At 40.2% G+C, this 121,896-nt stretch overlaps 1 protein-coding gene across 1 annotated transcript; it reads left to right on the forward strand.

Annotated features, from left to right (window-relative positions):
* Window positions 1-11,546: 11,546 nt before the first annotated feature.
* On the forward strand, window positions 11,547-121,177 carry LOC116584439 (collagen alpha-4(VI) chain-like). Its single transcript, XM_032332781.1, is given in 38 exon segments — window positions 11,547-11,610; window positions 22,056-22,144; window positions 25,611-26,213; window positions 28,577-29,164; window positions 29,861-30,466; window positions 34,434-35,063; window positions 40,784-41,329; window positions 41,673-42,227; window positions 45,607-45,941; window positions 46,939-47,017; window positions 48,562-48,707; window positions 48,869-48,961; window positions 51,399-51,452; window positions 60,113-60,184; window positions 61,248-61,274; window positions 62,856-62,900; window positions 65,225-65,278; window positions 68,547-68,609; window positions 68,951-69,016; window positions 75,525-75,578; window positions 75,697-75,732; window positions 82,046-82,108; window positions 83,893-83,955; window positions 85,025-85,087; window positions 85,639-85,701; window positions 87,904-87,954; window positions 90,752-90,787; window positions 90,892-90,954; window positions 92,283-92,345; window positions 93,543-93,578; window positions 94,633-94,669; window positions 97,214-97,225; window positions 97,314-97,807; window positions 110,694-110,784; window positions 112,067-112,750; window positions 113,787-113,883; window positions 114,383-114,612; window positions 120,508-121,177. Coding segments are annotated over 37 exon segments (7,050 nt in total). The 5' UTR covers window positions 11,547-11,610; window positions 22,056-22,068; the 3' UTR covers window positions 120,684-121,177.
* The last annotated feature ends 719 nt before the right edge of the window (window positions 121,178-121,896 follow it).

Consider the following 121,896-nt stretch of genomic DNA (forward strand, 5'->3'; position numbering starts at 1 on the left):
ATGGAAATTGATCTTGATCTTGATCTTGATGAAGTCCTAATAGTTAATTTTTGCCCTTGCTTCCCTTGCCTTTGGCGATGTTTCTATGAAGAAGTTGCTGCGGCTGAGGTTGAAGAGGTTGCTACCTGTGTACTCCTCAAGGATTTTGATGGATTCCTGTCTCACATTGAGGTCTTTCATCCATCTTGAGTTTATTTTCATGTCTGATGTAAGGAAATGGTCCAGTTTCATTCTTCTGCATGTGGCAGTCCAATTTTCCCAACACCATTTGTTGAAGAGACTGCCGTTTTTCCATTGGACATTCTTTCCTGCTTTGTCGAAGATTAGTTGACCATAGAGTTGAGGACCTATTTCTGGGCTCTCTGTTCTGTTCCATTGATCTATGTACGTGTTTTTGTGCCAGTACTATACTGTCTTGATGATTATAGGTTTGTAATAGAGCTTGAAGTCCGAAATTGTGATGCTGCAAACTTTGGTTTTCTTTTTCAACATTCCTCTATTTAGGGTCTTTTTTGTTTCTATATAAATTTTAGGATTATTTGTTCCATTTATTTGAAAGAAAAGGATGGTATTTTGATAGGGATTGCATTAAATGTGTAGATTGCTTTAGGGTAGCATAGACATTTTCACAATTCTTGTTCTTTGAATCCATGAGCATGAAACGATTTTCCATTCTTTGTGTCTTACTCAATTTCTTTCATGAGTATTTTATAGTTTTCTGAGTACAGATTCTTTGCCTCTTTGGTTAGGTTTATTCCTAGGTATCTTATGGTTTTGGGTGCAATTGTAAATGGGATCAACTCCTTAATTTTTCTTTCCTCTGTCTTGTTGGTGTATAGAAACGCAACTGATTTCTGTGCATTGATTTCATATCCTGACACTTTTTTTTTTTTGTACTGAATTCCCGTACAAATTCTAGCAGTTTTGGGGTGGTGTCTTTTGGGCTTTCCACATAAGGTATCACATCATCTGCAAAGAGTTAGAGTTTGACTTCTTCTTTGCCGATTTGGATGCCTTTTATTTCTTTCTGTTGTGTGATTGCTAAGGCTAGGACTTTTAGTACTATGTTGAATAGCAGTGGTGATAATGGACATCCCTGCCGTGATCCTGACCTAAGGGGAAAAGCTCTCAGTTTTTACCCATTAAGAATGATATTCACTGTGGGTCTTTCATAGATAACTTTGATGATATTGAGGTATGTACTCTCTATCCCTACACTGTAAAGAGTTTTGATCAAGAAAGGATGCTGTACTTTGTTAAATGCTTTTTCCGCATCTATTGAGAGTATCATATAGTTCTTGTTCTTTCTTTTATTAATGTATTTTATCACATCGATTGATTTGAGGATATTGAACCAAACTTGCAGCCCAGGATAAATCCCACTTTGTCATGGTGAATAATCCTTTTAATGTACTGTGGGATCCTAATGGCTAGTATTTTAGTGAGAATTTTTGCACCCATGTTCATCAGGGATAATGGTCTATAATTCTCCTTTTTGATGGGGTCTTTGTCTGGTTTTGGGATCAAGATCATGCTGGCCTCATAAAATGAGTTTGGAATTTTTCCTCCCATTTCAATTTTTTGGGACAGTTTCAGGAGAATAGGTATTAATTCTTCTATAAAAGTTTGGTAGAATTCCCCTGGGATGCTGTCTGGCCCTGTGCTCTTGATTGTTTGGAGATTTTTGATGACTGTTTCAATCTCCTCACTGGTTATGGGTCTGTTCAGGTTTTCTATTTCTTCCTGTTTCAGTTGTGGTAGTTTTATATGTCTCTAGGAATGCATCCATTTCTTCCAAATTGCCCAATTTGCTGACGTATAGTTGTTCATAATATGTTCTTATAATTATTTGTATTTCTTTGGTGTTGGTTTTGATCTCCCCTCTTTCATTCATGATTTTATTTATTTGTGTCCTTTCTCTTTTCTTTTTGATAAGTCTGGCCAGAGGTTTATCAATCTTATTAATTCTTTCAAGGAACCAGCTCCTAGTTTCATTGATTTGTTCTACTGTTCTTTGGATTCTATTTCATTGATTTCTGCTTTGATCTTTATGATTTCTCTTCTGCTGGGTTTAGGCTTTCTTTGCTGTTCTTTCACTAGCTCCTTTAGGTGTTGGGTTAGGTTGTATACTTGAGACCTTTCTTGTTTCTTGAGAAAGGCTTGTATTGTTATATACTTCCCTCTCAGGATTGCCTTTGCTGTGTGCCCAAATTTTTGAACAGTTGTGTTTCCATGAATTTTTAAAATTCTTCTTTAATTTCCTGGTTGATCCATTCATTCTTTAGTTGGATGCTCTTTAGCCTACATGTATTTGAGTTCTTTCCAATTTTCCTCTTGTGGTTGAGTTCTAGTTTGAAAGCATTGTGATCTGAAACTATGCAGGGAATGATCCCAGTCTTTTTGGTACTGGTTGAGATCTGATTTGTGACACAGGATGTGATCTATTCTGGAGAATGTTCCATGTTCACTACAGAAGAATGTGTATTCTGTTGTTTTGGGATGGAATGTTCTAAATATATCTGTGATGTCCAACTGGTCCAGTGTGTCATTTAAAGCATTTATTTCCTTGTTGATCTTTTGCTTAGATGATCTGTCCATTTCAGCGAGGGGTGTTAAAGAGCCTTACTATTACTGTATTGTTGCTGATGTGTTTCTTTGATTTTGTTATTAATTGATTTATGTAGTTGGCTGTTCCCATGTTAGGGGCATAGATATTTAAAATTGTTAGATCTTCTTGTTGGGCAGACCCTTTAAGTATGATATAGTGAGCTTCCTCATCTCTTATTATAGTCTTTGGCTTAAAATCTAATTTATCTGATATTAGGATTACCACCCCAACTTTCTTTTGATGTCCATTAGCATGGTAAATTATTTTCCACCTTCTCACTTTCAATCTGGAGGTGTCTTTGAGTCTAAAATGAGTTTCTTGTAGACAGCATATCAATGGGTTTTGTTTTTTGTCCATTCTGGTACCCCGTATCTTTTGATTAGGGCATTTAGCCCATTTGCATTCAGGGTAACTATTGAGACATATGAATTTAGTGGCACTGTATTGCCTGTAAGGTGACTGTTACTATATATTGTCTCTGTTCCTTCCTAGACTGTTAATTTAGGCTCTCTCTTTGCTTAGAGTACCCCTTCAATATTTCCTGTAGGGCTTGTTTAGTGTTTGCAAGTTCTTTTAGTTTTGGTTTGCCCTGGAAGCTTTTTATCTCTCCTTCTATTTTTAGTGACAGCCTAGATGGATATAGCATTCTTGGCTGCTTATTTTTCTCATTTAGTTCTCTGAATATACCATGGCAGTCCTTTCTGGCCTTCCAGGTCTCTGTGGATAGATCTGTTGCCAACCCAATATTTCTACCATTGTACATTATGGACCTCTTGTCCCTAGCTGCTTTCAGGAGTTTCTCTTTGTCAATGAGATTTGTAAGTTTTACTATTAGATGATGGGGTGTGGACCTATTTTTATTGATTTTGAGGGGAGCTCTCTGTGCCTCCTGGATTTTGATGTTTGTTCCCTTTGCCAAATTAGGGAAATTCTCTGCTATAATTTGGTCTGGTATACCTTCTGCTCCTCTCTGTCTTCTTCTGGGATCCCAATTATTCTAATATTGTTTTGTCTTATGGTATCACTTATCTCTCAAATTCTCCCCTCCTGGTCCAGTGGTTGTTTATATCTCTCTTTCTCAGGTTCTTTATTTTCTCCATTATTTGGTCTTCTATATCACTAATTCTCTCTTCTGCCTCATCTATCCTAGCAAAAAGAGCCTCCATTTTAAAAATTGTACCTCATTAATAGCTTTTTTGATTTTTACTTGGTTAGATTATAGTTCTTTTATTTCTCCAGGAAGGGATTCTCTAGTATTTTCCTTTTTTTTTTTCAAGCCAAGCTAACACCTTGATAATTGTCATTCTGAACTCCAGTTTTGACATATTACTAATGTCCATATTGAGTAGGTCCCTAGCTGTTGGTACTGTTTCTTGTTCTTTTTTTGTTTGTTTTGTTTTGTTTTCTGGTCAGTTTTTCTGCCTTCTCATTCTATTCAGGAAGGAATAGATAAATGAGTGAACAAAATAGGGAACAAAATACTACAAGTGTAGAAATGACCCCAGAAAAATATACACTAACCAAATCAGAAGAGACCCAAAACTGGGGGGAGAGAAAGGATGAAAAAAGAAAGAGAGAACATATATATATTAGACTGGTGAGTTGAAAAGCATACACTTTATTTTGTGTGTATTTTGGTCTGTTAGAAGAAACTACCTCCTAAAATTTTAAATAAAGAAAACCTTATCTATGTACAAAAACCATATATGTACAAAAATTTCTGTAGATAGCGGGCAGTCATGAAGGGATGGAATATGACTGTAAAGATGAAAATTAAAGAAGATTCTGAAAGAGGAATTGGTAAGATAAGAATTTGATTGAAAAAAGGTAAAAAAGGCAGGGGAAAGAATATGATCAGGCTGGAGACTAGAACAAATCCATGCACTAGATTTAGGGTAAATTTTGATGTAGTAGAAGAAACTATATCCCAAAATTTTAACAACAACAAAAAACCCCCCTATCTGTATACAAAAAATTAGGTTAAATGCAATGAAGGGACAGAATATGACTATAACAATGAAAATTAAAAAAAAAATTTTTGAAAAGTATTGATAAGATAAAATGGATAAAAAAATTAAAATAGGAAAGAGGAAAATAAAAAAAATAGAATAAGAAAACAATAACATTTAAAAAATTTAACCTTGAAAGACTAAGGAATCATGGGAAAAAAGCCACGAATTCTATGTATTGCTTTCCCCTAGCTCTGGAGTTCTGCAGTTCTCATTGAACTTTGTCTTAGCTGGTTGTTCTTACTGGGGAAGGGGCCTGTTGCAGTGATTCTCATATGTCTTTGCCTGAGGAGGAATTGCACCACCCTTGCCAGGAGACAGGCTAAGTAATCTGCTCAGGTTGTGCTTGGTAGCTTTTGTTCCCTGATCGCTTTCCATAGAGCTTTCGAGGATGGGAATGAAAATGGTGGCCTCCCAATCTCTGGCCCCATAGGAGCTGAGAGCTCAGGGCCCCACCCCTCAGTGCACCTTCAGAGAAAAACAGTTAATCCCTTCTGTCTCTCTGGTCTCTGGCCACTCTCTGTGCTCACCCAGCCTGTGACCGATCATTTTATCTCTGGTGCATGGCCCCATTTGGAGTCTTCAAACCCAGCAGATTCTTGTAGCACATTCCCATGCCACTCCTCCTAGAGGAGGAAGGTGAGTATCCCTGGATCTGCCACTTGTGGGGTCCCTGCTCAAATAGAAGTGGCCTGATTGTGTCCCAATCACAGTTTATGGCAATCCTGAGCTGAAAACCCCCTCCTTGGCTCTGTCATTGTAGCCGGCTTCCTCACTCTGATACCCGGGAACTCTGCCACACTCAGACACCCCTGGTCTTTTTGTGACCCTCTGGATCCTGAGGCCACACTGTCCCTGGGAGTGCCCCACCCCTCTCTTAGCCTCTGGAGCGATGTCCCTTAGTGGAGTTGACTTCTAAAAGTTCAGATTTTGTGCTCTGCTGCTGTCTCACTTGCTGGGAGGCTTCTCCTCCCCCCATGGTATATCTTCCTGTATGCCTCCTTGGATTCACTTCTCTGCATGTCCTGCCCTCTAAAAAGTGGTCGATTTTCTATTCCTAGAATTGCTGCCCTTCTCCTCTTTGATTTCCTATTGAGTTTGTAGGTGTTCAGAATGGTTTGGTAACTATCTAGCTGAACTCCTGGGATCTGATAATATTTAGGTTCCTACTCCTCCATCATCTTGCCAGATCAAAATGATCTCTTGATTTTCTTTTAAATCACTAGTCATAGCATGAAAATTTATGCTATGACTTTTTTTTGAGGAAGTTTTTGCACATATGCTATCCAAATAAACATGAAATATGTGAAGCCAGAGAGTGCCATTCCCACTGTGAATACTTAGCAAACATTTGGGTGATAATAGAGATTCTTCATGTCTCTGGGAATCCAAAAATCCCAATGCCTTCCTCTCTGGCCCAAAATGAAGAAGGCCTTTATGTCTATGTTTGTAGGGGATGGGGGTAGGGAACAACACTGTGGTCCTGCATATGCTTTCCAGCTTTTGGATCAAGAGAAACTTGAGGGGTGCCTGGGTGGCTCAGTTGGTTAAGCATCTGCTTTCAGTTTGGGTCACAATGCCAGGATCCTGGGATTGAGCCCCGTGGCATGCTCTCTGCTCAGCAGGGAGTCTTCTCCCTCTCTTTCTCCCCTCCGCTTGTGCTCCATCTCTTTCAAATAAATAAATAGAAAATCTTTAAAAAAATTTAAAAGAGGAATTTGAGAGGGAGACAAGTCAGATATCACCAACGGAAGCTAGTTTATACACTGATATGTACATGTTCTTCTAAATAGGGTCTCATATTGGCTCACAGATTTGAAAATTATCCCTCTTCTTCATGGCTGCTAACATCTTAGCTCCTGAAGACTTCACAAAGACATTATGAATCACAGATAACATTTGTTGCATCATTTTCCCTCTTGCTATTTCTTATCCATGAAGGGCTTGTGAGGGATGGCTTACATCCAAGATTCTACCACAGGCTGGCTGCTATATACTTCTAATTTGATACTCTAAGTTACAAATTTGTGACTAGCATTGCCTAATTCACTCCATTAGATATGAGGAAATGTCTTTAAATTTTTAGAGAACTATAGCTATAAACATTTTTTAGGAATTCCTGCCCATAGCATGAAGCTTGAGTCTTCTCTTGACAGTCTTCAAACGCCCCTCCTCACTACTCAATAATCCCTTCCCTTTCGGGAATTACTGTGAACTCCATGTCCAGGTTTTGTCAGATCTGAATAACATTAATTCCTTGGTTAAATCCCATTATCTCTGCCCTTTTCCCTCCCTAATTTCTGAGAATCATCCCTTCATCCTCTGCCATCTGCCCTCCCATCAGTAAGGAGGAAAATGGATATGCCTACTTAAGACAGTGTTCAGATAAAAGAACAGAGAGAATATAAAGACAGTAGAGTGCGTAGATGAGATCAGTTACTGGCGAATATGGTTGTTAATTGTTTATGTGTCTCTTGGGCAAATTGTATCACCTTTTATGACCTCTAGTTTTCTCTGTAAAGTAATGAGGTTTGACTAGATGATCTGTAAGATTCCTTCCAGGGCTAAATTTTGTAAAATATACAAGCATTTGCTGCTGCTGGATATTGTATTTGGCTCTAGAATTCCTGGTAGCAAAAGAAAATTGGAAGAGATATTAAATTATCCATTGTTCATTGATGAACAGAAGTACAGGCTGTGTCTGCAGAGATAGAGTAAAATGCAAGTGAGAAAGTATAATTTAGGACCCTGGAAAAAGTTTTAGATTGTCTATGTAAAAGTCATAATGATGATTCTCAGTTACAAATGACCAACCAACCAACCAACAAAACCAAAACCAAACCCCAACAAAACAACAAAAAAATAAATCCCCAAGCAAACAAACCAAAAACCAAAAACAAAAACCAAAACCAAGAAAGTCCCCAAACAGTGGAAGGGCAGGTACTTGAATGCCCTTAAAGTTTTATCTCTGCTTTCCTCTGTTCTGGGATCAGGCTGCCTGCCCCACAGTGCTGAAACCATGGCAACAGACAAATTCAACATTTTATCTTTACAGCTTCATAACCAGAGATGTTGGGGAAAAATTTTAAGGAAGGATTTTCATTTGTCAGGCTTGGGTCACATGCTGATTCCTGGGCCAGTCATAGTATGGGGACTGCAGCTCCCACTGGAGCAGAGGGGGGAATGGAAGCTTTTCATAAGGTGGCTTTCATTCCAGATAGGTGAAGAGTAAAGGAGTGTTTCATCTTGTCTTGGTTGTTCTCTTTATCCCTTCAACTCTAGGTTTGGGTCTACCATATAAATTTGCCCTTCTCAGAAGTCCATTATACACTCAAAGCCCCTAGGTATTTTTAAAAAAATTATGGCTTATCTCCTGACCAGAGTATGCCTACCAGGTCTTCTCAGTGTCTGTCTCTAAGTGCTTTTCATGGTAATGACTAGCAACCTTGATTTACTTGTCTGTGCTACAAACAAATTGGCCAGAGGCAATAAAGTCCATCTGATAAAAACCACCAAGGAGCCACTTGTCATCCAATGAGGTTACTTGCTGAGTTCAGGGACCACACACCAAAGGAGCACCTCACCAAAGGAAGACTCAGGCTTATTGTAGTATTTAGAGGGGTGGTGGGGCTTAAGTAAAATTTCAACAAAGCAGTGTTCTGCTCACTCAAAGTGAAGCAGGGGGTTGTATAAAGGAGTTGACATCATGTCTGGGCTGAGATGAGAACTCAGGGTCCTGTTTCCTTGGAAACCACAAAGTTAAGATAAATGTGGAATGTTGTGTTCAAAACTCTTATCTGAAGCTCTGCACCTGGGTTGGAAACTGAGTCTGTTTTTCTGTGTTAAAACGATTTAGATCCTCTAGGCAAAAAAGAGGTGTTTCATTCTCACTAAATGTTATTTCAAACATCAGTTTCTGACAGTCTATGTTTTTAGAGAACAAGTTTTCTCATGTCCTTTTGTTAATTAACAAAAGCGTTTCCCCCAACTTCCCCAAAGCTTCACAGAGGAGATTCTCTTCCACTCATCAGATACACAGTTGATCAGAGTCTCCCTTGAAATAACAACATGGCTTTTGTAATCAAACATCAAGGAGTGAAAGGAGTTAAAGTGAAAATGTCATGTCAGTCACAAAGAGAAGTTAAAGGTCTTTTGAAGTTTATGTATATTATTTAGGCAATTATTTGCCATTTATTCACTCTGCAAATATTTGTGGAGCTCCTACTTTGGGCTAATATTTGCAAAGGAGATAGAATTTCTATCCTTGAGCAGCTCACAGTTTAGTGATGGGAACATTGCAGAAGGAAACAAGCCCAGTATGTAAGGGTGAAGATAACAACGGATTTTGGCATAGTCATTTTTGAGAGCAAAGAGGAAGAAGTTGTGAACTTTGAGCTTAGGAATTTAGCTCAACTCATGGGGAGAATAGCCAAGGGGCGGCAGAATCTGAGGTTTTTGAGATGAGGAAACTTCGAATTGAAGAAGTTGGCACATGTAGCAGAGGCTGTTGATCCATGCTCCAGATCCTCTCAGTGCACCTCTGAGCTCCTTGCAGCTGTGGACAGTTTTTGACCATGTGCTCAGCTTCCCACCATAGTCTTCCACTTGAGAGCTTTCTCAGTTGCCAAGAGAGTTTACTTACTCAGTCTGCTCACAGAGCAGCTTGGAAGTGCTGAGGATTTCATATCCGCCCCCATTTTAGTTCTCAACCACTGAGGGGTGGCATTCAGGCATTCCAACTATATCTCCCTGGGATTGTTCTCAGGGCTATTCTGAGTTTCTCAGAGGGTTCCCAGAGAGATTGAACCTCAGTTGCCTACCACAGTAACATACACATCAAGGCAAGCTTTTTGGCTTTTATTCTTTCAGGTCTAACTTTCCATATTCCCTCTCTTCCTTCCTTGGATGGCTTTCCAAATAAATGACATATCTCCAAGTCCTTTTCTCAGGGTCTGCTTTTAGAGGAACCCAAATGAAGATGGCAAACTTCTCCCTTATGGGAGAAGAGGAGACAAGAAGTAGGAATATTGCTTGAAGGTCAAGAAGAGGGTACAGAGCAGAACAAAATGGTGAATATTCTGAAGTAACAGAAAAAATAAGGACCTTGCTATTTAACCAGGGTCTGTGTTAAAGAGTTTAAGATCTTGAGTCTAAAGTTATCTTGGGGTCTAACCTACTGCTTTGGGGAATGAAAGGGAGACAGAAGGGGGGGATGCTGTGAGGTGGGTGAGTCATGGCGTGTGGGGGGAGTGGGGAGGGGGAAACATGACCTGCTGAGCAGGAAGGCACAAAAGACTGAAACTGCTGGTTGGCATTGAATATCTGAACAACTCTGTTTTTACTGAAGAATTAAATGTGATGGCTTGATTATTTTCCTTAGGGAATCAAGAAGAGTTAGTGAGCACTTACAGCTTCTTCGCTATATATGAAATTACTCTATCTCCAGATAGAGCAAAGTTCTGCTCCTGTTATCCCCACATCAGGAATAATTAAGGGAAACTTGATGAAGAATGAGCTAACTTATCATTTTGGAAGTTATCTTCTATGTAGCAGGCTGTCTAGGTTTTAGGTCAAATTTAGCAATCCTGGAAAAACACAGAGAAGACTGAATTCAACTGTTAATGATACATTATCCTTCTATTAATAATTTCTTTTGGGAAACTTCACTTGACCCTATTTCCTTGAATACTTATGCCAGAAATGGGTCCAAGTATGGGTCTTCAGATTTTGAGATAATGGTGAACGACAAGTATACAAAAGTGATGGAGATGGTAGCTGACCAACCCCTCCTCCACCTCCATTCTCCCTCTCCTTCTTTTATGGGGACAGAGTTGAGCAGGGCACATGGTTGCTTGGTGGGAAACCAAACCTCAGGCGCCCCTTCTCCTGGATGTGACAGTGTCACTGAGCTCTGACCAGTGGAATGTGAGTGGAAGGAATGAATATAAGCAGCTTCTTCCTTGCTCTTTTAGGAGGAAGTTTGTAGGGTTAGCTCTTTCACCCTTCCCACTGGCTACCATCGTGGTACTTGCAGAAACCCTAGATGTCACATGTTGAATACTAGCCTGGGTCCCCAAATGACCGTGTGGAAGGGAGTAGCTTGCTGACCTGGAATACCCACCTTGGACTGAATTATGTGAGAAGGAAATGACCTTCGTTGTTAAGTTTCTCGTAGCTGCTTAATGCTTAGTTTAACTCACGTGTGTATACATATAAATACTTATATATTTCCTTTGACTCCATCCTGATCTGTAATCTGGTTGGGCTGGTTTAGAGTATCCCAGATGAGTACAGACAGTTGGTAAATGTTGTCCATGCAGACAGTTTTTGTCGTTGGCCAGTTCATGAATTTATCCACCCATCCATCCACCAATTCATCCAACCCTCATGCCTACTATTTTGAGATCTGTGTTAAAATGATTTGTATGTATAAGTATGTATAAGTATGTATGTATAAGACCCTTGGCTGGGGGATATCCAGGGAACATGAGTAACCCAAAGATGAATTATACTCAGTTCTTGCTTTCAGGAGGCTCATAGTCCAGAGACTTTAGGTGGAGACTAAATCATTGAAATAAGGATAATTAGGATAAATGTTTATTCTAGGAATTTTTAATTAAATTTGAAAAAAGCTAGTTTTATTTCTATTGTTTTATTATTATTGCTGCTATTTTTTGAGAATGCTCTTCCTGGTAAGTTTTTGTATGCATTTTTGAGACCAGTGTTTACAGAAGGACTCTTTATATTTAATGGCAATAAAACACACATGAGAAAAAAACAATGCGTCAGTCACCATAAACACCGATATTGCTCCTTCCCTCACCACCCCCCCTTCCTTTCCCCCAGGAGAGGATTAAATACTGGAAAAGCTGATGTGTCACTGTACTCTTGAGCCTTCCTGTACTCTAGGGAATTCCCAGGGCTCAAACAGCTTCTTAAGGGATGAAGACCAGAAGGACGAATTAAAAGAACAAGTCCGAAAGGTTTTGCCAGGTAGGAGGAAATGCCTTTTCCCAGGGAGAGTTTGGTAGGTGGGAACCCTATTTTGTTTTCATGTATTTTTGCAAATGCCCTGCTTCTCTTTCACTTCCAGACAGAGAGAGACAGGGACACATAGACAGACCAACAGAAAAGAAGGTGATACAGAGAGACCTCGCATAGCAAAGAGATGGAGAGAAAATGAGATGGGGATGAAGATGTGGAGGAAAAACCCCAGAGTATCTCTGTTAGATAGACAGAAGAAGGGTAACCTTTAAGATTCAGAGTATGACGAAAGGAGATCTGTAACTCTGAACTTCTGTGGAGTAGGAAGATGTGAAATATTTGAAGATTGGGCCTAGAATTTACCATCTGTGTGGAAAAGGGAAAACAATTTATAGGGATTCACACATGTCTCATGAATTATTTCACTGATGCGAATCTTTGGGAGAATTTAAACATGGCGATTAGTGTTAGAATTGTAAGGCCAAAAGAAGAAAGAAAACACTAAAGACTCAGGGACTAAATAAAGCTTTAGTAGAATTATAAAACTCAGGTAAAAATGACTCTCTCGGAACAATCCTAGAGGCAATTTTGAGTTAGAAATAGAGTTTTCTCCTGTCTAGTTTGCCAGGATTCATAGAATTAGGCTCTCATTTTCCTTTACATTTGACTACCATACACAATTTTAAGAAATAAGTTAGATGATTATTTAAAATTTTAGTGAAAAATTTCAAACATAGAACAAAAGTCACAGAATTCACAGGGAATACATGTACCCACCACTGAGATTCACCGTGAATTTTAATTTTAATATAGTTTTAATTTTAATTTTAATATAGTTTTAATTTTAATTTTAATATAGTTTTTAATTTTAATATAGTTTTAATTTTAATATAGTTGTTCGTTTTCACATATCCATCCCTCTAGCCATCTGTTAATCCTTCTTATTTTTAAATGCATTTTAAAGTAAATTATAAACATCAGCAAATTGCCTAAATACATCAGCATGCATAACATTTACTAGAGTTCAAGAAAATGATTATAAAGTACCTCAAGAAAAATTAATGTAAAATTGACCAGATTCAGATTTTGTGGGCAATTTTTTGATGATTTGGGTTGATACTTATACATTTAAATTCACTGGACAAAGATAGGGATGGTGACAGCTATTAAGGATGACTTCTGTGGGGTGAAAGGACCAAATATTGACTGAGAATTATTCCACGGACTACAGGAGAACAATCTAGCATCTGTTTGTTCTCTTTTATATTGATCTTCAAAAGCTAAGAAATTGGCCCAGGGACTTACAAATGTAGAAGGGTCCTTTTTATTTCAGCCCTGAGTGTGTGTATGCCGCAGGCCTTTGAAAGTAGTCTGTCATCACATATATTCTGTCTGGTAGATTCTGACTCATAGGAATGGGATTTGAGAGGTCTATGGATGCGTTTATTTCATCACTGACCAAGAGTCATGAAGCCTCATCTACATTTTTGCCAAAATAGCACCTATAGTGCATTACAGAGTCACTAGGAAGTGAAAATAATGGATGCTATTTACCTGATATTTTGGCCTGAAATAAAAACACCATGAGTCCTTTAAAAAGATTGTAAAAGAAAGTGTTTTGCCCCAACATTCCAACCTAATCTTGTGTCTTAGGTTTGAGCAACTCACCGTATAAGTGAACTTCTGTGGCTGTGAGTTTTAAAAGATTCACCTCTGGCTGCATCTTCCCCCTGGCCAAATGTTTAATTTTATGATGTTTGTTCTGATTATATTTTTTAATTCACTTGAATTAAAAAATAAAACTATAATTAAAATATAAAAGTGAGCCCAATTGGCTTTGAGTCTTCCACTTGCCAAAAAATAATGGCCTAGGGGGCACTGATCATCCCTAGAATGCCTCTGAGTCTTTGTATAGAACATTCTGTCTTAAGGACCTGAATTTTTTTTTCTGAAAAAATGAATTTATGCAACAAATTTTTTCTGAGCTATATGTCAGACACTGGGGATATATCATGGAAAACAAAATTCTTTATAGTGCTTCTATTCTAGTTAAAGGTGGGGCATGGCAACAGGTAATTCTTAAAAACCATGATGAATAATATGTAGCATGTAAGAAGGTGATAAAAGAAGAAAAGAGGGAAAGCAGAGGGGGATAAATGGGGTTGTGTGCTGGGAGTACAAGGATGAGTAGCAATTTTAAGTAGAATGGCTATGGTGGAACTTACTGAGATGACAATGGAATCAGCCATGCAGATACATGGGTATATATATGATATATGGGACCATATGGGGATGTGTGTAGGTATATGGGGACACATGTGGATATATGGAGATATATGTAGACATAGATGGTCATATAGGATATTTACGGGTATTCGTGGATATATGTAGTTATCTGTGGATATGTGTAGATGTGTGTGGATATATAGGTTTATATGTGGGTATATGGTGTTACATGGGGAAGAGCATTTCAGATGGAGGAAACAGTAAGTACAAAGACCCTTAACAGGGAGTGTAACTGTCTTATTTGAAGGACAGCCAGTAGGCCAAAACAATCAGGGTCTAATGTGCAAGGTTGAGAGGTGAGTTAGAGAAAACTGGGAGTCAGATTACATAGGACCTTGTAGCCTATTTTTTTTTTCTCTGAATGAAATAGGGAGCCATTAGAAGGCTTGGAGCAGAGGTGACTTTAGTTTTAAAAGGATTTTGCTGGATATATGTTGAGAATAGGCTTCAGAGAAAAAGGTTAGAAGCAGGGAGAGCCGCGGAGGTTGTTTTAGTAACCAAGCAAGAGAGATGATGGTGGCTTGAACCAGCCTGTTTGCAGGAGAAATGATGAGAGGATCAGTTTCTGTGTAAACAGCTTTAAATGCTGATCCAGCATGCTTTCCTCGCAGGCTGGATGTAGGGTGTGTGAGAGAGAGGAGTTAATGGTAACTCCATGGTCTTTGGTCAAGGTTGTAGTTGCCAGGAACTGAGAGAAACGCACAGATGGAGGGAAGAGGAAGGGAGGGAGAAAGAACAAAGGAGAGCAAAGGGAACTGTTCTAGGTGCTGAGCATATATTAATGGTCAAGACACAGTTTTAATAAATCCCAGTTATCCACTGAAATAAATGTACATATTTCAGGGAGTGATTTGCCATCAGGCTTGGGTTAGGAAGGTGACATATAAATTGAGTTTTGAACGGTGAATGGAACCTGCAGGGGTGTGTGTGTGTGTGTGTGTGTGTGTGCACGAGCATGTGAGTACTGGGGCCAAGGAGCAGTATGCCACCTTCTAGGCAGAGGGAAGGAATAAAACATACTCTGAATCATCCAAGTGTGAATGGACTTGGCAAAACACACTGACTTATAATTCTATAAGCTCCAGAAAGATGTGTAGTGTGGTCAACACTTCTTGCAATCTGTAAAGAAATATCATTACCCTTCCCAGGGGCAATAGGTTTGTGTTGCTGAATTTAGTGGGTAGTTTTTCAGTTTGTCAGTAAAAATTTTATTATACACTATTTAAGATATGCAAAAAGATACAAAGAACGGTTCAATGGCATTTGTTATTTTTAAGCTGAGGCCCTGGAGACAAAAATGAAAGATTCAACCCAAAGAACATAGCTAAGATTTCCTAACATAAGATTTCCAAGAGCTTATCTCATCCAGGTGACCATCAGCTTGCTGTCACACCTGGTGCCTGACTTCTCTGATTTAGGGAATTTTCTCTCTGCTGTAGCACGTCCGTTCCTATATGTTTTCATCATAGTGTGATTATTTCCTAGACATAATGAAGCAGAAATGTAGCCACAGTTCTTTGATTCAAGCAATGCATTCTTTCCTCTTAGAATAAAAAAATTCTGAGGCTTGGTTCTATCAGTGAGAAAGGATTCAGTTTTTGGAATTGTGTTTTGTAGATTATTTGCTTGACGAAAGTAATGGTAACCTCTTAAGTTTCATAGCTTTCTACAAAGTCTTTCCTACTGCATTAGCTTGTGCTATCTTCACAATAACCCTTCCAAACAGTGATGGCACAGTATCATTACCTCTATTTTATGCTGACAGAGCTGTGCTTTAGTGAGTTCAAGAGACTTCCAAGATGCCAAATAACAAGAATGTGGTAGGGTTGACTCCTGAACCAGAAAATTCGAAGTCAAGATCCATGCAATTTTTATTGCTCCACACTACACTTTCTTTCCAGATTCTGGAGCAACTTTCTTAATGGACATCAAAGAAATAGGGGATTGGGTGTATGAAGCCCTAGACAATTGAAGAGGGCCACTGTGCCCTTGTTAACTACCATGGCCTGCTCCTTCTATGTTTCTTGGTGATAGAAAGTAGGGAGTGGCAGAGTGTCCTGACCTGCTCCGGGTGTTTAGAGGGGCCTGATCTATTTAGTGGATTGCAGGCATTCTTCCTGAATGAAACACTTGAGAAAGATAGGGTAGTTATTCCCATTTCTGCCAGAACCAAGCTCATGAAATGCCAGGGTGATGGAGTTTCTAAGCTACACATAACTTGAAAGCGTTTGAGTATTCTTTTTCCCTTGTATTAAATCACTCAGCAGTTCAAACATTTATATAATGATCACAAAAGGGAAAGATTTATTAGTTTCAACAAAGAATCCAGCACTGCAAAGATTTCTCGGATTGTGGCTCCTCCCTGTGTGTTCACAGCCCAGTAAGGCAGATAAATGATTAAGCAATGTTAATACCATATGGCAAAGAGAGTAGATGACCTATGAGTCAGACACAGTGGGAAACTAGGTGAATCAGTATATGAAAAGGGACTACGAAATTTAAAAACTACCCAAGAGCTGAGATTCTATTTGGTTCTAAAATTTTCAACACCTCACAAGCTGTGCGCCAGTTTTGAAACGACCACAGCTGATGGGAGTGTCATGGCTGTGAGCACCCATTTCCTGCTTTGCACACTGCCCTGCTGAACTCTGCCATTGCAATCCTTCCCTGGAGGAATGCTTTTTTCTGAGCCCCATGACACATTAATTTTCATTGAAATGTTTGACACAGCCTCCCTCAAATATGTTACAACAAAGTTTATGTAAATCCAAGCAGTCATAGGAATTGTGAATAGGCACAGAAAGCAAATGCTAATGTTTATGCAATAGGTTAAGGCTAACCTTCATTTTTCTTAACTGTTAAACATGCCATGTAGATTCTAATGTGATGTGTATAGAAGAATCTGTTCATGTCCCCCAACTGTTTGCCTTCTGGAGCTTCCTGTGGCCCAGATGTAATACACTCCAAGGCCGTCTTGTAAGAAAGCCAAATAATACAGTGCTTAAAATAATCCTATTTAAATGACCAGAAAAATTTTGGAAAAAAAAAAGAGAGAGAAAGAACAGTGTTCTTTATTATTTCAGGGAATAAAGTATAATTAAAAAAATAAATTGAAAAATTGTGTTGTTAATTTTGCACATTTGCATTGGGTCTTTCATCTAAATATTTTGAAGCTTCTGCTTACCTCTCAGTCAGGTACGTATAGGGAAAACATTTTTAATTGATCGCCTCTTCCCTTTCTCCACTTAATGGGTAATAGACACTTGGCTTTTCTCCATGTGGAGCTCAAGATGCTGTTGAAAGTAAGTGCAGCAGACATCTGTCTGGTTGGTAACCACTGCATGCTAAATGCAGAGTAGAGTAGTTATCAAAGTGTGGTGTCTTGGATCCACTCAATATGCAAGTTCTTACCACAGAAACCTATTAAGTCAGAAACTCCGAAGATGGGGTCCAGGAAGCTGGGTTTTAAAAGGTCCTCTGGATGATTCTGATATAATGCTCAATCTAAGAACCACTGGCATAGAACATTAGAGATGGCATCTTTTCATTTTATTTTTGAGGGGTTAATAGAGGGAGAACAGGAAACTCGAAGGAAATTAGTGTATAAAGCACAGCTGGTTTAATTAAATAAAGTGAAAGTGGCTTATGGTTGAAGACTGAGAAACTCTACCCAGTTCCCTCTTCTATCCCACCTTCTGAGTTCACACATTTCAGAAAACCAAAGACTCCATGGGATGTATGCCCTCAGAGCTTATGCAGCACACAGCTGTGTGAGCTCCAAGAAGGCTTACCCAGTTTCCTTGCACTCCAAAACCTTAGCTCCCAAGGCCTTGGATGAGCTCTATCTGGGGTTGTCCAATATCTCTTCTGAGACCTTGCATGTTCTATTCCATACCTGGAATGCCCTTTCCCCACTTGCTCACTTTAAAATTTCTGTTCCTCCCTTAAATCTCAACTCCAGCATCATCTGCTCTGTGAAGTCTTCACCAAATGAAGGGAGATGTTCACCCAGGTGTTTCTTAGCACCTTGTATAGTTTTCTATATTATTTTGCTCATGTCACAAAATATTACAGTGTATCCATCTCTTTTTCTCCACTAGAGTTCCAAGTCTTCTCAAGAGAAGAACTATTTCTTTAATATTATTTCTAGTGCCTGATATATTATTTGGTAAACAGTAAACACTCAATAAAAAAGTTACAAAGTATTATAATATTTTTTCCTCTCTCTCTCTATGAATTATTATAATTCTGCTAAATCTTTGAGAGTAAGTGGGTGACCTTAAGACCCTCTGCCTCATATTATGTATATTTCTTAAGAACAAGGACTTTCTCTTCCATAACTACAACACAATGATCAAACTCAGGAAATGTAACATTGATACATAATTATTATGTAACATTCAGTCCATATTAAATTTTTACCTGATGTCACCCTTTATGTCCTTTACAGGCATTTTTTTTTCCAATCTAAGATTATTCATTGTCTTTAATTGTCACTTCTCCTTAGACTGTTTTAACCTCAGTTGGTTCCTTAGGTTTTCTTCGTTTTATCATGACACTAATATTTTTGAGGAGCCACAGGTCAGGTGTTTTTTAGATTGTCTCCAAGTTTTGTTTTGTATGATTGTTTCCTCACTATTAGACTTAAGTCATGGGATTGGAGGAGGACTACCATATAAGTGATGTAGTTTTCCCATGCATCACATCTGGAAGTATGTGATATTGGTATAGCCTACCATTGTTGGTTACATCATGTCTACCATGTTTTTCAGTTGTAAAGGTACATTTTTGCCCTCTGTAACTTACAAGTAATGTGTTAGGAGATACTTTGAGACTGTGTTAAAACCTTTTCCCCAACATGTGTCTACCCAATGGTAGCTTCATTTGATGATTATTCCCTCAATCAGTTATTACTATGGTGGTTGCTTGCCAATTTTTTGTAATTTTTTTGCTTGTAATTTTTTTTAAAGATTTTATTTATTTATTTGACAGAGAGAAATCACAAGTAGATGGAGAGGCAGGCAGAGAGAGAGAGGGAAGCAGGCTCCCTGCTGAGTAGAGAGCCCGATGCGGGACTCGATCCCAGGACCCCAAGATCATGACCTGAGCCGAAGGCAGCGGCTTAACCCACTGAGCCACCCAGGCACCCCAACTTGTAATTTTTTATAGCTGAATGAATCAGTCTTAGAAGATAGATGGTCTTAGTCGACTATTGAACTGTTTGACTTCTCTCAGCATATTTTGAGGGAAGTGTCATTCTACTCCACACCCATTAGAATTATTTCCAGAAAGAATCAGTATTCTATGCTAGCCCTACCTAGTGGCACTTCACTTAATGGCTCAATTTTTTTTTCCCTCCACAATGAACTCTATATGCTCAAATGCAAAACCAATTCAGAAACTTAAACTAGATATAAACATCCTAATGGAATTGTATATACAATATAGGTATTAAGTTCTTAATCTATAGAACTTTTTCTCTTCATTAATGTAAATACACATATGTGCAGCTGTAAAATGTTTATAAACTTCCGACTTCCCCACTGGATTTCCATAAACAGCTCTGGTACTTTATATATAACTAACTAAAAATATTTTCATTTCTTGTTATTAGCTGCATTAATACTAATAATTAGGATACAATCGAATATGAAGATGTAGATTCCCTACTTGAAGGTTTTCTATTTTATCCAACTTTATTAATCTAAGAGTTAAAAAGTTGCGGTATAGTATTTTATTATAACAATAATAATAATAATAATAAAATAACATCTGAATTTATTTTGGATCATTCTTCTTGGCCCTTTCAAATTTTCAAGCCCTTTACTCTCGAGCTCTATTCTTTGTGATCATACATTTGTTTACTTGCCAATAGATAAAAGTTTATTGGGGAATAGGATATTTACAGTCTTAAAGTATCTTCCATCAAATTACCTATAAGCCTCCATGAGGCGGCATTAGTGGGAAGTTGGTGTTTCTCTGAGGAACCGAGAAATCCAATTGTATCACATCTATTATTGGAAAATTATTGGACCAACACCCTCTGGAGCATTTGCAATATAGTGGGCAATGTAGTAGATGTCCCAAATCAGTACCAAGCCCTTGAGAGTCATCACATAAACCTCAGAAGGGGAACTGGCTAGCTCAAGTCCACAAAGCAAATGGTCAAACTGACACCAGAGTTAAGGCCTCTGGGCCTCTTTTGAGGTCAAGGCTTCTCCCAGTATTTTCTGTTACCATAAAGTGGTAAAAATAGATGTGGTTATCCCATATCCTTGAGTCATTTGTAAGTAGTAAATTAAGCATGCACAGTAGGAATGTTTCCTTAGGGAAACAGGATGGCTCCACTTAGGCTTTCTGGAAAGAGGGCCTCAGTTGTTGGATAGCTGGGATTTCTAGACACCATGCTATGATTTCCACACAACTTTCCCCTTAAAGGGTCCGAGACTGCAAAGTGATGTAGACACAAGGAGATACTTGCCTAAACTCTTTGATACATTTAAAGTATGCGTTTAAAGTTTCCTGAATTTCTTAGTGTTTCCAGTATGTAAAGTTTCTCCCTCCAAATAGATTGTTCAGTTTTCTAAACATAAAAGCAAGGTTTGTAGTTCCATTCTCTGGAGCACCCCACACAGCATTTTGTAGATAAAACTGTACTCTCCGAAGACAAATTGGTGGATACAGGAACTTAGGGCTTGAGTTCGCGTTTTTACCCCATGGTAAATTGTTCACAGGTCTTCATTTTACATGAGTTGGGTTCTGGAGAGTGCAGTGACAGTCTGGACTTGGGCATTTTCATTGAGGGTTTAGAATTCCTGTCATGTGCTGTACCTAGGGCGGGGTTACATGAAACAAAGCCTGGCAGTCCATTGCCGTGTAGCTGTGGTTTGCTACTTAGCCTTGCTGGGGCCCCATTTCTTCATTTCCATCAACAAGAGGAGCAGAGTAAGGTCTGTTCTGTTGGCCTTTCCCAGGTTTGAGGTGAGGAATACAGAGATATCAGCATAGTAACTTAAAAAATAGCAATCAACTGAGTGAAAATTAAATGCATTAAGTAAAAAATATAAATTAAAACACACACAAAAAATAAACTCCTTATGAATGCACAATGAAGAGTATTACTGTTCCTCTACTTCTGCAGATTCTGAGTTTCAAGTTAGAGGCTTCTTTACTTCTTAGTGGGTAGCCAAGGAGACTTATTTTATTTAACAACACTTAAGGAGTGATTTCTATGTACCGGGCATAGGTGAAGCGTTTTACAGTAATGAGCTCACTTAATCCTGATGGCAAGGCTCTGAGGTAGATGCCATTCTGGTTCTAATTTTATAAATGGGGAAACTGAGGCACAGGGCAGTGAAGCAACTTTCCCGAGATCAACTACTAAGTATGGGTCTGGGATTCAAACTCAGTCTGTTAAGAATCCATACTTTCAGCTCCCTGAGGATGCCGAGGATGGCTGGCTAAGAATATAAAGAGAAGGTGTTCCCTATTCCATTTGAAACCTCATTCAACACGAATTTCTTATTTTTAAAAACGTGGACTTCTTTAGAGTAAAAAAAACAGAAATGGAATTGGGACTGGATAATTTTCATGGAGGCCTTCAGAAATGAATTCAACTTTGACATTCAGCTTCTTCTGGGAACATGTTAAATATTTCCAGGCTATCCTGATTTTATCAGGCCAATGTGCTCCCAAGATATTTGAATATTTCTGCATGCCACAAATATTTATAAGGTCGTCCAATGCTTGTATACAAATACAAACAAAATCATCCAGAAATGTTTATGTTCCACTGAATGAATTCAGTGTGTGAGACAGAAATTCTATCCATGCCCCATATGTTTCAGACTTCTCAGGTCATATCTGGACAACTTTAAACAGTGAAGTCTGAGGTAGTCATGCCAGGTGTTTACAAAACTCCTCCTGAGCTGGGTCAGCAAGATCATCTTCCTTGCATAATTGAAACAATGTAGAAACAAGCCCTTTATTTATTTATTTTTTTAAATCAAGTTTCCATTAGTCTGGGGAAAGACATCTTTATATATATATATTTTTTAAAAATTTAACTTTTGGAGATATAATTAACATATGACATGATGCACTCATTTTAAACATATGAAGACAGAATTTTAATTATGAGGTTTTTTTTCTTTTTCTTCCCTCCCTAGGTCCATATCCAGAATGGAGACTTGGAAGGCATTTTGGGAGTTCATCTTTCTTGCAGCTAGTTTTGGCTTCATCAAGTCACAGAGAATTGGTAATGCACTGGATTCTCTAAGCTAAAAATGATGACCTTCCCAGGGACCTATGGTAGTGACTGTCTTAAAAGATAGTACAGAAGCTTTATAATCAATGGAAGGGAAATACTTCTTTTCAAGAGAGCTTAGAATCTAGAAGCTTTTAGGGAGCAGTGGGCATGATTTTTTTTTTTTCAAAGCTAAGTCTCAAATGACACACACAAAAAGCTATTAAAAAATGCTATACTTCTGAATGCATTACCAGGCTCTCAAATGCTTTTGTAAACACAGACCTATTCTCTTGACTCTGCATTTTGCTTTGTCTCCTTTGGCAGAGCTGTTCTGAGAGGTAATTGTCGTCACAAGATGGATCACTTCACTAAATGCCAGTGACACCTTTGTATTGTTTTTGCCGTCATTTTAACAGATTGTTGTGACTTTTCATGATGAAAGTCTCAGGAAGAAAAGATTGTTTGAGTAGCCTGAAGCCCAACTGAGACAATACTAAGGTTTAAATATTTATATATAATTACACAGAGTGTTATTTGTTGGGGGAAAAAGACAACAACACATGAAGCTCTCTAAATTTTCCCTTCAGTTCTGACTCCCCGCTATTGGGAACAGAAACTGTGACAGTCTGTCTCTTCATGTTTCAAACACCTTCTAAAATGACAAAGGGCTGATAGAGGGGTTAAGAAAAGGAACAATGTATAAAAATGCAACACATCTCTCCAGGTGTACGGCTGCAACCCGTACTTATTTGCCTGGAAAACCGTTCCACAACTGTGAGTTTTCTCCTGATTGGAAAGATCAGGGCAACACTCTTAAGTCTGTGTTTATCTCCTCTGAAAGAGATGTAAAGGAGACAAAACACTCAGTCACTCCTACACAGCATTGCATTCTGGAGAGCCAAAGGGAAATAACGCTTAAAGGTCCATCTGCCTTTTCAATAATCATGATTCCACTTGGCTTTATGACCAAGATTAGGCAAACCTCTGAGAAGTGGGACTCTGGAAACTTAAAGTGATTTAGTGTCCCTGGAGCACACCACTCTTTGTCAGCCCTTCTCTGCCTAAACTCTTACAGGGTCTTTGCCTTTCTATAATACAGACTTTTAATTTAATCTTCTTTATGGCAGTCCTGGATGTCAGGAGACCTGGTTTTTAACTGGTCTGTTCTAACTGATTTATGCCTTTCTAGGTCTTGTTGTTCTTACCTGTGAGATGGACAAACTGGATTCATTCTTCTAAACTTGCATTTTTCATTTTTAAAAAATGTTATTTATTTATTAGAGAGAGAGTGAGAGAGCACAAGCAGGGAGGGGAGCGGAGAGGGGAGGGAGAAGCAGACTACCTGCTGAGCATGGAGCCCATTGTGGGTTGAACTCGATCCCAGGACCCTGGGATCATGATCTGAGCTAAAGGCAGATTCTTAATGGACCGAGCCACCCAGGCACCTCTATACCTGCATTTTTCAATATGGTGGCCATTAGCCATATGTGACTATTTAAATTAGATTAAAATTCAGTAAAAATTTAAATTTATTTTCACATTGGTGCTAGCTACATTCCAAGTGCTCAATCACCACATGTACCTAGTGGCTATGGTATTGTATTCTATAATCTCTTAGGGTTCTTTCTAGCTCTAAAATTTTCTGATTCCCTTATTTGGTTTCATTAATGTTCAATATTTCCATTCTTATAAGAGATATCTTCTCCCTTTGTCCCTCCTTTCTTTTCCAAATATTTCCTTCCTTGAATATTTTTTTGGGTGACTATGCTAGATACCTGAGTTGGACAAACAAACAAAAGATAGGGTGTCTGTCTGCACAGAGCTCACTGTCTAGTTGGGGCGATTGCTATTAGTTGAATAAGCACATTGATGAATGTTACATTAAAAAATGGGAAAAATGAACACGATTCTATGAAAATTTATCAAAAAAAAAAAAAAAAAAAAAGAAAGAGAGAGAAAGAAACTCAGCAGATGGAAGAGCATGTAGGGGGCACATGGCAGCTGTGAGAACTTGGACTAAGGAGCCTGGACCATGGAGAGCCAAGTGGAGAGGTGACAGTATGTACAGGGCCAGGCCCAGCCAGTATTTTAACCCTCCAGACACAAGATCAAATACAAGATGTATTTAATCAGTGTGGCATAATCATCCTCTGATTGTTGAACCACTTGAAACTAACATCCTCTTCAGCTACTTTCTGTTTTGTTTCTCTTCTCTCTTATCGCTGATTCATGGATTCTCCTACCACCATCATGGACAATCATGTTGCCAAGTGTGGGGGGAAAAGTCATGCCAGTTACTGATGAACAGGGAGATCATAATCACCTCTTCCCTTTTTTTGGTCCCCACAAGCACAGTGTTCAATCCATGCATTTACTTCTTGCCAGAGCAGTGCAATGTTTGAGTTGGAAGAGACCAGGTCATCTGGTCAAACCCTTATCATAGAAAGATGCAATCTGAGAAGCAGAAAGATGAGCTCTTGGCCCCAGTCCTGCAGCCACCTGGTGTCTGATCCCTTCCATGCTGGAGGCCAGTGTGGGCCCAGCTGGAGTGACACTCCCTCTGGTCACTGTTGGGGTTGTGGTTTCTGGGGTTAGAACTGGGTTTGGGAGATGTCGTTGTACAGTGCAGGCTTGAGTTTAGGGAGCCAAAGGACAAGTGGGAGCCACACTTATGGTAATGCCAGAAGATAATACTGAAAGGGGCTGGTGGTAGCTAAGGAATGCCAGGGGTCAAAGCTAGAAAGCAGAGGTCTTAGGTAAGGTTCTCTAGATGCAGAGCCTGAGGAAAGGATTTGGTGAACATGTTATTGTGAGGGAATACTCTTTAGAACAACCTGTAAGGGAATAAGAGAAATGAGATAGGCTGGGGCTGAAGAAGCCAAGCAAGGACGTAATCTCAGGTAATATCCAGCCTTGGCCTGAGCCATGGAAGATGCTGGAACATAAATGACACTGGAGTTTTTTCAGTCAAGGCAAGGGGGCCTGGTACTTGTGACACCATATGATCGACCATTGGCCACCAAGGTGGTATAAATTTCCAGGTGTCTCCAGATGTGGTTGCTCTGCTCACTACAGCCACGGACAGGTCTCTAGACAGTGTCAGAGGGGAGCAGTTAACTCTAGCACTTGTAGAAGCTGGGGCACAGGTGTGCCAGCCAGCAAAGATCTAGGTGGGGCAACAACACATCCTCTACTGGTCAAAAGTATTTTCTTTTATTAAATTTAAGAGATGGGTGGAGGGCCATAGTCAGGGATCTCACTGAAGGGATCAGATATCTGTTGAAATGAAACAGAGTGGCTGGTGAACAAGGGTAGATGGTGGCCATGAGGAGACAAAGGAAGATGACGATACGCTTAGGCTGTGCATATTAGCTATTGTCAAAGAGCTGTGCAGGCAGATCTGTGGGCTGTGACGGCAACAAGTGGTAGCTGTCAATTTTGTGTTGTTTTATCTTGAATTGACTCTCTTCTCCAGTCTGCAGGGAGGCGTCCGTGGGAGATGTCGTGTTTCTAGTGGACGCCAACATCAACCCCCAACATACCCGCAGCATGCGGAACTTCTTGTACATCATGGTAAACAGCTTCAATGTCAGCAAAGAGTCCATCCGCGTGGGGCTGGCTCAATACGGCGACCAGCTCCACTCCGAATTCCTACTTTCCTCTTACCCCCGCAAAAGCGATGTGTTGAAACAAATTCAGAGCTTTCAATTTAGGCCTGGGGGCCACAGGTTGGGCCTGGCCCTGCAGGTCCTTCTAGATGAGCACTTCCAGACAACAGCAGGGAGTCGGGCAACCCAGGACGTGCCTCAGGTGGCCATGGTGATCAGCAGCAGCCCAGCTGAGGACCGTGTGCGGGAAGCCGCCGAGGCCCTGAAGAGGGCCGGCGTCCATATTTTTACCGTTGGTGTCAAAGATGCAGTTTTGGCGGAGCTCAAGGAGATTGCGAGCAGTCCGGAGGAGAAGTTCTCTTCTTTTGTTCCCAAATTCTCTGATCTGGGCAGTCACGCTCAGAAGCTGCGGCAACAGCTGTGCAATACTTTGGCAAAGGCAGTTCCACCTGCTGATGACAGCTTTCCAGGTACAGAGAATTTCAATTTCCCCTTCTTGTTTCTGATCTAGAAGTCACAGGACTCAAAGCTTTATCTCTTCTTCATCTCTCCCACTATCCTTATTTTCCATATGTGTGGACGTTGAATTTTAATATTACAATCTCACTAAACTATCTGTACTCAAAGCTCCTCTCCAATCATTGACCAGAGACTTAGAAACTTTTTTTTTTTCTTAAAGATTTTTATTTATTTATTTGACAGAAAGATCCCAAGTAGGCAGAGAGGCTGAGAGAGAGGGGAAGCAGGCTCCCCCCTGAGCAAAAATCCCGATGTAGGACTTGATCCCAGGACCCTGAGATCATGACCTGAGCTGAAGGAAGAGGCTTAACCCACTGAACCACTCAGGCATCCTGAGACTTAGCAACTTTTTAAATAAATCCTGTGGGCCATATGCTGGTTCTCTAAGCAGATGTAATGGAAGTTGTTTTTGGAGGAAGAATATTTGTTCTTAGAATGATATTCTTCCTGGATTAACTTATCCATGTTGCCTGGGTGGGGGGTTGAGGAAGAGAGAGCAGCAGTAGACCCTCCAGGAAGCTTGCTTATTTTATTGCCACTGTGTTGGTATAAAGTATTGGTTATGAGGATGAATTTAGGGAAAAGTAAGGTCTGGGCTCAAATCCCAGTCCTCCACTTCTTAACGGTGTCAATTCGAACAAGTTACTTTATCTCCCTGAATCTAAATTTTCTTCCTAGGGTGGTAGTACCTGCCTCAGAGAGTTGTTGAAGTCATTAAATAAAATTATGTAAGTCGGGTGCTTATCCTAGTGTTCAGCCCATCAGAGGTGATAGCATTATGGCCATTAGCCATGATGATCTAACTGTCATTAGCTTTGCACTCCTGTTGGTGGTGATGGGGTAGAGACTTGCAGAAATCCTTTAGGAGTTTATTACTTAATTCTATGAGAAAGCAAGGAACTTTGAGCTTGCTGGTGGTTTTCATCAAAGTGCATAAGAGGATAGAGCCTTCATTACTTATTCATTATTTTGGCATTTCTACATAAGGTAGGTAAATTGGAAGTAGTGTTGGAGCTTTTTACCCATTTGTTGCTGCAGGTGTGTGGCGGTAGTATTGCATTTGTACAGCCAAATCATATACCTTGTTTTTGTGTATCAGTCTAGGGTTTACAAAAAGGTTTTAAATACCTAGTAATATTAAATACCATTTGCTTGGTACTATACTATTTGACAAACTTGTTTACATTGCCCTTCTGACTGATAGATACATATGCAAGGTGATTCTTTGTTAGACCCATGGGATGTGTATGATATGTAGGGTAATTAGTATTTACTTTTACATAGATATGTGAGGCAACTGGTATTATTATTTGCATTTTTTAAGTGAGGAAACTGAGGGCAAAGGTAACATAACTGTATGGCACAGCTAGGATTTGGTCCCAGGTTTTTAAGACCAGATCCATTCCAATAGGACAAGTGTTGTAGATTGCATTCCCCAGAAGCAGAGCTTGAGGCAAGGATTTGGATATACATTATTTATTATGGAAGTGCTCCCAAGAGATTGGTAAGGATGTGGGGGGTGCAAGACAGAGAGGTAGAGGAAAGAAAGGAAGAATGTAATCTCAGGCAAGCGAAGGGTAGTTTTAGCTTGATTCTACAGGAGAACTCAGGAATATAAATTATGCTTTAGCTAGGCTTTCATATATAGTAGGCAAAACAGCTCTCAACAGCTGAAGGGAAGTCCAACGATCAGTGTACAGAAATGGTGAAAAGGAATTCAAAAGAACCTGGGCAGAGCACAAATAATGTCTGCTACAGTAGATTATCTTATTTTATCCTCAAAACAACCTTTTGAGAGTGTGAGGGCTGGTATAAAGATTTCAGTGCTGTAGAGAAGAAAACCGAGTCTTTGAAAGGTGGTTGATAAATAGATCACAAGGCTCTATGTGGTGGAGCTACAATGATGTATATAATGAAACACAGGACACATTCCAGCTTTTTGGCCTGTTGGTACCAGCACACTTGTAGAGATGAAGTTTATTATCACTGGAAAGAGGACAACTCCTTTCTCAGCATACTGCTACATATACCCCTTTAAAGAAGGGGTTTTCTTCTTTATGAGATTCAAGGGATGTCCAAGGGAGTTCCAAGATTGGACATATCGGTAGAACAAGACAGAACCCTTGGGAGATGATGGAGTTGAGGGAAGGAAAGGCACAGGGAATGTTGTTACTTCTCTGAGCATTATAATTTTGGGTGTCTGAAGGCCACAGAGTATAGTCTGATTGGCCCTACTCTCCTTTCTGTATACCATTCTGCCCCATTAGTTCCAAGCATTTTGAGTGACTCCAAGATTTTGTGTTCCTTCTTGCAGCTTGCAGAGAGGCAGTCCTAGCAGACATTGTCTTCCTAGTAGACAGCTCAACCAGCATTGGACCCCAGAACTTCCAGAAAGTGAAGAACTTCCTTTATTCTGTGGTTTTGGGGCTTGACATCACCAGTGACCAGGTCCGAGTGGGACTTGCTCAGTATAATGACAACATATACCCAGCCTTTCAGCTGAACCAGTACCCTCCGAAGAGTGTGGTCCTGGAGCAGATCCAGAATCTTCCCTATCGTACAGGAGACACAAACACAGGAAGTGCCCTGGAGTTTATCAGGATATGCTATTTGACTGAGGCAGCTGGCAGCCGGGCCAAGGACAGGGTTCCTTAGATAGTTATCCTGGTGACAGATGGGGAGTCAAATGATGAAGTCCAGGATGCAGCCAACAAATTAAAAGAAGATGGAGTGGTTGTGTATGTGGTAGGGGTCAATGTTCAGGATATCCAGGAATTGGAAAAAATAGCTAGTGAGCCATTTGAGAAGTATCTCTTCAACATCGAAAACTTTAACACCCTTCAGGATTTCTCAGGAAGCATTCTTCAGACTCTGTGCTCCACAGTGGAGGGTAAGATAAAAGGTAAGAAGGGGTGTCAAAGCCTAATATTCTGACCAGGACACCTAAATACAGTAAGAGCTAGGACACACTGAGTGTAGTGGGAAGGCAGGAGAATGAGCTGGCTGCCATCACTGGAGAACCTGGGGGCACTTCCTAGGTGAAGGAACCTCAGAGCTGGGGGTTGAACAATGAGCACAGTCTTCATGGGTAGAAAAGGATGTCTTGCCATGTTGTCCAGAAGAAGTCCCGAAGACCTATGTTCTTGATCCTGCCTGTGCCAATTTCTAGTTAGGTGAGTGTGGACAAGCAGCTTTACCTCTTCACATCAGTGTTCTCATCTGTGCAGTGAAGATAATAACACTTGCCTAGTAGGATGGTTTTTGGAGACTAAATCAAATGAGTATAAAAATAGCTAACACAAAATAACTCCTCCATATATGTCCATTTCCCTTGCCTCTTCCGTTGGTGGAAGAAGAGTAGGCAAGAGGTGCTTCAGTGTAATAAAACAGACAGCAAAGGCAGCAGGGTGCAAGAGGGAGAGAGTCTTGTGAAAGGCTCACACTGAGGAGGTGAAGTAGAATATGTACATTGTTACATAAATACAGCACCTCTCCTTCTTATATTTCCTGCATCCTTGTATTCAGTTTTCATGAGATCTTGATTTGATTTACTTTCTCTTCTATGTCTTTGCCTTCTTCCTCCTCTTTTCAATTCCAGAATTCTCCCAGGTTTATGCAGATGTGGTCTTTCTTGCCGACACCTCACAGGGCACATCATGGGCCACTTTCCAGTGGATGCAGAATTTCATCTCCAGAGTGGTTGACCTCCTGGATGTTGGCAGGAACAAGTACCAGATTGGGCTGGCTCAGTATGGTGGTCAAGGTCATACTGAATTTTTGCTCAATACCTACCAGACCCGGGATGAGATGACTGCTCACATCCGTGACCAGTTTTTACCCCGAGGTGGCTCCAGAAGGACAGGCAAAGCCCTGCGATACCTTCATCAGACCTTCTTCCAGGAGGCAGCGGGAAGCCGGTTTCTCCAGGGTGTTCCCCAGTATGCAGTGGTCATGACCTCAGGCAAATCTGAGGATGAGTTCTGGGATGCTGCACAGAAATTGAGAGAGAAAGGCGTGAAAGTCATGTCTGTGGGTGTCCAGGACTTCGACAGGAGAGAACTGGAGGGGATGGCAACCCCACCCCTTGTATATGAGATGGAAGGACAAGATGGAATCAGACAGTTGATGCAGGATGTGGGTGTGGTGATCCAAGGGACCAGGCAGCCTGGGTTTGGGATTGCATCTGAGAAGGAGCCTGTAGTAGGTAAGATTTGGTCCCTACATGTGTCAGCCACTGGGAGGTCTCAGAAACTCTAGGGGAGAAAAGAAAAAAAGAAACTCTGGGGAAGAGCAAAGAAGGGGAGAATTCTGGATTCCTCAGTACAGGGATACCAGCACCAGTGGATGGGGAAGAGGCGGCGGCATGGGGTTTCCTCAGGCACATGCCATGTATTAGTTAACTACGATCACAGTGAGGCTGCAGAAGAAGCCATCCAAAAAGTCCGTGGCCAAAAAGAATCATTTATTTTTGCTGATCTGCTGGGGATCAACTGATCTTTGTTGGGCTCAACTGAATGGCTTTGCTGATCTTCCCTGGGCTTTTTCACAGATTTGAGATTTGGCTGAGGGTTGGTTGATCTACATTTGGCTCTGCTCCATAGCTCTCATCTTCCTCCTGTAATTACTAGGCTAGTTTGGGCACATTATTTCCATGGTAACTGCAGGGGTGCAAGAGAGAAAACCTAATTACATAAGCACTTTTAAAACCTCTGCTTCATCATCTGCTAACATCCCATTCACCAAGCAAGTCATATAGTCCTGTCATCATCAATGGAATAAGAAAGTATATTTCTCCCATGGAAGTGAGATGCAGGGAGTTAATATCTCTGAACAATAATTCAAGTTACCATATGCATTTTCTAGGAGAAGGAGAATTCAGACTTCTCCCCAAAGAAGCTGGTGTTCAAAATGCTCAAGGAAGGTGTTATTAACATTTTGAGGGAGGACATTCATAGTGTAGGATTGTACTATGCACTGTCAGAGGTCTAGCATTCCTGGTCCCTGCCAACAGCATCTCCAAGGACAATTCAAAATATTCTCATATATTTCAAAATGTCCCCTGGGGATGAGAACCACTGAACCTTATGTCCTGCTAAGTCCCTTTATATGTTCTAACCATTAGCCAAACTGAACCACTCACCATTTGCTCTATACGTGCCATACTTTCCCACCACTATTTCTATCCTTGAATGCATTAGATCACCAGCCTAGATGCCCACAGGCAAAACTTCATCTTTTAGTTGTTATCTTCTTGGCAGAGCTTCTGGTTGATCTTCACAACAGAAATGACAAATCCCTTCTTTCTCTGAATTATCAGAGCTCTGCCCAGACCTCTCAACATGTAGAGCTTGAAAGTCCTTTGAATTTTATAGTCAGAGAGACCAACACATGTGAGACAAGATGAGGAAAATCCAAGCACAGATAATAAGGAACTAAGAAGCACCTTAAAGACATTACATTAAGTTGAAGTAGAATAAAAGGGGCGTGGGTAATGGAGAATCTGACCTGGGCAGAATTGTGTTGGTCCATCAATAATATATAGGGAAAAGGGAAGAGCCTTCTTGGTAAAGGGAAGACCTTCAGTAAGTAGAAAGCGGAAGTGGAAACAGGCTGGATAAATGTGGAAGAAAATGAAAAAATGGAGCCGATTGGAGGAGGGGGAGGGTAGTGAGAGGTAATGAGAGGTACTGAGAGATGAGACTGATCAGGTAGGATGGACCCCAACAGTCCTAAAGGACCTGGGAAGTAACTGTAGGCTTTTAGGCAGGAAAAATAACCAAAATGGTCTTAAAGGAAGGCTTCAAAAGGCAGGCTGAGTTCCACACGACACTTCAGACTCAGGAAGACTGTAAAGCTGAGCTGTCATTTATCACATATGGAGGAGTTACTTGGGTCAAGAGCAATGCTGGCTCTGATAATGAGGAAAAGGAATGAGTCTTGAAGACAACTTGAAAGAAAAATACAGTTGACCCTTGAACAACTCAGGAGTTAGGGGCCCTTACCCCACCCCCACAGCTGAAAGTCTCCATATAAATTTTGACTTTCCCCAAACATAACTACTAATAGCATACTGTTGATCAGAAAGCTTACGGATAGCTTAAACAGTGGATTAACACATTTTTGTATGTTATATGTATCATATACTGCATTCTTTAATAAAGTAAGCCAGAGAAGAGAAAAATGCTATTAAGAAAATCATAACAATGAGAAAATACTTTTATAGTACTGTACATACATTTATTGCAACAAATCCGCATACAGGCAGGCTGAGCCAGGGCTGCACAGGTTAGGCTTGGCATGGAGATGGCGATGTCCTACAGCCTGGTGGTTTCCAGTTGGTGGAGGCAGCTGCCAGGTGGGCCTGTGGCTGGTGGCAGTAACCTTGAGGTGTAGTATAGATGTTCTATTGGCCTGGGGCTATAGCACTAGCCTGTGGACATGGGCAGATGTGGCCCACCAGGAGTGCACTGGCTTCTGGAAGGTGGAAGGGAGGAGCACCACAATGGAAAGGAGTCTGTCTGAGACCCTGGTGTGTGGAGAGCCAAGTGGGAGGGTGTGGGTAAAACAGGAGCTCAGGGTTTCCTGCCCAGTGCTGTCCCTGACCTCTAGGCATTTTCCTCTGCTTCAGCCCAGCCTCCTGCCCCAACCCTGGCACTTTACCCAACCACCCCATGGGCACACAGGGCAACCTGCCGCCCTACCGAGTCCCAGGGCCCCAGGGGCTGCTGACAGCCTTGGCGGGCCTCCCTCGTACTCAGAAGCTAGTAGGCACCTTTGATTGTGTCCCTAGAGACTTGGGTGGGCAGTTGTAAATAAATGCCTTGTGGCTTTTGGTGCCAACTCTTAAAAAGAAATCCCATGTGTATAAGGGACCATCATAGGGCAAACCCATGTTGGTCGAGGGTCATCTGTAATAGCACTTGGTACCAGCAGATCAAGGAAGGGAGAAGTCAAAGATGCTTTGGAGTTTCTATAGAACATGTTTTAGGTTTGGCAAAATCAGGGGGCAACACTCTTTAAATCTAGGATTATTTGAGGGTCTTTATAAAAAAGGGAAATCACAGGATCGTGAGAGGCCAAAGGTGAGTCAAAATGTGATTATTGTCTCTCTAAACATTTTTTTAAAAAGATTTTATTTATTTATTTGACAGAGATCAGAAGTAGGCAGAGAGAGAGGAGGAAGCAGGCTCCCTGCTGAGCAGAGAGCCCGATGCAGGACTCGAATCCCAGGATCCTGGGATCATGACCTGAGCTGAAGGCAGAGGCTTTAACCCACTGAGCCACCCAGGCACCCTCTCTCTAAACATTATTTAACAGGACTCCACTCTCTATACCTTGGCTTCAGCCTTTTGCATGGGTGATTTTGGTTCTGTGTTAGGGAGGTTTCTGTTCTTATATGTATGTGGACACAGTGGGTTTCCCTGCGTTAGGCAGGCAAAATCTTAAATTTGGAGGGAGGGTCTGCACTCCTCTTGGAAGGGAGTTTAGGCAGGTACAGCTCCATGCTCCCATTTGAGGTAGGTTCAAGCAAAGGCTCTTTTATAGCAGAATGAAAAAGTCAGTTAGCCCAATTTGTGGACAAAGACTTTTCATAGGCAATCGCAACATTTCATGTTGTCTCTGTTGAAGTGACATGAGATTTATCAGAGAAAGATGCACAAGTTAATAGTCACAATCTCTTATTTGTATCTGTACTGAGAGGAAAAATTATGAAGTCAAGGAGGTTTTAGGCCTATAATAGAGAATTTGATTCAGTGGGGGAAAAAAGGGGGAAAAAAAACTAGTCGAGGCAGGCTCAGATGTTTCTAATGGACATTGACAAATTGAAAAATTGATCTTAAAGCACTTCTTGTGGATATTCACATATTTACATATTTTGCAAGTGATGTGAATACTCTTCCCAGTGAAAAATTCTGTGATAAGTATGAAACCTGTGATGTTCTTTGACCATCATGCCAAACACTGCTCATAAAGACTTCCACTAAATTCTAAAACCCATTCATATAAATTAGTATGATATACTTTTAGAGTTTGTAATACTAAATATATTATTACAGTATATAAAAAGATAGAATAGTACAACATAAAAATATAACATGATACCAAATGAGTATATTGTCTTTATTACACTGTTCTCATGCTAAAGTCCTTCTTTCTGTTTTTGTTTATAGCATGTCCGACAACTATCCCCACTGATTTGGTCTTTCTCATTGAGGAATTCAGTTGGGACAGGCAATCAAATTTCCAACAAATTGTCAACTTCTTAAAGACCACTGTCAGCTCTCTAAATGTTCATCCAGATGGTGTGAGAATTGGCTTGGTCTTTTACAGTGAGAAACCACGACTTGAGTTTTCCTTAGATGCATTTCAGAACCCAGCCCAAATCTTGGAGTATTTGGACAAATTAACCTACCGGAGAAGAAGTGGAAGGACCCAGACTGGAGCTGCTTTGGAGTTCCTAAGGAATCAGGTTTTCATTGAGGAAAAGGGCGGGCGGTCCAAGCACGGTGTGCAGCAGGTGGCGGTGGTCATCACAGAAGGCTTCTCCCAAGATGAGTTGTCCAAGCCAGCTTCACTCCTCCGTAAGGCAGGGGTTATCATCTACGGGGTGGGCACCCACCTTGCCTCAGAGAGTAAGGACCTGGAGACTATAGCGTCATATCCTCCTTGGAAGCATGTCATCTTGCTGGAATCTTTTCTGCAACTCTCTGTTGTGGGAAACAAGATTAAGAACCAGCTCTGCCCTGAGACTGTGGACAGAAGCGTTTCCCTTTCTGGGATGGGCCAGGATCCGCAAGAAGGTAGGAGAACCTTTTCCAAATTTGATTTTTTTTTTTAAAAAATATCTTCACTCTGCTTGTTCCACATACCTGCCTCCTCTACTCCTCAACAAAGGAAAGATTTTGGAGTCAGTTTATTAAAAAACAAGAACAAAGGAGGTGCCTGGGTGGCTTAGTCGATAAAGTGTCTGCGTTCAGCTCGGGTCATGATCCCAGGGTCCTGGATCAAGCCCAGCACTGGGCTCCCTGCTCAGTGGGAAGCCTGCTTCTCCCTCTGCTACTTCCCCTGCTTGTGTTCCCTCTTTTGTGTGTCTCTCTCTGTCAAATAAATAAATAAAATCTTTAAAAAAAAACCCACAAAATTTATTTTTGTTTTGATTCCAAACAGGGCAAAAGAATATGAAGAAAAAGTGAATATTCCTTTCTCATCCTATCTTAGCCTTCATCCCTTTTATTAGTTTTTAAAATTTATTTTTATTTTTTATTTTAAAAAGGATTTTATTTATTCGTTGGACAGAGAGAGAGAGAGCAAGGGGAGTGGCAGGCAGAGGGAGAGGGAAAAGCAGACTTTCTTTACTTTTTAAAAAAATTTTTTAAAAGATTTTATTTATTTATTTGAGAGAGAGAGAGGGAGAGAGAAGGGAAGAAGGATGTGAGAGAGAGACAGAGAGAGACTACAGCAAGGGCAGGGGTAGAGGGAGAGGGAGAGGGAGAAGCAGGCTCCCTGCTGGGCAGGGAGGGGTGGGGTTTGATCCTGGACTCTGAGATCATGAATTGAGCAGAAGGTAGACGCTCAATGACTGAGCCACCCAGGCGCCTGAGAAGCAGACTTTCTGCTGAGCAAGGAGTCCTGTGTGGGACTCAGTCTCACGGCCCTGAGATCATGACCGGAGCTGAAGGCAGACACTGAATCCACTAAGCCACCCAGGTGCCCCTTTTTTATCAGTTTGATGAAAATATATGTAATATGTAATTTACAGTAGAAGGCTTAGGGATGTAAGTATGGATTTACTGAATCTTAACTTTCTTGAAGTAGAACATGATTTCTAAAAAGATAACATTCTTGAAATTAAAAAAATTTAACTTAACATGTAAATGAACATTAATTTGCCAGTCTTTTGTGTAGAGCCAAGGCTTCTTTGAAAATGAGCCCCGCTGATTGGATTTCCATATGTTTTCTTCATCAAACATCCAATAGTATAGTTTGTGTAATTTCTAGTTTCTTTATTTTTTTAAAAGATTTTATTTATTTGTTTGACAGAGAGAGATCACAAGTAGGCAGAGGGGCAGGCAGAGAGAATGGGGGAAGCAGACTCCCCACTGAGCAGAGAGCCTGATGTGGGGCTCGATCCCAGGACCCTGAGATTTAGACCTGAGCCTAAGGTAGAGAGACTCAACCCACTGAGCCACTAAGGTGCCCCTAATTTCTAGTTTCTTTAGGGTGGGAAGAAAACTTAGCCACTTTTGAAACAATTTGAGTATAGAATCCTGATTTTTGATAGTCTCAAAAATTCAGTTTTTGTAGTGCTATCTGGTACACCAACAATTTCCTTTAAAACAATTTGCTTTGTTGGATCTTGTCTAAGCAGTTAATCTGATTTTCATAGACATAATAAACCTCTTTTATTCACACTCACATCCTATTGATTTGTACAATATTTGATTTGTTGTGTAATTGTAGTAACAAAACTGCCATACATAGGCTGAGCATAAACCCACATTATTCTTGGTAGGCTTATTCTTTGTTGACTTTAAAATTAAAACAGTCAGTTACTTCACCAGTAAAAATGGGTAAATTTGGGAATGGCAGAGAACTGTGATTCAGGACAGGCAAGCTATAGCAATAACAGTAGGTAAGTCCAACAAAAAAAGGAGAAGAATATTATTTTATTGAGAAGGAAGAAATTGGGAGGGATTGTTTTGAATGAAAGTCCATTAGAAAAATGCAAGAGCTCAGAGTAATGGCAGTTTCCCCTTGGCTGAGTTGCTGGGATAGTTGATTTCGTCTAGGAGATGCATTATTCATTCTTTTCCTGTTAGGGCTATAATCGTTTCTTTCCTGCTGAGGAGTCTTCTGTTGGGGACTGAAATGGACAAGTGGTAGGGCATGAGAGTTCCCCTTTCTGCTCTGCCATCTCCATTTTAGAGAAGCCTCCCTTTATTAATTTTCACATCTTCCACTGAGTTAAGCAGAACTGTGTTGTGTTACCCTTGGGGTTCCCATGGGGAGGGCACTCAGTGTATTGTGGGAGCATCATTCATGTGTGCTGCTTCCAGCCTGCGAATGGGAGAAGAATTAGGCACAAACAAGTTGGCTGCAAGAGAAAGGGAGCAGGGGACAACAGTCGAAAAGACTGCTGCCCCGAGCAACTCCACAGTCTCACTTTTATTAGGTAGAAACAATAACCAACAAAAGAGCCAATGACGGTCAAACATTAGTCACATGTCTTGCGGACAAACAAGAAGGAGGGCAAACCTTATAGTTAAACAAGCACATTCAAAGGACTCCTCTAACTAACAACAGGTGCTTTTGGGAGGAGAAAGGGGAGATAACGGAAAAGGGAAGCAGGCGGATTCCATCCTGAGCTGGCGAGGCATTCCCAGCTGCTCAGCTTCAAGATTGTATATTGTCCTTTCCCCCAAAGGCCTGTTGCCAGTATGTGTTTTTCTTAAAGCTATAACTAAATGTGCTTGGTAACTAGTAAAATCTTCCAGGGGTTCTATTTTAAGTAATACATTGTTCTGAGGGGCAGTTACACATGTGTGACTAGAGAAAGGGAAGAAGTCAGTAACCTGGTGAGCTGCTTAAGAGGAAGTTTGTTAGGAGAGCTCCTGCTATATATGCAGTTTCAAAAAAACACCAGAGAGGGACATCTGGGTGGCTCAGTGGGTTAAGCCTCTGCCTTGGCTCAGGTCATGACCTCAGGGTCCTGAGATTGAGCCCTACATCCGGCTCTCTGCTCGGCGGGGAACCTGCTTCCCTCTCTCTCTCTCTGCCTGACTCTCTGCCTACTTGTGATCTCTCTCTGTCAAATAAATAAATAAAATCCTTAAAAAAAAACCACCAGAGAAAACATAGCAGTTAAGTATATGCACCTTGGAGTGAAAGTGCCTGAATTTTAAGTCCCTAATTTTCCACTTACCAGCTACCCTAAGTATCTTTGTGTCTGTTCATTTGTCTATTTTTGTCCACCCATGCTAATATTTCTAAGATTCAGATCAGGATAATAGAAAGAAGTTGACTACTTGAAATGCAGATAATTAACTTAAAATTCAAGGCTGTGATTATATCTTCAGGGGAAAATCACTTAGCTTTTTTTTTTTAAACAATTAATAAATAATCTTGTAATTTCTTGCATTACTTGTGCCGAGGTCTAGAGATTTAAAATATCTAAATAAATTCCCATCTTTCACTTTGGCATGTATTTTTGGTCCCTTTCTCTGTTATGGGAATGAGAAACAAAATCATTATGAATTTCATTTCCTTGGGCACCCACTCCCTGTAATCTGTAGGGGAGAAGGGGAGAAGAAGCCTCCATTTCTCTTTTCTAATTCATAGACAGCATAAGGGGTGAGGGTTGATTTCATTCCTGCACTGCATAACAGCTAAAATGAAATCTGAAATCAGGAAAATCAGTCCAAAATCTAGAGTGGTTAGAGGTAAATGGAAGCTGGGGCAATTTTACCGGAAATCTGTCCCAGATGACCATAAGATAATGACTTACAATGTCTTATAAGATCATGACTATAATATCTGCCATTTATTACTCATCAGCTCTGTGGCAGACTCTGCTAAGCATTTTGTATATGTGATAGATATGGATGCATAACAGTGTCCAGACTATAAAAGTTATTCTCTCTCTTCCCTCTTGCCTCAAAGAGGCAATCTGCCAAGATTGGCATGAATGTATAGTGCCAGACACTCTTTAGGGCTCTGGGATCCTTTGGACTGTGCAAAGGCCCTGCGCTGCAGTGGAGCTTCTTTGAATTACTGCTGCCTGGAGCTGGCTCCAGAGATGCCTCTTCCTGCCCAATAATCTTTTTTGCAGACTTGAGCAAGCCATCTAGCTGTCATCAGTGAATGGATGGCTTCTAGTAAGGTCTGCATTTCTGCCTTCTTTTTCTATAACTTCCCCTTGAGTCTCCAAGAATTCAACAAACACTCTACCAGAGAGGTAGATAACTATTTTCCACACCCTTCCAAGTCACACCACTTTCCAATATCTGCCCCGCTAGACTAGAATTGTCAGATATAGTAAAGAGTGTCCAGTTGCCTTTGAACTTCATTCTGATAAACAATAAATACTTTATAAGTGTGTCCCATGTATCATGCAGACCAAGGTCCTTCCAAGTGAAAGGCCTGACCAAGGGAGCCCATCTGCCACCTCAGACCACTTCCCATCCAGCCAGGAAACATGGAAAGTCTCCTGATTTTTCCCTGGGGCAAGGGAGGCTAGAGATTAGAAACACAAGGCTGGACCACATTTTCTGAGTGGTGCAAGAAGAAAATAATGTGTCTTTTTTTTTTTTTTTTTAAAGAATCTGCTGTGTGACAATGGGTGATCTTATTCATTTCTAATAATCAGCTCTATTTTTCTATGATCTGATTTAGTCCTCACTATAATATTACTGAGTAGGTGTTAAGATTGCCGTTTGACAGGTTAGGAAATTGAGACGCAAAGGGGCAAGCCTGGATACCAAGTGGTTGAGAAAGGATCTAAACGTAGAACCATTTTGCCCTTTGGAGTCTAAGCCTTCTTACACAGTGAGTCAGTTAAGTAAGGCTCATTTAAAACAGAAAATTTTATATTAAATTAATTAAGTTTCAGAAAGTATACTCTTTTGCCTATATTTTAAGAGGGCTGACTTGCATGGGACACAGGAGTATTGGATACTCAGAAAATTCCTAACTTCAAATATGTCCTGTTATTTTACTCTGGCTTGTCCTCAACTTCCCCATTTTTTAAAAAAAGATTTTATTTATTTATTTGACAGACAGAGATCACAAGTAGGCAGAGAGGCAGGCAGAGAGAGAGGAGGAAGCAGGCTCCCTGCTGAGCAGAGAGCCCGATGCGGGTCTCGATCCTAGAACCCTGGAATCATGACCTGAGCCAAAGGCAGAGGCTTTAAACCACTGAGCCACCCAGGCACCCCTCAACTTCCCCATTTGAGAAATATCAAGTACTACTTACTTCACGTCTGAAGTGTGGTTCACCAGAAACAGACTCTGAGAAACAGACTCTGAGACAAGGATATGGAAGCAAGTGATTTATCTGGGAGGTGCCCCCCAGGAATATGGTAGGGGGGTGGAGATTTGAGAAAGGAAAGGAAGGCAGAAAGGAAGGCAGCCAACTGAGGCTGAATTAATGAGGTAATTGCTGTAGGCAGCTGGAGCTCAGTTCTGCTGGGGACTCAGGGAGATTGCGTAGAGTTCGCCTCAGAGCTGTCCCACCCAAAGGGCAAGGGAGCTGGGTATGTATCCACTACTCCCCTCTCAGTCATTGGTTGGTGGTGCTTCCAAACTCACGCCCAGGCATTGCGGCCTGCCTGCTATGTAGTTGGTTTTGCTTCTGGTCAAGCAATATCCTTAGACAGAGTCACGGGTACTTTCAGTAGAAAGCTGTTGGCTCTCAAGGGGACAATGAGAGCTGAGGGCCTATGGGTGGGGATCAGGATGAACAGCTTTGGCTACAGGCTATGTCACACCCCATTCTAATAGGTCGCTCCTTCTTATTGTCTAGACTGTGTACACATGGAGAAGGCTGATATTTACTTCCTCGTCGATGGCTCTAGCAGCATCAACCCTGACAATTTTCTTGAAATCAAAATGTTCATGAAGGAAGCCATAAAGAGGTTCCAAATTGGGCCTGACAGAGTACGGTTTGGAGTTGTTCAGTACTCGGATGAAATTGATATTCATTTCATCCTCAACCAGTATTCCAGTGTGTCAGGGCTGAAGGCAGCCATTGATGACATCCAGCAGAAGAAAGGGGGCACCATGACTGGTGAGGCCTTGAGCAGCATGGCTCAGGTCTTTGCGAATACCACTCGCAGCAATGTGCCTTGGTACCTCATCATCATCACAAACGGTAAATCTGAGGACCCAGTGGCTGAGCCTGCAGAGGCATTGAGGAGAGATGGAGTCACCATTTATGCTATTGGAGTAAAAAATGCTAATGTTACGGAGCTCAAGGAGATAGCTAAAGACAAGATGATTTTCACACCTGAGTTTGATTCCTTGAAGGCCATCCAAAAAGATGTGGTACAAGACATCTGCTCCTCAGAGAGTAAGCGTTGTTTCTTTCTAGTCTCTCTTTCCCTCTAAGTGTATGTATCAAATCTAATTAGATAGGCTTCATTCTCAAAGTGTGGACTCATTGGGGTCCAAAAGTGAATGTTGGACACAGAGTGACCACTACCTGGAATGAAATAAGCTGGTTAGATTCTATCTTTATCAGCTATGCCTCCTTTGTGCTGGGTCACAGAAAATATATCTCATTGGCTTCCTTTTTTGCCCCCTTTAAAAATATTTTCATGTTGTCTATATGCCACCCTGGACTGTCCCTGGGGACTTATAGTTTATTGGTTTCAGACTCTGAGTAAATGTTCTGTTCTCCCTTTTGTCCCCAGCCTGTAAGAATAGGCAAGCTGATATTATCTTCCTGATAGATGGCTCGGAATCCATCTCCCCGGAAAACTTTGAAAAGATGAAGGGATTCGTGAAGAGGATGGTGAACCAAGCTGATATTAGTGTTGATGAAATTCAGATTGGCCTTTTGCAGTTCAGCTCAGCCCCCCGAGAAGAATTTAGGCTTGACCGATACTCCTCAAAGGTGGACATCCACAGAGCCATCTCAAATGTTCAGCAGATGAATGATGGCACCCGCACTGGGAAAGCCCTGAATTTCACTCTGCCTTTTTTTGACAGTTCAAAAGGAGGGAGACCCAATGTTCAACAGTATTTGATTGTGATCACTGATGGGGTTGCCCAGGATGATGTAGTCATGCCAGCCAAGGCTCTCAGGGACAGGAACATCATTATTTTTGCCATTGGGGTGGGAGAAGCCAAAAGTGCTCAGCTTTTGCAAATTACTGATGACCCACAGAAAGTATACTATGAAGAGAATTTTGAGTCCCTGCAGAACTTGGAGAAGGAAATTCTTCTTAAGGTCTGCCTTCCACAAGGTGAGTGACAGAGGGTTGTTATTTGATTTATGAGCCCATTGTAAGTGTCAGGGATGCTGTTGTCTCTATTAATAAAATGAAACTGATCCTTCTAGCCGGAGGAGGGAGGGAGGGTCACTCTGAGGGGAGGACAGTGGGCCTGAACCCCTGATGCTGTGGTTCACCTTTCCCTAGGGTTTTTTTCAATCGTTTTCATGGCTGTCACCACTCTGGACTCCAGGGGCCTGAACCTTCTCAGAGGTCTGTCTCTACAATGTCCTTACAACTCTTAGGTTTATTCCTTGTAGATAGAAGAACCAGACTAGAATTTGTAAACACAATTTACTGAAGATTTGGGCATACCAGAAGGAAAATAGAAGCAGAAAATAATAGCAGGTACATAGGCACTCTTTTGAACAGGTCTTTTTCTACGTGGCTTTGTACAGAGGCCTCTCTACTTTGTTGCCAGGAAGCTTTCCTATGGCTGAGGTCATCCTCAACACCATTTTATCACCTTGAGTTTTTATCCTAAACAATAAGGTCCAGAGACAGGTGTTCATCCTCCCAACAGTCTAGGTCTGCTCTTCCCCCAAGACCTGCCTTACAACATGCCATTGACCCAGAGCATATCTTCATGGACAACTCTCCCTCTTATCCACAGGGAGTGAGATTCTCCAGCAAATCACATTATAATCAGAATGGCTAACCTTTGTCTTTTTTTGGTGCCAGGAGCGATTCCATTGGCCTCCACATATTAAAACACTTAATCTTCACATAACCTTATTAAATAGATAGTATTTTACAGTTGGGGAAACTAAAGCACAGCAAAATCAGGTTATTTGGCCCAAGTAAATAGCACAGCCGAGATTTAAACTTGAGGCCATCTTGTTCTAGAGTCTGTATACTAGGTATTGTTCTATACTGTTTTTTGGAACAGCATGGTAGAGCAGAAGAGGGCCTCTCAAACTTGAATATGCTTTTGAATCACCTGGAGCTCTCATTGAAATGCAGATTCTGATTCAGTAGTTTAGGGTGGGATTCTGCAATTCTAACAAGCTCCCAGGTGATGCTGATCCTGCTGGTACTCAAATTACACTTCGAGTAGGAGGGTAGTATAGTATAGTGTGTAGTATAGTGTAGTGTGGTGTAGTACAGTATTGTATGATATTGTAAGGCAACATGAAAGTTAGTATAGTATAGGAGAGTTTAATATAGTATGATATAGTATAGAATGTCATAGGATGGTATACAATGGTATAATACAGTATAGTAATACATAGTAAAGTGTAGTATAGTATAATAAAGTATATTATAGTATGAAATCATATAAAGGAGTGTATAATGAAACCCATAAAGCCTAATATTTCTACATCAACCCCATGTGAAGCAGATGCTATTACTATGATACCGAATTACCAAATGAGAAAAGCAAGGAAGAGGTAAGAAATGCCGATAGGCAATAATGGGAGTCCAGGTTTGGATTTTCCAGAAGTTTGGTGTTGAAAGCTGGGGCTAATTTTCTTGAGTATTAAATTGATATTTTTGTTTTACTGCATAAAGGATATCACTTTGCTGTGTCCTTGCTGAATTCAGAAATCAATCGAAAAGAGTGGATATGTGAAATTATTTTTTAAATAAGCATGGATTATGGGTTGTCCTGCATTATGTAGTTCAGATTTTTCAGGACGTAAAATCCATTTCTGTTTGTTTGTTTATATGTACCTAAGTATTATTCCAGGCATGCTAAGAGATACAGGATTCTAACTTCTCTTTTCAGATTATTTTGTACCATGTAGTAAATTAGGGTTTACATTCATCTTCAGATTTGTCTTTTAAATTTTTGATAAAATTAGCTGAGCACCTCAATAATGGCTGGAACCTAATTAATTCTAGAATTCTAGAATCATAAACCTGAATCATAAAGACCTTAGAGATTACCTGGCAAGGTTCAACCCTCTCCATTAACAGGGGGAAAAAAAAATGCTTGCATATTCTTGCATTTACAGAATAAAGCCAACTGACATTTTCTGGGGGAAAATGTAAATTAGAAGTGTTGGAATGATATACCATACTGCAGAAAGGAAATTCCTTTTTTTCTGAAATGAGATCTGATGTAGAAATGGGATTTACATCTGTGAAAACTCCTTTTGGTGAATTTCAATTAGAGATTTAAAAGTCAAAACAAAATCAAGATTTTATATGAAAGGAGCGCATTTTCTGTCTTGGTAATTCTGGAAGCATTTGGTCACCTAGCACAGAGTGTATTATTTAGGGGATGGAAAAATAATGGCTCAGCGCTGGATCTCAGATCCGTGAGAAACTTTGAGACATTGTTTATGACCATTTTTCCTGGTTAAGGGTCCAGCCAGTATCTATTTATTTTCTTCAAATTTCTCCCCTAAAATCTGCAGTTTTGTTTTTATTGATTCTGAGCCAAATACTCCAGTGTATGCTGGTCTAAGGAGAAAATATCCACATGTCTTGGCTTGCCCTGGACAATTGCATGTTATCCTTGTTGTCCAGAAGTAGTTAATAATTGTGGCCCTTTCATGATTGTTAAGTTACATTTTAAGTCATTTGTCCAGATTTTAATTCAGGTGCATCTGTGATCAACTTGGCCTCCTCATTGGAATTCTGTGCATGGTCTTATTATTCACCAGTGGGCGGGTGTGTATAGCCTGAAAGATCAGTGGGTTTTCATACTCTTCCAGTAGTGCTTAACAATTTTCAGATAGAAGAAACATAAGTCTTGATCTCTTCTAATAAGCTCTCCTGAAATAAGACGTGTGCAGAGGTGGTGAATGAGAAAAGAAACTTCTGAGGAAGAAGGAAATAGTACAGCATGTGCTGAAAGAGACTCAAGGCTCATTTATATTCCCTTCTTTATTCATTTATCAAACACTTACTGAATATCTATCTGTATTAGGCATTGGAAAAGTAAGATGATATAATCCCTACTATGAAGGAATCTTTGGTTAGTAGGAGAGAAGTAAAGTAAAGTAGCATGGTCATATAGGGGCATTTGGTAAGTCAACCTGAGGACCTAGGAAAATGAGTCAGAGAGGGCTTTAAGGAGGGGCTGTCTTTGGAACTGCAACTTGAAGAACATGTTTGTGTTAGCCAGATAGGGGTGGAGGAGATGGGAAAGGACACTTCAGGTGGAGGGAATAGGATCTGCAGAGGAACAGAGGTATGAAACACCTCTGTTATATGTATGTTGTATCAGTTAGCTTTGCTGTGTAACAAACCAGCCCCCAAATTAAACAATCACTGCCATTGTTTAGCTTATATTTCTGTGGGTTGGCTGGAAATTCTTCTTTTAGGGTTGGCTAATGTCTTCTGGGCTCTGTCATGAATCTATTGATGACTAATTTGATTTTCTTCTCTTCTACCTTCAAAGGATGCAACATAGATTTGTCCATAGGAATTGATATTTCCACTCCCACAAGGCAAGTTCAGCAGAAGCTTCAAGGGTTACTGCCAGAGTTGATGCAACAGTTGGCCTTGCTTTCCAACATCAGCTGTAGTGATGCTGGTGGCCTTGACTTGATGTTCCGCTACTTGGTCCCTGGCTCAAATGGCCAGCTTATCTTTGACTCAGGCTTTAAAAAGTATAGTAATGATATTATTCAGACATTCTTAATTCATCAGACTGCCACAAGCAACAGAATGGATGTGGATTTTTTGCAGTCCCTTGGAGATCATGCTATCCATCCCTCTTCTGCTAAAGTGAAGGTAATAAATGCTGAGAACCCGTGATATGGCACCAATTGCCAGGGTGGGAGGGATAAGGCTTTTGTAACTGAGGCCAATAAACCAATAAACTCTGTGTAGAATCTCCAGTAGAATCACTTACACAGAGGAAAACCATAGTCTTACTCAGTAAAGACCAACAAGGGATATGTTTTCATTCAATCAACAGATAATTACTAAGCCCTAGAGGTTCTGTGCTCAATAATGCTAGTAGAGATAAAAGGATAAATCCCTGCCCTCAAGTTGCTCACAACATGGAGATCCAGATTCTTCCATGGTACAAGTTCATTCCAAAGACAACCTGGAAGATAACAGCTCCTTATCTGTCACTGACTATCAAGTAGAGTAGGGCCCATTATTTTTCCAGTCAGCTCTTTGAACTATCTTTAGTAACTAGCTAATGGCTTGTCAGTGGTCCTCCCTTCCTGGTGCCCAAGAACTACACCCCACTAAAGACTGCAGAGATGAAAAGGTCTTATGTGATGTTTTTTAGGAAATGACATCCCCAGACTTTGCAAGTTATATTTAGTTTTTCCTTCAATCATGCATTCAGTGGGTTTCTTTCTTAAAATATGGAATTCACTTTTAAATTAAAATTTTCTGTGAGTAAATATAACCCATTTTAATTATAAAACTGCATTAAAATTTTGGTATTTTTGCATTGATAAATCTGAACATTGTAAGACCATTTTTGGAAGGTATTTTTAAGGGGACACATTAAGCTGGTTCAAATTCTTTTTTTTTTTTTTTTGCCGGCTGTCCATGGAAATGTTGAAGTAAAAGTGAATGTGTAATAAAATAACAAATAAATAAATGGGTGAAATGAAACAGGGTGAAAGGCTGGATACAACAAGAAAAGCTAAGCTTATCCTTGGAGTTTTACAAAATGTGTAACTTCCAGCATTTATCTTTCCTCTCTCTTCCTCCCTGCCATCCTGTTCTCCCTCACCCTTCCCACCCCCTCCCTCATAAACAACAGATCCTTTTAGTGTTTACAGATGGACTGGATGATAGTTTCCAGAAACTGAAGATAACATCTGAGCTTCTCCGCAGCAAAGGTAAGTGCTTGTAGTTGCCCTGGGTGTTCCTCCCACAGCTGAGGGCTTAAGATCCTCTTTCAGATTTCTGGATGGTACTGGATTCCATTAAGCCTTCCACAGACTAACCCAGGTGGTTGGAGATCAGTGCCCACAAGGCTTTTGTTTTGTATGAATCAGGGTTGAGAGAACCCTGGGTCCCATATCCCTGACCCTAACCAAGGGTCACTGACTGAGACAGGACTGATCAGTTACCAGCTTGGCATCTGCTTTAGAGGGTTGAATGTGCAACTCCTACTTCCTGATAAATGGGGTCTCATTTGCTATTGTAGGCTACCAAGCAGTCCATATCTCTTTTCCTTAAACTCTGCAATCACCCTCAGGCTGAGCTTTGCTTTCTCCACTGCCCTTCCTCCCTCCTTTGCTCATTAATTCTTCCTCTTTCTCCATCCCCCAAGGGCTGCTACTAGTCTCTGCGGCATCTTGGTGAAATCAGAACGAGATGCCAATGCTCTGGGTGTATGCGACCCAGTGCCGGGGCACTTGGCTTGAAGAGCAGTAGGCTGGCTGGATTTCAGGGCTCCCCAGCTCCCTCAGCTGGGCAGTACCACCTGTGGAGCTGTACGCCCTTGCTCTTCTGTTCCCATTTTATGTCATAAAAGCTCGAAGGCAAACTCAAGGTGAACAAGCGGTCACTCAAGTTCCCTGTGCCCCTCTCCCTTCTCCATAGAGTATGTCCAGAATATTCCTCTTGAGTTGATGCTTTCCCTTGGTTAACAAGGTGCTGGAATATTTGCTGTGATAACTTGCTCCCAGTTGGATTCACCACACAGGAAGTTTAAAATGTTGTGGATCTTCTGGAAGGGAATTTGAAGCATTTGACAAAAGATGGCAAACTTTGTCTACGTGCTAGATCAGGCTTCCATTTCTAGAAATTTATTTTGAGGAACAATTAAGAACATGTAAACAACTTTTTAACCACAAGATTGTTAAGTAGCTTATCTACAATAGCCAAAAACTGATGTGTGTGTGTGTGTGTGTGTGTGTGTGTGAATTTACTGTTCAAAATATGAACAAATATTTATTCTGAAATTCTATGAATGGTGATTTCTAGCCAATCTGAAAAGTGTTCTTGTCCATTTGTTCTCTGTTATGTGGGCAAATCCACATGATTTTTTAGTGCCTTCCTCAGTAGGATGGGCTCACACTGCAATAATAAACAACCTTCAAATCCCAGTGGCTTAAATTAGCTAGAATATATTTATCTTAGGCCTTATGACCATTCCTTTGTGTCTCATTCTCATCCCTTAAGGACCCAGGCTGAAAGAGGGTCTCTTCCTGTGGCAGGGGGCAGGAAATGGGGCAAATTATGCACTGTTCTGAAAATTTCTCCCAGCGAGTGACACATGCCACTTCTGCTCCCATTTCATTGGTCCAAAATACAGTTTGAGAAAAGACTGGTGATGAATATAGGAAGGGTGAGATGATACACGACTGTCTAGGGCCAGGACAAAGACCGTTCAAAAGATGTGCAAGTAACTCTCCTACCTGCTGGTATTTTGAAGGACTCTCTGGGCTCCTCTTCATTGGCCTGGAAGGTGTGCATAAATTAGAAGAGCTCCAGGAGCTAGAATTTGGCAGAGGATTCCTATATAACCAACCCCTGAGCATCACACTGCAATCCCTCCCAAACATCTTACTGAAGCAACTTGTAAGTATTTTTTCCTTTTTAACACCATCCTTCGCTAGGTTTATTCACCCTAATAATTTAAAAAACCAGAGGGAATTTTGTCTTTTTTAGTGCGTCGTATGACACAGGTTAACAGAGATGGAAAAAAAAAAAAGTCATGTTACATGAATTCTGCTTTTCAGGACTCAATTGTGGAAAGAAGATGCTGCAACATATGTATAAAGTGTTATGGAGAAGATGGGTACCAGGGCGATAGTGGGAACCCCGGGAGCAAGGTGAGAATTGTTAGATGTGGATGGTGTGGGTGAGAGAGGGCTTTTCAACATACCAAGCCCTGTGTTCTGTCTTTAACACACCTTTGCTAATTCTGCCCTCTAACAAACCTTTGAGGCGAATGTTACTTTGCAGGTGTGGCATAGAGGCTTAGAGAGGGAACATTGCTTTCCCAAAGTCACACAGGTTCGAAGAGCCATTTTGGGACTTAAGCCCCTGTGTCTACCTGATATCAAGGCTCACGTTCTTTCCCTTATATTATGCTTTCCCCTCATGTTTATTTGACAAATAATTTCACAGACAAGTTTCTCATACTCCCCTGCTGCATAGCAGTTTTCACTTGTCTACAAAATGTTCCCTCATGCACCAACTTCTTTCTTTACAGAAAGAAGTTTACAGAAGTTCCCCTGTGAACTGACTGTTCCATTCTGTGGCATTAAACTCTGTGGAGAGATACAATCGCTGGCTCATGAGTGATCACTTTGAGTCTTTCTTTTAACTCCACAGTGAAGCGATAGCAAAATTACCACATCCCACTATTAAGGGAGAATAAATCTCATTAAAAATGGTCCTCAGTTATGCAGAGACATGAGTATCCTTCACACATGAACTACAGTTTTATGATGGTGGCATCATCACAAATCCTCATGTAGGGTTGAATCAAACCCATTGGCTTTCCCCATCTTTTCACATTCTTTCTTTGTGTGGTTTTCTGTGAGGCTGTTGGAATTCTTACTGACTTTGCACATCAATCTTGATTTAGAAGAGTATAAAGTATATAATGACTTTTTGAGAAAAATTGTAGATATGCCTTAGCACAAGATTTTTCCCCCTTGCATTATTCTTAAATATCAGACTGGAGAATCAAGAAATCAAGCTTGGGAACCTCTTGACATGTTTTTATTTTGTAACTCAGGACTCAGCCACAAAGGCCAAAAATGGGAATGTTTTGAATAATTGACTTCTCTGCTCTTTCTGTCTCTAAGAATTCAGTGGTTGGTTGTATTGATGTTCATGTCTTTGTTGATCCCAAAGAGAATATGGCTCCCGTATCTTATTGACAATTTTTAAATCAAGTAAACACATCTGACTATACATGGCAAGCCAAAGTTCCCTGAGAGGAAATGGTTTGTGTGTTTGGTTATCTAAGAAGAAGTAAAGAAGAGAAAGAGAAAGAGAAAGAGATTGCAAGAGACTAAACAGCTGAGTCAGACAGAAATAAACAACCATTTCTCATAAGTAGCATAGATGGTCACACCTTTGCTTACTGACATTTTGAAAAACGAGGTCAAAGGTCTCTTTAAGAGGAGCAGTATTCCTAAAACATTTAACTAGAAACTAGTTTTTTTTTTTGTTTTTTTTTTTTAAGATTTTATTTATTTATTTGACAGACAGAGATCACAAGTAGGCAGAGAGGCAGGCAGAGAGAAAGAGAGAGGAGGAAGCAGGCTCCCTGCTGAGCAGAGAGCCCGATGCGGGGCTCGATCCCAGGACCCTGGGATCATGACCCGAGCCGAAAGCAGAGGCTTTAACCCACTAGTTTTGGTTTGGATTTTCTGAATAGAGTGGCTTAAAATGGTATTTCAGAAAAATAAAAGTAGGCTGACGTGCCAGTTATTAAGACAAACAGGTATTCAAGTTTTTACTTCAAGACAAGCCATAAACAGAATAAAGATATGTTAATTTAAAATTCAAGTTTTTTTGTGCGTGATAATCACCAGACTGATTTTCTATTAGAAGAATACATTCAGGAGATGGGTTTCTAAGAAAAATGGCTCCAAAAAAACTTTCCATAAATTAAAACTACTGTGTGCAAAAAAAAAAAGGCCAAAAGTATTTGTTTCTTCATGTCCCTATACATTGTGCTCAACATTTAGTTGATTCTCAATAAAATGCCAACTCAGCAAGAAAAAGGTATCTATTAATAACAGGTTTTTTTTTTAATTTTTAAATTTATTATTATTATTTTTGTTTTTAGAGGGAGAGCATGAGTGGGGAGGGACCGAGGGGGAGAGAAAGAGAATCTCAAGCTTTACTGAGCCCAGAGCTGGATGTTGGGCTTGATCTCATAATGGTGAGATCATGACCTGAGCTGAAATCAAGAGTTAGACTTTTTTTTAAAAAAGATTTTATTTATTTATTTATTTGACAGAGAAATAGACACAGCAAGAGAGGGAATGCAAGCAGGGGGAGTGGGAGAGACAGAAGCAGACTTCCCACCTAGCAGGGATCCCTATGTGGGCTCGATCCCAGGACCCTGGAATCTTGACAGGAGTCGAAGGTGGAGGCTTAACAACTGAGCCACCCAGTGCCCCAAGTTAGACGATGTTTAACAGACTGAGACACCCAGGACCCTACTAACAACAATTCTTATTTCATGTAGATTTAAGAAAACGATTTAGAATCCAAGTTATTTCCTTTGCTTTCCTTTTTTCTCAGGGAAGGCCAGGTGCTGATGGATTACCTGGTCATCCTGGTGAAGAAGGTGGACATGTAAGTACTGAATCTCTTTTTTTAAACTTTTTATTTGAAGGAATATGGTAAAATGGGTCAAATATTAGAAATACTTAACTGCATTTAAGTCATGAAGATTTTTCTAATCTATGCCATTTAAAATGGGCTTAAATATGTATATAAAAATAATAATTTGTTATAACAAATGTTAGGTGGACAAATTTTGTAGATACAGGCTCTAAAATGTGTTTAATGGTGAAAGGTGGTCATTTTAATCTGAATTCGAGATAATTGAAAATGTGGGCTGTGTCTAGTGGGTATATATGTAATAGTAATGATTAATTGTGAGCTGAATTGCAGGTAATTTGTTACTATTAATGAGATATCTGTGTTTGTAAGTAATTTAACAAAATAAATTGAAGAGAACTAAGGCCATTCTTATAACAAGATCCCTCAGATGCCTTTCTGAGTGGTCAAAAAGGTGATAGAGTTATATAGTTACTCACCAAAATTTTGTTTACAACCCTGGACACATCCCTGGGCACGGGAAAGTTAGCCATCGTGTGATTAGCTGTGGGGAAAAATGGATATTATAGAAAGAATTGCTACCAGAGGGGCTGTAATGTGACAGGGCCCATCTATTATTACAACATATGATATCAAAAGGATTTTTTTTTTTTATTTCCAGCATAACAGTATTCATTATTTTTGCACCACACCCCGTGCTCCATGCAATCCGTGCCCTCTATAATACCCACCACCTGGTACCCCAACCACCCACCCCCCGTCCCTTCAAAACCCTCAGATTGTTTTTCAGAGTCCATAGTCTCTCAAGGATTTTTAAATGCCATCGTTTTCAGTTAATTTTTAATTGTGGAAAACCACTTTACCACAGGTGTCTATTTTAAAGTCGATATGTATATACCACTGGTTCTCAAACTTTTGGTCTCAGGGCATCTTTACTCTCTCTAAAGTTATTCAGATTGCCTAGATTCAAACAGTCAGTACATCACTTACACAATGTGGCAAGAAAAGGTGAGATATTCAACTATCGTTGCATCCATTTCTCCACTGATAAAATAAGTTTTATAGTATGTACCTGACAGAGATGTCCTAAACATGACAGAATATGTATATGAAACATTTCACTCAATTCCTGATAAAGAGTAAATTACACTAAAAACTAGATGGGATGATGAGAAAACATCTGTTGATGTAGTTTCAGAAAATTTTATTATTTTATTTTATTTTGTTTAATAGAGAGAGGGGGAGAGAGGGAGCTCATGGGGAAGGGTTGGGGCAGAGGGAGAGAGAGAATCCCAAGCAGACTCCATGCCTAGTGCACAGTCTCGACACCACGCTCCATCTCAAGACTCTGAGATCATCTGAGCCAAAATCAAGAGTCAGTCACTTCACCAACTGAGCAAACCAGGAGCCCCAAACGGAAATAATTTAAAAATATTTATTTATTTTACTCCCAAATAACAAAAACAAGCCCTTAATATAAATGAGACATTCCTTAATGAAAAATAACGATATGTTCCAAAACAAAATAGTTAAGTGAGAAGAGTGGCATTGTTTTACATGTTTTCAATACCTGGTTTATTAGAAGATAACTAGATTCAAATGTCCACTTCTGTGTTCAGTCGGTTGTGGTATCACTTGCTTTGTGGTTTCTTAAAAACTCTGCTGTTCACTTGGAAGAGAATAAGAGTTACAAAAGATAATAGCATCTTTGTGTAATTGGAAAAGTAGTTTTAGTTTTGTGATCACCCCTTCCCAAAGGGTCTTGGGGACCTGTGGGGTCCTTGGACTACACTTTTCAAACTGCTGGGATATCTAGGCATTAATGTTCTCATCACCCCCTCAGGTTGTACATTGTTTTACTGTTCTGAATATTTAGGCTGCTGGAACTTGGAAAATCATCAGAAATTAGAAAAAGAAATGTAGCTATTGGGAGCTATATCAACCAATTCATTTCTCTGATTATATTTGTGGGAGAATCGCTCAACTTTTCTGTCTTTATTTTGCCTCTGCAATTATAGTCTTTGATGTTAGAAATACATTCTAAAGTGTGGGCTGTGGATTTTTGCTATTTTGTTCAGGTATGGTGAAAATATTCCTTTCCATTTTTATGATGTTTTAAAATGTCCTAGAAATGTTATTTTATTTCTGACTGCTTGGCCTATGGTTCAGTAAGCCTGGCCAAATTTTTTAAAAAGATTATTTATTTATTTATTTATTTGAAGATGAATCACATGTAGGCAGAGAGGCAGGCAGAGAGAGAGAGAGGGAAGCAGGCTCCCCACTGAGCAGAGAACTGGATGCAGGGTTTGATGCCAGGACCCTGGGATTATGACCTGAGCCGAAGGCAGAGGCTTTAACCCACTGAGCCACCCAGGTGCCCCTAGCCTGGCCAAATTTAAGAGAATAATTTAGAGTCTTATCAACCTATTAGGAACATTGACACCAATTCCAGACAAATAACATGAACAAGCCCTGTCTGTCTAGAGTAAGAGATAATTTTGTCCCCCCCCTTTTTTTTTTAAAGATTTTATTTATTTATATGATAGAGAGAGATCCCAAGAGTAAGCAGAGAGGCAGGCAGAGAGAGAGGGGGAAGCAGGCACCCTGCTGAGCAGAGAGCCCGATGTGGGTCTTGATCCCAGGACCCTGAGATCATGACCTGGGCCAAAGGCAGAGACTCAGCCCACTGAGCCACTCAGGCGCCCCTGTCCCCCTTTTCTGCTGTCTTAACATCCTAAAACCAAGGTGGTTTATAAAGACTGTCCAGTACAGAGCTAGGAATAAAATGTGAGTGATACATATAATTTTATAGAATTTAAAATTTCATAGTAGCCATCTTAAAGACAATAAAAAGAAATAGGTGAAGTTATTTTTTTTTTTTTTATTTCCAGCATAACAGTATTCATTATTTTTGCACCACACCCCGTGCTATGGACATTGGGGAGGTGAAGTTATTTTTAACAATTAAACCCAGTCTATCCAAAATATAATTATTTCAACATGTAACTAATATCAAAATGGTTAGTATTTTATTTTTTAGAAATACACTGTCTTTGAAATCCTGTGTGTATCTTATATCTATAGCACATCTCAGTTTGGACTAGATACATTGCAAGGGTTCAGTAGCTCTGTGTGGTGTGTAGGGCTCTAGCATGTGTCGTTTTCTTTTTCCTGCATTTCTTGAAAGAGAAGATAACTACAAAATATGTTGTCTTCTGAATGGTTTTTAATGTTGTTCCCCCCCCAGAGTAGGTCAGATTGGTCTGCGTAATGATTGAGACATCTCTCTGCAGATGGCAGGCTTCAGAATGGGGCTGTAATTTGTAGATTCAAATTGAAAGCGTGTAACGACAAAGAGCTAATTCATTGTTCAAGTTATCTATTACTCCTCTTCTCCCCCCTCCTCCCTATCCCCTACAAAACCAAAACAACAATCAATTTATTATATCCATGGGCTCTGGGGCACAGTGGGGCGGGGTGGGGGTTAGTGAGCTAAGACCGGAAGAGTGGGTGGCTGTCTCCTAGGTGTCTGAGGTCTGAGCTGGGCTGACTAGGCAGCTGGAGGGCCCCCTGCAGAGATGACTTCCTCTCTCACTCTCTGGAGCTTGGCTGTGATGGGAGAAGGATAGGCCATGGTCGTTCAAGGACAGGTATGGCTGCTGGGTCTGAGAGGGAGCTCCCACTGGGCAGGGTCCATCCTGAGAGGGAGGATTCCAGGAGACCAAGGCTAAGCTCAAATCTTCTGAGGAAGCCTCAGAAGTCATGTGGTAACTTGTACAGCCCAGTCACTAACTCCAGACTGGATTCAAGGTGGCTGGGGGTAGGGATTAGACCCTTCTTCTTCTTTTTTTTTTTTAAATTTTTTATTTTTTATAAACATATATTTTTATCCCCAGAGGTACAGGTCTGTGAATCACCAGTTTACACACTTCACAGCACTCACCAAAGCACATACCCTCCCCAATGTCCATAACCCCACCCCCCTTCTCCTAACCCCCCTCCTCCCAGCAACCCTCAGTTTGTTTTGTGAGATTAAGAGTCACTTATGGTTTGTCTCCCTCCCAATCCCATCTTGTTTCATTGATTCTTCTCCTACCCACTTAAGCCCCCATGTTGCATCACCACTTCCTCATATCAGGGAGATCATATGATAGTTGCCTTTCTCTGCTTGACTTATTTCGCTAAGCATGATACGCTCTAGGATGTGGTATATATACACAATGGAATACTATGCAGCCATCAAAAGAAATGAAATCTTGCCATTTGCGACAACATGGATGGAACTAGAGCGTATCATGCTTAGCGAAATAAGTCAAGTAGACCCTTCTTTTTGATTGAGGGTGTGACAAGGTTCCAGAAGAGCACTGAGGTTTTGTCCTGGCCATCTTTGGAAAAGACCATCTGCCTGACTCATGAATTCTATAGATTTTCAAAATATACCTCATATGAGATGGTGGTTTAAATATGCATTGGTCACCTATCAAAGACTTATATATCAAATTAGATTATCTAGGGTTCCCCAAAACAGTTATGTAACTTCAGTAGGAACAAAACTAGTTGACATTTATTGAAGACTTCATATGTGTTGGATGCATGACTAAACATTCTGTATACATTTCCTCATTTCATCTACAAAATAAGATACTAATGTTATTATTCTCATTTCTCAAAAATAACTTGAACCAGCCTAGCATCTGAACAGTTTATGATCATGTTATTCTTTCCATAGAATCATGGCTATAGTTCATAGCTTTAAGCCACTAGTGTGGACAAATGGGAGACCAATTTTTAAACAGGATAGAGCTTAGTATTTGAATGAAAAACACTGTAAACCCAAATTTTGTTTTCAAAACAATTTGACATTGCCCATTATAAAGTGATTCTTGTTTTCTCATGAGAATAATCTAAAAAATTCTTTTGCTCGATTAGAAGATATAAACTTTGAAGGATAGGTGACAAATGTATACTTATATTATTTGACTTATTTAATTACTCATTAACATTTTAAAGTCTTTCATTATGTAAAGTAATTTAATAAGAAATTCTGCTTTTTTTCTTTCTCATATTTTATCAAGCAATTTTTTATTATTTATATTTTTATTAATTTTAAGAAGTGTTTATCCAAATGTTTGCCACCTTTCCCCCTTCCCTCCTTCATATGCCACTTGTGAACCTTCCCAAGAACACTGTGGTATATTTTTTGATTTATTATAATCTTTCTGGCTTAATAATTGTATTAAAAATTCTTCCCACAGAGTTTCTTTATCAGTTTTCCCAGCATTACTGGATCCTGTTTTGGAAACACCTTACCTGGTTTTCTAGAGTATATTTTGTTAATTTCTGTCTAAGTTGTTTCAGATAAACCACGTGTGTGTGTCTGTGTGTGTGTGTGTGTGTGTGTGTGTAAGGGGAGTGGAGAGAACAGGGGGAGAACAGAAGGAGAGGAAGAGAGAGAAACCTAAGCAGGCTCCATGCTCCAGCAAGGAGCCTGAAGCAGGGCTCGATCTCACGACCCTGAGATCCTGATCTGAGCCAAAATCAAGAGTCAGATGCTTAACCAACTGAACCACCCAGGCATCTCTAAGATAACTGCTTTTTAGATCTGTTTATAAAGTCTGTCACTGAAAATTTATTTTGTTTCAAAATCCAGTTGCCTCATTTTTCTTGTGAGAATATTTTTATGGTCTTCACCATGAGTTCTATTGCTTTGAAAGGTGATTTTAAAAAATCTTACTTGCATGGCATCTAACATTTGAAATTGTGAGACCTCACGGTCAAATATGATAAATAAGTGATCTCTGTTAGATTACTTTACCTCTATTTTTTTCCTCTTTTAACTAATTTGGTAGGTGATATCCTTGAGGATCCCATAAATAAACATATTAACATTGCCTGGGTGTCAACACTATGTTGTTCAAGGTGAAGCAATGGGCAGAGGATTCTGAAATATGAGAATCTTTGTGAAAACTCAAGTTTAAGAATATCCCTTTTTCTAAGGAATAATTTTGGGAGAACTCATACCTAATTATATCTGTATAACAACCAAAACTTTAGAAACTGGGAATAGAAGTCATGAGAGTAGGTTTTTTTTTTTTTATTTTTCTTCACAATTTTCTTTTAAATTTTTAGTTGTGGCAAATGACACACAACATAAAATTGACCATCTTAACCATTTTCAAGTGTGCAGTTCAGTTATTAAGTGTGCAGTACAGTTATTAAGTACATTAGTATTGTTGCCAACAACCACCATCATCCATCTCTAGAACACTTTTCATCTTGCAAAACTGAAACCCTATCTTCATTATCACTAACTCCCAATGACCCCAATCTCCAGCCTCTGCCAGCCACCATTCTACTTTCTGTCTCTATGAATTCCACTACTCTAAGTCCTTGTTAAGTAGGATCATATGGTATTTATATTTTTGGCTTATTTCATTTACCATAGTATCCTTAAGATTCATCTATATTGTAGCATATCAGAATCTCTTTCCTTTTTAAAGCTATATAGTATTCTACTGTATGTATAAGGACACTTTTTTTTTTTTAATCAGTTTATCTCTTAAGGGACCCTTGGCTTGCTTCCACCTTATGACTGTTGTCAGTAATGCCACTATGAATGTGTGTGCAAATACCTCTTTGAAACCTACCTTCCAATTCTTTGGGGTGTATACCCAGAAGTGGAATTGGTAGATCATATGGTAATTCTATTTTTAGGTTTTTTTTTTTTTTTTGGAAACTATCATATGTTTTCCACAGCAGCTGAACTCTTCTATTCCCACAAAAAAGTGCGTAAATGTTCCAGTTTCTTCACGTGCTTATCAACACTAGTTTCTTTTTGTTTTTGTTTTTGATAACAGCCATCCTAAGAGTGTTTTGTTTTGTTAGAAATAAACTTTAAGAATTTTCCCTTTGTGCTCCTTTGTTAGGGACGTTTGTTTTGTATATCGCAACTATTTCCTAATGAAGGCAACGGCCAATTATTCATGATTGGTAACACTGTGTAGGACAAAAGAGTAAAGAGATATCTTAAAATTAAATTTTCCAGATGATACTTAACCACCATGTATTGAACCTAAAAGTGCAGGCAGATGAGGAAGGGGGGGTGGAAACGGACATTTACTTGACATCTACTGTGTGTGAGGCTTTGCATTTGGCATTTTGTACCCACTAAGACATTTCACCTTGTAACATTTCTACTGATACGGGCTAATACTTTCATTTTATAGATGTGGGGCTCAAAACTCAGAGAGAGAGTGACTTATAAGGTCAGATGGAGAATTTTAGAGTTGTGCCCAACCCCCTGTCAGTCTGATGTCAGAACCTGTGCTTTTCTCATTATCTTTTCCTATTTAAGTACAAAACACCTCATTTTCCAATCTGTGTAAATTGTGAAGTACTTTTTTTCCTTCTTTTTAAAAAGATTTTATTGATTTAATTAATTTATTTATATTAAAGATTCATTTATTTGAGAGAGAGAGAGTATGCATGAGCAGGGGGAGGGGGACAGAGGAAGAAGGAAAGTCCAAGCACATTCCCATGCTGAGCCCAGAGCCTGATGCAGGGCTCGATCCCACGACCCTGAGATCATGACCTGAGCTGAAACCAAGGGTCAGATGCTTAATCGACTTCACCACCCAGGCGCCTGTGAAGTACTTTCAGTGCAGATTCTCATGCATTCAATATAATGATCCCATGAATGGTTAGCATCAGTATTACTAAGGTCTGCATTTTATAAATGGAGGAAATTGTAATTCATAGAGTCATGTACTTATCCAAGTTCACAAAGCAAGTTGGAGGCAGAACTAGGACTTGATCCCAGGACCTTTCATTTTTGATCCAAATGCTTCTCACTTTACTGTGTTCTGTTTTACTGTCCCAGGCAACTGGTGTCGTGAAGTTATTTGAACTCATTAAATCAAAGTGAGATTACATTTGTAGACCCTCCTGATGAAAGCTCATGGGATATACAATGCTTTCTAATTTATATTTAATCAATTTGGCAAAGATATAGTATCTACCAGTCCCTTCCCTATCCAATACCTAGATCAAAAGTTTATATTCACTAATGTAATTTAGGAAGTCATTCTTCAAATCTTGATTGGATGTCTGCTGCATGCCACACAGTCTACTTAGGGTTGGAAACCCATAGATAAATTCCAAATACATGTCTTTGTCTCCTAGAAGTTCTCAAAATAGCAGGAAACAATATAACACAGAAGCGGGTAATAGCACACAATGTAACAGAAAAAGCTTCTCAGAGGAGGAGGTGTCGTATGATCTATACCTTAGGAATGGGCAGGATTTCACTTAGAAGAAAAGGAGTTAAATAATGGTTGATTCTTTGTAGAACCACAAGGAAAACTTTATCCAGTTCTAGCTTCCAGAAGGAAATCTTCAGACACACCTTCAGTTTTGCGTGGGTACTGAAGTTTTGTCCCTCTGGCTTGAATGAATTAGTCAAAAAATACAGATAATACGGATTTGTAAGATTTGGGGTTATCAGTATGGGTAGTTGATAGATGAGCATTCTGATTGTCTTGTAGGTGATCTGATCAGGTCTTTGAGGCTATAGAAGTAATTTTAAGGACAGTGTCATATTTTAATCATTCTGATGGTCTTTATTGGGTGAAGATTGTTGCTTGACTGTCTCTATGTGTGTCTTTATTCCATAGGGAGAAAGAGGCCCCCAAGGCCTTCCTGGACCCCGAGGTGAGGAAGGTTGCCCAGGTATGAGAGGACCTAAGGTGAGTATAGACAGGGAATTCTTTCCCTGTCCTGGTTTTATCCCTTGAGTTTGATGAACATCTTACTTTTTCAACATAGTGTCTTAGCTCTTTCTCAGACTCAGGTTTTCCCAGAAGTAGTGCCTAAGGAAAAGAATCAAGTGCAAACAGTTTCTTAGGAGGGGGTCTCAGTAAATACTAGTAAGACATGAGAGAAGTTAAGGAAGAAAGGTGACCTAAAAAGGGTATGGTATCAATTAGATGACCATGGTGGGTAGATAGAGCCTAATCCTGCTGAGGAACTGTGTGAACCAATGTTGAACATGTACCTCAATGTGATCCCACCCAAGGGGAGAGAGCTGAGGTACTTATACCCCAAATTCTATCAGGTATTATTTGCAAGCTGCTCCCAGTGGGTATTAATTCCTCGGCACTCCTGAGCTGCATTGCATGTGGATAGGCTCTGGTACCAGAAAATGCCCTCAGGACAAGTCATAGCTCTGGCAGTTGGAAGGGGGTTTGAAAATACTGAAATTTCAAAGCCTAAAGAACTAAAGGGTGGGGCTACTTTTTCGGTGGTTTCATAAATGTCTCTTAACCTTCCAGGATTAGAGAATCTCCTTTAATAAGGCTAGTAAATTTTCTCTATAATCTCTGAGTCCTCTAGAGAGTTTGTCTCACCATAGCCACCATATTTTGTACATTCTAATAAGGTACACTTCAATTAATTTTTCCTGTTGTTCCTGGGAGCCTTCTTAAGCTTCTTAAGCTTCCTAGCCAGTGTATTCTCACTTTTGTTTGAAAACATATGATTGTGCTATTAATAAGTGGCAGGTCATTGCCATTTCCTGCTCACCCCTACTATGTGAGGAGTTACCGGTATGAATTTCTCCAAGTCACAGGCAAAGGGGAGTGGTAATAATCAGAGTGCTGTGATGGTCACTATAGTTGCTGAAGAGGAAATCTTCATTTCCGTCTACTCATTGCATTTTCTTGGAATTCAGGAATATGTGGTTTCCTAAGTGAAACAAAAGTTTAAAAATCTTATTCAAGCTCAATTCTTTTTATTACTTTCTAACTTTAGGGAGCAAGAGGATTTTCAGGAGAGAAGGTAGGTGACTGTCCTTCCTCTTCCTCTTGTTTAAGCTAGAGAGCAATTTCTTTGGAAAACAGTCCGGAGTCCACTTGCTTTTCCTTTGTGTACGTGAGGTGGGACTTAAAATTTTTTGACAAGGGGATATGTGGGATGATCTTAGTAGCCAAACTGCCATGTTCATGAATGGTATAAAGCAGGGACATATATGAAAATGTATACTTATCTGTAGTAATTAAGCCAACATATCTGTCACATGATGCTCTTGAAGAGTGGCTCCTGAATTCAAGGATTGGTAGTCAAATGGGAGATGGAGGCCAGTACAAGTTGATAGGAAAGGAGATGGCACAGTAGGATAACGACTTTACATTCAGATTCAGAGGCAAAGTACTCATTCGCTCCTTCATGCACTTGAAAGATATTTTTGTAGGTACCAACTCTGTTCCCCACATTATCCTTGGAGTGATTACAAAGTGATGAATAAGACAGACAAGGGCTGATTGAGCTTCTTTAGTCATGTCTCCTGGAGCCACTGATTCATCCGTATGGCCTGTAGCAAATATATCACATAATTGTAGTCTGAGAGTTTGGTGTGCTTATTTTCATGCACTAACTCAGCTGTCCTTTGGTTTAAAAAAAGTGTCTGAAATTCGACTTCCTTGTACAGATAGTAGGAGTAAATCAACTATTTCACACATGTAATATGCATTTTATTTGGCTTGCAAAACTCTGGACATTCTTTTTCAAAAGATGCTTTATAAGAAATATGTTTTTAAAAAAATTTTTTAATTTTTATTTATTTGAGAGAGAACAAGAGGGAGAGAGAGAGAGCATGAGCAGGAGGGGCAGAGGGAGAACCAGACTCCCCACTAAGCAGGACCCTGGGATCATGACCATACCTGAAGGCAGACGCTTCACTGACTGAGCCACCCAGGTGCCCCTATAATAAATACAACCGTCATTCTGAGATTGTTGACAAAACAAAGGGCCATGAGTTGGAAGTGATGGAATATTTGATGAGATGGCACTCTGCAGGGGCTAGTTTTTACTCTTATTTAGTTAGTTTCAGGTTTTCCATTCTTAAGGAGTTTTCTTATGGTAAGTCTCCCCAAATACATACATATGGATATAATCCCATCTAATTCTTCCTTAATCTGAGAGATCTTCTGAGTTTCCATTATGTAAATTCACTCAGACATAATTGCCAGTCTTTTTATATTAAAAATGCCAATGACCAAAGAACCACCTTTAACTTGCAGAGGACCAGTGGGAAATGTTTCATTCAGTCTTGTGAAAGACTTGTTCCCAGTGCAAAAGTTGAAAAAGAAGTCTTTCTATCCTTTAGATTTGAGTTTCTTATCTTTTTCTTTGGAAATTAAAACGGTCAGGAAAAACAGTGTATAACACTAGGGACTATTTTCGGAATGAAAATGATCATTGTTTTTTAATATATGAATGCAGTATATAAATGCCATTTCAGAAGGTCTAGATTCTCCTCCCAACTAAAACAAACATTAGCAAGGAAGTTAACATCAAAGCAGTAAGCACGTACACCTGGTCCTCTTTTCCCTAACAGTTTCATCTTCCTTTGCTCCACAGGGAAGCCCTGGTGATGAAGGTGTTGACGGCTTTGTTGGAGAACAGGTATAGAAAGTTTCTCATTTCTATGTTTCTCCTCTATTAGTTTGGTATTTATGCTCTGTATTTATACTTTAAAATATAAAACACTATACTGTATTTTATACTTATATGTATATTTTATACATAGTCTAGAAATGTTAGCATGCATACTCAACAGTGTCTAATCTATTACTTGCCCTTATCCTCAAAATATAAGGACCCTAGAAACATAGCTCTAATCAATTGTCTCCCATAGAGAGACAATTATAGAGAGACATGTTATAGTTCAGTATCTTTTTTTTAAAAAAAATATTTATTTATTTGACAGAGAGAGATCACAAGTAGGCAGAGAGAGAGAGAGAGAGAGAGAGAGAGAGGAGAAAGCAGGCTCCCTGCCAAGCAGAGAGCCCGATGCAGGGCTCGATTCCCAGGACCCTGAGATCATGACCTGAATTGAAGGCAGAGGCTTAACCCACTGAGCCACCCAGGCGCCTAGTCCAGTATCTTATTCCCATTTATTTTTGTTAAATTATATCAATTAGATATTGTTATTTTTATTGCTTTACTTAATCATTGCTTATCCAGCTTTACCCTCATATTTGTTACTTTCCCCATATGCCTTCAAAGGAACATGAGAGATCTTGTTTCTTTTCCTCCAGGTACAACTTTTAGAATTTCCTTTAATGGAGTTTATAAACTCCTTTGGTTTTGGTTTTTCTGAAAATTTCTTTATTTTACCATTTTTCTTGAAAGAGATCTTGGGGAAATAATGATTTTCTTTCAGCACTTAGAAAATGGAATTTCATAGTCTTCTGGCTTCTATTGTCTTCTGTCTCTTACTAGCACTGTTTAAGAAGTTATCCATCTTAACCTTCCAGCTTAAGAAGCTCCTGGGTGGCTCAGTGGGTTGAAGCCTCTGCCTTCGGCTCAGGTCATGATCCCAGGGTCCTGGGATTGAGCCCCATGTCAGAGAGCCTACTTCCTCCTCTCTCTCTGCCTGCTTCTCTGCCTGCTTGTGATCTCTGTCTGTCAAATAAATATTAAAAAAATCTTAAAAAAAAAGTTATCCATCAAATTCTTTGTTGTTACTTTTGTCAGCAATCTTAAAAAGATATTGTCATGCTGCTTTAAAAATTTTCCTTTCTTTCTAGTTTTCTGTGGCTTTAATATGTTGTGTGCAGGTGTGGGTCCCTTTTTTATTTATCCTGTTTGGAGCTCGTTAGGCTTTTGAATTTGAGCATTTGTGCCTTCAGTCAGTTTTGGAGACTCCTTAGCAAATTCTCATTTTGAGATGTTTGTCCTTCCCATTTTCTCTATTATCTCTTTATGGAAGTCTAATTAGAAATCTGTGAGAACTTGTGCTATCTGCAATGTCTCTTAACCTCTTTCATATTTTCTGTTTGTCTTTCTGTACTGCATTTGGAGTACTTTCTCCAGTTTCAAGTTCATTAATTCTTATGTCACTTGTGTTTAATATACCATTTAACCTGTCAATTGGATTTTTAATTTCAGTTATTCTGATTTTCACTTTAAGAAGTTCTATTTGATTCTTTCTCAATTCTGCTTGGTCTCTTTTTTAACAGTTGCTTATTATTTTACTCATTCTTTTTTTTTAAACCTATTTAAATGAATGAAATATACTTATTTTATATTCTGCATATGATAATTCCAATAGCTGTAGTCATTACAAGTCTGATTTTGTTGCCTGTTGTTTCTGCTGGCTTCTCTCTCATGGTGTCTCCCTCACATGTGTTGTGAATGTTGATGGATAGATTGATTTGATTTTCTTTTTTCTCTCTTTTCCTTTTTTTCCTTCTTTTTCTTTTTTTTCCTTTTTTGATGACTTTTGATTTAAGTTCATTTTTAAATGAACTTCATCTGTGAGATGTCATTAAGTTCTGCACTGAGGTTGTTTGCTTCTGTCTCATATGTGGTGACACGTCCTCTTGAGATCACTTCAAAATAAATGATGAGATTTGGTTTTTCACACTGCACTCATGGAGTGATCAGAAGTCCTAAGGACAGCCAATCACTATTCTCTGGATTATTGCTTTCTCTTTACTCTGAACTCTAAGGATTTCTCTTGTTTTTTTGTTTTTTTTTTTTGTTTTTTGTTTTTTGTTTTTTTTTACCAGCTCATGAACATATGTGGAGTATCTTAAACTTGGTTATCTGGAATTTATATTATTTTCAAAGGAAGGATTATTCAGGGCATTTAGTCTGTCACGTACAAGTTGGATGGTAAAGAAACTTTCTGCTCTTGGATAGAATGTGAAACTATGTGTAAAAAGATTCTGGTGTGACTTGATATACAAAGCTTTTTTGTGTATTTATTTTTCTTTTTCTAGGGTAATCGTGGAGCCCCAGGGTCATCTGGAGAAAAAGGAAATAGGGGAAATCGGGTAAAGTATGAAGATATTCTTCTCTCATATTTCTACTGCATAAACTGACCTTGACAGTTTATTTTTAAGTTCTGGGAAATAATCCTCTAGTGGTTCAAGTTCTAGATTGGGAGTTAAAGGGCAATAAATATCAGCTCTTTGGAATCTTTAGTGAAGACCCTCTTATGCTGCTAGTGAAATGAATGATGGAAACTGGCGTCCTTAACCCTTGGAACAGTAATCACCATGCCCTCATGGGCTTTGCAAGGCTCCCTGTCACCAGTGATTAGTCTCACACCCAAGCCCTCTCAGCCACATCCTTCATTACTGTCAGTCCAAAAGTGTCCTTTCCAATAAGATTGTACTATTCATTGTCCCCTGAGAACCCTTGTACATGCCCACCTCTGTGTCTTAACTCATGCTAGGTACCCCATCCCCGAGTGGCTTTTCCAGCTTCCATTTCCAGTGTTTATTTGAATATCACTTTCCCTCCAATTTTCAACTCCTCTCTTTCCTCCTCATCATACCCGCTTCTTGACCATATCTGTCTGTAGTGTCCTCTCCCTTCTCTACATCCTTCCCACATTATATTTCTATGTAAGGGAAGGCAGATGCCTGGTGTGTGTACCACAGCTCTACCTTCCTATGCCCATGGCAGATATTACTAAGCAATTATGGAATCCAGCCAGAGGGATCCATCTCAGGACTATTATATTCAGCTTCTGTTGATTGACTGGATTAGATAAGGGGTGGAGTTATGTTTTCATGTACCCCTCATGGCATTAGAGTAATGCTTTTACCCCAAGGTGGGGACTGATTTCCTGATAAGTAACACAGGGAGTCACAAGAAATGGTTCTTTTTTTAAAAAAATTTTTACTTTTATTTATTTGACAGAGAGAGAGAGATCATAGGAAGGCAGAGAGGTGGGCAGAAAGGAGGAAGCAAGCTCCCTGCTAGGCAGAGAGCATGATGCAGGGCTTGATCCCAGGACCCCGAGATCATGACCTGAGCTGAAGGAAGAGGCTTAACCCACTGAGCCACCCAGGTGCCCCAAGAAATGGTTCTTTATTGAGGGAAGCTTAATTGATAAGCTGCAATTTGGGGATTAGACTTTGGAGAAGGTGGGGGACATGCCACTTCTTTCAAGACTGGAGAGCCTTCAGTTTCCATCCAATTCAGTTAAATTCAATAAATGCATGTTAAGGGCTTCTAACTTGTAGAAGGTATCCAGCAAAACACTTAGAAAGTTAGGCATATCATAATAAGAACCAAATGCCAGGCTCTGTACTCAGCATTTTAATCGATTATTCCATTTAATTTCCATTGCAACCCGATAGAATGGGTACATCTGTTTCACAAAATAGAATCTTAGAGAAGTTGAAGAAATTTGCCTAGCTGGTAAATTGGATTGCAGGGTTGGAATTTAGAATCAAGTAACTCCCTTTTATCATTATATCAGGTGAGAAAAGAGATAAGGTGGAGTTACAAGTAACTATAAGAAGTGGCTTTTTTTTTTTTTTTTTTTTTTTAGAGTGTAGAGAACATTCCATTCCCTGCGTGTCTGAGAAGCAGATCTCAGAGATGAGTCTCATTTCATTAGGGTCAGAGTGTGGCATAGACCCTCTAGACCAAGGCATATAACACTATTTGAAAAAGCTTCCTAGGGTTGGGGGCTCTTCCCAACTCTGCAGGAACTACTACACAGAGGGGGTACCATTAATGGTACTTTTTAAAAAAATTATGTTATGTCACCATAAAACAGTAGGGATTTTTTTTTGTCTTCTATATGCATTTAGTTTTTTTTAAATTTTTTATTTTTTCAGCTTAACACTATTCATTATTTTTGCACCACACCCAGTGCTCCATGCAATCCATGCCCTCTCCAATACCCACCACCTGGATCCCCCCAACCTCCCACCCCCAGCCCCTTCAAAACCCTCAGATTGTTTTTCAGAGTCCATAGTCTCTCATGGTTCACCCCCACCTTCCAATTTCCCTCAATTCCCTTCTCCTCTCCATCTCCCCTTGTCCTCCATGCTATTTGTTATGCTCCACAAATAAGTGAAACCATATGATAATTGGCTTTCTCTGCTTGACTTATTTCACTCAGCATAATCTCTTACAGTCCCGTCCATGTGGCTACAAAAGTTAGGTATTCATCCTTTCTGATGGAAGCATAATACTCCATAGTGTCTATGGACCACATCTTCCTTATCCATTCATCCGTTGAAGGGCATCTTGGTTCTTTCCACAGTTTGGCGACCGTGGCCATTGCTGCTATAAACATTGGGGTACAGATGGCCCTTCTTTTCACTACATCTGTATTTTGGGGGTAAATACCCAGTAGTGCAATGGCAGGGTCATAGGTAAGCTCTATTTTTAATTTCTTGAGGAATCTCCACACTGTTCTCCAAAATGGCTGCACCAACTTGCATTCCCACCAACAGTGTAAGAGGGTTCCCCTTTCTCCACATCCTGTCCAAAACACATTGTTTCCTGTCTTGCTAATTTTGGCCATTCTAACTGGTATAAGGTGGTATCTCAATGTGGTTTTAATTTGAATCTCCCTGATGGCTAGTGATGATGAACATTTTTTCATGTGTTTGATAGCCATTTGTATGTCTTCATTGGAGAAGTGTCTGTTCATATCTTCTGCCCATTTTTTGATATGATTGTCTGTTTTGTGTGTGTGGAGTCTGAGGAGTTCTTTATAGATCCTGGATATCAACCTGTACTGTCATTTGCAAAACAGTAGGTTTTAAGAGAGGCAACCATTTGCTTATAAGGTCATAGTCTTACGGCAAGTTGCTTTACCTCACTGGTTCTCTTTCTATAGTAGGAGCGCTAGAAATACTTTTCTCTTTTTTTGCCCCCTTTTCATGAGATCTTGCTGTGTCAGTGCTGCCCATGTCTGTGATAGAGAGAGCCTTCTTCTTATGTGTGTTTCTGCATAGGAATATCAGGGAGAAGTGGAAAGATCAGGGACTTAGGGGTAGAGAGGACTGGGTCCAACTTCCCTGAGCCTTGGGTTCCTCGCCCACACTATGTACTTCCTGAGTTGTAAGGATTCAGCGAGGTAATGCACACCTAGGGCCACATAAACAGACTTCTAATAAAAGTATGCTCTTTTCTGCATTGCAGTCTTACCTATTTAGCTACAAATGCTTTAAAGTTCAAGTACTAAATTGCTCTTTTAATGTGATTCTCATTTTCCCTCTTAATGTTCTCTTTCCTTTAGGCAACAGATGATCTTTTAAAGTGACACTTTTTTTTTTCCTGTGATTTAAGGGCTTGACAGGACCACGTGGACCTCCTGGAGAGCATGGAGAGCCTGGGTTAAGAGGAGACCCTGTAAGTGCTGGGTGAGGGATTAGAGCTGCTTTTATCCAGGGACTTAGAAATAGTTTGCTTAGACACAAAGACAACAATTAATTATTCATCAATGAGGCATCTGTTCAGCCTATCTTAGCCTTGCAATGAATAAGAGATTTGTGAAAAGACCCCATCTTATAGAACATTTAGGTTCTTAAAGAACTGAATGCAACTTTAATTGCATTGAGTATTCAGGATTTCTGAGCAGGCCTGGACAATTAAAATATCTACTTTGGTACCTTTAAAAATATCATATTTCCTTTCATTTCTTTTCCTATCTTTCCGGTCCATTTGAGGTAAGCAAACTTTTATTTTCTCAGGGGGATCCTGGAGCAGATAGTTACATCCAAGGCCCTAAGGGAGAAAAAGGAAGGCGTGGACATAGGGTAAGATGGTTTCTGTTTGTTCAGGGATGCTGGAACATGTGGGAAAGATGCTAGCTGGTGAAGACGGCTTGAAGGTTCTGGTTGGATCAGCATAGAGAGCAAAACTGTGGCACTCCACTGCCTGTAGAGACAGGAGCTCCACTTAACAGCCTTGTCCTGGCATCCTTGTCTTGTGGTTCTTTTTTTTTCCCCTGAAAAAAAGAATCTCATTTCCCACAATACTAGTAACACAAGTTACTTAATCTCCTTTATCCTTAGTTTCTTCATCTCCAAAATGAAAGCATCAGGCTCAGTGATGCCTAAGATCTTTTCAGTTTAAAAATCCTTCAATTTCATAATGATGTCTTGATTTAAAAGTGGTCAGGCCATTACACGGCTGACTCACTATTCACCACTGCCAGTGTTGATGTGAATTGAATACTAGCCATTTTTAAAGATAAGATACTTGTCTAGTTTGGAAGATTGGAAGTGTCATGACAGAAGACCTTACCAAAAGTAGAAGACTTGTTAACTTTGTAGATACTGCTAACTGGTTGGAAGACATATTTAGATGTTTTATGTCCTAGTCATTAAAATGCATGACTGAAAAATGACTAAAGTAACCCAAGTATTTCAGTCCTCACATCTTATCATTCCCAATTTCCAGAAACAGCGTCTGCACAGCAAAATGTTTATAACTGGAAAGTACCCTCTATTTGCTTTGGACTCCAAATTACCTTCTTTGACAAAACTTTAGGATGTTGATTCTCTTCCCTTTTGTGGCTCATTCATATCCATTTCATATATGTCCAGTCCCAAGTACAATCCAGTTTGTAACAGAATCAATACTATGTAGCTATGCCAGAAAACTGTCACTCCTTACTACAATAATTTCTCATCTTGTTATTAATTATATTTATTTTGAATGAACTCCATTGAGATGGTTCTCTTGGGTGAGTTGAGATCAGAGAGCCCAGTGAAAAGATACTCAATCAGTTATGGGATTGAGCTAAGAGAAGAGCAGGCCAGCACCCCTTAAACCATCTGGGCCCTGGTTTCCTCATCTGCAAGGTGGGAAGGTTAGAGAAACCATTTATAAGCTTCCATGAGTTAGTGGTTGTCATGGGAATTAAAATGTATGAATTAAGTTCATTTCCATGATTTTCTCATGGTTTTACAGCTGGAAAAGCACTCCAGCCTCTAGACAAACTGTCCAGTACTCTGCGCATCACAGCGCCCCAGCCATGGGGCGAACTTCCTGCTTGCAGTTTTTAGAGGTCTCCATCGCTGACTTTATAGCTAAGGGCTAACTTGGAACATTAGATCCCTGAATTGCGTGTGCAAACCACAATTGTGACCCTCTGAAGTGGTGCCACGTCACACCGCACTTGTGTTCCACGTGGTTTCTACTCCCGTGCTGAGCTCAAAGAAGGGTGCTAAGTATTTCCTGAATAGACTTGGGTAATAAAAGTCACTCTCACCAGTTACATAAGCCTGCTGCTGCAGAGGCTGAAATTCTTGAGGTAGTCCATTAAATTCCATTAGAAGATAGACCTCTAGGGGGCAGTCTTTCCTCGGTACAGGTTTCCTTGGCTATCCTGAAGCAGAAGCAGAGCGTTCCTATGAAACCAATCATAAACAGAAAAGGAGTAAGCAAAGAAGCAATTACCATTAATTTCCATGGAGACATGTGTTAAGTGTTCCCAGACCCCCCAAATAACCTCTCTTAGGCTTCCCTGTTACCTTAGGACACATCTTGCTAAGGGATGCACAAAATAAATTGAGATGAATGGTTGCTCACAAAGTTCAAAGCTATGGTTGCTGCAGGCTGAGATGATGCTGAGTGCGGTCCCTGGGGAAGAAGCGTGGCTTGGCAGGGCCTCTGTAAAGGCTCAGTGCAAAATACATACTGAACGTTGTTTTCACTTTTTGCCCTTTTTCGCAAAAGTGAAAATCCTCTTTGTATTTCTTTTGGTTAGTGAAACCTGGTACTAATGTAGATCTTTCATAAAAGTGACGTGGCTGATTGTTTTTCAGAGTCCATAGTCTCTCATGGTGGTGGGTATTAGAGAGGGCACAGATTGCATGGAGCACTGGGTGTGGTGCAAAAACAATGAATACTGTTATGCTGAAAATAAATAAAAAATAAATTAAAAAAAAAAAGAAAAAAAAAAGTGACGTGGCTGAACACATACTTTTAAAGAGGGAGGATACCTGTATTTGGTTCTGAGCTGAACCAAAGAGCAGATTCTATGTTGCAGTTTGGATGGAGACAGTCCCCTGAAGGAAGCAGTCTTTTAAACGAAACAGAAACTTCATTATACACCCAGTGTGGGGGAAGGAATGCAAAACCCATCATGCTTTTCCTCACTTCTGAAAAGGAAAACCAATATAAGCCTTTTGGAAGGCAGTCTGGCAATGCACAGCAGCTAGGACTGCTGTTTGTTGCTTGTATATTTTAATATACAAGTTTATATGTGTTCATATGCAAGTGACAAAACCTGACTAATAGTGTTTAGCTAATAAACATGTTTTTGATAATCCAGGGAAAGGTGATTCCTGGATGGATGCATAGCTCTATGATATCATTAAAAGCCAGGGATGTCATCAGGGACTCAGCCCCTTTCTTCCCCGGTTACATCTTCAGTGCGGTCCCTGGACTTAGCAGCCCAAGCATTTGCCTTCATGATTACATAAAATGCCAGAAGGAAAGGCGCTTTCCTTTCATCAGGTCATGGTCAGCAATATTCTCTTTTTGTCCCCTTTGGTGTGTTGGCTGGCTCCCATGTGCCCCGCCTGCCCAAGATACCAGGGAAAGCAAGTTTCTGACAGAGGCAAGTTTCTGACAGAGATTTCCATGACTGGTTCAGACTTGTCATAATTCATTCCTTGGGGCTGGGTGTGTTGTCCCAAATGAAACATTTTCTCAGCAAGAAAGAAAGGGGCAAGACTGTTGTGTAGCCCCCAACTGCATCTGCCATGGGTTAAGGTTTATATGTCCTTTGATCCAGTCTCTCCAGTTCTAGAGATTTATCTAGAAGCTAATCATGGACCAACACAAAAATTCAGCTCCAAGGATGGAGATTAGATTATTAGATTTTAAATCACTACATTGCTTGAATGTCCAGTGATAAGGGATTGTTTATATAAACAATGGCACACAATAAAATATTACTAAGCCGTGAAAAATAGTTTAGAAGACTATTTCATAACAAGGAAAACATTCATGATGTAATATTAAGTGAAAAGACCAGATTACAAAACTCTATATTCAGCAAGAGTCCAAATTTTTTTTTAAGATTTTATTTATTTATTTATTTATTTGAGAGAGTGAGAGAGAGCATGAGAGAGGAGAAGGTCAGAGAGAAGCAGACTCCCTCCTGGGCTGGGAGCCTGATGTGGGACTCATCCCAGGACTCTGGGAACATGACCTGAGCTGAAGGCAGTAGCCCAACCAACTGAGCCACCCAGGCACCCAAAGGTCCAAATTAGTAGAATATAGCTATATCTGGTCTGGAAAGAGAAACACCCAGAAATTAAGCTTTTTTTTTTTTAACCTTACCTTCTGAAGTTTTGAAACATTCTATGATGAACTTGTATTTTTTTTTTTACCCTGGCTTTTCATTTTGAAAAATTTTAAATCTACAGAAAAAGTTGTAGTTGCAAGAACAGCATAGTGTACACCAATTTTTATCATTTAGCTGTATTTGCTTTATCTCTCTCTATACATAGGTAATATTTGATATATTGATATTGAGCTACTTGATTAATTACTTAATTAATCAAGGATTAATTGAAGGTCTTATAGCATTTCTCTTCCAAATAGTCAGCAAGTATCTTTTTTTTTTTTTTAAAGACTTTATTTATTTGACAGACAGAGATCACAAGTAGGCAGAGAGGCAGGCAGAGAGAGAGAGAGGGGCCAAGCAGAGAGCCAGATGCGAACTCGATCCCAGGACCCTGAGATCATGACCTGAGCCGAAGACAGAGGCTTAACCCAATGAGCCACCCCAATGCCCCCAGCAAGTATCTTTTAAGAACAAGTACTTTTTTTATATAAACAAAATACAGTCATCACACTCAAAAAATTTAATATGGCACAAAATTATTTTCTAATATGCAGTCCATATTTAGATTTCTGCACTTGCCCAAATGAGGCCCTTGTCTGTGTTTATTGTTGTTGTTCTGAAATCTAATCAAGGACTGTGTGGAATATTTAATCGTCTTGCCTTGGTAGTATCCTTCAATCACAGCTGTTGTCCAGTTATTTGTTTCCATGACATTGACATTTCTGACCAGTTATTTTGCTAAACATCCTTCAGTTAGGATTTGTCTGATAGTTTCCGCATGACTAGACTCAGAATAAGCATTTTTGGCAGATTAAGCAAGGCAGTATCCTTCTTCTTTTCATTTATTTATTTATTTATTTATTTTTAATGAACATAAAATGTATTATTTGCTCTAGGATGGTGGTTCTTCTTCTTCTTCTTCTTCTTCTTCTCCTCTTCCTCTTTCTTCTTTTAAGATTTTATTTATTTATTTGCCAGAGAGAGAGTGAGTGAGAGAGAGAGAAAGTGCACAAGCTGGGGAGCAGCAGGTGGGGGAGAAACAGACTCCCTGCTGAGCCTAATGTGAGACTCAATCCTAAGATCCTGGGATCATGACCTGAGCTGAAGGGAGATGCTTAACTAACTGAGCCACCCAGACGTTCCTAGGCGGTACCCTTCTCAATCATCAGGAGGGACACTATGTTAGCTGTCTCATTACTGGTGTATTAATTTGGTCACCTGTTGAAGATGAGGTTCACCAGACTTATCCATTGTAAACATAGTTTTTCCTTCCTTGTAATGATCAAGTAATCTGGCAATGATACTCTGAGACTGTAAACTTCTTGTTTCCCGACAGTCTTTCACCCAGTGATTCCAACATCTGTCCAGATGATTCCTTTGCTATGCTGCAAAAAACTGTCTACTATTGAAATGAGAAAATGATAAGCATTTTAAGAAAAAAAAAAACTTTTTTAAATCTAGACCAATCATGAGAGTGCCTTGTCTGAAGACTCCTTTCTCATTTAGCCTACCACATTAAAAATAATTCCCATTATAAAAGTAACACTACCAGGGCACCTGGATGACTCAGTTAGTTAAGCGTCCAACTCTTGATTTCAGGGCAGGTCATTATCTCAGGGTCCTGGGATCCAGCCCTGTGTGGGGTTCCATGCTCAGCGGGGAGTCTGCTTCAGGATACTCTCTCTCCTTCTGCCCCTCATTCCTCTCTCTCAAATAAATACATAAATCTTAAAAAAAATTAACACTACAGATATTTGGAAATAAAGAAAAGTAAAATGTAAAGAAAATTTTAATAATTCCAGTAGCCAAGAAAAACTTCAGTTTATGGAACTTTCCTAACTTGTTGATGGCAAGTCTACTCTCCCTGAGAAGGTCAGATAAGGATCCCATGGGCTCATTTTAATGTGTTCTAGTATAGTATAAAGAAATGAGGAAACATCATTTAGTCTTTCTCCATATTCAGGATAAATTATTCTTTCAGAAAATTTAACATACTTGAAAAGAATGTTATGACACATTTTTTCTCCTTCTTAAGCTTCTGAGAAAACATAATTTTTAATAATTGCATACTATTTCAAAAAGTGTTTCTTATCATAATTTTATCAGCATTTCCCTCATACTGTGGGGTATTTATATTGTTTCAGAATTTAATATATTATAAATAACAGTTGGAAGAACAGCTTTGCACAAATGTTTTTATTTCTGTATTTCAGATTCTTTTCTTATTTATGTGTTCTTACTGAGTTGGCATGTGACTTTACTGTGTATCTGAAAATATCCCTACTTGGAATCCAAGGTGGTTTCCATTTCTCCTGAAAGATGGACTCATTTTCTCTGGACATCACTCATCTTCTCACTTCTGACCTTGAGGAAGTGAGAGCACTAGAGCATTTCCTCATCCTGACCATGTGTCGCCTCTCCCTCTGTCATCTTCAGTCCATATTGGTCACTCCACACGTGCAGAGACTCGCTCTTCTGCCTTCTGTTTCTGTCTGCCACTCTGCACCTTATATGATGGGTAGGAAGGGAAGTACCAGTGCTTTTCAAATATTAAGCACAGGTTATTCAGGAATATCTCTGACTACCATCCCAGCATGATGAACACTGAAAAGTTGTCACATGAACAATCTCTGGGGAAAGGTGCCTACAACATGGCTATTTTAAAACACCAGAATTAATGCATTTGCTTCTAGAGAATTACTGACCAACAGAACTTTCTGAGCTCCAATATCCTATATCTGTGCTAATATGGTAGCCACTAGCCACGTGGAGTTACTGGACCCTTGAAATGTGTATTGTATAACTGAGAAACTACCCTTTTAATTTAATTCTAATGAATTTAAAATAGATAACCACCTGTGACCAGTGGCCTCTGTATTGGAGAGCTCATGTCTGAAGAATAAATGCAGAAGAGTGTAGACCTCTAAACTTTTATATTCCCTTTACTTCTTCCTTTTCAGGGACGTTCTGGTTTTGAAGGACCTCAGGGGGAGCCTGGAAATGTTGGCCCTCAGGTTAGTACAACCACTCATGGGTCTTATTTCAGCTGTTTTTTGTGGAGGAGAGAGGTCGGCTGTGCTGAAAATTGGCTTGTTTCCTTTTCTAAGGTCTCTGCTTCCCTTCTACTCTTAGGGGTCAAGAGGAAGACAAGGTGTGCCAGGGCTGAAGGTCAGTGCTTTCTGGAAAGACTTTCTTTTCACTCCACAGATGTACCTACTTCAAATAGTTCTCTCTGACGTCAAAGGGAGTTCTGGTTGGGCTTCTGAGGTTGCAGGAGGATCACTGAGAAGTTTTCATTAAGACCTTTTCCATGAAGAAGAAAAAATTAATATGGTTCTCTGCTTCCCCTCCTACCTGATATAATATTTCATTTAGGTTGAAAGGAAGCTAATAACTTAGTAAATGGTCTTACCTCTGAAATCATGACTTTTTTCATTTAAAGAAGTGGGACTTCCTGTGGGTACTCTAGGGGATCTCATAGTCCCTAAACAATGAAAAAAGATTGAGTTTTTAGCATTTATTCGAAAGGGATTTGTGGGTGGGATAGAGGCTATCTCTTTGGGGGAATTGTATTTTACTAAGCAATTATTTAGCATCAGTCACTGTGCTATGCCTTTATTTCTAACACTTTAAGTAACCCTTCTAAGGCCCCAGGAGTTAGGAGCACCATTGGTTACATTTTACAGATAAGAGAAAAGATATAGATTTAGCAAAACTTGTCAGAGGGCACATGGCTAATAATCAGTAGAAACAGGATTCAAATCTGAAGATCAAGATGCTCTTAGAAATTCTTTTACAAAATAAATTTATTATATAGTCTTCTCTCTAACACAGTGTGGTCATGCTTGGCTGTTGTTGGTTGTGTTTTTTGTTGTTGTTGTTGTAGTTGTTTTTGTTTGTTTGTTTGTTTTCAGCATTCTCATGATTTAGAGATGGAGGAAAAGTCACAGATGGATTTATGTCAACTCTGAGTCCCTGTGTGTGTGTGTGTGTGTGTGTTGGGTAGTGACTTCTGACCTCCTAGATATAAAAGAAGATGGAACTGCTAGTCTTCAGATCAAACAGGTTAGAAAAGCATGGATATTGAGAAATTCAAAGTCAAACAAGTTCTGTCAACACCAAGTAAAATATTATTTCTCACAAAATGTTTAGGATTTGAAATCAATTCTTTTTAAAAAAAAGACTTATATAATTGAGAGAGGAAGGGAGAGAGAGAGCGAGCAAGCAAGCAAGCACAGTGGGAGAGGGAGAAGCGGGCTCCCGACTGAGCAGAGAGCCTGATGTGGGGCTTGATTCCAGGACCCTGAGATCATGACCAGAGGCAGACACCTAACTGAACAATCCAGGTGCCCTGAAATAAATTCTTAAATCGATATTCTCTTGTACTATTAATTTGGTTTTAATACTTGTAAAATAAATGTCTTGAACTATCATTTTATCCTATTGTTTTTACCCCCCAAAGGCAGAAAGAAATAGGCTAAGTTTTGAGGAAATTAAGTGGCTCTAGGCAATAGAAGGAATTTCTTACTCTTGAATTATTTAAGTCTTTTGTGATGCTACATGTAGTTTATCTAAATGTCTGCTCTGTTCACTGTGGATTCTCTGCTCAGTTGGGTCATGGTTATTTTTGTTTCCCTATGTCACCCCATCTCCTGTGTTACTCTTTTTTAAATTTAATTTAAATAAGAGTGAAGCCTGTGCATATATTGAAAGTCAAACTGCATTCTTAAGCTTAATAGTGAAAGATATCTTCCTGTCTGTTCTTTCCAGCTCTTCGGGAACACTCAATTTCATCTCTGTGGGCAGTTCTTTTGATATTATTGCTGTTTTTATTTTCTTTTACTTTACCTTTATTTATTTATTTATTTGTTTATTTTATTTATTTTTTATTTTCAGCATGACAGTATTCATTATTTTTGCACCACACCCAGTGCTCCATGCAATCCATGCCCTCTATAATACCCACCACCTGGTACCCCGACCTCCCACCCCCCCGCCCCTTCAAAACCCTCAGATTGTTTTTCAGAGTCCATAGTCTCTCATGGTTCACCTCCCCTTCCAATTTCCCCCAACTCCCTTCTCTCTATCTCCCCATGTCCTCCATGCTATTTGTTATGCTCCACAAATAAGTGAAACCGTATGATAATTGACTCTCTCTGCTTGACTTATTTCACTCAGCATAATCTCTTCCAGTCCCATCCATGTTGCTACAAAAGTTGGGTATTCGTCTTTTCTGATGGAGGCGTAATACTCCATAGTGTATATAGACCACATCTTCCTTATCCATCCGTCCATTGAAGGGCATCTTGGTTCTTTCCACAGTTTGGCGACCATGGCCATTGCTGCTAAAAACATTGGGGTACAGATGGCCCTTCTTTTTACTACATCTGTATCTTTGGGGTAAATACCCAGTATTGCAATTGCAGGGTCATAGGGAAGTTCTATTTTTAATTTCTTGAGGAATCTCCACACTGTTCTCCAAAGTGGCTGCACCAACTTGCATTCCCACCAACAGTGGAAGAAGGTTCCCCTTTCTCCCCATCCTCTCCAACACATGTTGTTTCCTGTCTTGCTAATTTTGGTCATTCTAACTGGTGTAAGGTGATATCTCAATGTGGTTTTAATTTGAATCTCCCTGATGGCTAGTGATGATGAACATTTTTTCATGTGTTTGATAGCCATTTGTATGTCTTCATTGGAGAAGTGTCTGTTAATATCTTCTGCCCATTTTTTGATATGATTGTCTGTTTTGTGTGTGTGGAGTCTGAGGAGTTCTTTATAGATCCTGGATATCAACCTTTTGTCTGTACTGTCATTTGCAGATATCTTCTCCCATTCCGTGGGTTGCCTCTTTGTTTTCTTGACTGTTTCCTTTGCTGTGCAGAAGCTTTTGATTTTGATGAAGTCCCAAAAGTTTATTTTTGCTTTTGTTTCCTTTGCCTTTGGAGACATATCTTGAAAGAAGTTGCTGTGGCTGATATCGAAGAGATTACTGCCTATGTCCTCTAGGATTCTGATGGATTCCTGTCTCACATTGAGGTCTTTTATCCATTTTGAGTTTATCTTTGTGTACAGTGTAAGAGAATGGTCGAGTTTCATTCTTCTACATATAGCTGCCCAGTTTTCCCAGCACCATTTATTGAAGAGACTTTTTTCCACTGTATATTTTTAAATTAACATATAATGTATTATTTGTTCCAGGGGTACAGGTCTATGAATCATCAGTCTCACACAATTCACAGCACTCACCGTAGCACATACCCTCCCCAATGTCCATCCCCCAGCAACCCCATCGCTCCCACCCCTCCCCTCCAGCAACCCTCAGTTTGTTTCCTGAGATCAAGAGTCTCTTATGGTTTTCTATTGCTGTATTTCTAAACAATATACTTATTTTGCTGTTTCTTGGTTTTCAATTTGGGCTATTTTTCTCTCGATTTCTGATTATGGGGGAGAAACATTGTTCTTAAACTGTGTGTTTCCTTCTCCATACACTTGTCTCCAGCTCATCCTTGCCGTATGCTTAACTTCTCCACTTTTGGTCAAGTCAGCTGATTGTTCATATGGCTGGGCAAATATTATTTGCAGCTATGTAACCTGTTTTCCTTGGGCCAGCCTCTCTTCTTATTTGCTTTGTGTTCTACGTGCCAATTACCAGTTAATTTTAAAGCTCTTTGAGAAAACTGAGAACTTCCCAATATATTTAAACATGTGGGATTTATTTCTCTTGGATTTCCTCCTTCCTGGGCCCTCTGTCTTCCTGCTCTAATTCAGATTCATTTTTCTCTGGGCCTCTGTACTGTTGTCTTATAGGGACAAATTGTAAAACAGCAACCTCTCATTTGGGGAGCAGAGAAAAATGTGTGCAAACTGCTGCCTTTCATAGAAAGCCTCTCCATTTAGCACATTGTAATCTTGATGAATCCCTGTCTTTGTTCTTTTTCCTTTGCTTTTTAAAATTTTTTAAAAATAAGAGATAAAATCCCAACCATTTGCAGACTCCAAGGTGAAGTGGAGTTATTCAACATGTCAGTAGTTTGCTAGTTAACTCAGTGTTGGAACACTGGTCATATAGATGCATTTATGTTTTGAGGCTGCAGCTTGCTAAAGATGGGCAAGTACTATTGGAAGAGTACAGTGTAAATAGGTGCTGAATTCCAAATCACAGCATCCCTTGGATATGGAAAAAGATGGTTCATTACGGTCTATAAAATTAGAGATGCTGGCATCTACAAGATACATAATAAACTGGAATTCTAAATAATATTTTTTATAGAAAACATTGTATTATAGCAAACAAATCAATGCAGAGGTTATTTTGGCAATAAGGAAAAACTTGAACTTGTTAATTATGATAAAATTAAGAATATAATTTGTTTTTTATATGTCCATAAACCCACTAGCCTCCAGCAATTTATTTTCATGTTTGTGTGTTTCCTGTACTAGATAGATAATAAAGAGTTATTATCATGGGTATACTATTTTATAGTCTGCTTTTCTGTTTCCAAATCTTCCTATTATCAGCTTAATATATTATAGCATACTCTGTAGAAGAACAGTGATTTGCTAAACAATTCTTATGTTGAGCATTTAGGTAATTTCTATTATGTTAGATATCATAGTCAGTGATGTAAAGAAAAACTGTATTATAGGGTTTTTGTTTTGTTCCTGCTTTTGCTTTGCTGAAATGATTTCCTTAATATAAATGTATAGACATGGAGGTACAATAAAAGAGTCTGAATTTTGCGGCATAGAGCCAAATTGTTTTCTGAATGTTGCACTGTCGATGTCAGTAACGTGATAGGCAAACATTTCACAACCTATCTCAAAATTTCTAGCTACGTGCCTTTAAAATATACAAAACGAGTGTTGCTAGAGGGGAGGTGGGTAGGGGGACGAGGTAATTGGATGATAGGCATTACGGAGGGCACGTGATGTGATGAACACTGGGTGTTATAGGCAACTGATGATTTTTTTTTTTAACTTTACATCTGAAAATAATGATGTACTATATATTGGCTAATTGAATTTAAATTAAAAAATAAAAAAGTTGGGGCACCTGGGTGGCTTAGTGGTTAAAGCCTCTGCCTTTGGCTCAGGTCATGATCGCAGGGTCCTGGGATCGAGCCCCCAGTCGGACTCCCTGCTCAGCAGGGAACCTGCTTCCCCACCCCCCCACTTGTGATATTTGTCTGGCAAATAAATAAATAAAATGTTTATAAAAAATAAAAAAAATTATGTTTATAAATCTAGAAATCAACTGCTAAAGACCAGAATAATACAGCAGTAATAACTGAGAGAAGTGCTTCCCATTTACCTGAATAGTTTTAAAAACTTCAGAAGCATGAGGAATTGATCCATGTAGTGATTAATTCTGAGTTCAAGGTTTTTTTTCTCTTTGCAAATCCATGAATAAATAGTAACCTTCCCGACACCTGAACAACATGAAAAAGAAGACAGAATAATTCACAAAATGGGTATTATCCTCAATCTTACAAAAGGTATCTTCTCTGTAGAAGTGAAAATATTAATTTGAGGGTGAAATTAATCAGTTACTAGATGAATCATGTTAACATCTCACCTTTTTCCTAGAGAGCCAGCTTAATGTTGTAAGAACCTGTAGGATTTTTTTTTTAAGATTTTATTTATTTGTTATTTAAAAGAGAGAGAGAGAGACAAGAGAGAGAGCACAAGAGGGGTGAGTGGCAAAGGGAGAAACAGGCTCTCTGCTGAGCAGAGACTGATGCTGCTTTTATCCCAGGACTGAGCCACCCAGGCGCCCTGAATCTGTAGGGCTTTAAAGCCAGTTTTCTGGGGGCAACCTGGGTGGCTCAGTCAGTAGAGCATCTGCCTTTGGTTCAGCTCAGAATCCCAGAGTCCTGAGATCCAGCCCCATGTAGGTTCCCTCCTCAGCAGGAAGTCTGCTTCTCCCTCCGCTTCTGCCCCTCCCCCTGCTCCTTCTCTCTCTCTCTCAAATTAAATAAAATCTTTTTTTTTTTTTAAAAGCCAGTTTTCTGCCATTTCTCTCTGTGTTTTATGTGCCTTGCCCCAGAATGTCACGCCTGTTGCTGTGTTCAACCTTCTGAGTTTCTTCACAAGGGCTAAGGGTCCTTAACACCAGGGAGCATTTAGCCCCTATCACTTAAAAGGAATGAATGGGCTTTTTACAAACCTGTTGTTAAGTGGGAGCTTGGGTTATTTAAACAAAATATTTTTGCTTTTATCACCAGCCAAGATATTGGAAGGAGACATGCAAAGACGGGGAAAGACAGTAAGAATCTGGTTTTCCAACATAAGTGGAGGCCCTTCTTCCCATATCCTCTCCAATCCCAAGAGAACGGAGCACAGACAATCAAAACCTTTTTTTTTTTTCCCTTTCTTTTCTCTTGTGGCTTTCAAGTGACTTCTTGCAGGAAAGGCTGCCTTCAAAAGAAGGCACTTATTAGTGCCTGGTGAACTCACTAAGTTTTGCTTATTTTGACAGGGTGTGCATGGAGAACCTGGTGAACGGGGTTACCAAGGAGAGCTTGGATATCCAGGCTCACAGGTTGTATCAGTGAACTTGTTTTTAGTGCTAAAGGATATTTGTTTGAAATTATCAAACAAAACAGATTCTTGGATAGGGACTTAACATATATCAGAATGGCCTTGGATATCTCTTTTCCAGGGCCTTCCAAAGCAAACTATAGAGTCTCTCTCCTGGGCAAGTTAAACTCCAATAACTAATATTTACTAAGTTCTTATTATGTCTTAAATATGGCCCTAAGCACTAGTATTAACACATTTAACCTTTAACGGAAGGTTATTATCCTTATTTTACAGAGAGAAATGGAGGGGGGGGATGGAGAAGTTAGGTAAATTGGCCAAGCTCACACAGCTACTGAATATAAAGATGGGATTCAAACTCAGGCAGGCTAGTTATAAAATCTATGCTCTTAATTACTGCCTCTCAAACTGTGTCTTCAAAGTATTCAAATTTGGCATGAAAAATCAGTAAAGCGTTTATTGAGTATCTGTTATACATAGGGCAATTTGCTAATAGGCGTGGGATGTTCAGAACATTAAGGCAAGGAAGGGACTTGTCCTCAAGTGGGGTGTTCTAACTATTCAGTGATAACTGGATATTTGAACTTCCAACCAGTTCTTTTGGAATCTTCAAAGTATAACCCAAATCTGTCATTCTGTAAATCCTTCTGGAACATGTCTTACCTCTTTTTTTAAAGGCTAAATTGTTTCCAAGTATTAAATGGAAGAACTTTAAAACAACAACTCTTACTAACACATTGAATCATTCTCCATAACTTTAAAAAGTCTATGAGAGTCACGCGATCATTTTGAAAGGTTTCTGTTGTTTTTTGACTTGACAAAGGTATGAAAGAATGAAAAGGGTGATCGAAGTGTAATTAGAGATTGTATTTATTTTATGATAGAAAATAGTGTCTGAACATAGGGAGAAACAACCGAGAGATGGATTTTTGCCTTTCTTTTGATCGCTGGCTTAATTCAAATTTGGACCCCCTGCCACTGTGGCGTTGTGGTTTTCTCTTTTGTATTCACTTTATCATACCGCTGAGTGCAAGGGGAGCAAGGGCTGTGTTATGAACCACGAGCAAGATAATCAATAAAAACCTCTCCTTAATTTCACCACCCACTGGGATGTGAGTATGATGCTCTATTTAAATGGGTGATTACAATGCCTCACGCAGGAATATAAAAGGTATAGAAGCCACGATCCATGCTTCTAACAGGAAAGCATTTCTCAGAAAAGCTGGAAAAAAATGAGTGTTGAAATCAGTAAAGTTAAATAGGTCAGGGAGAAAATGAGTACCTCCCTAGCAACGTGCCCAGTGAGATTAGGCTATTGTACTATTGTGAACAAGCAGCTGTACTATTGGTTCTTGATAAAATCAAAATACGTTCTCCAGTCCTCAGCCCTTGGATATATAAAGCAAAGGTTGAATTTGCAAAGGAGATCAGTATCTTAGCAGCTCCTCTCTTTCCCCTTTCAGGATTTAAAATTAGTTGGGCGTATTAAAACATAAAAGCAGTGTTCTGAAATTTTAGGGCTCATTGGACTCAGCTGCGGAGGTGGTTATTATAGGTACAGATGGAAAAGGCTCACATCCGGTGTTTCTGGTAGAAAGAGCCTGGGGGGCTCCCTTGCAGATGCTGCTGAGTGGAGTGTGATAAACACACTAGTGATGGGTCAGGACCCACAAATCAAGTACCCTGATTTGTGCTCTCATTGTTGACTAAGGTGACTTTGGGATTACATGGGAAATAAATAGCTCCATAAACATTGGTTGAACTTTAATTTCATCTTGGGACTAGGGACTGAGAGGAAGACAAGGAATACCAGGAAATTCTGGACAAAGAGGCTTACCCGGTGCTGAGGTAAGTTGGAAGCTCTAAAAGGTGCAGCAGAGCTGCTCATTAACAATGTTAACAGTGGTCACGGCATTCAGATACCCGAGTGTTCCCAAGGAATAACGTAAAGCTACACTCTTTGCCCTGGGATTTGTGGGTATCAGGGGTTTCTAGAAATAGCTAGTTTGATCACTGGGTGTACCCCCTTCTCTAGGTATTGTGGGAATATAGTGATCAACGAGATTGGGTCGGAGCCGCAAGGGTGTTTAACCCAAGCTCATAGTGCCTTACCTATAGCGTGACAAAAAAATAAAACTGTAGAAGGGGCATCAAAGACTAATTTACTGCTTATAAACATAAAAGGAAGCATTGCCATCCCAGTCTTATAGATGAGGTGACTGAGGCTCAAAGGGATTGAGAATGATTTGTCATCTGGATAGGAAGTGGCTGAAGTGGCTCCCAGCTTGGTTCCCTCTGGTGTCCCTTTTACTCCTAACCCAGGATCCCAGCGGTTCATAGAAGGGTCAGACTTCATTAAGGCAGGTGATGAGGAGTGGCTTCTAATGACGGGAGCGTCTGGGCTTCAACACTGAGCAGCGTGATCTAAGTTAGGCAGAAGCATCTTGATCTGGAGATTTCAAACTCACATCTCCAGGATGGCTTATGTTCTAGGTCTGTTCTGACTCTCTCTTGAGAAGGAAGAGTCTAGTCCTGTAAACCCATCGTATTGTTTTCATTTTCATTTGATAATATTTTCGGTTTGGAGTGGGTGAAAGTCCAGGTGTTTGTCTTCTGGATCTCCTAATCAAATGGTGTTTTCCCCTCTAGCAGCCAGATCATTGCTTCAGTGCTCAGTACTTGGGAGACGTGACCTCTTGCCCAGAATGCCTCCCTCCTCCTCCCTCACCCACCCTCCCACCCAGAGATTAAATGTGCATACGAAGCATTTTGTCTGTTGAAGGATACAATTAATTGTATAAAACATTAAAGGTGATTTGTGATTTAGGACCAGTTCCAGACTATTTCAATAACAGCAAGAGAGTCAGACAGTTAACATTGTGCCTTGAGGTGATTTTTAGTCCTGATCTTATTGCAGGGGATTCCTGGGCCTCCCGGGCCAATTGGTTCCAAAGGAAAAGCTGGACCAACAGGAATGAAGGTAAATGTCAAAAAAAACATTTTTTTTTTTTTTTTAAATTGCAACTTGGGTTTCCTTATGCAAATCTCTCCTTACATGATCGTTTCCAGCAGGAGTTTCTGATATGGTTGTTGGTGGTATTGACTGGCCATTACCTTATAGATGGACGGATGGATACAGGGAAGAAAAGACATATAGACTGACATAATAGAAAGATGGATGGATAGTTGGCCACCTGTATCAGCAGGCAAAGACATATCAATAAAAAGATACATATATGGATTCAGTACAAATACAGATTCTCACATTTACACCTCAAAAAATCAGAATAATACAAAATTCTGTTCCTGGTGCTTCATACCTGGTTTTGCTAATTTTCAGTGCCAAAATCTCTACTCTATTTGTTATTATCTGTATGTAACAAAGTCTAGAGGAAGAGACTTACCTTGGACCAAACGGTGATGCCAATAGGACCTGAAAAGTGTGACTGTAGAATCTCTAAGGAGAATGACATAAGATTGCATGAACTCACAGGAGAAAATTAACTTCATGTTTACTTTTTATTGCAAAAGGGGGAAGTTGGTGATGTAGGAGCCACAGGCCCCCGGGGTCCACAAGGACTAAGAGGACAACCTGTAAGTCTGCTTTTTCTGTTTTGGACTCTTGATTCACTTTCTTGTTTCTTATTTGTTCTCGTTGCCCACCAAATTCTCATATTCTTGATGAATATTTGGGACACAAGTATGATCTTATCCCCAGAACTGTTGTGAATCTAAAGAGTCAAAGATTCTCAAACTCTTCCTACAAATAAAGAACCTACAGTCATCTCGGGATTTATTTTGCCTTCTCCCATGCTGTTGAAGAGGGACGTGCCAGTGAGTGTCTTCTGTTTGACAAAGCTGTTTTACAAGCATGTGAAACTTTCTGGAATACAGACATGTTTTATGAAACCTTTTTTCCAGGGAAACAAATAAGGCAATCAGAATGCAAACTTATAAGTACATGGGCTCAATTGCTCAGAGCACAGAAATAACCCTTGGAAACCAAGGATCGTTAGAGGTTTACTTCAATAGGTAAAACTGCCAGAGACAGGGCTATGCATTTAGACCTTCCTTAGTCATCCTTCTAAACATGAGAAAAAGTTAATTATTTTATGGCTATTTTCACCATTTTATGGGAAAGAGCTTTATGATATGGAAAAATGTTGTCTTCCCTAAAGCTTCGATTTGTTTCTGAAATTCCTTTTATGAGCAATGGGCAAAACCTGCTGTTGTTTTGCACTCAGTACTGAAATTGCATTGGTTAGCCAGAGGTGGAGAAAAAAAGCAGGCTGAGAAATTTAAATGTGGAAAGGGAAAGAACAGGGTTACTGTCGACCAGAATCTGAGACAAGTAGTGTTCTGCATGATGAATGGATGATGAAGTTAACACTGTTTAACTTTGTGAAAATATCCTGATTTTAAAATAATGCAAAGTTTGTTCCTACTGATCTCTCCCTGGGACAGACAAAGCTGGGGAGCAGTGCCTTTCTGGAAGGTGTCATTTCAGGATAGTCAGAGGCAGATATCTCCAAAATAGACAGTTTGGGTCTCTGGAGTTGTAAATGCCTGAAGCTCTGTGTGTCCTTCAATGGAAAGAAGATGGGAAAACCGCAAATGAACCTCATTTGCATTCTTTTGGTCTCCCAATAATTCATCTTTGGCAATCTTTTTTATCTTACTCTTTTTCATTTTCTAACATTTCAAACTTTCCTCCTTAGGCCATAAGAATGATCGTTGTGGCTTAAAATTTAAAATTGTCCTTTGCAGTTGACTACTTGGTTTAGGTGCAGTTCTTGTCCATTGAGCAAAAAAGCACCTAAAGGTTCTGAATTCACTCCTTAATATAGGAAGCACACCGTGTACAGATGCTAAGATCCCAGTAGTATCATCAACATAGTCATAATTGCTAGCCTCACCATCACCTCCACCTTGACTGTCACTGTCTCCACCAACAACACCACCACTGTGACCAAAATCACCATCACCACCACTACCACCACCTCTGCCATCACCGCCTCCACCATCACCTCCACCACCACCACCATTGCCTCTACCTCCACCCTCATTACTGCTCCTCTGCAAGCATCATCACTGCTGCACCATCAGCAGCAGAGTAATGACTGCTCTCTCTGAGCTGGCATCGTGCGAAGTGCTTTCCATGCATAATCTCACTCAATCTTCCCAGCAACCATGCTGTGTACATGGTGTTTTACCCCCATTTAATGGGTGAGGAAGCTGAAATTTAGGTTGACTAACTTGCCTAATGCCCCTCATACAACCAACTGGGAAATGGAATGAAAATTCATGTTTGTCTTGGTTTACGTTCTATGCACTGATTCTCTCAACTTCATTTCCTCTATCCCAATCTTTTTTCCTAAGGTATGTCTTTATCTCTAGAGATTTACCAAGTTCTGGAGTTTCTACCATTGTTACTCTGTCCTGCAAGAAAAGCCCAACGGGGATTTTTTAATGGTGATATGGCTCCTTGCACCTATGGTATCATCTTGGTGAGGTATAGAATCTTGCTGAACAAGTTAAAAACTGAAAACAAAACAAAAGAGAACAAAAAAACCCTCAAACTGCTATACCTTGCGCTTTAAAAATTTTAAGCCCTTATCCTCTCCTTATCCTGTAAAAGTAGCTTAGAGTTTATCCTATGAGATAAGATAAGCCTCTAGCAGCCTGCCTGCTTTGACCACTTCCTTCCTCTCCTGATTAATCCAAGGGTTCAGATAACATAATTAACCAAGCACTGGTATAGATAACTCTACTGTTCATCTTGTGTCATTTTCTTAGGGTCTTTTAGGTCCAGATGGATATGGACATCCAGGAAGAAAAGGAAAAAAGGTGAGGCTTAAGTTATGAAGTATTCCAAATGAAGGACTATAGTTTTTATTTTATTAGATAGAATAAGACTTACCATCCAAGTGGTATGCCAGACATGGTTTCTGAACGCTGTTTATGACATGTTGTAGCTGCCAGAGTTCCCTCCTTAAAAAAAAAAATAAATAAAATAAAAAAGCTGATTTTTTGTCACTGCCTTTTTTTAAAAAATCAAACTCCTTTTCTCATCTTCCACCTGTGCCACACGGTCCCACCTGAGCCAGGAACCTCCCCAACTCCTCGCCTCAGCAAACACTCTTGCCTTTATTTGAGATGTCCCTACCCATCTCCCTCCTTTTGACAATTTTTCCTCATTTTCTCAGACCAACTCAAATATCAACTTCTCTTTGTGGAAGCCTTCTTGGATTTCCATGGACAGATTTGGTTGTCCTATGCTCTGTGTTCCTATGGTGTGTTAGTCATATTTCTACAGTAGTCCCTTTCCATTGAGGTTGTATTATAATTTATCCTTACGTATTTGACAAGTTTGTGAATTTGACAGTAGACTGCATCTTATTCAGTTTTGTATTGCTGGAATGAGCCTGGCACAGAGTAGGGACTCAGTAAATATGTTTGAATATTTCTACTCCCAAAGAAGATGGTATTTTAGCATGTTGTAGTTGAAGGGTTACTGACAGAGGTTTTGAAGAATGAAACTCACATGAAGCTTTCAACTCATCAAATGTCAATAGTTACAGTTATTCTGGTGCTTTGGTCTGTGAGTTACCATTTATTGCATCACAACATAAGAAATCACTGGGATGTTTAGTGATGCCCAGCTACTTAACCCTGGGCTGGCTTCTCTGCAATTCTCTTATTTCCCTTGATGGCACTGTTGCTATTTTATTGACCAGAAAAATGCCCTGAATATAATTAATGGGCATAAATTCCCAAAACATAGTAAACTTTTAGTAAATATCTGTGCAATAATGAAAAATGGAGACCTCGGTGATCATCTAGTTCGGCCCTTTTGACTCACAGATAAGAAAATTGAGATTCAAAGAAGTGATGTAATGTGCTGATGGTCACACAGCTGGCCACACATCACAGTCACACATGGTTAAAGACAGATCTGAGTGTAGAAGCTATGCCATTGGATCCCCATCCTGGCACATTCTGTCTTTCTTCTCTAGTGGGGACTTTGCATAGCTGGGGAATTCTAGGTAGAATTCAAATGCCCATATTTGAAGCCACATACCAGCTCTGCACTAAATCCAAGGGCAGCCTCTCCTTATTGTGGTGTGGTTATAAATATAACCACAGTACCATTATCAACCTAAGAATTAACAATAATCTTTTAATATCATCAAATATCTGGTCAGTCAAAACTGATTCCCCTGACAAACTGCCCCTCCTCGAGCCTTCCCCGGCTCAGGGAGTACAGCCTCCCATCTGCCAGTTGTGCAAGGAAGATACTTGCTCCATCTTTAATAAATGTCTGTCTCTCAACTACCATATTTACCTCATCATCAAATACTGTGAGTGTACCTTTCAGATACATCTAGCATTTCATCACTTCTCGCCCCTGCCACTGCCACCCTCTGGACCAAGCCACCTGACTGGCATTCTTGTTTCCACTCTTGCCTAATCTAGTTAGTCCTCTGAGCAGCAGCCAGAGCCCTATTTTATTTTATTCTATATTTATTTTTTAAAAGATTTTATTTTCAAGTAAACTCTACACCGAACATGGGGCTCGAACTTGCAACCTGAGAACAAGAGTCATGTGCTCTACTAATTGAGCCAGTCAGGCACCCCCACACTCATCTTTTAAATGGATAATCAGACCATGTCATTCCTTTATTCAAAGCCCAGCTTCAGCTCCTGGTGTCATTCAGAATTAGCCCCACTGTTAACATGGCCTACAAGACTCTATACATCTGGTCCTTCTGTGAACTCGCTGACATCCTCTCCTCCTGCTCCCCTCCTGCCATTCTGGGGCAGGGTTCCTCAAACACAGCACACATTCATATTCTTGCCTCAGGGTTCTTCACACACTCATCTTTCACACACACACACGTCTCCCAGATACCTGTTTGGCTGGCTTCCTCAAGTTATGCTGGTCTTTGCCCAAATGCGGCCATTACCAAAAGGCTTTGTCTGACCACTTTGTATAAAATAGTTACCCCCTGACCAAATCTATCCATGTCATTTCTTATCTGTTAATCCTCTTTCTAGAATAGCATTCATCTCTCCCTGACATACATTTCTTCCTCACTAGCAGGTAAGTTCCATGATAGCAGGATCTTTGTTCTGTTCACTGCTCAATTCCCAGTGGCTAGAAAGGTGCCTGGCATGTAGCAGGTGCTAATTGAATACTTGTTGAATGAACAGTTGCTTTGTAGTGTGCCTTTGATCTGACAATGACCACCTGCTTTCTGGCAGCCAGTTTGGTACCCTTCCCTTTGGTTTATGTTGGATCAGACCTCTGGTTATTTAGACCACTGGATAAAAATGCTTAAGAAGGAAATTCTGTTACACAATATGTAATACATAGTCCCATAGTTCCCTTTCTGTCTGGCAAAGAAGGAAGGGGAAGATTGGTAAAGATCACTTGCCAGTTATTTCACATCAAATTATAGAAATAAAATATGGTCACTTGGGAGTAGCTCAAGATAACAACCGTTACTATCATTGTTTTTCCTGGCACCTGTTTTGAGTCTATTTTCTCAAAATTATAGTTTCTTCTTATTCCCTGAGGAATGTCAAAGAAAGACTTAATCACATGACATTAAACAAAACCTTATCTCATTTCTGACACTAGGGTGAACCTGGATTTCCTGGCTCTCCTGGTGCACAAGTAAGAAGATATCTTTCTGGGTCTGGCAACTGGTATGTAGCATGTGTCATTTGTTTGTAGCTATTTTTTTTCAAACTCAAGGCTTTGCTTTTGATTCTGTGAAGGGGGAAGATGGTGACTCAGGCCACCGAGGAGAGAAGGGAGCAAAGGGAATCAGAGGGCGGAGGGTAAGAATCAAAGGAATTTCCCAAGATCTATAACTGCACATATCATGACACTACTCATGGGAGAATTTCTATTGGGTTAATGGACTTCTCAGCAGGAAGCTCTTGTCCTTCTCAGGAAACATTCCACACCTTTCTATGGCCACCCCACTCCCCCTGCCCCCGAATTAATACCACTCTCATTGATCTTGTGAATGCAAATGCAGCTCATCAAAGTGTAATAAAAGAAAATCCAAGTTGGAGTTTCAGTTACACAATATCTATATCTATGGTAAGTCTGGATATCACTTGGGAGGGTATTGTTTTAGCTGCAGAGCAAACATCGCTATTTCTGTCAGATTCCTTCAAGCCTTAACTTTGTCTTAGCTAATTTAGGACTAGACTCTCAGGAACGTGGCTGCCATCCTGGTGGACTTTGAGCCATGTCTTCACTGTGCTTTGTGGAGTCCACCATTTAAAATCCATTCCCTCGGGTTCCAAAGGTTCAGTCTCAAAAAGCTACAATCACTGGCAGCTCTTTTTGGAAAGAGCCTGTGAATATCTAAAACCTTGACAGTTTTTAGCTGATAGACATTAGAGAACAAGGCCTTCTGGGAAAGACATGGACTAGTATTCGGTGCAGAAAAGAGGAAAGAGAATATTTATTATCTAGGCACTCAATAATTGGTATTTTCATACACTGGCAAGGGCACAAAGGAAAAAACTAATCTATGCCTAATGTGGTTTGCTGCTGGCTAATATTGCCCTGCTCTATGATGTCCCTGATTTCAAATAACTGATTTCTCTGATTTCAAATAACTGATGTCTCTGGTTTCAAATAAAAAAGGACAAAGCATTACCTACATGCTGATACTGCTATGTCGTTTCAGATACCTGTAAGATGATCAGTAAACCATGGTCAGCATAGACCTTTTGTCAGACTCTAAAGACCAGAAGGTGGTGCAAGAAATTTTCTCTTTGATGTCTTTCTCTTGATGTCAGGTCCTCAGGGTGTATTTCCTATATTCTTTTAATTATATGACTTGGAGTCTAAATTGACTACTGAGCCATCCTTTAAGGCCAGGTTTGAAAGTGTGTGTCTGTGTGTATGTCCACATGTTGGCTGAGGTTAGGTCTGTAGGGGGCAGTTTAGATGGCTCCCGAAGGAGACCACCTCCCTTTCTACTTTAGCATCTCACTCCATTGATACAGTTCATAAACTTAACTAGTCCCTAGCTGACTCATTGGAGCTTAGAAAGAATGACAGCTTAGTATCTCAACGTGGGTCTGATGGTTTTAACCGAGTTGTATTCAAGAGGAGAAGCTTATTCCTTTGGTTTGGCTATTTTTAGGGTAATGCTGGCTTTCCTGGACTTATTGGAACTCCAGGTGACCAAGGCCCTCCAGGACCAGTGGTAACATAGATTCTTCTTTCTTTTATTTTCAACCTTTGTGTAAAAGTGAATAAGGATCTGCTAAAAGCCATCTGAATGAATGAAGAAATGAACATTTGGGAGGCACTAGAGGATCTGTATAGGGAATGAACCAAGTTTGCTTTTGGAGACATTAGCTTCAAGTCCTTACACAGTATATTTATTCAATGTATATTGTTTACTTGAACATCGGGAAGATATTAGAGCAGCTGGAGATTTATAAACCTGTCTAAATACATAATACATAAACTCAGTGGAGACTGAGTTTATCAATATAAACAAGATGAGCAAAAACATTTGTGTAAACACTGGAAGGAAATCCTAACAAAATGTGACATTTATATAATCTGAACTAAACTGACAATGTTGCAAGTCCACAATTTTTTTTTTTTTTAAATTCCCTGGGAGGTCAGTTGGTATGAAGGGAAAGACTTTGGGGCTCTTGTCATTTTGCACTACCCCTTGTCCCATGAGGCTAGGCAGTCTTTTCACAGGAGATGGTAGAGTGAGTGAGCCAGGGGCTGAACCTGGTGGTTTCACTGCATTTAGGATTTACTGTAGAGGAGCCACAAAGTCATGGAAGCAAAAATCTTGGAAACAGAATGATGCACACACCTATTTTACAGACGAGAAAACAAAGGCTGAAAAGATTATTGTGACCTGCCTGAGCTGACAAATCACTAGCTTGTAGAATCTAAATAAAAACAAGGATCTCTAGACTCCCAGAGTCCCTCAGTCAGGACTATCTGTTCTGAAGGATTCCAGGGATGGCTTATTTGGCACTAGAGCCAGGATAAGATGGTGGTGGGTAGCCTGAGGAGGAGAGATAGGAAATGGCTGGTCTACTTTAGAACTGTTTCTGAATCGCCCTGAGATCTTGACAGGCCTTTTCTTGAATTGGATCCTAAACTGTGTGGCTTGCTCTCAAGATGACCTGATCTTCTAAGAGTCTTTATGTATCATGCTCCTGGATATCCTAGACTCTGAGGTCTGAGCACACCTCTGATCCACTCTGACTTTTTTCCTTAGGGGATCAGCCAGAATTCCAGGGCCAGGACTGTAGGGAAAGAAGGTGGTCTATGTACTATGATATCTTTCTGAGAATGTTTTGCTAACTCCAGAGAATAATTTATCAGACCTCAGAATCTTACATTTTAAACCCATTTCTTCTCTTCCCAGGGCATCAAGGGTCCCAAAGGTTTGGCAGATATGATGGTAGGTAAACATTTTAAATCTAAACCTTGTTCTTTTTAACACACGAGGCTTTCCTCTTCCACACAGTAGAAATCTATATTCTATTGTTTCTCTTCTTATAAATTCTTTAAGTACCTTAAGTTTATAGACTTTCCTCTGAAAGGTTATAATCACATCAATGAGAAGAGTAGAATAATGTTTTAAATCATGGAGGCAATCTGGATGTTTCTGAGTGCTACTATTGGCTGACATGAAGGGAAAGACTTTGAGGCTACAACTCCCATACAATATGCCTTTTTGTAAGAAGTTGTTCAGAAGTTGCTTATAAAGTATTTATAGATGGCAGAGTACATCTTCATGTTTCATGACACACCTGAAAACAATCTCAAAAGTTACGATCATTTTTCATCTCCGAAGCACAAAAATACTACTGTGGTGGGAAAGAAGTGGGGCAAGCGAGAACCAAGAAATAAAGGGGCCAAGGGATAAACAGAACACAGAGGAAGAGGTCAAAGGAACGAAGCAGAATTCTAATGGTGGTGTGAGGGGATCTGTGTCTTGGCATTCGCCCTAAAGAATTGTTCCAGGAATTGCTGACACAGAGATCCAGGAATTGAAGACAGTTCTTTGCATTTTAGGCCAAGAGTTCTAGATTGAAACTTCCTCAAAATCAAATTTGATTCCATTGCTTTGTGAGGCAGTTAAAAAAATAAAATTATTTATTAATTATAATTATAATTATAAAATTATAAATATATAAAAATATAATTATAATTATAATTATAAAATTGTATAATTAATTATAAAAGTATTTATCTATGTCTAGTAATATGAGCACTGTATGGTATATAAAATATATTTTAAATGTTTTAAAATATCTGTTGTATCTAGAAATATAACTTCTGAATCATTTCATCTGCTGTAACAATTTTTGTGTTTTCTATTGTAGCTTAGAAAGCTTCAGAAAGAAACTGATAATACACAGATGACATTTCTAAGTCATGAGAGAGAGAGATGGAATATGCTTCAGATTAAATACCTTTCCCTTTTCCCTCTTTCTCCATCTTTCTAACAGCCTTGTGACATCATTGCTGTCATACAAGAGAACTGCCGTAAGTTGTTTGGGAAAGGCTCAAGTGGGGGCCAGTGGTGTGAGGTGGGGCTGGTTCATGGTCATGGACTGGGGACATAAATCACCTGTGGATTTGACTGAGGGTTGGGAGAAGCCATTGTCTATCATGAAAGACTTATAAATTAATGTATTTGGCTCAGTCTGCCTTTGGGTAAGTAATCTTCGCCAGTGGGGTCTCAGAAATGAAGTGGCTGAAAGGGATGCTGTCTCAATGGTGAAGAGAAATTCCACTATAATGTGGCACCTCATGAAGGGGAATGCTAACTGCACACCTGCATGTCTGCATCTCAGTGCTTCTTATCACAAAACAAATAAAGAAAAACTTTGCTATTCTTATTCCATCCATTTAAACAAGAGGGATCATCTTTTCTTCTTTTTTTATTTGCATTTATGCTTTAACAATGGAATTACAAATCATCAGATGTTAATATTTGGTAACATCCCCAGATTGGAATTTACTCATTGTCTTTAGTGTATTCCTGGATATTTGCTTCCTGTAATATGTACACTTCTCCACTCACTAGCAATAGGGAGAGAACATTGATTTGGCAGAGTGTTTAATTTGGGTGCTTGGCTTCGCTCCACAAATGCCTAGCCCTGCTTATTTAAACTTCATGTTCTGTCCATTCCCATTTAGTTGCTGTTGAAAGAGATTCTGGAGTCCTTTTTCTTAGAAATCACAAAAAATAATACCATAGTTTTGACCACAAAGGGAGAATGTCAGAGTTGACCATGTAAAAAGTTAAAACCCGTTTATACTGAAGACCACTGTGAAGTCAAAAGTGAACAGAAAGGGGCGTCTTGGTGGCTCAGTGGGTTAAAGCCTCTGCCTTCGGCTCAGGTCATGATCCCAGGGTCCTGGGATTGAGCCCCGCATCCAACTCTCTGCTCGCTGGAGAGCCTGCTTCCTCCTCTCTCTCTGCCTGCCTCTCTGCCTACTTGTGATCTCTCTCTGCCAAGTAAATAAATAAAAAAAAAAAACTTAAAAAAAAGTGAACAGAAAAATGGGGAAAAATATACACAATATACCAAGCCAAGGACCTAATTTTGTTAACTCTGTCATGTCGAAATATATATAATCGCTCGATCATTTTTTAAAAGATTTTATTGATTTATTTGACAGAGAAAGAGACAGTGAGAGAGGGAACATAGCAGGGGGAGAAGAAGGGGGGGAAGCAGGCTTCCCACCAAGCAGGGATACTGATGTGCCGCTCGATCCCAGGACCCTGAGATCATGACCCAAGCTGAAGGCAGAAGCCCAACGACTGAGCCACCCAGGCATCCCTCCTCAATCACTTTTATCTACAAGCTCAGATATTTCATATATGTTGAACCTAATGTAAAAAATTCTTAGACTGAAAAATCTAAGTATCACGAGAGTATCATGAGACATCTATAGTGGACTAGGCAATACCGCTCTAAATTTATCGACGAAAAGAATTCATGTTCATCATATACTAAGTAAAAAAAGATTCAGAATAGGACATATACTAAGGTCCAGGTTTTATAAAATAAAATAACAAATTAAACAAATACATACATACATAGACATTATGAATTAAGGATAATTTTAATTTTTTGTTTTCTGATATTTTCCATAAAAATATATTACTTGAGCAAACACACTTATACATATTATAGTGTGTATAATATATATAGTATATTATATACAGTTTTAGATATATATATGTATATATGTGTGTGTATATATAGTTTCAGAATAGCTCAGTGTATTAGTCAGGTTTAAGTTAAGTACAGTGTGACCTCAGTGCTCAGTAATAATGACACAAAGGTATTTCTCAGATCAAAGCCATGAAGGGGTCAGTCTGGGGTTGAAATGGATGTCGGCAGTATTCAGGGACACAGGCTCTTTATATTTTTTCATTCTGCATTGTAGGAAAGGTGTTCTGTTTCCAAAATCACCTTGAGGTCCAAGATGTTGACCAAGCTTCAGGCAACAGGAAAAGAAAGGGAAAGTTGTTTCTGAAGTAGTTTCTGAAGTTGTTTCTACCATCTCTCTTTTTTTCCTTTTTTTTTTTTTTTAAAGATTTCACCCATTTACTTGACAGAGATCACAAGTAGGCAGAGAGGCAGACAGAGAGAGAGAGAGAGGAGGAAGCAGGCTCCCCACTAAGCTGAGAGTTCGATGCGGGGCTCGATCCCAGGACCCCGGGATCATGACCCTAGCCGAAGGCAGAGGCCCTAACACAGTGAGCCACCCAGGTGCCCCTCTACCATATCTCTTATTCCGTTCTTCCGGCTTCTCCACTGGGAAATGGAGTCTTTTTTCCAGGCAGCCATATGCCCTGGGACTGAGGATTTACCACTATAGAAAAAAGGGAAAATGGATATTGGGGAGCAAATTGAGGTCTTGACCAAACTCAGGCAGGAGTCGAGAAGGTCACTGCTTGAATTTCTCAGAGAAGATAGTTTTTCATATTGAAGCACTCACCTAGAAACCATAGCACTGCCTATATAAACTAACAATGTCTCGTTTTTTCCTCCAAAACGATTTCCCTTCCAGCTTGTTCGACAGGTAGGTAATATATCTTCTTATTCACTCAGACATCACCTGTTCAGAGGCATTACAGAAAATCTTAAATCTGGGTGTCCATTGTGTTAAGGTATTTCCAAATGCCCAGCGTTCCCTAGCGAAGTGGTCTTTGCCTTGGACATGTCAAACGACGTCTCCCAGTCGGATTTTGAGAGGATGAGAAACATTCTATTGTCTCTGTTGGAGAAGATGGAAATAAGTGACAGTAACTGCCCAATGGGTGCCCGAGTGGCCATCGTTTCGTACAACGCCAAAACTGACTACCTGGTTCGCTTCTCAGACCACAAGGGGAAGCCCGCACTCCTGCAGGCGGTCAGGGCGATCCCTCTGCAAGGGTCTTCTGGCAGCAGGAATCTTGGGGAGGCCATGAGGTTTGTGGCCAGACATGTATTCAAACGTGTGCGCTCCGGTCTTCTCGTGAGGAAAGTGGCTGTGTTCTTCCAGGCAGGCTGGTCTCATGACCAAGATACTTTCAGCACCGCCACTCTGGAGCTCAGCGCACTGGACATCACCTCTGCGATCATCACCTTCACAGAGGCGCACAACCTCCCGTATGACCTGCTGGTAAGTGGGGGAGTCGCTGGGGGGCGGCGGCTTAGTACCTGCTCCTTATCCCTCCTTCAAGGACTGCATTGATGTGTATGCAGGGGGAGGGGGGTGTTCTTATTATGGACTCTGCTACAAGTGTAACTACTAGCACCAACTGGCCACTCTTGAGTGCTTACTCTGAGCTACATGCCTCACAAACATTAACTTATTTAATATCCCCAAGACTCTCTGAGGTGAGTAGATAAGAAGATAAGAAATATCTTATTCAGAGATAAGAAAACTGAGGCTTAGAGAGTTAAGTATACCATCACAAGTCAAATATCTAGTTAGTAGCAGATTGATCTGCCTTCAGAGCCCATGCTTAAACACTATGCTAAATTGTATCAGGAGGGTTTGTAGAATGTAACTCTCCCTTTCCTCTCTTCTCCGCCCCTCTGCTCCCGCCCCCTCCCCTCTCCTTCCCTCCTCTCCTTCCTTCCTCTTTCTTTCTTTCTTTCTTAAACACATACCCATAGGACAAAGTGGGTAAAGCACATTAATTTAAAATGTACATCTAGATGGATTTTTATAAATGTTAAACCCCTTGTGACCAAGACATGGTTCAAGATATGAAACTCTCAGCATCCTTTAAGTTTTGCTCATGCTTCCCCAAACTATACACTCCACAGAGTCTCTGCTCTTCTGGCTTCTGTCATAGTCAAATAAGCAGTTTGGCTTGTTCTGAACCTTCATTTCAATTGAATCCTATAACATGTACTCTTTCGTATCTGGCTTCTTCCACTCAACATAATGTCTGTTCTCCTTGTTTATCTATGTTGTGTATATGGGTATCATTATTTTTTACTGCTGTTCTGAACTATGCTCAGTGTGTACATTCCACAATTTATTTACCTATTCTCCAGACGTGACTTCTCTAACTGAAACCCACATAACACATTCTCATGGAATATATGGGATGATCTATCAAAATAAAGACAGGTTCTCTAAGAGACTCCATTGTCAATATTCAACTGTGATGGGCTAGCAAAAATGAAAATGTCATATAGTTCAGCCTAATAGCTAGTTAATTTAGCTGTGCTAGACCATTTAATTTTCTTTTAAAGAGAGAGGATAGGTGACAGACACTGTTATCACAGCTGTGGATATGCTTCTAAGAATCAATAGATAAAATTATGATAGCTTGCAACCATTGGACTACATACCCTGGGTTTTGATAAACAAAGTTAAAATGCAAAGCACTGAGTTCTTTTCTTGCTGTAACATCCCTCTTGTCCAGGAGGATGTGTGAGCAGAGATGTATTGTTGATGGAGTAGCCCTCAATAACTTCCTGAATGGATTCCTAAAGGCAGGATATAACCAAATAACAGTTAAATTAGAGACTGGCTCTTCCATCAACAATGAGTGCCTTTGGAAAAGTCTCTTCATCTTTCTGAGTCTCATTTTGCTCAGCTCTAAAATGGAGAGAAGGTCACAAGTAAATGTTATCTAGCTCCCTTCCTGGTGTAATGATCTATTTACAAAAAAAGCATCTCCCTAACATTTGGAGAGTGACCCTTGGGGTACAGTTACATACCTCAAATGTCCAGCAGTGTGGCTGTCTGAGAGAATCCTGGGCAGACTGTTGGGATTTGATGTAGAGTGAATATTTGGTCAGGGTGTTCTCGGCTTCTTAGTTGCTTTAGGTTCCAGGTAAAAGGATATAATCGTATGTGAAAAGAATCTGCTAGCTTCAGTACACTTGGACCTCAGCTTGGTCACTTCTCTCTCTGCTCTCCTTTCTGTTTCTTAGACATATTCTTGCCCCGGGGTGCTGGAAACCAATTCTGTTTCCTAAATGTAACAAAGTAGAAGTGTTACATGGTGCTAAGTGTTGCTTGCCCGCTCAAATGTAATGGATGACCTCGTTTCTGTTGACACAAGCAAAGAGAGAAACCATAAGGATGACAGCTCCATTCTCAAGGCCTGTCAGAAAAATCCTCATTTCTTCATAACTGGAGATAATTGCAGCCCTTAATCTCTCCCCTACTCTGTGCATTATCCTTAGGGCTATCCTGTTAGGAGAGTAGAAATATCCTGTAATTTGTCTTTGGAATTATCTGCCTGAGGAATCTCTCTGACACGTGAGGCTTTTGTCTTTCCCCTCTATTTTGTTTTATTTCACAAAACAACACCCACATGCTTCTTCTGGAAAAATGATAGTTGTTCAATTTGAAATCATTATATAAACAGATTCCGAACTTCTCAGTCCATTTAAACATTTTCAGAGGCCATGGGGCATATTAAAAAGATTTTTTAAGCCATCCATTGAGTCATCTTAGCCCTAAAAAAAGTTTTGCAGCATTGGACTATTTGTGTCTGGATCCAGTTGTCTGTATGTATCTCAAAATCTTTGCCCTGCTTTTTAAAGTTAAAAAGCAGAGGATTGCAGGGAAAACGAAATTTGAGTCCCAGATTTCAAATTTTATTTTTCTTTATGAAAAGTCTAGTACATTTTCCCTTGAAACAATACCTAGGAAAATAGCTCATGTTTATTGACTCAGACACTATACTAAGATCTTTCCACTTATTGGTTCTTGTAATCCTTATAACAACCCAGTGAGATAACTATTGTGGGCCCATTTCTCAGAGAATGAAACTGAGACATGGAGAAGTTAAATAACTTGCTCAAGGTCTGGAGTTTTCATCAGCAATGAGATTTTGAGTTCAAAAGTCAAGAACAGGAAGGGAGTTTAGAAGTTCTAAATTCTTCCCATGTATTAATTCATTTTATCTTTACAACACTATGAGATAAACCTATGAACTAGTCCTCTCTTTATTTCTGTGTATTAAAAGAGAAGAATCCAAAGAATGGAGTGCTGGCTATCATGGAGACAAGAAAATCAGCTCTAAAGGATAGACACATTAAGAGGATGGTCAAAAAAATGGGGGTGGGTAATTATAAGTTTTGTGTAATTTCAGGATTCAGAAAAATTATAGGAGGACTTTTTTTTTTAAATTAAGAAAGTATTGGGTTGCCTGGAGAGACTCTTCCAGAGGCCATGGATAACCTGCAGCTGAGGCCTTGTGGGTTGCTATTTTCCATTAGACTGTTACTGCTCTAAGTCCAGGATCAGTAGCCAAGGGAAGAAATTAGGTAAAGACTTCACACTCTGGGGGTGCCTGGGTGCTCAGTGGGTTAAAGCCTCTGCCTTCGGCTCGGCTCGTGATCCCAGGGTCCTGGGATCGAGCCCCACATTGGGCTCTTTGCTCAGCAGGGACCCTGCTTCCCCCTTTCTCTCTGCCTGCCTCTCTGCCTACTTGTGATCTCTGTCAAATAAATAAATAAAATCTCAAAAAAAAAAAAAAGACTTCATACTCTGTTTTGGTCCTGTATGTTATCTGGACATGTTTTCTTGACACTGGGACATCAACTTATTCACCTATAAAATGGGGATAAGCTCACAGATATGTCATAAAAGTCCTAAGAGGTTGTGCCTACAGGGACATTGGGCTAACACTTTCTATGTGTATACTTAGTGGGTAGCCATTATTATTACCATATCTTCTTCAGGGACCTGAAGAGTGCCTCTTCACCCAAGAACTATTAAATTAGACAGCTTCTATTTGTAAGCACCTATGAAGTTCCAACCACTGTGCTATGTGGTTTTCGTGCCTTGTCATCTTAACCCATCAATACTCAAAATGTGGTCCTGGGACCAGCAGCAAGACCATTACCCGGGTAATGAGAAATGCCAAATCTCAGACTCTACCACTGATCTAATTAATTGAGCTCTGCATTTTAAAAAAAGATTTTTAAAAATTTATTTGTTTAAAGAGAGAACATGCTCGAGTAGGGGGAGGGGCAGAGGGAAAAGGAGAGAGAGACTCTCAAGCACGCTCCATGTTGAGAGTGGGGTAGAGCCTGATGGGGGCACCATCCCAGGCTCTGCATTTTTAACAAGATCCCTAGATGGTTTGCATGAGTGTTAAAGTTTGAGGAGTGTTGGTCCAATCCTCATAACTATCCCACAAGTTAGTAATGATAATCTACATTTCACAGATGTGGTAAGGGAAGGCCAGAGGTAAAGCAACTTGTTTTAACCTGCATAGTCCTGGAATTTGTACTCTAATCTGTCAGGTTTCCAAGTTCCACTCTGCCACCTGCCACCTCAATCCAATGCCAATCCCAAATGTTAGTTGGGAAGTCCAGGAGTAGGCAGCTGTTTCATGGCAGTCTTGGTAGGATGGGGTCATGCTAACTGCAAGGAGCCAGGGCTGGACTCAAGCTCCTGGGGTCAGTCACAGGTCGCATGACTACTCTGTTTGCCTCCTTCCCCAGTTTGTCCATTTTCCCTTGTTCCCCAAGTTCTTGCCTCAACTGGAAGCCAGATGGTTTCTAAGTCTCTCTCCTTAGGGTCCAGTTAGCTCTCCCTCCGTCCAAGGCAAATCCTCCTCCCCAGCACTTGCTTTCTTTCCTTCTATTCCCATACAAATTGAGAGCCTCCCCAAGCTCAGTCCCAGGAATAAACATTGTCCCATGATGCTGGCAGCTTTGTGCAACAGCTAGAGCATTGGATTGAACCCTGTGGGTCTCTCCAGCTCAGGGCTCATGGGGACTTCTTTAAAAATTGGAGGCTGGAGTTTGAGAGTTGTCTGAATCCTTTGAAGAAGTATCTTTCTGTCTAAGAAATAAAAGAGGATGTGAATGCAAATCCATGTGCCATGTCTTCTTCCCTCCATAAACTCCCGTCTTTAGTACACAACTAGTCCCAACAGGCTATAGCTGGACACTCAGGAATGAAGTTGAGAAACTCGCCAGAGGCATTGATTCAAACTACCGTAAAGTTTTGCGCCCCAAGCAGGTCACTTAGTCTGTGTTTAAGGTACTCTGTTTATGAAATTTCCTTCTCTGATGCTGATGGGAGTTTTCACTAAGACTCATAGAGCCAATTTTCTCCTCTCCTCATACTGAATTCTCTCCCACACTGTCTCTCTGCTTGAGCTTTCCCAGGAATTATCTTGTTTACCTTATCAGTGACTAGGACCATGCTGGTAGGCACAAATTCAAAGTAATTAGAGGTTCATTAATGACAACTGGGTATGGATGAATCTATACTGAATCATACTTACCTATGGGCTTCCATTGTGTTTATGTGTACTTGTTCCCACAATTCTATTTTTGCAAGAACACTAAACATTTTAGGCATGATCACAAAATTATTCTTCCTAAGAAAAGTTTTTAAAAAGATGTAAGTTTTGTAACTATTCCAATTCAGTTGGGTTTGGTAATTTTCCAATAAGCAGACAACAGATGGAAGAGTTACATCCTCTGAGTTGCTCGGATAGAAAAGGTAACATGAGGCAAATACAGAAGGTTAGAACTGAGGACCAGGCTGTGTTGACACAGGAAGAAAACTTGTGGCATCCATTCAGACCCTCAACTCTATTGCTGAGGAATCTTAGGCACCAGACCCTTGTCCAAGGTCACACAGCCAACCACAGCAGATCAAGGAAAAGGACCTGGGATACTGACACCACATCCGTTACTGCCGCATTGGACTCTTCTCATGGACCAAACTTGGGAGGATATTTGGATTTCTTTAATGTCTTTCATACAATCTTAAAAATTCACACAAACACTGCATTTTATAGCACACTTCCATATGTTTCTTGTGATTTAAAAGTAATGTACCCGAATTTAATGTTTCCCCACAACTCTTGGAATAAAATGGGTGCTCCTAGGGTTATCTTAGTCTTCCCATAGCTCCTGGAACACCGCCATGGATCCTGATTTCAGCAGCCTTTCAAAGTGATTCATGTGATTTCCAGGAAAGCTATCAAATGTCTACTGTTCTCTCTAACCCCTGGTGATTAATTAGGACCATTTGGTTTGGTCAGTACTCAGATATGATGATCATGTGGAATTTAGATCTAAATGTTGAATTTGGGCAGCTCTGCCCTTTTTCTTTATGTCCGCCTCCACCATCTGGCAGGGGGTTCCAGGGTTTCAGATGTGCTGTGTGGCTGCACATTGGAGCTGGGCGTTCTCTAATCCATAGGGAATGGGAACAAAGGAGACTTCTAGAGAAAACCACTGTGTACCTCTGGGCCTTTGTACATGTTGTTCCTCCAGATTCTTATCTTTTGCCTGCTTCTTTGCTAAGTAAGTATCCTACTCATTCTTCCCAAAGTGCCAGATGTCAGTATCTTCATCAGGCTCCCTAGATCCCCTGAGCTTCAAATGAACCCTCTCTTCCTTTGTTCCTAAAACATATTATTTGACCTCTTTCTTTCTTGAAATTTGTTTATCTGTCTTTCCTGCTAGGCGTTACACACTTCGAGGGTGTGATTGTCAGTTTTGTATCTCTGTAGGGATTGTTAAAACCTCTGTTTTGTAGTTGTTTAGTCAGTCTTGGTTGATTTGAATTAAGTCAGGAAATAGCATAACCAGGTGAGGAAATTTTAATTTTTTAATGTATGTTGGATTCTATTGGCTATTTTGGAACTGTTTCAGAAGAATAGGTTTTAATTATTCCTTAAATGTTTGGTAGAATTGCCTTGGGAAGCCATCTGACCCTGGGCTCTTGTTTGTTGGGAGATTTTTGATTATTGCTTCAATTTCCTTGCTGGTTATAGGTCTGTTCAGGTTTTCTATTTCTTCAGGGTTCAATTTTGGTAGTTTATATACCTCTAGGAATGCATCTATTTCTTCCAGATTGTCTAATTTGTTGGCATATGGTTGCTCATATAATATTTTTTATAATTGTATTTCTTCACTATTGCTTGTGATTTCTTCTCTTTCATTCATGATTTTATCTATTTGGGTCCTTTCTCTTTTCTTTTTGATAAATCTGGGCAAGAGTTTAACGATTTTATTAATTCTTTCAAACAACCAGCTCCTTGTCTTGTTGATCTGTTCTACTGTTCTTTTGGTTTCTATTTCATTGATTTCTGCTCTGATCTTTATTATTTCTCTTCTTGGGCTGAGTTTAGGCTTTTTTTTTTTTTTTTTTTTTTTTTTGCTGTTCTTTCTCCAGCAATTTTAGGTGTGGGGATAGGTTGTGTATTTGAGACCTTTCTTGAGAAAGGCTTGTATTGCTATGTACTTTCCTTTTAGGACTGCCTTTCCTGCCTCCAAAGATTTTGAACAGTGTGTTTTCATTTTCATTTGTTTCTATAAATTTTTTTTATTTAAAAAAATTTATTTTTTAAAATTTCTTTTCAGTGTTCCAGAATTCATTGTTTATGTGCCACACCCAGTGCTCCATAAGTATGTGCCCTCCACAATACCCACCACCAGGATCACCCAACCTCCCATCCCCCTCCCCTCCAAAACCCTCAGTTAGTTCCTCAGAGTCCACAATTTTTAAAAATTCTTCTTTAATTTCCTGGTTGACCCATTCATTCTCTAGTAGGATGCTCTTTAGCTTCCATGTATTTGAGTTATTTTCAACTTTCCCCTTGAGACTGAGTTCTAGTTTGAAAGCATTGTGGTCTGAAAATACACAGGGAATGAGCCCAATCTTTTGGTACCGGTTAAGAACTAATTTGGAACCCAGGATGTAAACTGTTCTGGAGAATGTACCATATGCACTAGGGAAGATTGTGTTTTCTGTCACTTTGGGATGGAATGTTCTGAATGTATCTGTGATGTCCATCTGGTCCAATGCGTCTTTTAAAGTCTTTATTTCCTTGTTGATCTTTTGCTTAGAATATCTGTCCATTGTGGTAGTAAGAGGGGTGTTACTGTTCAACTATTATTATATTATTGTCGATGTGTTTCTTTGATTTTGTTATTAATTGGTTTTTATAATTGGCTGCTCCCATGTTAGGGGCATAAATATTTATAATTGCTAGATCTTCTTGTTGAATAGACACTTTAATTATGATAGTATCCTTTCTCTTCTCTTATTACAGTCTTTGGCTTAAATTCTAATTTGTCTGATATAAGGACTGCCACCCCCAGCTTTCTTTTGATGTCCATTAGCATGGTAAATGGCTTTCCACCCCCTCATTTTCAAACTGGAAGTGTGGTTTCGGTCTAAAATGAGTCTCTTGCAGACAGCATATCGATAGGCCTTGCCTTTTTATCCAATCTGATACCCTGTGTCTTTTGATTGGGAGCATTTAGCCCATTTACTTTCAGGGTAACTATTGAAAGATATGAATTTAGTGTCATTATATTGCCTGTAAGGTGACTGTTACTGTATATTGTCTGTTCCTTTCTAGTCTGTTACTTTCAGGCTCTCTCTTTGCTTAGAGGACTCCTTTCAATATTTCTGTAGGGCTGGTTTGGTGTTTACAAATTCTTTTAGTTTTTGTTTGTCCTGGAAGCTTTTTATCTCTCCTTCTATTTTCTCTCTTTCTTTCTTTCTTTAAAATTTCTTTTCAATGTAACAGTATTCATTGTTTTTTTCACCACACCCAGTGCTCCATGTAATACGTGCCCTTCTTAATACCCACCACCTGGCTTCCCCATCCTCCCACCCCCCGTCCCTTCAAAACCCTCAGGTTGTTTTTCAGAGTCCTCAGTCTCTCATGGTTCACCTCCCCTTCCAATTTCCCTCAACTCCCTTGTTTCCATCTCCCCATGTCCTCCATGTTATTTGTTATGCTCCACAAATAAGTGAAACCATATGATAATTGACTCTCTCTGCTTGACTTATTTCACTCAGCATAATCTCTTCCAGTCCCATCCATGTTGCTACAAAAGTTGGGTACACATCCTTTCTGATGGAGGCACAATACTCCATAGTATATATGGACCACATCTTCCTTATCCATCCATCCGTTGAAGGGCATTTTGGTTCTTTCCACAGTTTGGCGACCATGGCCATTGCTGCTATAAACATTGGAGTACAGATGGCCCTTCTTTTCACTACATCTGTATTTTGGGGGTAAATACCCAGTAGTGCAATGGCAGGGTCATAGGGAAGCTCTATTTTTAATTTCTTGAGGAATCTCCACACTGTTCTTCAAAGTGGCTGCAGCAACTTGCATTCCCACCAACAGTGTAAGAGGGCTCCCCTTTCTCCACATCCCCTCCAACACATGTTGTTTCCTGTCTTGCTAATTTTGGCCATTCTAATTGGTGTAAGGTGGTATCTCAATGTGGTTTTAATTTGAAACTCCCTAATGGCTAGTGATGATGAACATTTTTTTCATGTGTCTGATAGCCATTTGTTTGTCTTCATTGAAGAAGTGTCTGTTCATATCTTCTGCCCACTTTTTGATATGATTGTCTGTTTTGTGTGTGTTGAGTTTGAGAAGTTCTTTATAGTATAGACAAAAGGTTGATATCCAGGATCTCCTTCTATTTTCAATGACAACCTAGTTGTATATAGTATTCTTGGCTGCATATTTTCCTCATTTAGTGCCCTGAATATATCATGCTAGTCCTTTCTGGCCTGCCAGGTCTCTGTGGATATGTCTGCTGCCAATCTAATGTTTCTACTGTTGAAGGTTACAGACCTCTTTTCCTGAGTTGCTTTCAGGATTTTCTATTTGTCTCTGAGATTTGTAAATTTTACTATTAGATAATGGGGTGTTGACCTATTTGTATTGATTTTGAGGGGAGTTCTCTGTGCCTCCTGGATTTTGATGCCTGTTTTCTTCCCCAAATTAGGGAAGTTCTCCACTTTACTTTACGCCTGTGTGCCTTCTACACCCTCTCTCTTTCTTCTTCTTCTGGGATCCCAATTATTCTAATGTTGTTTCCTTTTATGGTATCACTTATCTTCCAAATTCTCCCCTCATGATCCAGTAGTTATTTGTCTCTCTTTTTCTCAGCTTCTTTATTCTCCATCATTTGGTCCTCTATATTACTAATTCTGTCTTCCACCTCATTTATCATAGCAATTAGAGCCTCCATTTTTTGATTGCACCTCATTAATAACCTTTTTGATTTCGACTTGGTAAGATTTTATTTCTCCAGAAAGGGATTCTCTAGTACCTTCTATGCTTTTTTCAAGCCCAGCTAGTATCTTTATAATCATCATTCTGAACACTATTTTCAACATCTTACTAATGTCTGTATTGATTAGTCAGTACTGCCTCTTGCTCTTTTTTTGAGGTGAGATTTTCCATTTTGTCATTTTATCCTGAGAAGAATAGATGAATGAGAACAAAATGCTAATAGTGTAACAATAACCCCGGAAAAATGTACACTAGATTTGGGTATATTTTGGTTTGTTAGACGAAATTGTCTCCCAAATTTTGAAAGAAAACTCATATATATATACACAAAAATAAGGGCAAAATACAGTGGAGGGATAGAATATGACTATAAAAATAAAAATAAAAAAAGTATTTAAAAACGGAATTGATGGGGCGCCTGGGTGGCTCAGTGGGTAAAGCCGCTGCCTTCGGCTCGGGTCATGATCTCAGGGTCCTGGGATCGAGTCCTGCATCGGGCTCTCTGCTCGGCGAGGAGCCTGCTTCCCCCTCTCTCTCTGCATGCCTCTCTGCCTACTTGTGCTCTCTCTGTGTGTCAAATAAATTAAAAAAAATAAAAAAAATTTAAAAACGGAATTGATAAGATGTTGGTTGGAAAAGAAAAGAAGAAAAATTTTTTTAAAAAGTAGAAAAAGAAACAATAAAGACAATTTTAAAAATTTAGCTTTGAAAAACTAAAGAATCATGGGGAAAAAGCTGTGAATTCTATGTGCTGTGTTCCCCTAGCACTGGAGTTTTGCAGTTCTCGATGATCGGTAAAATCGGTCTTGGCTGGATGTTCCTGCTGATCTTCTGGTGGAGAGACCTGTTGCAGTGATTCTCAAATGTCTTTCCCTGAGGCAGAATTGCATGGGACTTGCCAGGGGCCAGTCCAAGTAATCTGCTTGGTTTTGCTCTTGGTAGCTTTTGTTCCCTGAACGCTTTCTGTACAGCTTTGTGGGACAAGAATGATAATGGTGGCCACCCAGTCTCTGGCCCCAGAGGAACCGAGAGCTTGGAGTCCCACTCTTCAATGTGCCCTCAAAGAAAAGGAGTCAGTGACTCCCATCTCCCTGGCCTCCAGCCGCACTCTGCTTACCCAGTCTGTGACAGAGAAGACTGGGTAATTTCTATCTCTGGTGCAAGGGCCCTGCACCAGATTCCTGTCCAGATTCCTGTAGTGCACTCCTGTGCCACTCCTCCCAGAGGAGGAAGGAGGGGGTCTCCCCGGATCTGCCACTTGTGGGATCTCTGTTCAAAGAACGGTGGCCTGACTGTGCATCAGATCACAGTTTATGGCAACCCAGAGCTGAGATCCCACTCCTTGGCTCTGTCTCTGCAGCCGGCTTCCCCATCTGAGCTCTGCCACACTCAGACACCCCTGTTTTTTTGTGATCCCGCAGGTCCTGAGACCTCACTGTCCCCACAAGTGCTCCACCCCCTGCTTAGCCACTGGAGCGACCTCCCTCCACAGAGCAGACTTGTAAAAGTTTCAATTTTGTACTCTGCCACTCTGTCACTTGCCAGAAGCTGGGCCCTGCCGCTGTGGTCTATCTTTCCATCTATTCCCTCAGATTCTCTTCACTGCCTGTCCTACTTTTCAGAAAGTGGTCGATTTTCTGTTCCTAGAATTGCTGCTATTCTTTTCTTTGATCTCCTGTTGAGTTTGCAGGTATTCAGAATGGTTTGATAACTAGCTGAATTCCTGGGACCAGATGAAATTTAGAGTCTACAACCTACTTGGCCACAGGGATTAAGGAAGAGGAATTGCCCTTCAGTGGTGCCCTGTCCTTCACATTTTGACAGAGAGCAGACAATGTGGTGGACATGAATAATCTTAATACCCCCTCACACCTGGACAGAAATAATCTGACAGTATTCCAAATTTCATCATGAGGTGTAGGGTCTGCAAATAATCTGCATCTGTCAGGGAAGGTTAACTTCAGAAACATTCAGGTCTCAGTGGCTTAACATAATCAGGTATTCTTTCTTCATCTGTCACAAGGGAATGTGGGTCCTTGGATGTGGGTGTGGAACGGACAAGCATTTTTTTCTATGCAGCCATTTCAGGACCTGGGATTCTACCAAAGACCCCCTCATACAGAAGGGCCTCTAAATCTTTCTCTGAGTCCTTCATATTTGGCTGACAGATGTGCACACACAGAGTATCATACATGATCTGGAAATGGGATCCCTCCACCCACCTGGCATTGGCTAGACCCCATTCATGGTCCCAATTAACTACAAGGACAATGGAAAATGTCATCTGTTGTGGCCCTAGGAAGAAGAGGGAATGGGTTTGTTGATTACCTAGTTGTCACATGAATCTGTTGGATTTATTTTTGTTATCATCATTTGCTTTTAAGTTTTGATATCAGTTATTACATTAATCATAATTGGAAAGGTTGAAGGAAGGAGGTAAATAGATTTGCCATCCCTACAAAGCCTTCCCTGAGTCCTCCTCCCTCTTGCCTTCTGGCTTTGGTATGTACCAGCCCTGAACACCAGGAATATGCTAGAGAGGCCTCCCTTATGGTATCTACCTCTTTCCATTCTAATGGTGTATGACCTATATGACCACCTCCTCAAAGGGTCTGCCTCTTTAAAGCTCCCACCATATTGCATCTTGCATACTGTGGATAATCACTAAACATTTATGGAATTTATAAATGATTGAATCTTCAATTCCCTGACCTTCATTCCAACACAACACAACACAACACTGGTTGAGTTTTATACACATCAGAAGTCTGAAGACCCACATGTCCCCACAGCAACAGTAGTCTAATGTTCAGGTTAGAACTAGAGAACTAAGTGACAATAAATAACTGTAATAGGTAATACCAAATTATTTATCTGTATATAAATACATGTATTCTCTAAAACTATGAAACGAATGTCTTTCTCATCTGAATTGGAAAAAGCATGAAAAACGTGACCTGAAATTTAATGCCACTACTGATAATCTTGTGTATGTGTTTGGATTAGATGGATGGAACCAACAGATTTCAGCTGTTCGTCTGGGAGACCGAGAGGCACCAGGACGTGGAGCACATGGCCCACTGTACTCTCTGCTATGGTAAGCCCACTCAGCATTTCTGATCAGACTGATGTCTTTAGAGCAGGATGAATTCACTGGTGGCCACAGGCTAGATGGGCCCTACAGATGTATTTTCACTTGAATATGTGCAGAGTCTTAGAATCTGGGAATTCCTATAAAGTCCAGATTTCCAGTTTTTCTTAGGAATCATCTTGAGAATCACAGACACTGTATTCCTTTATGGCCATAGTCAGCCTGAACTGAGTTGTACTTGACCTATTTTGATGGGCAAGTGTCTTAGAGGGCCCCACAGTCCCTTTTGTCCCTGTATTCTCATCCCTGGTCTGCTCTGCTTATTTATCTGTCCAGCCAGGCTCCTGTTGATGGCTGGGCTTGTGTTCCTCACTTAGTGGGCCCTTACTGTGCAAGGCAGACCTCTGAACTAATTGTCCAGAATCCTGTATGCTCAGCCTGGAACAGCCATTGACCATCAGTGGAATATTGGCAAGTCATTTGATGTGTCTGTGTCTCTGGCTTCCATCACTATACCTGCACTCATATTCATCTGTGCCAGAGAGAACTTTGTGCTGAAGCCCTTGCCTGCCCAAGTGCAAAGCACTCTCATCCACACCCCTGGCACCCAGGGCCAGAGGAAGTCTATAGGTGAAACTGAAAGGGGGATTTAATTGTTCCCTCTACTGGTCCACACTTAGACCTAACACTGCCATGGGAGATTTGCCCTGAGAAGTTGGTTAAGTCAAATACAGTGACTGCTGTTTATAGTGTATGTTACAGTTGATGAGCTGCTTTCACACCCACCAAATCTTTTGACACGTGGTCTCCCTGGGTCTTGGTTCCTTCTCCTATAGAAGGATAAGCCTGGCTGGTATTTACTGAGTGCTTATTTGTATTGACTCATTTTTTATTTAAACCTCGCATTCAACCTCATAAGGTACATATTATTATCATCATTATATCCAACTGACAGATGAGGAAACAGGCATGGGGAGGGCTGAATAATTTGCCCAAGGTCACATACCCAGTAAGAGAGCCAGGATCAATCATGTGGGTGTCTGTGAACCCAGAGATTAGAAAGCCATGGCCTAGTGGTTAAAAACATTAATGGTAGGGCTAGATTGTCTGAGTTCATTCTTCTGAAAAAATGGGCATGATTACTTACCATGCCCATCAGCTCACCTTGTTAACACAATGCAGGTCGCACTCAGCAGCATGTGCTCTTACCGAGGGTCTGGGAATGTGTCTGCGTGGAATGGAAAGGGATGCGTGGTAACCCCAGCCTCTCCTGGATCTTCCTCCCCAGACAAGTGCAGACCAGACCCAGAGTGTGAACAGAGCGTGCCAGGACCCCTCACAGCGGACATGGACATGGCATTCGTGGTAGACAGCTCCTATGGCGTTGGTGCTGATGTGTACCGCACTGCCCTGAGTCTAGTGGATGCTGTGCTCAATGACCTGGAGGTGGCGGCACAGCCCAGCATGTCCCCCCGTGGGGCGCGTGCTGCCCTGGTGATGCACACGACTCCAGACTTCTGGCCAGGTGCAGGGAACCCCCCTGTGCTGGAGGGCTTCCACTTAACCTCCTATGGCCAAAAGATACAGATGCGGAAGTACATCCGGGAGGCTTCCCAGCGCACTCTGCAGGGACCTCCTGCCCTGGGACACGCCCTGGAGTGGACGCTGGAGAAGGTGCTCCTGGCAGCCCCTCTGCCCAGGCCGGTGCGGGTCCTCTTCGCCATCGTGGCCAGCGAGACCAGCAGCTGGGATCAGGAGAAGCTAAGAACTCTGTCCCTGAAGGCCAAGTGCGAGGGCATCACTCTGTTTGTGCTGGCTTTGGGCCCGGGCGTGAGTACCCAAGAGCTGGCCGAGCTGGAGGGTGTGGCCAGCCTCCCCACTGAGCAGCACCTGCTGCGTCTGGAGGGAATCTCAGACCAGGAAGTAGCTTATGCCCAGGGATTCACGAGGGCCTTCCTGAACATTCTAAAAAGTAAGCACTGAGGATGCCCTGGGTAGGGTTGGGAGAGGAACTTAGTAGAACCAGGTATTTGGGCAAGTAGGTGCCCACGGAACTTTCACCCTTGTTGAGTGTGTCCTCTGGGGAGTCCCAGAGAGCACCCCCAGCGCATTTCCTGAAAACCCTGAGCTATCATGACCTCCACACTATGAGGAGCCTAGTGCTGGTTTCTTATCTGGGCCCTCTCATTTGTTGTGTGAGAGGCCTCAGATTTCTACTTTAACCTCTTGATTTTCCCTTTTACCAAAATGAGAATTACAGTCTTGTCCTTATTTGTGAAGTCTGCATTCCAGTATATATGTGAATGGACTTTGAAAGCACCAGTGTTGTGCAAATACAAGGAATAATTTTTATTATTCCTATATTTAGGAATATGGATTACAGAATCCAGTGGCATATAACAGTGCTTCTCAAATTTTAATGTGCACATGTATCTTTCAGGGATCTTGTTAAAATGTGGATTCTGATTCCTTACCTTTGTAGGAAGTGGAGGACAGAATTCTAGTAGATGGCTGGTGGCTTAGTGACTCTGAGGGAGAAGCAGGCTGCGGGAATCATGTTCCCAGTCTGTTCCAATTTCATTTTACTTAATTTTTAAATCTTTCATTATGTTAGGTTTAATTTTATGTTTTAGTATACTCTTTTATGTTCTGATTTTATTTTATAGTATTTATGTGATAGGATGAATTTCATGTTTTTATTTTGTTGGATTTTTATTTTCTTTGCCTTTATTTTGGTGTTTGTTCTATGATTTATTTGAATTTATATACTTTTTTCATTTTATGTTTACAGATTTTTTTGGTCTGTATGTTTTGTTTGATTTTTTTTTGTTTTTTATTTTATTTTATTGTATATTTTATTTTATGCTTTGTCCTCTTGTCTTTTAAATTTTATGTCTTAGTGGACAATATTTTGTTTTTATACATTATTTTACTGTATGTTTATTTTAAAGTTTTATATTATTTTGTGCTTGATTTTATTTGATTTACTTATTTTATTTTATTTTTAGATGGGATAAACCAATACCCATCCCCTGAGCTCATTGGAAAATGTGGAGGCCCAAACCGAGGGGACACTCTGCTGAAACCATTTAGATCTATCAGGAGGTAGGCTGAAGGCAGAGCTGAGGTTATCCCACAGCTTTGTCCCCATGCAAGAGCCTCTTTCCCTAAAAAAAGGTAACAGGCAATGCCAAGTCCTTGACTTCACCCAAACCATTGGGCTAGGATGCTCCTTTGTTTGACAACTTTGATCTGTTTTTTTTTAAGTTATTATTTTTTAATGTTAAGAATAATATAGGACCAATATAACAAACTTAAAGGCCACATCAGTATTTAAAAGCAAAGAAATAGCAATTTCCCATTCTACTACATCCTCCCAGCCTTTAATCCCATGTCTCAGAGGCAAAATTAATAATGCCAACCATATTATTCTGATTTCTGTACAAACATCTCTGCAAACCTAAGAAACTAGCCAATCTCACACCACAGTCATCAGGAAATGCTCAAACCTGAAGTTTCTTGAGCCCACTCGTACCAGCTGGGGACTGAACCTCCCAGTTTTTGTGATTCTTTTGCAATTTGAGACAGAATTGTTTCTGTGCAGGTTGCCCAAGCCCCAGTTTGGCAGATCTGGCTTTGCAGATGATCTGGAAGCACTTGAAGGGACAGATGTTTTGTTAAAGGAAAATAGAAAAGCCACAATGAAATCTGTAACTTGGCAAGGAGCACTTGATAGTCATGAAAAGAATGGATATGGTGCTAAAAGAAATGGACAAGAAAGGTCTACAAGACAAAAGCAAACCGGAAAAGAAGGAAATTCAGGCACTACCTATGGTAAAAACCAAACTATTTCTTGCTCCTTAGATTGTCTTTATTAAAAAAAAAAATTCCTGTGCACAGTGTTAGAGTAAAAATTTTGGCTTTGTAGGTACTTTCCTTTCAAATGCACAAATTCATGTACGTAACTAAAGCCATTAATTTAAGAAAACATATGAAGGCTGACTCTCGTCTGACTGTAAAACTAGAACTGAACAGTAGTTATTTCAGGGAATATTATTATGGAGACAAACCCTGTAAAGTGTTTACTTCATGACCCAGAAGCAATGACCTATTGCAGAAGTGGCGAACATACTCCTAACCTTGAAGGAAAGTAGAAGGTTCCTTCATCTCTGTATCAGTGGCTACATATAACCTGAACAAGTTTAAAGTATGTTTTAGAAGCATGTTGGGAATATTTTGGATCCAACTCAAACAATGGTAGCATCGATTCTGACTATGGCATGTGATCATGCAAATGCCATGTTACCTCTTACCTCTTAATGAGCAAACTAAGCAAAACAGTAAACACATCAGAAAGAGATATGATGGGGGGGAATTTGACCATGAAGTTTTGAAAAGGCAGGGAAAAGATAGCTGAAAGAGGTTTCTAGTGAGTGGTGGGGTCAGTCCTGCTTAGATTCAATGAGAGATAATTGCCTAGAACTTTTGAATGCCCAGATGGTTCTCCAGGGGCTCAGTTTTCTGATCTGTGAAGTGGGGATTATGTGAATACCTACCTCATAGGATTATTTTAAGAATAAAACTGGATAATTTGTGTTTGCCACATAGAAGGATACAAGTTAGCTGTTAAGACACCAATGAAATGTCCTCTTCTCTTCTTAGATTCCAAAGCAAACACATGTCCGAAGGGAAATAACAAAACCAGACAGCTCAGGAATTGGCACTCTTGGCACGGACAGCTAAACATTAAGCATAGAAGAACTGATCTTGCTAGTTCTTGTATTTCCACTATAGAATGTCCTCAGGTAATCTTACTAAGGTGGTGATTTTCAGTCTTGGCTGTAAATTAGAATTGCTTGAGAATCTAAACATTCTCAATGCTTAGACCCCACCCCAGACACTTTCAGTCAGAATCTCTGCGTGTGGAACTTACCCAGTGAGTCCACTGAGCAACCAAGTGTGAGAACTACTGCTCTAAGCACCCTCTCCCACAAATTCAAAGTGAAGGAGATGGAGGAGAGCTTACCAGTTATCTCATCCAGTCCTATTCAGAGTCAAACACTGAGGCTGGAAGTTCCCCTCAATTTCCCACAGTCAGTAACTTGGCCCTGGCCAGTTCCTCTCCTGTTGCCTTCCAAGGGCCCTCTAAACCTTCACAACTTCTTCAAGTTCCTTCTGCCATGTCTCTTTCTCTAGCAGATGTCCTTATTTTATTTTATATTTTTTGATTTCAAAAGAAATAAAGGTGGCCAGGTAAAGCCTCCTGTGACCTCCTAGAGGGCTGGCTGCACACCCTCATTTCTAGCCCTCTTCAGAAAGAACAGCCAGCCCTTGTCTTCAAGTGTGCTTCGAGCTGTCAAGAAAGATCAAAGGGCCCCTTCAGACCTGACTTGAAGACCTGACTTAAAGCCTCCTTGGGGCTTTACCCACTATCTTTCTCTTCAGACCTTTTCCTCTCCAGGCTTCAGAAACAGCATTCTTATCTTGGTCTTCCCACTTCTCACTTGTCCATTCTTGTGGGCTCCTCTTTCCAGGTCCATCCTCACAGGGGGATCTGGGTTTTATGGAATCTGATGTTGATACAATGCTTACATATAAGCCAGTCTTTAAGAATAGGAAAAAAAAGATATTAAAATTAAGGACAAAGTGGGTATTTCTTTAGAGGAAGCTTATGCAAATGAGGGGTACAGACGTTTAGGCTTTGTTAATTTCAGGCTCAACCTGCCATGCTTTCCCCCCAGGGCCTGCGGTGAGCCCCCAAGCACTCTGCACACACACATACAAGGGGTGAACTTTTCTGCCAGGACTTTGGCTTTCCCCTGTGACTGATGACTCCAAATCCATATCTTCTACCTTCTTCACTCTCTTGAGCTGCAGACCAGTGTATTCACCTACCCTCCAGATCGGGCTGTGGTACATGTCCTCAGTTATCTCAAACAAACTCAGTTAAATGAGCTCCACTTGTCTTTACCATTCAAACCTTCTCCTCATCTATTCTTTTCCTGGAATGCACTACCATCAGCCCAGGAATGGAAAGCCAAAACCCAAACATCATGCTGGTCATTCTCCTTTCCTGGCCTCCCCGCTCTAGCTGGTGACCAGACCTTGGTGTGGTTCTCCTCAGCATCCCTCAAGTCCATCCCCCTTTCCCACATCTTTTTTCCAACACTTTGGCTTTCACTTCTAGGGTAATGGCGAACTCTCTCTATCATCTCATTTCTTCCAATTTGTCCTGTTTCCAACTGCTGTCTGGGCACCAAATTAATTTTTCTTATTTGCCTACACATGTGTGACTGCCATTTCTCTTCTTCTATAGTTCCCCATTGTTTAGAAGATAGCGTCTCTCTGCCTGGGAAAGGCAAACAGGTCCCTCAATCAGACCCTTGCCGTGGTCTTCTGGGGCCTCTCTGGCCACCACTCCCCTGCACACGCCTTGTGCAGTATTTGTCCCTTTATGCCCTGTTATTTATTTCCTGTCGCCATAGAGGTGCTCACCCTCACCTGCCCGTCTGCCTCCTCTCCATGGTGGCCACCTGGACTACCTCTATTCACCTTTCACTACTCAAGTTCACCTCCACTTAGAGTCTGTTCTGACCCCAGGAAGTGTTAAATGTTCATGGCCTCCTTTGTGCCCCTGTATCTTCAGTCAAATTCTGCTGTAACACTGGCAATCTTTTATTGTACTTACTTGTGAAGAATTAAGTGAGTGTCCTTTCTTTCCCAGAACCAGGCCAATCTTGACATATTTTCAATTCCAGTGATCTCTCCAAAGCACACAGATCTGTTTTTTGTTTTTGTTTTTGTTTTTCCTCCATGACTACACTATAAGACATATATACCAGGAGAAACACCCAGTCCTATCCAACACTCATCTTTCCTCCTTTTTTTCCTTCATTCCTTGATTTCATGGACCTCTTGAGTAACACTGCTGTAGAATCTTTCTAAGAAGGTAAAAGTTAATGTTCATGATAAAAATAATGCAAATGTAAAATTGGGGGCTGACAATAATTGCTTGGGTGACATATATTGCCCAATGTCATATCCTACTGATAAGATAAAACTGAAGACTCAGAGGTTTGGAGTCTTACAAAGAATACCTCAGAGAGAAAGCATCAGGATTTACTCACCTATAGCTGTACTGACCACCCACTAGCCACATTGGCTATTTAAATTTAAATAAACAAATCAGTTCCTTAGTTGCAATAGCCACATTTTAAATTTTCAGTGGACATTAAGCATTTGTTTTTATTTTACTTTTTAAAAGACTTTAAAAAATTTTAATTCAATTTCATTAATATATACTCTATTATTAGTTTTGGAGGTAGCATTTAGTGATTCATCAGTTGCATCTAACATCCAATGCTCCTTCCTTCAAGTGCCCTCCTTAATGCCCATTACCATCCTGCCACCTACCCTCTCCTCCAGCAACCCTCAGTTTTTTTCCTATAGTTAGGAGTCTCCTATGGTTTGTCTCCCTCTCTGTCTCATCTTATTTTTCATTCCCTTCCCCTATGTTCATCTGTTTTGTTTCTTAAATTCCACATATGAGTGAAATCATATGGTATTTTTCTTTCTCTGCCTGACTTATTTTGCTTAGTGCAGTATCCTCTAGTTCCATTCACATTGTTGTGAGTGGCAAGATTTCATTCTTTTTGAGATATATATATATATATATATATACACACACACACACATATATATATATATATTCATTTCACATCTTCATTATCTATTCATCTATCAATGTACATCTGGGTTCTTTCCTAGTTTGGCTATTGTATATATTTCTGCTATAAACATTGGGATGCAGGTGCCTCTTTGAATCACTATGTTTGTATCCTTTGGATAAATACCTAGTAGTGCAATTGCTGGGTCATAGGATAGCTCTATTTTTAACTTTTTGAGGAACTTCCATACTGTTTTCCAGAGTGGCTGCACAGCTTGCATTCCCACCAATAGTGCAAGAGAGTTCCCCCTTCTCCATATCCTCATCATCATCTGTTGTTTCTGGTGTTGTTAATTCTAGCCATTCTGACAGGTGTGAGGTGATATCTCATTGTAATTTTGATTTGCGTTTCCCTGATGATGAGTGATGTTGAGCATCTTTTCATGTGTCTGTTGGTCAGCTGTATGTCTTATTTATTTATTTATTTATTTGACAGACAGAGATCACAAGTAGGCAGAGAGGCAGGCAGAGAGAGAGGAGGAAGCAGGCTCCCCACTGAGCAGAGAGCCCGACGTGGTGCTTGATCCCAGGACCCTGAGATCATGACCTGAGCTGAAGGCAGAGGCTTTAACCCACTGAGCCACCCAGGCGCCCCCAGCTGTTTGTCTTATTTGGAGAAATGTCTATTCATGTCTTCTGTCCATTTCTTACCTGGAATATTTATTTTTGGGGTATTGAGTTTGATAAGTTCTTTGTAGATTCTGGATACTAACACTTTATCAGATATGTCATTTGCAAATAAATATCTTCTTCCATTCTGTAGGTTGTCTTTTAGTTTTGTTGATTGTTTCCTTCACTGAGCAGAAGGTTTTTAATTTGGTGAAGTCCCAGTAGTTTATTTCTGCTTTGTGAATTATCTGTTTGAACAAGTCCTTGGCTGTCAGTTTAAATTCGTTTGTCATGGTAGAGAGTGCTGAATGCTGAGCCCCAGATCTGTTTATTGACTCCACAGAATACGCCAAAAGTGCACCTTTGGAGTATTTTCCTATTAACTCTGACAAGTTTTGGAGAAGCATTTGCTCTGGTTTCTTCTCCTGGACAATTTCCATGAGCAGCTCTTTACCTCACTGAGAGTGTATCTCATTCCCTTGGGCCTAGCACATGTGGTCACTCCTTCAAGAAAACTGGTCTGGGCTTGTTATAGCAATGGGAGGTGTCTTCCAAGGAGCTGACAATGAATATTAGCCTCTCGCTTTCTGAAGACCTTATCATTTTTATTTGGTGGTGCTTAGAAGGCCCAGGGGGAAATCCTCTCTGAAGGATACCATTATTCTATGCTATATGGCCACTGAGCTAAGACAAGTATTTTTCTGTGACATCAAGTGTATCCAAGGAAATCTGTTCTCCCTGAAAGACAGAAGTTACATACACAGGGAAATTAATGTCTGATGTAAAATTCAGGGCATCTCAGATTTTCTTCTGTTGTAACTTGTTAATTATAAATGCTATTTTTCATTTTTTAGGAACATCATGTTTTTCTTATAATAGATATATCTTAACTTCTTGGGTAAGTGTCAGGGTACTATAGTAAGAAATACATGTAATAAGCTGGATATTTTGCTAGGTCCCTAGAAGGCTGGATGGGTTTAGGATAAGTCAAGGGATTGATACAATTTGAAAAAAGAGGGAAATGAGCATAACAGGCAAGTGAGGAGTTCTTGACATCAGAAAGCTTCATTCATTCATTCGTTCACTCATTTACACATTATCTCATGTATCTTCCATATGGTGAGTACCAAGCAAAATAAGCCTGTAACTGTATTGTGCTTTTCACGTATGTTTCATGCCACCTTATGACGAACTTGTGATGTGGGTTTTTCCACTGCTTTTATGGGTGAAGAAACTAGGGCTCAGAGAGAATAAGTTCAGGATAAGCTCAGGCTCACAGAGCCAGTGGATGGTGAGGCTGGGATTCGTTCCCAAGCTCTGTCTCCAAACCATCTTTCCTTTGCGGTCATGCTCCTGCAGGACATTCAGCTCTCCCTGCCTTTGTTTTGCTGCAGATCCTTGTTCCATGGACCCAATGGCAGGGGAGTGCCAGGATTACACCCTGAAATGGTACTACGACAAGGAGAAGCAGTCCTGCCAACAGTTCTGGTACGGCAGCTGCGGGGGCAACGCTAACCGGTTCGAAACCCAGGGAGAGTGTGAGGTGCGGTGTGTCCCAACACTCCCCTAGGGCAGAATCTCGTTCTGGCTGCATCTGTTCTCATAGCCCATGAAAACAAGTTTACCTTCCCTGAAACGGCGCCACACAACACAGCAATTAAGTAGCTCAGTCTCTGATCTCCTAGGTAGGATTCCTAACCCTCTGAATTTTTTCCTACCAGCGAGGACTTGGGTCAGATGTTCTGTGACATGAGAAGGACTGCATTCTAGTAGCTAAAAGAGTAACTGAAACTTTCCTGCGAGTTTGTAAGGGACCGAGAACTGAATGAAGAAGAAACTTAACTTGACCTGTAACATTACTTAAAATTTTGTTTTCGGCTCTAGCAAAAGAAAACTCAGTGTGAGCAGTGAGTAGAATCTAATTCAGGAATGAGTTGAAACTTGAATTCTTGTTTATCACTAGAGAACAGGGAAGTGTTAGTCAAAGCGGGGTCTGGAGATTTTTCATGTAATATTTAATCCTTGTCACTCAAAGTAAAAATAAAGGTATTTTGGTTAAACCACTTACGGGAAACCGTGTGTGAAACTTGCTTATTGCATTATATTCTGTGTTCTATTTTGTGACGTAGCTGTTGATAGGGAGGAAGCAGTGAGTTCTCCTGGGACCAATCCTTTGTCATCAATTACAATGACTCTTGTCCTTTTGAAACCTGGTGACTCAACAACTAAAGCCGAGGTTATCAATGCACATATGAAGCGAAGGGTCTAGGTTCATCCCAGATGAAATTTTTTTCCATATGGATTGTGAGGAAATTGTGGTTTTGTGAGATCTTCCTTGGGCTTCATGGCTCTATTCCCCAGACCTCTGACTCTGGCCCAGGCTCAGAGCAGAAGTGGGCACTGCATTGGATTCTAGAGCTGCTGGATATTGAGAGTGTCTCATGTGGAGCCTTCGGGAGATCATGTACTATTCAGCTTGGGCTGCCATAGCAAAATACCACAGGCTGGGTGGCTTAAACATCGGAAACTTATTTCTCACAGTTCTGGAAGCCCAAGATACACTGGAAGTCTAAGATCAAGGTGTGGCCAGTTTGGTTCCTCATGAGAGCTTCCTTCCTGGGTTGAAGAAAGCTGCCTTCTCGCGCTGCCCTTAAATAGTCTTTCCTCTATGGAGAGAGAGAAGGAAGGAGGAAGGGAGGGAGAGAGAGAGAGAAAGAGAGAGGAGAAAAAGAGAGGGAGGAAAAGTTTTCTAGTGTTTCTTCTTACAAGAACACTAATTCCAT

This window comes from Mustela erminea, chromosome 1 (genome assembly GCF_009829155.1).
Source record: "Mustela erminea isolate mMusErm1 chromosome 1, mMusErm1.Pri, whole genome shotgun sequence".
NCBI lineage: Eukaryota > Metazoa > Chordata > Mammalia > Carnivora > Mustelidae > Mustela > Mustela erminea.